The 144,179-nt window shown below is 38.9% G+C and overlaps 6 protein-coding genes across 6 annotated transcripts in view; 2 read left to right on the top strand and 4 right to left on the bottom strand.

Moving 5' to 3' along the window:
* Positions 1 to 5,547, bottom strand: part of LOC306762374 (carbohydrate sulfotransferase 15-like) — a gene marked incomplete at both ends in the record, with an annotated part of 6,501 nt that extends 954 nt beyond the window's left edge. Inside the window, 5 exons of the mRNA XM_079248817.1 lie at positions 396 to 552; positions 750 to 906; positions 2,539 to 2,682; positions 3,937 to 4,297; positions 5,074 to 5,547. Of these exons, the coding sequence (XP_079104943.1) occupies positions 396 to 552; positions 750 to 906; positions 2,539 to 2,682; positions 3,937 to 4,297; positions 5,074 to 5,547 (1,293 nt within the window). The remainder of the gene's footprint in view (positions 1 to 395; positions 553 to 749; positions 907 to 2,538; positions 2,683 to 3,936; positions 4,298 to 5,073) is intronic.
* A 32,177-nt stretch (positions 5,548 to 37,724) lies between these two features.
* On the bottom strand, positions 37,725 to 39,826 carry nkx1.2la (NK1 transcription factor related 2-like,a; the record flags this gene model as incomplete). The annotated part of the gene is made up of 2 exons (XM_079249331.1): positions 37,725 to 38,335; positions 39,640 to 39,826. 2 exons carry the CDS (start codon positions 39,824 to 39,826, stop codon positions 37,725 to 37,727), a joined length of 798 nt encoding a protein of 265 aa, XP_079105457.1.
* A 39,676-nt stretch (positions 39,827 to 79,502) lies between these two features.
* Positions 79,503 to 103,881, bottom strand: LOC306762716 (protein FAM53B-like). Its single transcript, XM_079249311.1, has 5 exons — positions 103,827 to 103,881; positions 92,246 to 92,516; positions 90,260 to 90,314; positions 87,633 to 88,474; positions 79,503 to 80,711 (listed from the first exon to the last, which is right to left on the bottom strand). The coding sequence occupies exons 2-5, from the start codon at positions 92,324 to 92,326 to the stop codon at positions 80,361 to 80,363; spliced, it is 1,329 nt and encodes a 442-aa protein (XP_079105437.1). The 5' UTR covers positions 92,327 to 92,516; positions 103,827 to 103,881; the 3' UTR covers positions 79,503 to 80,360.
* A 2,062-nt stretch (positions 103,882 to 105,943) lies between these two features.
* On the bottom strand, positions 105,944 to 110,626 carry eef1akmt2 (EEF1A lysine methyltransferase 2). The gene is made up of 6 exons (XM_079249434.1): positions 110,498 to 110,626; positions 110,092 to 110,157; positions 109,533 to 109,647; positions 109,157 to 109,264; positions 106,821 to 107,037; positions 105,944 to 106,309 (listed from the first exon to the last, which is right to left on the bottom strand). Exons 1-6 carry the CDS (start codon positions 110,605 to 110,607, stop codon positions 106,212 to 106,214), a joined length of 714 nt encoding a protein of 237 aa, XP_079105560.1. The 5' UTR covers positions 110,608 to 110,626; the 3' UTR covers positions 105,944 to 106,211.
* An 81-nt stretch (positions 110,627 to 110,707) lies between these two features.
* Positions 110,708 to 118,754, top strand: abraxas2 (abraxas 2, BRISC complex subunit). Its single transcript, XM_079248963.1, has 9 exons — positions 110,708 to 110,788; positions 112,439 to 112,529; positions 113,474 to 113,510; positions 113,925 to 113,991; positions 114,191 to 114,381; positions 116,152 to 116,271; positions 116,941 to 117,025; positions 117,113 to 117,230; positions 117,480 to 118,754. Exons 1-9 carry the CDS (start codon positions 110,717 to 110,719, stop codon positions 118,049 to 118,051), a joined length of 1,353 nt encoding a protein of 450 aa, XP_079105089.1. The 5' UTR covers positions 110,708 to 110,716; the 3' UTR covers positions 118,052 to 118,754.
* Positions 118,755 to 121,691: 2,937 nt separating this feature from the next.
* Positions 121,692 to 141,359, top strand: zranb1b (zinc finger, RAN-binding domain containing 1b). The gene is made up of 10 exons (XM_079249399.1): positions 121,692 to 121,871; positions 123,588 to 124,636; positions 130,592 to 130,779; positions 131,876 to 132,029; positions 132,922 to 132,993; positions 134,472 to 134,670; positions 136,483 to 136,603; positions 136,969 to 137,098; positions 139,107 to 139,336; positions 139,483 to 141,359. The coding sequence occupies exons 2-10, from the start codon at positions 123,679 to 123,681 to the stop codon at positions 139,699 to 139,701; spliced, it is 2,271 nt and encodes a 756-aa protein (XP_079105525.1). The 5' UTR covers positions 121,692 to 121,871; positions 123,588 to 123,678; the 3' UTR covers positions 139,702 to 141,359.
* The last annotated feature ends 2,820 nt before the right edge of the window (positions 141,360 to 144,179 follow it).

Below are 144,179 nucleotides of genomic sequence, written 5' to 3'. Positions count from 1 at the left end.
CTGAACATGCTTCTTTTAGTTGAATCCTAAGTAACTAATAGGATCTCCAACAATGACAACTTGTTAATAAACTGTAGATAATGCAAGACTTTTATTAAAAAATATATGAGAACTTTTAGCTTTCAGACTACAGTACTTTTACTGTCAGTCTCACGGTATAAATGTATCATAAAGCAGAGGTTGTGATTAAAGTAATTCTAACTTCTGAGGGAATCCTGCATGATTAGGATGTACTTAATCCTGTTAAGATATATGTGGAGTTTGAGTCTGGACAGGAAATTAGAAACACGTTCATGTATATATAATACATATTTCCTAAAACAGATCCTAAAAAATAAGCTAAATCAGTCGTATTAATCAGCTATTATTACAGTGAAAAGTTACATTCCACTAACCGGCATGACATTGAAGAGGCTGGTATTGTAAGTGCAAGAACGGAGTGGCTTCTCAGAGAGACAAGACTGAAACAGCAGAACAGACTCTGTGACCCTCTGATGGAAGTCCTCAGCTGACTTGTTGGCCATTGTAAAGTACAAGTAGTCTGAGTAAAGCCTGGAAGCAAAAAGATGGAAGTATTAATCCAGACAGACAAAACAATTGCCATTTTGCTAGATGAGAATTTTTTTTATTTAAATACTGTATATAGGAATGATAAATGACAGAGAAGCCACGTAGAAATAATATATGTAAAGCATGGGAAAAGCTGCATGTATAAAAGCAGGAATTAAGTTTTTTTTTTTTTTTTGTACCTCTCTACTGGATCTCTGAGCATGATGATGATTTTGGCACCAGGCTGGACAGCGTGAATAAAGTCCTGGACCATGAAAGGAGGTTCTTTTTCCTCCTCATTTCTATGGAGAAAGCTCCAAGCTTGGTTATCCCACATAGTGGATGCACTGGCTTCACCTGTGAGGAGCAAATCTCAACAGTTATTAAAAATGCAGAAACTATTGCAAACACCCAGGCATGGTCAAACAAATGTTCAGGTCAATTATGGAAGAGATAGAGAGTACCATGCCTCATAGCCCTGAGTGAGTTCTGTACAGGACAAATTTTATGTCTATCTTACTGTTGAACTGTGAGTCAAACTGACTCACAAAATGCAGTAAAAGTTAATAAAATAGCTTGTGACACAGCTTGTGTTATAGCCAGTTACATAAGCAACTTTCTGCTTGCATTATGCTTGGTGTATGCTTTTTGCGGAACATCAAAAGGATCATAAAGGATCATGTAAAATGAGGAGCTTCCCATCAACTCATTGTATTGCCAGCAGAAGTTAACAATATCTTTATACTAGAACCTTAAGACCTAAAATGTGGAAAATCGTAAAGCAAAATGGTTTCATGATGAAGTCTTTACTGGCCTTCTCATGAAAGTCATTAGACATCTGTAACTTTCAAACTACTCTTGCTGGGATGCTTTACCCACTTATTGTCTTGCTTTCAATACTGGCATCCCAGAAAAAGAGTATTTAGTAGGTAAATTTTTGGATCTGGGCTGCACGGTGGCGCAGTGGTTAGCACTGTGGCCTCACAGCAAGAAGGTCACTGGTTCAATCCTTGGCTGGTTTTTCTGTGTGGAGTTTGCATGTTCTCCCCGTGTATGCGTGGGTTCTCCGGCTTCCTCCCACCATCCAAAGACATGCATGATAGCTTAATTGGTCACTCTAAATTGTCACTAGGAGTGAGTGTGAGCGTGAGTGTGGTTATTCGTCTCTCTGTGTGTGGCCCTGCGATGGACTGGCGAGCTGTCCAGGGTGTACCCTGCCTGTTGCCCAAAGCCGGCTGGGATAGGCTCCAGCTTCCCCGCGACCCTGAATTGGAATAAGCGGTTCGGAAAATGAATGAATGAATTAATTTTTGGATCCTGTGAGGGACCTAAAGGTAAATAGAAAATGACTCTTGTATCATATGTATCTCAATTAACTGTACCCAAATAGTATTAGAATTTTATGTTCAGAGCGTTTAAGAAGAATTGATGTCTCACATGTGCAGGATCTGGTCATCCAGAGGTTCAACACACACAATATATTATGGTCTGAAAGCATTTTGCTGCCCTCTGCTGGAACCAGACACTCTGTATATTCTAACTGGAGCCATTCAAGCTTTTTTTTTTTTTTTTTCCTCAGGAGCTTTTAATCAATGTACCATCTTCACTTTATTAATAAAAATTCTGTTTAACATGTGTCCTTGCTTTTATCAGGCTTGTCATTTTACTGCACAAATTCTTTCATGCTGCTTTTGCTGTTTGCATTTTAATGCTGCTTTTATGAAAATCACTCATTTATAATGTGCCAGTTGAAAATTTCTTCTTTAATTTTGATGTTTAATGTCCCCTCAGCTTGTTTTAAGTACTTTTTGTATGAAATGTGCTGTATAAATAAACACACCTGACCTTGCCTTGCCTTGCCTGATTATAAAGGAAAGGAGGATTAATGAGACAAAAGAAAAGGTTCTTCCTTTTAAGGCACAATTGATACTAAAAGCAGTCATTCCTACATACACACATGCAAAATAAACTACTTTTACACATGTTCACCTGTTATGATTTGCAGGGTACTGTGGTCTTCAGATGAATTCCTACTAACTCTTTCTTGGATGTTGTGGGCTGCCAAGTCAAACAGATCCAGATAATCTTTCACAGGATAATTTCCCTGGAAGCCATCTTTGAAACGGATGTACCCTGCAGTCCAAGACACACCCGAAATAACACTCATTATAGACTCATGTATGGATTGCTTTGTTATTCAATCAATTAGCAAATCAAAATGCTGGAGAATAACCAGTAATGTATTTTTTTTCTGTGATGAACAACAACAGCAGAGAGGCCACATGTATAAAAGCAGTATTTATGGCAGCTTGCAGATCGGATCATTAAGGCATGTTTTAACACAATGCCACGTAGTAAATATGTCAACAAATAATCTTTGACAGCAACAATCTTTGTTGCTCATCAGTCTCAGATTCACTGTAAAAACCTTTACTAAACTATTTCATGTCCATCTTTCTGGACTATGAGAGCTTTTTTGCAAGTGGAAAACATTCAGGACAGTTACAGATATTCCTAGTGATTAAGGGCCTGTTTAGGAGAAGAACCCAAAACTTACATCTCAAACTCCAAAGGCCTCAGTTAGCATATGAAGTTATTAAGTTCACAAGTAAAAAAAAAATAAATAAAAAAAAAAAAAAAAGACTGAAGATGTTTGGTCATGTCCATATCTGCAAACTTCAGGTTTAGTGAGGTTTATTAGGGTTTATTTACTTTTTTCCACACTGCTTCTTCATTCTGGCCTTATCAATGTTAAATAATGACACTTTGCACTATGTCACATGTTGTTGTTATTTAGAAGTTGTAATAGCTGGTAAGAACTCGATAATTTCTTTTGGGGTTTTTTATGCCCCGACATGTAAAGCTTTAGAAATGAAAGAGAATTAAATCTTTTTCAAGTCTATACATTTATTCAAAACTATACATCTATTTTATACAACACTATTATTAAAAAGTATGGACTTCTTGGACTTCTCTTATGTTTTAATGCAGTGATCAGGTGTAATTGTCCAGAAAACTGTATACTGTATTAATACACAGCATAAGTTACTCAGTAACTTTTGTCATTCTATTGAGGCTTTCAGTTAAAAGTCACTTTGACATGTTACTGTTTGCATGAATATTATATTGGCCGTGACAAGTGTCTTCCTGCAGTCTCTGCTGGTTGCCTAGCAACCTCATAATGACCACAAGGTTTCAGGAAAGTACTTTCCACCATCAAGCAACAGACTGGCGCATTACCTTTATCAGGCTTATCATCAACCTCGCCGCAGGAAAGTAAATGGGCCTATTTCCATTATTCTATCTGTACTATTCCTCAAAGTTTACAGTTCAGTTAAAATAGACATATTTTACTGGGTAACACTCATCCATCTCCTTCCTCCTTACCAAACCGTTTCCTGGTCCACCAGTGCGGCTCCTTTATAGTGTTAAATCGGACATCTGGATGCATCAGCAGTCTGTGAAACAAATCTGTCGTACCACACTTTGGTTGGCCGATGATGTAAAAGTACGGCAAGCAGCGCAGACGAAAACGTTTGCCGTCTCTATGGAATAGATGCTGATGAAAGTTGGCACCCAGATGGTCACACACGTTCCTGAAACTACTTGAGAACATTCTGAAGCGGTTCTTCTTGTACGGGTCTACTACAGGAATACCAGAAACTGCGTTGAGTTCGCCGGAGAACTCTTCATACCAGCAAGGGCTCTTGATGCCAGGCAAGAAGTGGTGGGGGAACGCTGAGAACAGCTGCAGAGGAGAGAGGAATGAAAAAGGTAATATGAAATACGGAGAAAAATTGATGTTTACTTTGTGATGACAATGATGTATTATGTGGATAATTATGTGAAAAATTGGGCCGTTTTTCGTTTTAACTTTCAAGCGTATCGTTTCCAATTTCTAACCAAGCAGTATCGATTAAAATTGCTTCAAAATATCCATCCTTTGGATCTATATTACACGATTTTGCAGCTCTGCAGCTTGTCATGCTATTTGCCCTATTTGTAAGACCACTGATACCACTAATTGGTACTTATATCTCACTTATGTGACTCACTTGTGTCGCAACATACTGTAAGTCAGTGTGATTTAGAGTATTACTACCTTGAGTGCTGATGCTCTTTCCATAGCAGCTGCAAAATTATAGGATGCATGAGGAAAACTATGACAACAACATCAATTAAACAAAGTGGGACTGCACTAGCAGTTCATAAAAGCAGGCTTCGGCGACAGCAACTGTTGTCTGCGAAAACTGAAGCTTCACCTAACATGTATCTATGACAGGGTCGATATTAGGTGCTGATAATATAGTGGACAATAATAATTCTCTTTGGTGGAAAAGAAATCATAGTGGTGACATTTTCAAGTGTAAATTAATTCATTATTTGATATTATCTTGTAAAATATGCTAGACATTGTTGTGTGTATCCCCTGCAGTCTACATCTACAAACGTAACAGCTTTTTTATTTGTTTTCTTTGGCTTATGTATAATGAAATATAGTTTAATCACAGTCCACAGACTTACATGGGAGTCTGTGCCAATGACGTCCTTTTTGTCAGGCACCTCCCTGGTTGCGTACTTCTGAATGGAGCTGATAATCTTGTCCAGCACTGTGGAGTCTATTAAACTCTTTTCAAAGGAAACTTCATCTGTGACTTTGCTGGTTTGGATGACAACAGGTCTGAGGACATAGGGTGTAGAAGCGAGCAAAGGTCCTTCCTTGTCCCACATCAGGACGTACGATGCCAAGATGAGAAATGTCACCGTCGAGCCCAGGAGGAAGCTAACCACTTTGACCTTGGAGATGCGACTCAGGTTGGTTAACAACAAGAGGGGGATGCACTTGGTATCCAGATTTTCAGGTACATGTATGTGACTGAAGTCAAAAAAAGTCCCAACAGACCGTTTCCCAAAGTTTGGAACCAGAGGCAAGCTGTGGAGGCTATACCTCTGGTTAGTTTGTGTGGCACCTCCATTGTTGCAGTCTGACACCGTCATTCTGACAAGAATGACGAAGCACAGTAGGCATATAGAAAGAGAAGCCAGGAAACTATTCTTTAAAAAAGGTCAGGTTTTCCTACAGGGGGTTGTGTTAATCTGCAGGTCATCATTTGTCTTCATTTCATGAACGCGCCCCACTCTTCAGCTGGGCTTCCTGTAAAACAGAAGCAGGTGTGAAATAATAACACTTTTCAGTGCGGCAGGAAACTTTCCTTTGAGGTATTTTAATCCTCTACCATAATACCAAGAAAAGCAAGGTCAATATTTTCAATATTGGGGTATTTAAGGGAGTCTTATGCCCACTATATGAATTTCAAAATATCATTTTCTAAAAACAGAAGGCATCTTTGAAACATATGAGGTTAGCTGCAGAGTGTGTGGTCTGCTGTGTGGTGATCACATGCTTTATGATGAGGGCTACACAGCACACACAAAGCCTGGCTTTACGGAGAGACTTTCAAGGTTGGAATAATAGTTTATATGTAATTCAAACCTAAAAACACACCATTATTCTGTGTGAGCTGAAAGGTTACTGACAGTTTTGTTTTGCTACCCTGGAAATGCCATTTTTAAAATCAAGTTGTTCCCAGGCAGGACCAAGTTAGGTATTGATACAGATGGAGATCCATCTGGCACACTGTTTTTATTTCTCACCACATTAATTTAAAAAAGGAGTATTCCTTTTTATCTTATGCCTAGATGTGCAACTAGTAACTTTTTTTTTTTCTTTCTTTGCTGCACAATAGCAATTTTAAAGTAACATTTAGATATAATAAGATATTGGTGCACCATTTGACACCAAACAAGCAATTAAAACACTGAAACAAGCCAAGCTAAAAGGAAAAAAATCAATCTAAGCTGGTGACAAACTCACATAAGACTAGAAGCAATTATATATTGCAGACTAACAGAATGTAAATATTAGCTTCCCATCAGAAGTGGTGAGATTTGTAAGCCTCTTGTATCTGTCATCGACACAAATGAACCATGCCAGAAAAGTTTTTGAGACAGAAAGGTCAAAAACAAACATGTCTTTGCTTTACTGTGTTCTACTTACTGCATACAGCCTAAAATGTCTAACCGAGATCATTATACTTTAATATTCCAAAGTCTTTACTTTTAATCTTTGAACCAAGTGCAGAGATGTAGAGTGGCAATGCTTTAACATTTACATGAACTGGCTTTTTATTTCCACTTCTGAGAGACCAAGACGTTAGTTCAAAAATCTTTTTTGAATACAATCAAAACTGCAACAGTTTTACTGTGCAAAACCTGTTTGATAAACCAATATATTTTATGAAATTGATTAAATTTTGATTAAATTCAATTCAACTTTAAGAAATGGTAATATCATATTGCTGAAGTTCTTCTTAAAAACATGAAATTGTGATCAAATTATCATTAAATGACAAACACAAAGTGCTTTAATATATTCCTCCACTTCTCTGTTGTTATGTAGAAGAATGTAATAAATTTGGGGTTACTCAAGTGCAGTTGGCGCTTACACAGATTCGATAAGTAAGTCCCCAAAGGACCTCTAAAGTCAAACAAAAAGCACTCACACACTTGCAGATTTCATAATGGGACAAATATGAGCCCTTGCAGACTTATCAGGAATGCAGGCTGATATCCGCAAGCTTGAGTGGGTAGCTGCAGGGTTTGGAGGAACTTACTTTTGATCCATCTAGAGTACTGAGCACCTCATTTAAAGGAATATCTGGAGACAGGGGTGTGTGCTTTAAAATGTCAATGATACCAACTTGTATGGAGTAGTTCTGTTGTTTCTTTTTCTGATGTTGATATCTTAATGTGACATACAGCATTTTCATATTCTTTTGAATGTTGTGGAGCACTTTTTCCACTTGTGTTTTTGACAAGTATCATCTTAACAAATCTTATTGATCCGTCATCTCATTTTCATACCACTGCATATATTGTCATAATCTTCCCCCATCTGAAACTCAGGTAATTGTTATTCTCTCTGTACCAATTCGTGTACCACTCATGTTGAGTATTAATGCCTTGTTAGAAAAAATTTCTAAGAGTGGAAGAAGAGAGAGATTTAGAAATGTGACTAGGACTGTTAGAGTGAAGGGGAAAACACAGCATGGGGCAACGAAGCGACAGAGATGACAGAAAAATAGTGTAAAAAAATGCAGTAATAAGCAGAAATGACAACTTTTAGACAAAATTTTATATCAGTATTTCTCAATTCATAATTTAACAAACTTTTCTCCAATCAGTGGCTCATCGGCAGAGTAGTTCAATTCAATGGAATCAGGTGTGCTGGAGTTGAAAAGAACTAAAACATGAACATAGAAGGAAGGAAGCCCCTGAGTGAGGTAAAAAAAAAAAAAATCTCATTAAAATAAGAGTCAAATAGCATTTATCTTAGGTGTGCATAGTGTCAAGGTCAATTTGGCATCAAAGCTACAATGGGATGTAACTGCTGAACATCTATTGGTGAACTAAATCTTGGAGAACTGTTTTTATTTATTTATTTTCCGGAATTCAAGGACACTTACATGAGACCTTCACACAACACTAGACATAAACGAATATATAGTTCCAATAACTATAGGATGACGGTATTTGTGTTGCTAAAAGCACATTTTCAAAGGATGAAGAGCGTGAATTTTCAGTTTTACAGTAAATCCAGATTGAATCCTTTACTACTTTTTTCTTCAGACATCAATTTATCACCAAAAACATCTGTATTATGTTGCAGCAATATTTTTTGCCAGTTTAATACTTCATAACTTCATTTTGTAGCTTGTCTCTTAGGTCATTTTCTGGATTGCAAGTAGGTTATTTATTTGGATCATCAAAAAATCAATACTGATCACATGGCTTAATATATTTCTTATATTTGCCACTAACCTTGGCCTATGACAGTTAATGAAAATAGCTGTATTAAATGGTAAAGATTGGGTACAGATCCCACCCTTTTTTCAAACTTCATTTGACGATGGAATATTATTTTTATCAATATGATTATTTTCAACTTCCATTGTGTGTGTAATTTATTTATTTATTCAAAAATGTAAAAAAAGGAAACTAACTAAACCAGAATGTAACCCTGCACAGACTAAACCATCATATCCCAGAGCACTGAAAACTCTTTCTATGATGCAACGTCCTGTGGTGTGTTTTGATTCATGAACTTATTAGTAGTCCCTAATGTCCCAACATAACTTTGTTATTATTAATTACACAAAGTGAAATGGTAGATTACTGGATATTCTCAACACTTGGAGTCATCATACCCGAGGGCATCACTTGTGTCAAGAAGGTCAATCCGTCCTGATGCATTTATCTGGGCTCTGCACCGGCCCTCAGAGAACACTTGGTACGGTTACATGAAATTAAATAATTCCGAATTAAAAGTATTTTCCCACGGGTTTACATGGAAATAATAATTCAGAATGGCAGCACATCCTTTCTTTATTCTGCTTTAGATTGGTGGGTTGGAAAGGGTTTTGATTGGACAGACTGTAGACAGAATGTACTGATGTCTACAGGAAATAAACAAAGTTAAGTTCCAGCTTGTTTTCTTTTCAGTCGTAACATGGAAAACTACATAATAGGTACCAGTTTTGCCGCTATTTTGATTATAATTTTAAAGTACCAGCTCAACACAAACATACCACTTTACTTTTTTTTTTAGTTACTGAGAATGAGAATGATGATAGACTATCGAACACAGGAGGCCAAGCAACATGCTGAATATGTGCATCAGCAGGACAGGACAAGCATGTGCAGAACGATAGGAATAAACTCACAGCGGAATGAGGTTTTAAGCAGTTCAGATTTAAATTGCGAATAAACCAGCTACTTACTTCGGAGTTAGGTTAAATTAATTAGGAATTAGGTGTTTACATGGTCATTTCTTAAAGAGTTAAAGAGGAATTAAAACTCCCATGTAAACATCACCACTGGCATATGCCCCCCTCAGGGCTACATCGTGGAAAAATTGTGCAACCAACCTTCAGGCTAGTGGAGAAATGGCCTTACCTCCTGAGCCACTGCCACCCAAACTGATTCAACTTTGTTGTAATGTCCTTTAAACAAGTCAAAATGAGGCTCAGTAGTGTGTGTGGCCTCTGCGTGCCTGTATGGCCTCCCTACAACGCCTGGGCATACTCCTGATGAGGCGGCGAATGTTCTCCTGAGGGATCTCCTCCCAGACCTGGACTAAAGGATCCGCCAACTCCTGGACAGTCGGTGGTGCAACTTAGCGTTGGTGGATGGAGCGAGACATGATGTCCCAGATTTGCTCAGTTGGATTCAGGTCTGGGGAACGGGCAGGCCAGTCCATAACATCAATGCCTTCGTGTTGCAGGAACTGCTGACACACTCCAGCCACATGAGGTCTAGCATTGTCTTGCATTAGGAGGAACCCAGGGCCAACCGCACCAGCATATGGTCTCACAAGGGGTCTGAGGATCCCATCTCGGTACCTCATGGCAGTCAGGCTACCTCTGGCGAGCAAATGGAGGACTGTATGGCCCTCCAAAGAAATGCCACTCCACACCATTACTGACCCACTGCCAAACCGGTCATGGAGGATGTTGCAGGCAGCAAAACATTCTCCATGGCGTCTCCAGACTCTGTCACATGTGTTCAGTGTGAATCTGCTTTCATCTTTGAAGAGGACAGGGCACCAGTGGCAAATTTGCCAATCTTGGTGTTCTCTGGCAAATGCCAGACATCCTGCATGGTGTCGGGCTGGAAGCACAAACCCCCTGTGGACATCGGGTCCTCATACCACCTTCATGGAGTCTGTTTCTGACTGTTTGAGCAGACACATGCACATTTGTGGCCTACTGGAGCTCATTCTGCAGAGCTCTGGCAGTGCTCCTCCTGTTCCTTCTTGCACAAAGAAGGAGGTAGCAGTCCTGCTGCTGGGTTGTTGCCCTCCCATGGCCTCCTCCACATCTCCTGATATACTGGCCTGTCTCCTGGTAGCGCCTCCATGCTCTGGACACTACGCTGACAGACACTGCAAACCTTCTTGCCACAGCTGGCATTGATGTGTCATCCTTGATGAGCTGCACCACCTGAGCAACTTCTTGTGGGTTCTAGACTCCGTCTCATGCTACCACTAGAGTGAAAGCACCGCCAGCATTCAAAAGTGACCAAAACATCTGCCAGAAAGCATCGGAACTGAGAAATGGTCTGTGGTCACCACCTGCAGAACCACTCCTTTATTGGATGTGTCTTGCCAATTGTCCATAATTTCCACCTGTTGTCTATTCCATTTGCACAACAACATGTGAAATGGGTTGTCAATCAGTGTTGCTTCCTAATTGGACACTTCAATTTCACAGAAGTGTGGTTGACTTGGAGTTACATTATGTTGTGTAGGTGTGTATGTGTGTGTGTATATATATATATATATATATATATATATATATATATATAGATAGATAGATATGGAAGCTTTACTTCTATATCTTTAAAGTAATGTATGACCACCATTTTCATTCAGACATTATTTTAGTTCCATTCAGGCTGGTTTATAGTTTCTGTTTTAACAAAACTCTAAAAGTATATGTGGACATCTGAGACATTGTTGAAGTTCTTGTTACCAACAAAAAAAATCTGGATTTTTTTTTTTTTTTTTTTTTTTTTTTTTTTTTTTTTTTATGACTATGATTTATCACTTTAGTAGATGTTTAACCCAAATTCAGCTAATTAAAGTAGATGACACTTGCTGTCTCTTTCAGATTTGTGCCCATTTTGGTAAAAATTGTATGTATTTGTAGGCCAATTGATTTAAAAAATAATGCATATAAATAACAAATACTTAGTTTTCTTTCAGTTTTGATGAGGATCAATGTAATCGAGTTGCCCTGGGTTTTGCTAGAGAAAAAACTATGAAGATTTAATCATAAAGCTGCCTCTGCACTCTCATCATTCTCTGCACTTTTTAGGCTAAAAATAAACAACTTCAGACACAGCGTTGACTTCACCTGCTCATATTTAGGTGTTACCACAGTGCAGACAGTGTATCCTAATGTAAATCAACTTACTAATGCTGAAATTAGCTGCAAATTATTAATAAAAACTATTTGTACCCGTTCAGTCAGCGACTGCAATTGTAGACTATATTATATGGCAGCAAAATGAGTTTGTGCTAGCAGTACCTGCAGTCAGTGCTGTGCTAATAAGATTAACTCCTATGCATGAAGGTGATAGTTAGAAATGCAGGAAACGAATGCTTGTTTTTGCCGCTAATTGAAAATGACAATATGCTGCAGTGGACTTATCAGTAGTTGTGGCTTCAAAATGGACAAATGATGAAGCTTGTTATTTTTAATCAGCTCCAGCTGCAGTCCACAGCTGTGTCTCATTTGGAATACAACCAATTATGCTGCAGACACATTTGAACAATTATAACTGCTAAGCTACAAGCGTGTGCCATGTGTCTTTCTCTCTGGGTGACATTTTATTACAACGTGACTACACTAACCATGACATTTTAGAGATGGGATGAGGTTTCCCCCCACACATTTGCCAAACATCTGTTTTTGCTGTAAATTTGCTGCAGGTTATGACATTAAGATTTTAGGCCATGCATAAAATACAGACTAAAAACTTTAACGCATCAAAGCAAACCAATCAGACACTGACTATATTGGAGCCAAGTCAACATGATGCAGAGAGATCTCATCCAGTGAAGCAAAAACAGCAGCTGCACAGCAACTGATAAGCATCCCCGCAGAGCCTGGAAAGTCTAATACCTAAAGAGTTAAAGAGAGAAGACAGTATGCACAACACTAACACATATTTTCACTTCTCCTGAAACATTTAAATCATGTCTTCATGTTTATAAGCACATGCTGACCCTGAACTGTACACTGTAACTGGGACTTGGCTAAATCCCAGGACTGGAAAAAGGGAGGGACAAGAAAAATCTGATGCCACAAAAGGAAATAAAACGACCTCCATGTTGATGGGGAAGTCAAACAAAGACAGATGGGATACCAAACTTTGGTAATAATAAAACCTTCTGCATACAAAGAAGAAATCACAAGTCAAAGCAATATGAAGGAATGACAACAATGCTTCATGCTGCGAGGTACTCTGTAGTATATCGGGTTTCTTTCTTTCTAAGGCTCTTTTCGCTCCTGGACTGTGAATGAATTCTTCACAGGAATTTTAAAAAAAATTTCCCAAGAGCACAAACAGCTCAGGAAACTACCTTCATCCCACAGAGTGCACTATTTCTCCCTCTCCTTTTCACTTCCCACTAAAAGAAAAGATGAATTTATGTCAAGGGAGATTGACTGTTAAATAAGCAGGTTATTGAAGTAAAAAGACAGTCTTAACAAAAGAGACACGAGCTTTAAATAGCATGATATAGCTATTTAAATAGCATGAAACCTTGTTTCACCAGGTGTCTACACTGACATCTGGAGAGCAGATATAGTCTTTCCTTACATATTGTATTTATGGATTCAGCTCAGCTTATATGTCTTCACACTGATGTTTCTTATAGCCACAAATAGTTTCCTACAGCAGAAGTTTAAAGCCACGGTGTAGAAAAAAATCTAAAATGCTGCTGTTTAGTGACTGCAAGAAAAATGAGTGGGACTGTCTGAGGACATATGGTACATATGTGGTCAGTCTGGGTGGCCAGTGCAGTCTGATCCACTTCCAGTCCTGTTTATGACAGCTTGAATTCTGGTCACTGCACCCTAACAGTTAATAGTATTTGTTATCTATAAATAAGTGTTGGCCAAAATACAGAAGAAACTAAACATCAGTTTCTAAGACACATGGATACACTGAAGGAACTGGGATGCAAAATCTTTATCTCACAGAGGTGGTCCAGTGATTACAACCACACATTAAACACAACAACAAAAGTTTATTCGGGCTTCCACAGCCATCTTGCTTTTGGCACTGTCATATACCACCCACTTTGTATTAACTCTCTTTCCAAAGGCTCTCCTCCAAAGAAAAAACAATCCTTGCAATTAACAGTATGAAGGAGAGGAGACTATAGCTGTTATCGTTATTGTTAAGTAAACCACTGTAGCCATGAAATAAGCTCCGCATCCCTGCCCATGAATTATAAAGAAACTTTTGCTGATGGTGTGTGATCAGTTTTTAAGACTTAAACTTCTAAAATCATTTAATTTATAGCTTAACCTGGGCAAAACCAAGTTCCAATAGCTATGCAGCACTGCCCTGAGTCAGCTTTCAATTCAATTCAATACTTTATTAGGTCCCCGTAGGGCAATTTGTGTGCAGCCAGTAGCATAAAAGTGCAATCAGTCAACAACAACAAACAATAAAAATAATAAAATAATAAAAGGCAAGTTAAATAACAGTGGAAACACGGTAAGATGAGAACATCACAGCACATGAAGCGACGCCAAAAGTAGCAAATTAACAACTATGATTCATTTAAAAATCCAATTGCTCTTGGGATGAAGGAGTTTCTGACTCTATTGGTTTAAACCAATAGAGGCTCTGTGAGTTAGAAGCCCAGCTCCGCACTCAGTTAGGGAAGCAGTTAGTCAGCAAGCCCCCATTAGCCAGTGCGGAGCTACCAGCCAGGGCAGCCATCCCGAGCCGTCCCTCAGCAGTTCCCGCGCAGCCGGGAGCCGAGGCGGGCTGGACGACGGTCAGGCGGAAGCGTAGCCCCAAACCAAAACCCACTGGCCACCACCGACCTGTTCACGTTTCTAACAGATTTTCCCCGCTCGGTGACACACCCGCTGAGGCAGAAACCCTGATTATAGGTAGTTCCATAGTCAGAAACATGGCTCTAGAGACACCGGGGACCATAGTCAAATGCATTCCTGGGGCCAGAGCGGGCGACGTCGAATCGTATTTGAAACTGCTGGCTAAGGCTAAACGTAAATACCGTAAGATTGTAATTCACGTCGGCGGTAACGACACCCGGTTACGCCAATCGGAGGTCACTAAAATTAATGTTGCTTCGGTGTGTAACTTTGCCAAGAGCATGTCGGACTCCGTAGTTTTCTCTGGTCCCTTGCCAAATTTAATCAGCGATGACATGTTTAGCCGCATGTCATCCTTCAACCGCTGGTTGTCTAGGTGGTGTCCCGATAACAACGTGGGTTTTATAGATAATTGGAGCGCTTTTTGGGGAAAGCCTGGTCTTATTAGGAGAGATGGCATCCATCCCACGTTGGATGGAGCCGCTCTCTTATCTAGCAATATGGACTCTTTTATTAGTCAGCTAAATTGACAACTCAGGGTTGGGACCAGGAGGCAGAATTGTAGTCCTACACACTTTTCTGCAGCTTCCCACCTGCCGCCGCGCACCCAAAACCCCATTCCGACCTTATACAACTTCCCAGCAGTAAGAATTAAACAACACAAAAACACTTCTGGGGTTAATCGTGAAAACCTCATAAAAATAAAAACAATGGATCTAATAAAATCTGAAAATAAGACAATAAAGTGTGGCCTACTGAATATTAGATCCCTCCCAAATAAGTCTTTATTAGTCAATGACTTGATAGGTGATCACCACATTGATTTATTCTGTCTTACGGAAACCTGGTTACAGCAAGAGGATTATGTTAGTATTAATGAAGCTACACCAGCTAACTATTTAAACTTTCACATTCCTAGAACTACAGGCAGAGGAGGAGGTGTTGCAGCTATTTTTAAGTCAGAATTTTTAATTAATCCTAAGCACAAAACTAACTATAAATCCTTTGAATTCCTGACATTAAATTTATGTCATCCAAAATGGAATTCAGAGAAACCGCTCCTTTTAGCATTAGTGTATCGCCCACCTGGACCTTACTCCGAGTTTCTGACCGAATTCTCTGATCTCTTGTCTGAGTTAGTGCTGACTACTGATAAGGTCATTGTACTAGGTGATTTTAATATTCATGTTGACATTGAAAATGATAGTTTAAACATTTCCTTTAGCTCTATTCTAAACTCAATTGGGTTTTCACAAAATGTCAATGGAGCCACTCACTCTCATGGTCACACTCTTGATCTTGTTCTAACATATGGTATTGAGACTGATAAGCTCAAAGTATTTCCTCAAAACCCTGTCTTGTCCGATCACTTCTTATTAACCTTTGAATTCACTTTATTGATTACTCACTGACCAAAAATAAATTCTACTATAGTAGATGTTTATCAGACAATAATATTACAAAATTTAAACAATCAATTGAATCAATTTTTTCACATCTACCATGTGTTAGCATGACCGAGAGTCCCCCTTTAAGCCTTACTCCTGCTCAGATTGATCAACATGCTGATACTATAACAGCTTCAATGCGTACAACCTTGGATAATGTTGCTCCCCTAAAGAAGAAGAAATTAGGTAAGATTATGAAGGCTCCCTGGTTTAATTCCCAGCTTCGAGCTCTAAAACAGGCATCAAGGCGTTTGGAAAACAGATGGCGTTCATCAGGACTAGAGGAGTCTCACTTAACCTGGAAAGAAAGTTTAAGCGTATACAAAAAAGCCTTACGTATGGCAAGAACAGCTTATTATTCATCATTGATAGAGGAAAACAAAAACAACCCTCGGTTTCTTTTCAGCACTGTAGCTAGGCTTACTAGGAGCCGGAGCGCTGTGGAGCCATGTATTCCTTTCTCACTTAGCTGTGATGATTTCATGTATTTTTTCAGGAATAAAATTGACACTATTAGAGATCAAATTGACAATACTCTTCCTTCTACCTATAATGTTGAGCCTGTTGTGGTCTCCGAAGCATCCTTAGAACCAGGATCTGACTTGTGTCTAAATAGTTTCTGTCCTGTCCAACCCTCTGAATTAACTAAAATAATAGCTTCATCTAAACCATCCATCTGTATCTTAGACCCTCTCCCAACGAGCCTCTTTAAGGACATTTTCCCTTTAATTAATACATCACTACTAAATCTTATCAATATGTCTTTAGTGACAGGATATGTACCACAATCATTTAAAACTGCTGTAATCAAGCCTTTACTTAAAAAGCAATCTCTGGATCCAGAGGTGATAGCAAATTATAGACCTATATCTAACCTCCCGTTTATGTCCAAAATTCTGGAGAAAATAGTTTCAGCTCAGCTACATGCCCACCTGAGCAGAAATAATTTATGCGAGGAGTTTCAGTCAGGATTTAGAGCTCATCATAGTACTGAGACAACATTGGTGAAAGTTACTAATGACCTTCTTATGGCCTCAGACAAAGGACTTGTGTCCGTACTTATCTTGCTTGATCTTAGTGCTGCATTTGATACAGTCGATCATAACATTCTGTTACAAAGACTAGAACAGGTGATTGGAATTACAGGTACAGCGTTAAGCTGGTTTAAATCATATTTATCTGATAGACTTCAGTTTGTTCATGTAAATGACAAGTCCTCCTCCCAAACTACAGTAAGTCATGGAGTTCCTCAAGGTTCTGTACTTGGACCAATACTCTTCACACTATATATGCTCCCTTTAAGCAAAATTATTAGACAGCATGGAATAAACTTTCATTGTTATGCAGATGATACACAACTATACTTATCCTTTAAACCAGATGAAACAAATCAGCCCAATAGGCTACAAAATTGTCTCATAGACATAAAGACTTGGATGTCTAGAAATTTTCTCCTCTTAAACTCAGATAAGACTGAAGTAATTCTCGTTGGATCTGAAAAACTCAGAGCTAAATTTTCCGGTTTTGTAATGAACCTGGATGGCATTACTTTAGCTTCCAGTGCTACAGTGAGAAACCTTGGAGTAATATTTGACCCTGACCTGTCCTTTGGCCCACACATTAAGCAGGTTACTAAAACAGCCTTCTTTCATTTACGTAATATAGCCAAAATTAGGGACATTCTGTCTCGGAGTGATGCAGAAAAACTGGTTCACGCTTTTGTTACTTCGAGACTAGATTACTGTAACTCTCTATTACTGGGTTGTCCTAAATATGCCCTGAAAACCCTTCAGCTGATCCAGAATTCTGCAGCCAGAGTCCTGACCAGAACCAGCATGAGAGATCATATTTCTCCAGTTTTAGCCTCTCTTCATTGGCTGCCTGTTGAATCTAGAATAGAATTTAAAATCCTTCTCCTTACATATAAAGCCCTCCACAACCAGGCACCACTATATATCAAAGACCTCATTGTTCCTAATATACCAAGTAGAGTACTTCGTTCGCAGACTGCAGGCTTACTTGTGGTTCCTAGAGTCTCAAAGAGCCGAGCAGGAGGCAGAGCCTTTGGTTATCAGGCCCCTCTCTTATGGAATAAGCTCCCAGTTAGTGTTAGGGAAGCAGACACCCTCCCCACCTTTAAGACTAGGCTGAAGACTTATCTTTTTGATAAGTCCTATAGCTAGGGATGGTTAGCATCCCTTAGTTATGCTGCTATAGGTTTAGACTGCTGAGGGACATTTCCTGATACACTGAGCTTCTTTCTTTTTCTCTTTATCTCTTTCTTTTACCCCCCCCCCCCCCCCCCCCCCCCCCCCCCCCCCCCCCATAACAGTGTTGCATCATTAACATGTATGTCTCCTGTCTCAGCAGGTCTCCCTGGCCGGGAGTAGCAGTTCCTGTTGTCTGTTGTCTTTCTGTCCTCTTCCCCCCACACAGCAGAGGCAGATGGCTGCCTGTCCTGAGCCGGGTTCTGCCGGAGGTTTCCTTCCTGTTAAAAGGGAGTTTTTTCCTTCCCACTGTTGCCAGTGTGCTTGCTCAGGATGGGAGATTGAGTTGGACTCAACTCAATCTGTTGGTTTCCTTATATAGGCTGTTATGAATTGGCCTTCATTTCCCCTCTGTCTGTAAAGCGTCTTGAGATGGCATTGCCGTGATTTGACGCTATATAAATAAAGTTGAATTGAATTGAATTGAATTGAATTAAACTTAGGCACGCAATATCTCCTGCCTGAGCGCAATGGCTGAAACTGCCTGTGCAGAGGATGGGCAGGATCTGCAAGGATTTTCTTTGCCTTGCATACAGCCCTGCATTTGTAAGGATCCCACAAATCACTTAAATGACAGCCAGTAATTTTACTGCACTCTTTAACTGTGCTTTGTAAACGGTTTCGATTTTTAAGATTTAACATGCCAAACCAGCAAAGAAAAGCAAAGGTAAGAGTTGACTCCACAAAACAGGAATAAAACATTTTCATAAAAACATTGTCAACGTTAAAAAATCTCAATTTACGAAGGAAGTGCATTTTCTGGTGAGCTTTACTACAGACAGCATCAACCTGGGTGTCGAATGTTAATTTACTGTCCAGTACTGTTCCCAAGTACTTGTACTGATGCACCACCTCAACTACCTGTCCATTTATCAGGGCAGGAGGGAGGGCAGGAGTGGATTTCCTAAAATCTATCAACAATTCTTTTGTCTTTGACACATTTATGTGCAGGAAAGAAGACTGACACCACTCAAGAAAGTCAGTCAAGACAGGGCCATGATCAAGAACATCACCAGAGACCAGAGAAACTATGACAGAATCATCAGCAAACTTAATGACATGGCGGTTCTCATGGAGGCTTTGGCACATATTTGTGTACAATACAAACAACAAGGGAGACAAAATGCAACCCTGGGGTGCACCAGTGGAGGAAACCAGAGAGTCAGACAGAATGCTGTTAACTCTAACTTGCTGAGTCCTGCATGTTAGAAAGTCAATTAGCCATAGAATCAAAGTTCCATCCACATTCATATATTTAAGTCTCTCTGCCAGTAGATATGGCTGAATTGAGTTGAAGGCTGAGGAAAAGTCAATGAAGAGCAGCCGCACTAACGTCCTTGCACCTTCGAGATGACTGAGTGTCAAATTTAGGAGGGTAGCGATTGCATCATCTACTCCTCTACCTGGCCGATAAGCAAATTGGAATGGGTCAAGGATTGGATTGACACAACTCAGCAATTCAGACTTAACTACTTTTTCAAGGGCTTTCATGACCAGAGATGTAAGCGCGATGGGCCTGAAATCATTAAGTTCTTTAGGTGACTTGACTTTTGAAACAGGAACGATGACGGATTTTTTCCACAGGGCAGGTATCTGACAGAGCTCAAGAGATTTTGAAAAGATATAACAAAAGATGTCTGCCACTTGCTCCGCACAGTTTTTTAGGACCCGTCCCCCAATACCGTCAGGGCCAGGGCTCTTCCTCTCCTTTACTCCTTTAAAGAGTTTTACAACCATAACTCGATCGACATGGACAGTGCTTTTTGGCTCAGTTACACTGTTCTTCAAAACTGTCAATTCATCACTGAAATCATGAATATCAAACCGATTGTAAAATGAATTAGGTTTGTTAGCTTTGGTGCCTAAATCTAAATTAATGGTGAGTTAATTCCTTTCATTGTGCTAATGAACTGTTTCCTTATTAAAGGGGTGCTATTATGGTATTTCAAGTTTCCTGAGCTTTCTACAATGTTAGTCTTGAATCCTCATCAGACATGTGAACGGCACTGTTTCTTTTTATTACCCAAATGCATGTTTGAGTTTGAGTTTGAGTTCCAGCACGCTCTCCGTTCGGTTTCCATGGCTACGAAAAACGCGTCGTTTTCGAGAGTTTTTTCTACTTTGAAATCCTTGTGACGTCCCGGTGGATAAGGTTCGGTGATTGGTTACCTTCTTCTGGTTAACAAGGACATGCACAAATAAATCAGGCGGGTGGAAAACGTCGGATAAAGTAATTTCGAACGATGGCTGGTGAGTTTACCAAAGAGAGACATCCTGCAGCATTCGTTGCTGTGGGTTGCTGTTTTCTACTTCGTTTTCAGGGTCTGATTCAGGTTCCAACATGTATGGCTGTATGCTATGTGTTGACATTGTATTTTGTTGTTTTTATTGAGTTCATATTAGCCTAATCCTTCTGTTTATGAGATGTTACAATGACCGCGAAGGCAGTTGCGGTGCACGCTCCCGATGTAGTGCAGTGGCAGGAGGCGGGGCTTAATGCGGAAGAGGCTCAGTCCACTCCTTTTGCCCACAAGCTGATCTGACAGCCTACGGAGAGGGTCAGTCTGAAGTAAATAAAGCGATTTGTAACAATAACTCGATCAATCCCAGCCCTTCTGGTCTCAGAAATAAAAATAAATTAGCCTAAAATGCACATAATAGTTCCACTTTAAACAAAGTGGGGAAAATAGCAACGGTCACACATAAACTCCAAGCTGAAAGTCATCCAGCAAATGCCACCAAAATCCCACCAACCACATGGATACTAACAGAGTAGCATTTCCTCCAGACCAACAAAACAACCTCATCTGCTTTATCACAGCATTGACACAAAAGACACATTGAGAGTCCAGAAAAAAGAACAGGTTGATATAAAACCATAAATACTGGAGTTAAAACAGCAGTTCCTTTATTTATTTGCTCAAAGCCTCCCTGATTTTTATTTATAAGAACTAAGAAATTAACATAGGCTTTAGATGTGAAGCGTTAACGTGTGCAAAATACAAAGTTGTTGAAGGCTGTTACTAGTGCATAGTGGTGAATGTGAGAATAACCTGAGATTGCATTGGGTTATGAAATCCATTTTGGATTTTAACTAAAGCTGTAATATTTCTTGAACATGACAAGTCTCGTGTTGAGCTGCAACCTTGTCTTTCACAGCAGCAGTGTGTGCTGATCAAAGACACCTAAAGCAGTTGACAGTGCTGTTAAACAGCTTTTGATCGTGCCTGAAAACATGGCTCTTTTACAGAAGTACTCAAAGGATTTACAGAAGTTGTGTAATTCCTTTTTGCATGCACATAATATTCCTACACAACTTGTAGCCGCATGCCTGTGCTTGTCACCAGCTCTTGTGAACTAAAAAAGGTGTGCACATTCAACGTACAAGGTGTCTTATAATAAAAAGGTCATACTTTACACTTCAGGCAATATAATAAAAAATCTACATTTTTCATCCATGCTTTTCATTGTGATCTTTATTCACCATGAACCTTATAAATATGTCTTTAGAACAGCTACTGTTTGACTTCAATAGCTGCCTGATCCCAGATCATTATGCTCTTATTCACAATATTTGTCTTGCCTGGTGACTCATATGGGATTAAAAGCTTCAGAACATATGCAACCAATCAGTGTAGATTTTTCTGTTCAAGCATTTTTGACTAAATATTCAAACATATAACTTGACAGAAAGAAGCTGATCAAAGTGTTTTGACTTACTATAATAATATTGATTACTAAAGTAAGTTGAGTCATATTGGTCTTAATCGGGGATGGAGTGGGACAGGTTTTCAGTCTCAGAAGATGAATTTTGAAGCCTAGTTCAATTGTTTTGTGTAGAAAACTGGATAAATTACACAAATCTGTCCATATGATAGCCCTTATTTGAGTTTAAATGAGGTCTACTCTGACACTGCAGTCTAATTGCATACTGGTATCTGCAACTTGCTTATCATTAAGCTGATTATTAACTGACTATTTTATACAAAGAAGAGCAAATTTCTGCAGCCTTTTAAAATAGTTCATGTAGAATTCATGTTTGTTTCCACTAAACTGCAATGACCTGACGTGACAATCACACGTTGATTAAAATCATTTCCCTGTCTCAACTGATTCCTCATGTAAATTAAGGGTCCTCCTCATTGTGAGGAGGACATTGCATCATTTGCTGCTTATTTCAGTGCAATTAAAGCACCTGCTTTTTTTTAAGTTTTTGTTTTCTCCATCCATCTATTATCCTAACCACATAGTCCGATGAAGGGTCGCGGGGAAGCTGGAGCCTATCCCAGTAGTTTTTGGGCAAAAGGCAGGGTAACAGCCTGGACAGCTTGCCAGTCCATTGCAGGGCCACACAGAGAAACACACTATGGGCAATTTGAGAATAACCAGTTAGCCTAACATGCTGTCTTTGCTTGGTGGGAGGAAGCCAGGGTGCATGCAACATGCAAACTCCACACAGAAAGAGGATCGAACCTCTTGGACCTTCAGGGACCTTCTTGCTGTGAGGCCACAGTGCTAACCACTATGCCACCGTGCAGACCTTCTTGTTTTCTCTCTGAATTAAATCTGAGGAGAATTTAGGACCGGTCATATTTTTTATGCAAGAATGCTGCAAAAACGTGACAGATTATCATTCAATTCTTAACTTGAATAGTCACTTCTGAGCTTATCTGTCCTCTTGGAAAACCCGCAAGTCCATCTCAAATGTAAAGATGCCTCATTTCAACACCTTTTTCTCTTTTATACCCAAGTTTTTCAGCACTTCTTTGCATCTTTATGCCATTCATTTTCTCTTTTAAATATGCTTTTGATCCCTTCATCATAATGTGAATCAAAAATTACTTGTAAAGGCAGACTGTTGTCTCAGTCCCATTTTAAAAGATTGCAAGCTCTAAGCTGTAAAAAAAAAAAAAGAAATAAAATAAATTAAACTTTACTTGCTGTAATAAATATGGATTCAATCAACAGACTCCATTTTTTAAGACAAAGAGCAGCAGAACACACTGAAGTGAAATCTTAGTGGTCATTAAAATGCTCAAAAGACACGTGAAAGTTAAAGCCATTGAAAAATCCTGCCAAACCAAAGATCAATGATCAAGAAAATTACTCAGCAGCAAGAACATAACAAGATATTGACAGGTGAATCAGCCTTGTGTTTTCATCTCAGAAATAATACAAAGCCAGTCTCGTTTTACTGCAGCTTGTTGTCATCTTCAGTTAAAAATGACCAACTCTTGAAATAGAAACACTGAGATGCTGCCAAAATACTTCAGCATCATGCAGTCCTCCCACATTCCTACTTGTAATCCTTAATCACAGAATCCTTTTCTTCCATTTGTGGTGGACCCCCTGAGTTCAGTCTAAACATTCTTATGTCACTGCATCGCATCCCTCTCCACTCTCATACCTCTAGAATTACCTAAGCCTGCAAACACTAAGCCCTGCCAAAAGAAGCATGGCTTTGACACATTTGTCTCACTAAAGGGTTAGAGTGGGCAACCTAAAACCTCCCTGCCCAGCAGGCCAGACGTGCTGCAAGGCTGGGTGCAGCGGCCATGGTGAGGTTTACCTTGGGTGTGTGTAGACTAACACCACCATATCTATGTCCTCCCTCCTCTTACATTAAGCTACAACCCTTTCTTCCTCCAACTGACAAAAGAGAAAAAAAATAGATTTAGGAGCTGCACTGAAACTCTTTAGAGGCTGGTTTGTCCAAAGGTCACTTGCCTTCCTGTCGGAACCTTGGCTCTGCCCTCTGAGCAGAGCTGCAGCCCATTTGACAGACTGGAAACAGGAAAAAAAAAAAAAAAGACCTAAATGTCAAGTAGATATAGTGGCCGCACAAACGTTTTACACATCAACAGATCCCGCTCTGGACTTTAAATCCTTAAAAGAAGTCGGAAAAAAAGAATACACAAGTTGGCTTGTATCCTGTGATGCTTTGGAAAGTCCATGTAAGCAGGCTTTAATAAAAAGGAATTTGCTGAGAGAACTGCACCGTGTCACACGAATCTGAAAAATGATAAGCACATGACTTTTGGGACATGCATTAAAATGTTTACAACTCACCTCCACATTATGTGGTGTTTGTGTATCAGTGTGTCTGGTAAAATAAAGCCCCAAGAGAAATGTCACAGAGACATTCTGCAGTTGTTCAGCACAGCAGGAGTTAGTGCAAACTGCTTTAAACTAATCTTTAGGAACATTATCACTGGCATGCTTTAGACTCAAAGGGAATTTGTTTGTTTTGTTTTGATTATGAGCTAATCCGCATTGGAGCTGTCATTTCAGAGACATAATAATACCCAACTGGCAGTTAAGTCCTCACCACGACAAATCAGGCATTCTCAGAAACAAGACTAACTCTAACAACGGAGATTATTTTACGTCAGTGTTTATTTGTGTGATAATAAAAAAGAAATACTCACTCTGAAGTTGACGCGGCTTTTTCCCGCGTCTCTTCCGGAGCTGCTTGAAGGAAACACTCTAGTCATCACTAAGTGAAGGTTTGACAGGTATCAGGACAACTTCTCCTCAATCCGAACGATGTTTATAGTGGCAAACGCCGCTTACGCGATCGGTTGTACGTCTCCATCGGACTGGGAGCTTCCCTGCGCGCTGGAGAGGAGAGGAGGGGGGGTGAAGGGGGAGGTGCGCACGAGGAGGAGCGCAGGAGTCAGTCAGCAGCAATGTTATTTAAATTTCACTCTTTCAAACTCAAGGCAGAATTGACAAGGGAAGCTCTATTCATATATCCTTATTGTTGTGTTTTAAGATCCTTTTTCTGGTTTCTGTGTCCTGACCACCAAAATCGTTCTCGTTTTTGATTGCCTCCTTCTGCAGAAATACTGAGTGGTTTATTCAAAATTAATTCATTCCCAGATCCTTGTTTTTCCTGCATAGCATTCTCGTGTTCCTGTGTCACTTGGCTTCCATTAAATGGCTCTAACAGCCCAGGAAGTTCTGTACAATGAATGACTAGTCTGAGTCAGGTGTGTTGGAACAGGAATAACCTACTTTTTTTTTTTTTTCAATTTAATTTAACTTTATTTATATAGCGTCAAATCACGGCAATGCCATCTCAAGACGCTTTATAGACAGAGGGGAAAACATAATGAAAGCCAATTCATAACAGCCTATATAAGGAAACCCAACAGATTGAGTTGAGTCCAACTCAATCTCCCATCCTGAGCAAGCACACGGCAACAGTGGAAGGAAAAAACTGCCTTTTAACAGGAAGGAAACCTCCGGCAGAACCCGGCTCAAGGACAGGCAGCCATCTGCCTCTGCTGTGTGGGGGGAAGAGGACAGAAAGACAACAGACAACAGGAACTGCTACTCCCGGGCCAGGGAGACCTGCTGAGACAGGAGACATACATGGTAATGATGCAACACTGTTATTGGGGGGGGGGGGGGGGGATAAAAGAGAAAGATAAAGAGAAAGAAGCTCAGTGTATCAGGAAATGTCCCTCAGAAGTCTAAACCTATAGCAGCATAACTAAGGGATGCTACCATCCCTAGCTATAGGACTTATCAAAAAGATAAGTCTTCAACCTAGTCTTAAAGGTGGGGAGGGTGTCTGCTTCCCTAACACTAACTGGGAGCTTATTCCATGAGAGAGGGGCCTGATAACCAAAGGCTCTGCCTCCTGCTCGGCTCTTTGAGACTCTAGGAACCACAAGTAAGCCTGCAGTCTGCGAACGAAGTACTCTGCTTGGTATATAAGGAACTATGAGGTCTTTGATATATAGTGGTGCCTGGTTGTGGAGGGCTTTATATGTAAGGAGAAGGATTTTAAATTCTATTCTAGATTCAACAGGCAGCCAATGAAGAGAGGCTAAAACTGGAGAAATATGATCTCTCATGCTGGTTCTGGTCAGGACTCTGGCTGCAGAATTCTGGATCAGCTGAAGGGTTTTCAGGGCATATTTAGGACAACCCAGTAATAGAGAGTTACAGTAATCTAGTCTCGAAGTAACAAAAGCATGAACCAGTTTTTCTGCATCACTCTGAGACAGAATGTCCCTGATTTTGGCTATATTACATAAATGAAAGAAGGCTATTTTAGTAACCTGCTTAATATGTGGGCCAAAGGACAGGTCCAAGTCAAATATTACTCCAAGGTTTCTCACTGTAGCACTGGAAGCTAAAGTAATGCCATCCAGGTTCATGACAAAACTGGAAAATTTAGCTCTGAGTTTTTCAGATCCAACGAGAATTACTTCAGTCTTATCTGAGTTTAAGAGGAGAAAATTTCTAGACATCCAAGTCTTTATGTCTATGAGACAATTTTGTAGCCTATTGGGCTGATTTGTTTCATCTGGTTTAAAGGATAAGTATATTTGAGTATCATCTGCATAACAATGAAAGTTTATTCCATGCTGTCTAATAATCTTGCCTAAAGGGAGCATATATAGCGTGAAGAGTACTGGTCCAAGTACAGAACCTTGAGGAACTCCATGACTTACTGTAGTTTGTGAGGAGGACTTGTCATTTACATGAACGAACTGAAGTCTATCAGATAAATATGATTTAAACCAGCTTAATGCTGTACCTGTAAACCTGCAGGATTGTGGCCCTGGAAGACCGGAGCTGGGTATCCCTGGCCTAAAGTTAACCCAAGTGGGTTCTTTAAAATGCATAATCAGCTGCTCTCACTTTGATGGACAGCATCGCTCCCAAAATAAATGGATTAAAACAATGACATCTCCTATTGGTATCGAAAATTAAATTTGGCATTTACTGAAAGTATTTGTAAACAAAGGTGAAAAGGGCACTGGAGCAAAACACTGAGCCCTTTGAATTGGAGAATGAATGTAACCTTTATTTATCAGCCAGTTTTTAGACTTGAATGACAAATGCTTCTATTTACTGTACGCAGCTCATAGTTGTGTAATATCTATATTTCACTGCTATTGGAACAGCTGTCATGCATGACAGGTGATTACAATGAAGAGAAGCCTAGATAGAGCGTTAATGTTATGTTACTTGTCATGGTTTGTCCTCAGAATGAAAATTACACAAGCTAATGCATACTGGAAACATGTTTAGATTGAGATGTTTATTGCTTATATAATAAGTAACATACAGTCATAAATTTTGAGAAACTTGTAGGTATGATTTGCAATTTCTGCTTTTACTTGCACCTCAATAAAACACATATATGAGGGGTTCATTTATCATTTCAGTTATGGATATTGTCAATCTCTGCTTGATCTGTTGACGGCTTTGATATGATGATCATATGTACCATGCAAAAATGCAATATTGTCTGCAAAGATGGAAGATACAAAGCTCCTTGGAAAATGCACTTTGTTTTATCATCACAGATGTGTTCATGACCGTGAAAAGCACACCATTAGGATATAATGAAGACCTTTCAGTACACATCACATGAGAATGTGCCCTTTCAAGTCACTGACTTGCTTTACAGGAAAGAAATCATTTCTCTTGTCGAGAGCAGACTCCCTCACCATTCATCATGACATCTGTTTCTTGCAGGGAAGAAACAGAAAAAAAATGAGGGGTAAAATGAAACGTTGAGAGCCGCCATGATGCTCATCCTTGGAGCTCCCATTGGTTGTAACTTTAAAGAGGCATGATTTTTCATTTCTGACAGTTGAAAGAGCTTGCCTTGGGAAAATGACGCTGCTAAATGAAGATAAAGTCATTTTTGAATAAACTGCTTCCCCTTCAGAGCATATGCATATGTATGAGAGCATGAGTCTAATGGCTCTTAATTCCTAGTAAATTGATTGTGATTGCTCACATCTCACGGAGATGCACAAACTATGTGTATAAATAGGATTTTGCAGTTAGATTCGCCATTGGGGAATCACTTCTGATCATTTTAAATGCATCACTGATGTTTTCAGTCTTGACATATATAGGTGATCTAAATTATTTTCCCTTACAGTAAAAATTCTGATTTTGTAAAAAGGAAATAGTCCAACAACTGAGCTATTACAGTACAGGGTAGTTGATATTTTACTGTCTTTGTCAGATGTCAACAAACTCTTTAAATCTTTAAATCCAAACTCGTGTTCAGACAATTTGTTACAGCTCCTTGGCGTCACATTTTAATATACACATCTACTGTGTATATAAATATACACACATATAGCTCACATTTGAGCTTAGGTTACGTTTTCATGTTGGAGTTTCCCTTAGAATAATTCAAATTCAGCATGAAGTTAAAGAAATCCTTAGCCGGAGGACCACAGCACCACTGAGTAGAGGCACCAAGCAGCCAGGCTGCAAATAAAGCCAGCGATCAACTGGTCCAAGAGCCACCCATGTCCCCCAATAGAGCCCTGTCCAGGAACACAAAGGAACCAAACCACCCCTGATAAAACCCCTGCAGGACCCACCTGCAGGCAGCTACCAACCCCCTACTCTATTCCACAAAGTAAAGCAGTTCCCCACACATCCTCACCCTCCTAAAATATATTTTATTCTTTTTTTCCAAGTTTTTCCAAGAACACAAAATAGAAAAGTAGACAACCCAGATTCAGGACCTGCAGTGTTCTGGGTGCATACACACTGAATGTTGCCTCATTACGTCTGACTCTGAGAACAGAAAGTAGATTTGACCCTGATGACCTGAAGGATCTGTTTGGGATCTGGTTGACTGACAAAAATGTTTTTATTTTTACAATCTTTAGCCATTATTTTGATATTTAAGACCACAGTATATAATTTTATAATTTCATTGATTGTTTACTTCTTTGTTATGTAAAGTGTTTGCCTCTTTATACACTCTGTGAATTCTGTTTTAGCTATCTTAAAATCAGTCAGTAGTTGACATAGTTCATATGGTATCTTCGATGTTAATCTGTACGAAAAAATTAATCAAATGTGCATTTTTTGTCATTGGGAGGGTGCTGAGGTGTGGACCCAAATGCAGAGTAGAGGCGGGGGTGCAGAGTCAAGCAGGTCTTTTATTTTCGTGTGCAGGGAAAAACCCACAAAGTAAAAACAACATGTGAGGGAATAAATACACTGCACCAAAATGAGACACAGGTGACACAGATGAACCAACTAAACACAGATGGAACTAATGAACAGGAACAAGGCTAAACAACACAAGGAACAAAACAGGAAACCAAAACACGCATCGTGACATTATTAAGTAGGGGCAACAATAAATACAGACTCAACCGGCCCTCGTGACTGATGAGTTCTTTGACACCTACAAAAGATATAAATATGGTGGAAGCACAAAAGACAACTTCCATGGAAAAAAATATAGTCTTTTTAAGTTTAAGAGAATATTCTATGGCTAAACCCTCCACATGGCCCCATTTCAATATTTTAAGGTGATATGATGGGGTTTCCTGCAGGCTGCAAAACTACATCACCTGATTTCAGTTATGCAATGGCACTAAAAAAAACAGTAGTTCAATATGTATCTTGTGTAATAGCTTGTTTGATCACACCTAATTGGGGACTTGATATCCCCCCCCCCCCCAATGCCCAACTGAATATTTAGATAGTGGACGGTGTTGTGCTGACCCAAAATGTTGACCATATTTGTCACATGCATACATTTACAAATCTTTCCTCACAAGTAACTTTGTCACTTCAACTTTATCTCATTTTACTTTTGCTCTAAACTTTTAGAGCGCATTCGTAGCTTTGTGCATCTGATGTGTAAAACTCTTTGTTTCTAGTTTATAAAATTTTCAACTTTATGACTTTCTGCACTTAAAATGTGGTGAAAGTACATTTTAGAGGCATTGGCTTACATTAAATGACCTGATTACAGCACAAACAGACAACATCTGAAAGCTTTCTTGTCATTTTTGCAAATCTATTTAATTAAAAAAAAAATGCAGCATTACTGCTCAAGGGAAGATTTTCCAAGCTGTTGTTGGGAGATCCTTGAAGTGAGTCAAAGCTTATTAAGCCTGCTTTTTTTTTCTCTGCATATACACTTTTCATTCAGTTTGAAGTCAGTGCATCAAATACATCAATGTAAGTTCACCTTGGACTTCTGCTATCTGGTACTGAGTCCCCCAGATTTCATCAATATCAATAGGAAGATGCTTCTGATCAAGGACTGGTTCTTTGTAAGTATTTTCCAAACCTATAACAGCAGAACATCCTTTGTTCATTTATTAATTGATTCAGTGTACTGTCCTCTAATGATTATGTCTGTGCTGTACGTGGGTGAGTATCATTGTGTTTGTGTGTGAGAGGACAGGCTCTCTTCCAGCAGTAAGGTCTCTGACTCTGAGACAGACTGTAATTAACAGCTCTCTGTCCTCCTCTGTGCTATTAGCACCGCTGACCTTTGAATGCATCGGATGTGTGATACAACACATCTGGTAAAGCTGCAGAGGAAGTGAGATGAATATTAAGCAGAGACAGTCAGTGATAGGAAGTTTAGCCAATTGGCCACCAAAAACAGTGTTATAGCACTATTTTGATGACATGGCGCATTAATATCAAGATTTGGGTTCAGCGGTCATCTGTGATTTATCCTCACTTAAAATCAATATATAAGTTACAAAACAAAACTCAGAACTAATCAGTTTTACCGTGGACTCAACAGAGGATTTTGTATATAATAATCTGGAAATGAGAATCTTTAAACAGTAAAGCCTCTACAAAATGTGATGATGGGAAGCTTTAGCTAGTTGACTCAAGGATCTAGGAAGCCCACATCATTTTACCCACTCAAGCCACTTCCTTGGAAAATCTTCCTTCATTTGCTGCTCAGCTCCCATGCCAGTGGTCATGTAATCATGTCTGTGATGGCTTGTTTGAAGAGATTAAAACAGCATGAAGGCAAAAGATTTGTAAAAGATTGATCGGGCGAGCTTAAACAGTATGGGCTGCCAGAGATTAATCGAAGTCATCATTCACATGCCGAGCGTGCATTTCCAGACTTTCTTGAGCAAAACCCTGACTGGGAAGTTGTCCAAGCATTTCCCCATGATTACAGCAGACCTCAAGCCTCACTCTAAGTAATATTTGCTCCTTCTTTCGCTCACTGGGCCTCTTTGATTGTTTTACCACTTTGAATTTTCTGCCCTGCTTTATCGTCACCATATTGTTTTTCATAGAAGAAACAAATCGATGAAAGAGGGAAAGCAGGACTAACTGAGACAGAATACTTGATTTCTTACACACTCGACTCCCTCAAGATAAAATTAAGTCAAACTAAAGTGTATTGCAATCAAAGGAAATGTTTTATGTAACTATGAATACAGAAAAGGTAACTACATTTTATTTCATTACATGTTTCCCTAATGACTGGAAGCAGCTGGAGACGACGGCTTAAATGATGACAGACAGCAGGCAAACAGAAGGGAGGATTTGGATTGTGAAATATTTGCTGTTCTCAACCTTTCATACAGAGTAGATGTGTGAAGTCTGGCTTATTTGGGTTGTAGATTGAAGGACTCAGAGAGTTAATGAGCTGGTATTACAGTCACGATGCAAATATTCTGCAAGCAAGGGAAAAAAAAAAAGCATGTGAAGTTGTGAAGCAACGCTTCATAATTGTTAGTGATGTGATCTAGGGATGAAGTAATAGGTTATCTCTAAACCTCAGAATCCCCACCCATCTTTTAAGCTCACTTGACTTTAACTGTCTGCGGTGGATAAACAGGCTGCACAATGTACTGAAAAACAGGATCTCTGCAAAGCGTCATCTTACATTTTCACAACAAACTCTACTGGCCTGCTAAATTGTTAACAGAATCGGATACTTTTTACACCCCCGATTCATGAAACTAATTAAATTAACAATATGAAAAAATTTATAGTTTAGCTGTTATAATATGTAGTAAAAATATTTGCTGTCATTAAAACTACATTTTCACAATGATTCAAAGATGTTTCTGCATGCCGTTCAAACATTCTGGACAAAGCCTTCGTGGTGATTTCTTATGTTTATTTTAAACTCTACTGATACTAGTCTGCTGTTTTTGTCCAGAATAATCTCCATGACATGAAAGAGTGAAATCTGTGCTCCAGATATTATCAGAGTACTCAAAGCAGGAAATCACAGCCCACATAGGGCTTGCAGGGAAAGAAGCTGATTTGCAGCCATAGCGTAGGTGCAAATACCTGAACTGGTGTCACATTAGCTCATAAACTAAAAATTAGCTTCAATGAATCCCCAGTATCCTTTTAAAAGACCCTCTCTGGGTTGCAGATACATGATTAAAATGTCACGTCATTATTCTGAATATTTGCAAAGTTATGTTTAAATAACTGGTAAATATGCTTATTTCTTTTTGTTCGTTTTGTTTTGCATACAGAATATGCTGAAGTGTTTTTTTGTCAAGGTTAAGATAACAAATAAGCTGTTTCCATGGCAACCAAGTAAAATCTGTCTACTGAAGAAGATTTTTGAATTGCAGTTGAAATTCCTTTGTCATAAAATTTCTGGAATAAAGATGAAAATATGTTTTGGACTTGTTTTAAGTGCAAAATAAACAATGACAAAAAAAACAAAACAAAAAAACCCCCAAAAAAACAGTGAGTCACATCAGCTGGTGGGGTAGGTTAGTATGAGGTCAGAACATAAACACAACATTGTCACACTTCATAATAAGTCTGTTTCTTTCAGTCTGACACAAAAAAAAGTTGCATAACATAACTGATATGTCACAGGAGTCACCAACCTGCTAAGCAACTCTAATCACAATAATAGTTGCTCAGCAGATGAGTGTATCCTGCTGACACACAAACACACAAATTACTTATCTGTTCTGAACTATTACAATTGTTTTGCATTTGTAAAGGCTTATAGTGTTGTAAAATAACATGATCCATCACAGTGAAAAAGATTTCCCCTTGCTGATTTTTTTTAAGAAGGCTGGCAAATTTTCTTACAGGATTTAACCTACAATGAATATCTATAGAAATTGCACACTCCAAAAAAATAAATAAATAAAGCAGAGTATTTGTTTGCTTAAGCTTTTTCACAATGTAATGTGCAAGAGATACAGTGATGATGTAGTATGAATGTATTTACATCAGCTGACCAGATAAAAACTTGGAGAAACTCTTGACCATTTCCTTATATTTTGCTTCTGTTTTAACGTGAGATATTTCGCAGCATCATCACAAGGCTTTTTTTCTATTTTTTGGCCCGTACATAAATCATAGGAGTTAATTTTTTTATAATGTGGTATGCTTGCACACTGACCCTGAACTCTCCCCTATTCACCCCCCTGTATGCTGCTACTAAACCTCTGGTTTACCATCTTCCTACAGTCTTTCCACTTCTTGTCGGTACCACTCACTGTTCCTGACCATCCCAGTTGAGAGGACGCCAGTCCCTGTAGACCTCCACAGCTGAAGATAGTATGCACACATACCAGGAAATCCTCAGCTCCTTTTTATTTATTCAAGCCTCCCACTCGTTTCTCTGCAAAGGATAAGCACAGAGAACAGGGGCTGAAGATGGAACTTTCTTCTCATACCACTGTGCACATGCACTCAAAAGCATACACATTCATACAACCCTGCAGCACTATTACTGCCCTTGTCCCAGCACGGTCTGGACTACATGAATTTTAAACAAGTGCCCTCTTTCCCAAGACCTAAATGACCCCTCAAATGTCTTGCAAAATAATTCATCACATTGCCATGTAACAGTTGCCTGAAGCCAAAATATGGGATGGTTTCCTTATACTGGATTTCCCAGGGTATTGATCAAAACTGTCAAATTCTTCAGCGGCATGCCAGGCATTATTTGGATGAAAAATATCTTAACCAAAGGGTGGACATTAATATGCACCAGTCAGAACAACAAAATGTTATATATATATATATATATATATATATATATATATATATATATATATATATATATATATATATATATATATATATATATATATATATATATGTGTGTGTGTGTGTGTGTGTGTGTGTGTGTGTGTGTGTGTGTGTGTGTGTGTGTATGTGTGTGTGTGTGTGTGTAAGTGTGCAGCTATCATCAACATCTCAGTGACTGGCTGACATTGTCCAAGTTTTGACAGATATAAGAAACTATCTAATTTAAGGATGCTTTTCAGCCTCCTAACTATCACACTGGTGTCAAGAGAAAATTGCCTTCCAGCCACTTCTGTCCCTTCCTACAAGCAGCACACACCATCTGGAGATATACCATTGACTGAAGTTCCTTACTCAACTAGCATACTGTGGATCAAAAAAGTGAAAGCACAACATAGTCTTGAAAGATGGCAGCTAATGACACCGGCTGACATCAGGGTTAAAGCTGTTTTCCCTTTGCTGATGGACTGAACTTATCACTCTCAGCTCAGTGGGTATGTGCTACAACTGTCAAACATGCATGTAAGAGAAACAAATGGAAACATCAGTGTATACTTAATGATCATACAAACAGTATGCAGATTTTTTTTTCTTTATAAAAACTTGTTGCACTCGTCACGGCAACTGGCATGACTTATGCAGGAAGGAATCACTTTATCTTGCTTTTGTTGACTTACCGCTACCGGAGCAAAAAGGAGCTGAAATCTCATAAGATCATCACTGAGATTAAATAAACAGAGATAAATGAAGGTCATGTAACAACTAAAATGAAATACAAACTAACAAGGACGACAAAAACCATTTAAATGTTTACTTTTTACATTTTAATTAAGCAGTGAATTTTCAGATAAAGTTTCAGATAATGTTCATAGGTCACACATTTATTCTGTTACTGCTTAACATAATAAAAACCTCCATGATTAGTGTCTGCATACAAACGTTTTGTGAGTAAGAAAAGAAATGGTGACACTGTGTGGTTGTATGGTGTAAGTAAAACTTAGTCCTTCTCAATCAATAGAAAGAATACTGATGGATTAAAAAAGATTTTTATTGTAGTCCAGAAGTCTTATTGTGATAATTAATCCAAATTTTTTTTAGAACTGTTGCACTTTTTTAAAGTTTTGACTCAAACCCATGTTTGTTGGTTGAAAGGAGCAAGAAATAAGGTGCAAATGTGCAGATGCTAATACACCTGTAATGATGGTGAAAAAATTAATAAGATAATGTGTGAATTTTCCTGGTCAGAAATTAAAGTTTAAAACAGATGTAAAACTGGAGAAAAGGATGCACATAATTTTCCACAGCAAGCCATCCTGATAGATGAACACTGTGACATAGAAGACTTAGATCATTAAAAATATTCCATCATGCATTGGAACAAACATGTGATTGATATGTGTGTGCCAGGCTTGCAGCTGCAGGTTGGTGTGGGTGTTGTTGGCAGATCTCAGTCAGTCACATCAGTAGAGCCATTAAGAGTTCAGATCCTCTATATTATCTTTTGATGGGTAAAATTGGTTAAGACACTTATGCCCTGTTAACAATTGTCTTTTAACCTTCAACAGCCAAGTTTAACATTATGTGCTGTGTTAGAAAATGGTTAAATTACTACTTTTTAAGGTCCAAAAATGTAACATGTTAATGTCCCCTTAGCAAGTTGTAACATTTTGCATTATTTCATATTTACTTAAATGTGAGATTGCACATCATACCGTGCTTATCATGGGTTAGGAATGAATAGACGATGGAATTACAACACAGTTTGCATTATAGCAAGAAGTTTACCAGGAGTGTCATGAGGGTGCTAATGACAATATGTTGCATGAAGATCACTAAATAGACACAAAGTCCCAATTAGGTTCAACCCAATAGTGTTGTGATTGTTTCACTTTTTCCCTTCACTGTCCGAGGCCCTGTGATGGACCAGCAAGCTGTCCCAGATGTGTCATGCCTCTCCTCTGGTAGTAGCTGGAACAGCCTCTATGTGACCCTCCATTCCTTTAAATGGGCATGGACACTGGACAGATGGACCTCACTGTCATCTCTGGGTTAAGATTTTTTTTAAACAGTTTTAAACAGCCCAGTGATATCCACATGGCAACCCAGTGGTTAGAAAACAGCCACTGTTATAAACATTTCTGAACTTCACCCTGTGTTCCCTCTTCATCACATTGTTTCTTTAACTTTACATCATCAAACAGCTGCTTACTGAAATACTGCCAAAGCTGTAAATGAAATATAAAACACAGGGTACAAGCTGAAATTATATGTATTACTGAAGTAAAAGTTTTGTAATAAAGTGTTTATATATACTTCACTGCTTGGTTGTCCTCAAATTAAGTGATTGTGTTAAATTCAGTTAATTAAGGGCATATAAATGCATTCTCCAATCTTTTTATTGTTTATTATAAGTCACAAATAAAATGTGATTGCAGCACAAACCTTTGATTAATATGGACATCTTTGAGTTTTGACAGGTAGGCTATGACTCTTATGTGCAGTTATGAATGTAAGTGCATGGTGACATATGGGCATGGTTTTCTCCTCGTCTAATCCTTCACTGAAAAAGTTAGTCTGTCTTAGAAGTTTATTTATTTACATTGACAAACGTGGATGTATACACAACATATTTCCCGGAACTGTGTTGTGGGCAGTGGTCTAGTGGTCCCTCAAGTAGTGGGTACAGACTCAATTTTCTGCTCTTGTTTTAAAAATAGAAAAAAAAATTTGCCCAGAAAAAGGCTGTTTGAGAAAAAGTGACATGTAAGACTACTTTATTTAGTTTACCCGAAAAGTATATCAATATATTTGTTCATTGTCACATAATTTCTGCGCTTCGGTTTCAGGGAGGAAGGGTTATAAAATAACTAGACCAAAGCTGGCACACAGACTAGTGAGAGACAGGTTAATAGACGTATATACTGATATCTTTATTATGTTCAGGCTAAAATTAAGGCAGCTGATGGCTCACTGCACCAGCGTAGCATGGGTAACCTTGGCTGAGCTGTGTAGGTATATGTGTATGGATGTTTGCAGATGTAAAAGCAGCATCATAGGGTATAGAAGTGGGTTTACTCAATGCTGACTGAAAAACAAGTGAGTACACTCTGTATACCCTGGACTACACCACTGGTTTTGAATGAACTCTGTAAAGTGACCATATCTTAATCTGTCACCGGAAACAGATGTCAAGGTGTAATATTTCTCTGTGGTGTGCAGTGGAGCTCTGGATTAACAATGAAGAAGCACTTCCTGTAAAAATCATACTTGCAAAACGTATTTGCTTTCTGTACAGATTTCAAGTCCTGCTCTGAATGTGTTTGAATCTGTTTGAATGTGGCGACGTCTAAATTATGCAACTTGTTTACAGTCATTTATCATCAAGAGCAAACCTTTAGTGTATCACTTCGGTAGTAGTCATTTTGGTAAAATGAACGTGACATGAATATCCTAAATATCCTGCATCTGTAACTCATTAGAAACAGTACACACACCGTAACGTGTTTTATGCCGTTTTAATAAAGTTACACTGATAATGTTGTTTACATGACAACAGATACAAGATGTGTGATCCTGGCAGATGAAAAGATGTCTGAGAAATGTCACACTTTGACCTGTAAGACAAAACACTGACACAGTGAAGCATATGATGAGAGTCTTATCATGACTGAGCTGAGGAAAGATATTAATGTTTATAATTTGCGGAAAGACTCATAAACATTACATCTATTTGACTCACATTGTTTCATGGTAAACTGGAGACAGTCAAAAGCTTTCTTGGGCATTGCTTTTGTTTAAACTCCCTTTTAATCTGCTGGACAACAATAGAAAAATAAAAATAAGAACAATAATTATGGATTTCACAATTTCAGAACTCAGAAATAAATTTGTTCAAAAGTTGTAAAAATATCAAATAAAAATTGCTCAAAATGAAAATTTCCAAGCATTAATCTTGATTTGTTTTATAGATGTGGATTAAAATAAGTGGGCTGTACGAATCCACTTGGCATGAAGGGATGCAAGAGCCCCCCAGTGGATGAGAGGGGAACACCACCAGCCGTGTGAAAAATCACACTCCCAGAACTGAAGTTGGAGAAAGTTTGGTGGAAGCTGCCCGAACTTGAGACACAAGTTGTGGGGTTTGGACTGACGCTGACCAGAGAGCTAGAGCCGGGCTGCAGAGTGCTGTCCGCCCCGGGGTTCTGCTTTTTCCACTTCGTCCTCCTGTTCTGGAACCAGATTTTCACCTGGGTTTCGGTCAGACTTAAGGACAGGGCCAGATTTAGTCTCTCGCAGACTGATAAATATCGAGTAGCACGAAATTTGTTTTCCAAAGCCACCAGCTGTTCATATGTGAACGCTGTTCTGGCGCGCCTTGGTTTGGCGCAGGTCTGGTCCGGACGCCGGCGCTTCTGCGGGGAGGGGTCCAGTGGGGTGACTGTGGGCTTCCTGTCCTCGTGGTCCTGGTCGCCGGACTGACAGGACTCTGAGCGAGCCGGAGGGGAAATGACAAGGGGGTCATTAACAACTGAAGGATGTCTGAAGAGAGAAGGTTCTTCATCTCCTGTCTCCTCTCCTGCAAATATAAAAGAAAATACTTTCAACCCACATGGTCACCTCTTGCACTCAGTTTGAATGTGAATTAGTTTGTGCCATGGGATTCCATTTATAGCCAAACATTTGAGGAAACTAAACTAATTAAAGTCGAAAAAGTGCACTGAGGGCCAGTTGATAGTAGTTTTGGTTGAATAAAGTGGCATAATGCCATATTTGAAAGCTCGTCGTCACTGCGGTTCTCGACATAATTTTCTTTGCTTAGATTAAATTTAAAGCTTAATGATTGATTTTCAAGGGACAATTGAACAACTATGCTTTGTATACAAGGAGAAAAACTAAAAAAATAAAAAATAAAAAAAGTGGCCAAACTGGGCCATGATGCTGAAAAACAACTAAAAAAAACAGCAATCAGTTAAAAAAAAAAAAAAAAAAAAAAAGAAATCTAAGAAATCTTCTCTTCATTTATCAGTATCATGATGTCTGTCTGTGTTCGGTTTGAACAGCAGCTACTAAAAACATAGCTGACTATGTGAAGTGTCTGATTAGGACCCTAAGGACCCCAAGGAGCGGAAAGAAGCATTCAGAGCAGGGGAAGACTTGGTCACTAATCCCTAAATAATTTATAAACCGCACAGTGCTTCAAATGTCATGTTGCGGAAAGAAATCCCGTCTAAATCCAGCTTGGCCACCTCAGCCGTGACGTGCTAATGGAGTTTCATATTTGCGGGCGGATCGATAAATGTCATCTATTTAAAGGGAAGTTTTAATCGAACGATATTTAGGATCAGACATGGATGGGGTGTGAGGTTTGCACCTGCAAGGTGCTGGAGGGAGATATGCAGGAAGCAGTAATGGGATATCGATCAAAGCGCGCAGAGGCATCCTCAATGGGACGATTTAAACAATTATCTAGCCTGCCTGTCCCGGTGCCAATCACACACTGGGGCTCTGGGAGCAAGCCTTTGTGGTTTCCTTCAAAGGAAATGCAGCCTTGAAAATTAAGGGAAGGTCATACAAAGATGACTATAAATCTGATATATAGTATGGTGCTGCACCTTAAGTGGGAAAAAAAAATTTATTGTAAAAATCAAAGACATTTATTCATATGGGTTTTTCTTTTATGTTTATGATGTTTCAGTGTGCGAATTACCCATTGTGTATGGTGTCTATGTGATGATAAACATTTTTTTTCTTTTTATAATAGTGAATTTAGACCTTCATACGCCAACAAATATTGAAAATATATTGCACATGACCTTTTGAACTGGTATTAGCCCAAAGAAGAATCATCTGATTAAGAAAACGACTTGTTTTCTGTACCTGCATCTGCGCGCTCCTCTCTGAAGTCTCCATCCGCTGTGCAGTCCCACTCCAAACTTGTCCCGCCTGCATTTAGCGCAGGAAACTTCTCCTGGATGATGGAAAGTTCGTTTACTGCTTTGCTGTTAAATTTGTTCGGATCCAATATGTCTATTATAGAAAAAGAAATCTTATGACTGGACATCATGGTCACTCCTTGGGTTCCAGCATCCTCCGTAAAACAAGACTCGTGGAAAATAGAAAAAGGTGAACGCTGTGCGTAATTACGCGTGAGGAGAGAAACTTCCCTGTTCAGCCCACTTCTTGTCTTCCAGCTTCATGAGGACCGATTCAGTGTGCTCCCTCTGAGGTTGGACTTTGCCCCCTCTGGCTCTGTCAGTCAGTCTTGCAGCGTGAATGAAATGACCAGCGCGCGGTCTTTAAAAGCGTCTATCCCTCCTACCCCCCCCCCCCCCCCCCCCCCTTCTCTCACGCAGCCACGTGACGCAACACTATTAGTGTTTCACACGACTGCTTAATGGTCTCAAAGCGTTTGCCGATAATCACCCATATCATTAAATTCAATAACTGACGACCTGAAAGTAAATTGGACACAGATGGCACTTGATTAATCGGAGATAGTCCTGTCTTTGCAAAAGCTGGTTTAGCCGTTAGGACTAACAAAAATGTTTTGTCTTGTTAGATATCAACTGTTTATTTGACGTTTTAGTTTTCAAAATCACTGTGATTTAACCATAAATAACCTAGTGATTGAGTCATAATCAAATAGAGAAGGTGCATCTTTGAGTGTAATAGAACCATAGTAATAGAGTTACAGACAAGAGGTGACATCAAGGTAATGCACAGCAGGAAAAACTGCTGTTGAGCCAGAGCCATTTTTTTAAGACACCTCGTGTTTCTTTAAGCAAAATGACTTCACACAGCTTTGTTCTGCACATTTATCTTTTATGGTTAAGCACAACGTTGTCTTCTGTCTCAATTTAAATCAATAGGAGAGTAACTAAAATTATTGTGGTATGAAGTGAAGATTAAAGTTTATTCAACTACATTAGTATGGAATAGCATTTAGTGTGGCAATGCCCATATATTGCCCTGTTGTTTATTTTGTATTTTGTGCCCTCTTTGAAACTTGTCCCATTTATACTGTAATTTTCCTTGGATAAGTCAAAATGTCAGCATCCTCATATTATAAAGCACTAATATTACAAACAAACACACATTTTATATATACATACATATAGATATATATAAAATTTTGATCTTTAAAAAAACTACATGATTGCAGCTGATTGTTTTGTCAAGAAATGTGATTGATTTTTATTTATTATCAATTGCTTACTGGGTCTTGCCAATTGCAATTCAATATGAAGTGACACTGGGTTGTTTAAAGCTTAATGCCTAGCCATGGCTAAAATAACCAGCACTGGATCAATATTCTCTGCAGGTGTCCAATACAGATAAAACCTGATGGCTACAGTCATTTTGGACACTGGGAGGGAAGCCAGAAACTGCAACAGCACAAAAAAAAGCTTCTTTTTTTTTATCTTCTTCCAGTCCTTGAATTATTTTCATCTTGCCCTTATTATCCAAATAATGTATTTTAAAGTTGCATTATGTTTTTTTTATGTGGGATTAAATAGTTGAAAATAGTTATCCGCTTATGGAGATTAATCTGTGAGGTCTATGTTGTGTGAGGATGCGTAGATGGTATGTCTCTCCTGTGTTTTATTCTAGTTTTTCCCAACAGTGGTGACATGGGAGACCTAATCATGTTTACAGACTGTTAAAGCCTCCTATACAATTTCCTGTGTTACTTACACATCTCAAGGTAATTATTCTGCTCCATGGAGGTTTCATTGCTTCTCAGTTCCTCAGTTGTAGTCTGGTGGACCGGCATGGGCTGTAGTTACATAGTCAAACATTTGTCAAAGTCGCCCCTACAGGGTGTCTGTATCTCAGCATTTGCATGTGTATGACACTTGCACAGCTATTATTGTGGACCTTCCATATGAATAGAGCACACTGCACACTGGAGGTTTACAACTTCCTACAAGAAAGCCAAGTGGCTGGACATCTGTTTGTGTGGGACAGTGGGACAAAGGGACAAGCCCTGAGGACAAAGAGACCTTCAGGTAGATTTCAGAGAGAGGGAACAGCAGCTGGCTCAACTACGAGTCTGTTTGGACCTGAGCAAGACTTCAGAGAGAAGTGTTGGCTGTTATACACCGCAGGGAACCAAAGAGACACACTTCTATCCAAGACCCCCTCCAGGGTCAATAAAGTCCTCCTTTCACAGGGAGGCTTCCCCCAAGACTGATGAATGTATAATAATTTATCTAATGGCAGTGTAGCTTTATGAATTGTAACTTGACAAATAGACAGATTGAGCATCTTTTGTTTTCCCTGAGCTCCATCATCTCCCCGACTAACCTGCATCATAACACTCAAACAAAAGATCAGCAGAAGTCTGGGCGTCCGATGGGGAGGGATATGGCATGTACAGTCGCTGTACATTGCATTACAGCTTCTTTTATCCAGAGATTTGACAGCAAAGAGGAGATATTAGTAATAAAGAATAACAAAAAATCAAAAGTCCCACACGGTAAATTCAAATTGTTTTGGTGAATTTCATCTGAATTTTCACCTTTAACCTTTTAAGACCCGTCCCATCAAAAAATGGTAACAAAAAAGAAAAAAAAATTAAAAGTGTCTTATTATTATTATTATTATTATTATTATTATTATCATTATAGTGCCACCTTCTGCTTCCTTGTATCTATTAAGAGGCAGAAGACGAATCAGGTTGTGTTCAACTGGATTTTGAGCAAAGTTTTTAATTTTCTTTTTTTTTTTTTCTTTTTTAAATGGTACAAAATGTCTCAGAACCTGTATGTCAAGTATATTATGTTTGGCTTTATAGGGTTAATTCTGTCAGTATTTTGATTGATGAACAAATATCTACTACCTGAATGACATCACAAGTTGCTCATGTTTAGAGCTGGTTAGGAAAGTTTGCATGCTGTTGGAAGGAAATGGTTTGTCACTTAGAATCCATATCAGGCATATCGGAAATCCAATCAACCCTTGAATGGCATGTTTTATCCTACCCCTGTTAAAGCAAACTTTAATAATACAAATAAGTTTTCAGCTGAAACTATAAATATGCACCTTGTTTGGTCAAAGTCAAGTTTTTATGTAGCACGTCACAAACAATAGCAAAAGTTATCCATAATGCTGAGAAAAAGGGAAAAATCTCAGCTGATAACAAGATTATATGAGATATAATAAGATGTGAAACAATAAAAACAGAATTAAAATGAATAAAAAGAGATAAAAGCTAATTAAAATACTATTTAATTGCCCCACTCTACTCAAGTCAAAAGTGAAGAGGATGACTCAACACTTGAACAGTTGAATTTATCTCCAGTCCAAGTTGCGCATTTGGGGATTGTAAACTGTTTCCCAGGTTTGAGGCAGCTGCAACAAGAATTTGATCACATCTCTCTTTTTACATCTGGATCCTGGAACTATGATAAACTGGTGGGTCTAAAGTTAAGATTAAAATTAAGAAAAAGTTTAAGATTTATAAATTATTTTATAGATTTATAAATATTTTAATTTATTTTGAATTTATGGTTCTTTTTGTTATCCTGTCTGGTTTTTGGTTTTATTTAGTCGTTTTTCCTCATGTGTATTCTGCTTTGCTTCCTGCTCCTTGTTTATAAGTAGCCTACACCTAGTTTCATTTGATCATGTGCTTCATCTGCTCCCTGTTAAATCACATGTGTATAAATAAAACCCATGGTTTTCTTTCCCATTGCAAGTTCATGTTTGTTTTGTGTCACCACCTTGATCTTCAGTGCATCGATTAAGCTTTATTTCTCCACCAGTCCGACTCCTGCCTCAGCAACCTGCATTTGGGTCCATATCCTCCACAAATCTTGACAGAAGAGCATTCTATGAATATAATGTATTATTTTTATGTCCTACAAGGGCATAAATATTATGAAGCTCATTTAAACAAGATGAAAGCAATCCATTTAAAAAATAATAATAGTTAAGGAATAAAATATTAAAATCAATCTGGAAAGTAAGTCAGTAAAGAGATGCCAAGACCAAAGTTATCTGTTCATCCTTTTTTTTAAATCTAGTTTGAAAGACAAGCTGTACAATTTGAAAACAATACAGATAAAACTCCAGACCAGAGCTGGGCAACTCCGGTCCTCGAGAGCCACAGTCCTGCAAAGTGTTCAGAGTTTCCCTGCTGCAACACACCTGACACAAATCAATGGGTAATTACCTGACTAGTGCACAGCTTGATATCAAGGTCTGCACAAGTCTGGCAATCAAGTCTGATGTGTGTCAGGTGTGTTGCAACAGGGAACATTTGCAGTACAATGGCTTTCAAGGACTGGAGTTGCCCATCCCTGCTCCAGAGCATTAGATAATACATTACAACAGTTCAGTCCAGAAGAGGTGATATGAATATTTTTCTGGCTCTTTGCTGAGGAAGTGAGCCTTCATCTTGGCAGTCTCTCAAAATTGGGAAAAACAGGCCTCAAGAGCAGTACCAGTGATTATCCAGATGAAAAGAGCTGTTACCAAATCACACCCAGATTTTAGACTAATTTTAAACATCATAGGAAATTAAAATAGTACCCGAAATGGTTGCAGCAGGTTTCTGATGTCTAGTTTTAAAAGGAAATAGAAAAGCTGAATCTCATCTTCTCCAAAAAACTATTTGAAAGTATTGGACGTAAAATAGATCATTGGGGTACTTCACAAGTGAGAGGAGCAATAGAGGATCAAAATTTCCCCTAGGTTGTGGTACAGACTACTTCAACAAGCACCTTCCGAGCTGGTAAGACTGGTGAAAATGAATCATTTTTAAGGACATTTAAAAAGATTGATAACAATCTGTAAAATGAGTGAAAAAAGAACTCTTAACTATATTATAACAAGAGAGTGTGCAGACCTTAACCATGCCTCCCCCCCCCCCCCCCCCCAATGATTGTGAGAACTATTCTTGACTTTGAAGCTCTGGCAAAATTATTCCTATGCCCTCATAATGAAGACTTGTAAATTTCCTGAATGCATCCCCAAAATATAATCACTTCAAAATCACTTGAATCAGAATTGACTTTTACTATCATTGTTATACAACAACAAAAATTGAGCAGCTGCTCTTTAAATGGTGAAATTAAAATATTTACCAGTCTTTTTATACAAGTTCATTTTTCTATTTCTGAAATTTCCTGAAAATCAAATCAAAGCAAAATCTGTCTATAACTTTTTAAGTTATGTTGCTAACAGACAGAAAAATGTTTACACCAATAATAAAGAGTATAACTGTATGTTTTTCTTTTAATTCTCTCATGGTGGCAGCGTTAAGTTTAATTTATTGCTGCACATTTGCTTTATCTTTACTCAAAGGCAGTTGACTTAGACTTAGACTGGTTTTATTATCATTCATATCTGCACAAGTGTACACAGAACAAACTTTTGTTGCACTGAGTCATCAACAGTGTTGAAAATTTATAAAATATGCAAATAAATAGTAGAAAATAAAATAGAATAAAATACTGTACAACATAAAATACTGTGAAATGTACCATATGATACCAGAATGTGCAAAATGTAAACGTCAGATGGCATTGATGTTTGCTCATTTTAGATGCAGTGTGTTTCTTAACAGGCAGAAAGCTTTACTCTTCTGACCATGTTCCTGTCTGTACCCCAGGCCTCCTTTCAGCTAGACCTCTCTGTTTGTTTGACTCTCTCTGACAACAAGGTCAGTGGCATTGCCCAGTAATTGTCCTAACGGCCTGTGTACCTGTTGGGTGGAGGCGAGTAATGAGAGTTTTTCATTATAGGCGGGACGGGTGAGTGCGCCTGGCAGATGCTGACAGGCAGCAGATGTGTAAAGTTGGGGGGTGATTTGTAAAGGGGTCAACTGCATCACAGTGGAGATGGAGGGCAATGCAGGGTGGGGGGAAATTATGTTGAGGGACACTGTCAGTCATTGTGCACCCCCTGTCACCACGAGGTAAAGGTCAGTTCAAACACTGTTGTCAGTTTACAGCCTTACTGTCATGCAGGCAAAGTGCACAAACTTTCCTGCTCTTCTTGGATGAAAAAGATCATCCCATTGTCATCAGTACTAGTCACATTTATGCAAGAAAGAATAAAAACTTGTTTTGAACATTTGCTGTTACAGTTTCTCTCCCTAAAAGTCCAAACTTAAACGTAAAAAGTGTTCAAAGCCAAACATGAAAACTTTATGCATCATCCAAGCGTCTAATATACCAGGTAACACTGAGCACCTGATTCTAAATTATAAGAGCATAAAATATCCACCTTTCATTGCTTTTCATTTACTAAAGAGATTTTATCCACTTTCATGTTTCCATTATTTACCTGTTCTCAGTCCCCCATGCTCAGCAACTGTTGTTGATGTTCCTAAATGCCTAAAATACCCCCAGATTTTTCAACATGTGGAGCACCCCTACTGCCTTTCTGCAACTTTTAAAAGCATTTCTTTTCCAACATACCTGAATCAAGTAGCCTAATTCCCTCCTCTGCATGTCATTTAGCTCTGCAGCAACCTAGTAATGAGCCATTCCTCCGCTTCAGGTGTGTTGGACAAGGGTTGCATCTAAGAGTTTCAGAATGGTAGATCTCGAGGATGGAACTTGGGCACCCCTGGCCTAAAGCTGAGCATGCTGTGAGGCAGATTCTCAGTTAGGGTTCATATTTATTGTTTAGCATTTTTGATAACATAAATGATTATTAACCATTTTAGGCACTTAACTGACAGTCTGGTTCAGTATAAATATTTGTATATTGATTATAAGATAAAATAGATTCATATTTGTCTAGTTCAGGGGCAGACAACTCCAGTCCTCGGGGGCCGCAGCCCTGCAACTGTTAAGAGTTTCCCTGCTCCAACACACCTGTCTCAAATCAATGGATATTTACCAGACTTGTGCAGAATTTGATGTCAAGCTTTTGTCTTTCCAACATGAGTTGAAAGGAACATATCTTTACATGAGCTTCTCTTGATTTTTTTTTGCACATTTACAAACGTTGCTTGTGCCGTTTGTTTTTCCATGTAGCAGTACAGTGGACAAAGTTAGCAGATTTGCTGGCACAGCCTGACCTTAGAATAGAAGAAAATACTATTACTGACTGTGCAAAATTTTTTTCTTGTGTCTTAACATTGTTGCCTGTGATGTTGGAAGTTTCTAGACCCAAGGAAGTACAAAAAGCTTTGTCAGTGTAACGCTACAATGCAAGACTAAGCTGCTATGTTGTCTGTGGCTTCTTAAATCACACATCCAGCAGGAACTTATTTACTCTCTTCTTCACATAGCTTTTGGATGTACTCCATCTCAGATATCAGTTAATTTTTTTTTATTTTCATTGAAATAACAATGAATCAATGATCAGGGCACATAATCTCATTTCCAACCCCTAATTTAAGACACAGTGCAACTGTCTACCATCAGAAAATAGAGTTGATCTGTTGGTAGTTTGGCAACATCTTCCACACAAAAACTGCAGCTGCAGTGACAGGAAGGTGAGTGTTTGGGTGACTGGAAGAAAGAGTGCTCTATTAAAAAGACCAAAGGCGACCAACAGTCATAAAGAGCTTAATCTGAATGTTTTCCACAGAGCTGAGGCCTGCTGGTAATGGCTCCGGCATCTGTACAGAGCTCACTGTCACTCAACGGGAGCATTGATTAGCCATTGTTCTGAGAAGGTCACATCATAATTCATTTACAATAATTAGTCTCGCAGTGCCACCTGCACTCCTTCTCTCGTTTGCCACGTTAAATTACGAGCAACCATCACAGTTCACGCGTGGAACAATGAAGATATATCCGCGACGTAAAGGCAAGAGCTATTAGTTACATTATTTAAATGGACCCGTTTAAGCCTGGGGAGCTGTCTTTATGAAGGGCAATTAGGCAATAACCGTAATTGATAATTCATGCTAATTCCAATAAGGAAATATAAATAGTGGGTGAAGGATTAATCATCATTGTGGTTAAGCAGGCAAAAGCCATGGTGCAGGACGAGTGGGCGCAATGGAAGCCAATGGATTACCATCCATTCATCTCCATCTAGTGAATAAACAGATTGTCTTTGTCCCTTTGTATTTTTCTATTGACCATTATCTCTGTTTTGTTTGTGTGTCCTTGCCAAATAGCTCAGGAGTTTGTGAACCTGTGAGGTTGTTAGCGAGCTGACTGGGCAACGTATCTCTGCAACAGTGGATGTTACTGGAGATCTGGTGTCTTTCCATCCATCCTCAGATTAAAGTTATGGCGTCAAAAGACAATAAGTTATTTATTCATATCTGAGGAAGACTCCATATTTAAAGGGAGAATATAATGAGTTAAAGCTCTAGTTTATAACATTTAAAGAAATGTTTTGGCAGAGCTGCAACATAAGTTTTATTGCTTTGTTTCACTGATGCATCTACTTGCAGTGTACTATTTTGTCGGGTGTCAGTTTAAAAGCAGAATGGTCAGAAATGACATTTTCTGCAATGTGCATGCAAGGAACTTGCAAAATCTTTGCTCATAAGCTACAGTTTAATTCACAATTATCTCAATTGTTTTTTGCACAACTGATTCTGCATTTTCATCAGTGAATTGGCACCGTCACATTTATACAACATAGATCATGACCTTTGAACCCTGAGCAACAAAGATGAAACTGTATGTTGCGATTGAACACATTGATATCACATGGCACAATGAAACTTATTCCCTCATACAAACACATTCAGACTCACGTCTTGTTAACCAGCAGTGAGGTTAAACTACATTAGAATTAGTCCGTTTCTTCCAAGCCACCCACGGAAGCATCTGCAGTCTAAATAGCTGCATTGTCAACATACACTTTGTCTTTGGTCTAAGAGGAGACAACGGGGAGATTTAAATACAAATACCAAGCTGTCTTAGCTGAGCAAACAAATGAACAATAACTGAGCTCTTTGGTGGAATGTTTACCCAGATGCGGCTCTGTGTTTGACTTTATTGCTTTATTCACATGGATTTGAATTAATCATTGGGGTTTTTATGAATGTGTGTAAGAGAAAATAGGGCGGAAAAAAGAATAAGGAAGACTTTTTGGGCAAATCAACTTACATGTTTGTATTCACTTATATGGAGTAAATAAGAATAGTTTAAAGAAATATGGTAGATTTAATTATTTAGAAAAAGAATAATTGTTTATCATAAGGATGAGCCAATTCTGGAAAGTAATCTTGCAATGTGTTATCCTGTATCTTGAAGAAACAAGAATTTACAAAACACTGCATCTTGATCTTGTTTTATTGTGTTGGTATTCTATTTTTCAGAAGGGATTGGATGTTGCGACTATAAATAAACTGCTTTTGCTTCACTTTGTGAGAAAGCTGAAATTGACATTTGGCACAAAACACAAATACTTCTTCAGTTCCACATTTTAACATTATACGGTGTTCAGATGGGCCCCTGCACCATGAGGCCCCCACATTCACTGGTTGTAATTGCTACAATGAGAGCTGGATCAGTGGAGCTGCTCTAATCAATAAAGTCTTCATCAACCATTTCCCCTGATGATTCTCCCTCATTTCTCCCTTAATTGTTCTTTTTCATCAAACAAGCTCTGTGCCGTGAGCATGTGTGTGCGTCTTTGTATGTTTGTGTGTTCCCAGGGGCTTGTGCTTCAGTCCTCCCTCTCAGTGCTCCCTCAGCTAACAGATTGCTGATGGAAGTTGGGCTGCAAACAGCAGAGGAAACCTTTGACTCTTATGACTAGAGTGTGATCTCTGTGGGAGGAGGATTACTGTTGATCCAGGCTCACACTTCCCCAGAGCAGCCGCACTCCTGTCACTGAGCATCATCACTGCCTCAAAAGAAAACCTGAAGCTGCTCATGTGATGGCATAGCTTTGTTAAAATTTAATAATAATTTCATCAAGAAGATCAGACCTGACAAATAAGGTGTTACTTGCTCGTGTGCAAGTTGCATGTCAAGATTTTAAAAATGCATAACATGTGAAACAGTACTGGTTGTGCAGGAAGATGCCGCAGATTGTTCTTCACCTGCTAAAATGCATCATTTAAAGGCTCCATTTATCCTGCATGGCTGTTACAACATGTAAATTCAATGAGCATTCTTGTTTATGACTAGGCAGATATCTGTGTTTTGACTTGTTGTATTTATAAAATGTGATTTTTTATTTTTGTAATTTGGGAAAACAAACTATTTAAAGATATAATACTAAAAAAAGAAAGTACTGACAACACTTGAAAAAGAACTTTAGGTGGAAACTAAACTGAACAAGTGATTCATCTTAATGCAGCTTAAATAAACACATTTAACAACTTTATGCCTTTTTTGTTATGTTTCATGTTAGTCAAAACAACTCCACAAACTGGTGGCAAAGGTTTCTGCCTCTACATTCATTTGTTTTATTACCTCTTGAACACACTGACCAGCTTTCATTGTGGCCCTGTAACCTTTATCTTCTGAGCATTTTGACCGCCACCAAAGAATCAGAAATGATTGCAGTATAATTGTTTTCATTTAGCCCTTATTGCCCTTCTGTGCTAGTAAAATGGTTTGGGTCCCCTCTTTCCCCCAGAGAGAAGAGTCGCCAGCTTTCATAAGGCATCCCCCCCTTCTCATCTGCCTCTGCAGGCACCATCGCCCATGTGAAGCGTCAAGCCGTCTAAGGACCGACTCTGACACAAGGCTGGATGCTATGATATTCAGATAGAGTGGCTACTGTGTGTCTCTCCGATGCGAAGGCAGATTGTTAACCTTCCCTGCATTCTTAATTTCCAACTTAGAAAAGTTTATTGATAAAAAGGATTTCCATAAGTTAATGCACATCAATAATTCCTCTTTAAATATTTCAGATTATGCTGTGAATCATAAATAAGCTAATTTGAGCCGAAGCTCTTCAATCACATGTGGTGCTACTGCTCCAGACATCACCACATGGTTCCTGAAATTTGGACAACCTGCCATTACCTTATTGTTTAAACCCTATAATATAGACTAAAGTGCATAATTTAAGAAATGCTAGGCAAACATCTTTTGGAGGTCACTTTATGTCATCGTGCGTATGGATGATGTCCTCTGACTCACATTTGGCATGTTTACATTGTGCTTATAGGTCAACCAACCACTGAGGAGGGGGAGAGTGGAATTAAAAATAATGGTTGTCTGAAAATACATCTCAGTGTTTGCCTTTTTCAAAACTCCCCATCTTACTGTTTAGACATCACAAATCTCTTAAGTTTAAAGTCTTGAATGACTGCATTTCCATGGTAACTCATAATGCATTCATTGTCTTTGAAATAAAATGGTTAATCCTGCCATTAGCGCGCCCATTGTGATGAAATTAAAACTGCCGGGGTGCCTTGCCATAACAATAAATATGCTCTTGAGGAATCTGTCCTATATTAAGATTTATTAAACCTTTAGGGTTGTTGACTTACAGGGCTTTATTGAGAAAATGAGATCTGTGCTGCTTAACAGCCGGGCCACTCATCTCCTCAGCAAACTGCCGTAGATTGTGCCGCTGAGGGTTTCATCGACATATCCCATTTCTGAAGTCTTCAGCTTTTATGACCATTTCCATAAATTCTGTCTGGGACAATGTGGGGCTGATGGGAAGATTATCTCAGGTTTGTAGTGTGATGCTTCAGCACCCTTTCAGAGCACATTTAAACACACACACACACGTAAACTCACACACACACATATGTATACTACAAGCTGGGAGACTAGCTCTCTTCCCTCATGATCAAAGATGCTCCCCTCTGCTCAGCGATGGAGATGATTCAGACTCTCCCAGACGTCAACAAAGAGGACGCAGAGTGTTGAATGAGTTCACAGATGATGAGAGTCTAACTTCAGGTCAATCTGTATTTACAGCTCAATCACTTAACAGAGCAAGCCTCTCTATTAGACCTCGATCTATCTGGCTGGGGGACAGTTAGCAGCACACAGAGCAGTATGAGGGACAGAGAGGGTAACTGATAAGACCTCTGGGACACAGAGAGTGCTCTCAGGGGAAGCAACTCAATTTTCCTCCCATCCTCTCTCCACTATTTATGGCAAAAATTAACATGACATTACTGGTTGGTCATGAGTCACGTTCTTAATTAAAAGTGATGATGATAGTGTGGTTGCATTGCTCATAGAAAATAGATTTCACTAGTATTTTATTTCAGTTTGTCTACAAAAGAAACACCACTAGATTTAAGCTTAATCACAGCCGTATGAAGTTTGTTTAAAGGATTTAAGCTGATGTAGACCACAACTGTATGAAAAGGAAATTTAAAACATGAACAAACGTTTCCTAAAAATGACATTTGGATTAATCTGAATTGTGTTAGGAGCTGCGCAGCAGTGTGGTGGTTCGCGGTGTTGTATCCATACTCCAGCCTGTGATCCGGAAATCAATCTCAAGCTCAACAAAACACAAGATGTTTCAGTTCCTAAATCACACTTGGAAGAAAGTGGATCAAGGATTGAGGAGTCGTATCAAAGGTACTTTAGACAAAATTACACAGGTTTGTTTTTTTTTCTGTGGAAAAGTTGGTCATTATATGTTCTCTATAGACAGGGACATGTCACGTCACTTTCATTCACTCACAAACTGTTTACTACAATGAAGGGTCTCAGGGAAGTTGGAGCCTATCCCAACAATCATTGGGCGAGAGGCAGACCTGAACAGGCCACCAGTCCATCACAGATATGTCACTTACAAATGATTAAAATGTTAACATTCAGGACAGACGGCAAAGGAATAAGATAATCAAATTATAATATAACACATATCTATGATATGAAACATTCATTTTCTAAACCGCTTAATCCAATTCGGGGTGGTGGGGAAGCTGGAGCCTTTTCCAGCTGGCTTTGGGCAAAAGGCAGGGTACACCCCAGACAGCTCGTCATTCCATCACAGGGCCACACAGAGACAAACAACCACTCACACTCACTCCGAGGGGCAATTTAGAGTAACCAATTAACCTAACATGTGTGTCTTTGGACAGTGGGAGGAAGCCAGAGTACCTGGAGAGAACCCTCGCATGCATATGGGGAGAACATGCAAACTCCACACAGAAAGGCCACTGACCAAACCTTGCCCCAGCCAAGGACTGAACCAGCAAACTTCTTGCTGTGAGGCTACAGTGCTAACCACTATGCCACCCTGCAGCCATGATATAAAACAATCTGCAAATTATATTGTATTAACGCTCTATATATTGAAATGAGGTCCTCTCAAAAATCATAGCATCAGGCAAAGGTATTATAAAAATGTATTTCCTAAACTCCTTTTTCCTGAAGATTTGTTTTCACATCTTCTGCTCACAAAAGACTGAGGGAGGAACCTGTCATACAGCAGGAAACTAAAGTTCAGTTAGATTTATTAACAGGACTGAGATTATATATTACCACTGAACACAGAAGAGTTGGTAGACACACACAGGTGAGTACTCCAAGAAGGGATGGCATTTCTGGACAGAGGGGCTGAATATGCATGGATGGAGATTCCAGAAGGGGTCTCAGGAAGACTCAGTGGATGGTAAGCCAAAGAGTATTTCTCTTCAGCAACAGAGGATTTCTTTCGGATATGAATACAACAATTAAGCAGGGCAGACCAGGTAAGCTGAACAAGAAAAATGAAGGCTAAATGCAACAAAACAGTTCTTCCATGGCTCTGGGTCCATTTTCATAACACAACCCTGACACATGGAATATTGTGTTTCATCCTGTGTTACAACGTTTAATCTAAAATATGACATTAAATCATCACTGTTGTCTTGATGGTTGTCACAAATTATTTCCATAAATATAGTCACTTATTCTGCATCTTTCAAAAAAAAAAAAAAAAATAGAGCTTCTAATGACATGGTTATCCACTAGATACTTTTTATATTTCAGCATTGCAAAGAAAAAAAAATCACCTCAACTGCTCAATTACAGTCATTTCTTTATTTTTTTTAAGCTGGATTTCCATCCTTTTTATTTCCCACCCAGAGAAGTGAGCTGCTCTGTGATATATTCTGTGTCAGAAGGGGGAGCTATGACCTTAAGGATCTCACCAAGGTTTCTGAAAGTGTTTTAACCTTTATTTTCATTTACAGAGGTTAAAATCAAACAAATGACTAACAAAACACAGACATGTTAACAATTAGGTAATAAGATAAAGATAATGATGCAAAAACGCTGTGCAATATACCTAAAACTGCAACATTAAAAGAATTTTAAGGCTAACTTATATAAAAAAAATAAATAAATGAACAAACAGATAAAACTAACGCAGTCATGCTTTTCAAAAGGTCTGTCCGAGCAGCAGTAGAGTATAGTAAAGTAGAGTAGAGTAGAGTATAGTAGAGTAGAGTAAAGTATTTAAGAAGGAGAAGACATTGACCTTCTGACTTTTGCACAACCAAAAGCAAAATGGCGCCATCTACTGGCTGAAGCAAAGTAAACATTCCTGATTGAACCGACTCCCTTTAAATTACATGACTTTAGGGTAACTTTATTATTTAGACCCATTAAATGTGTTGTGTTTCTGGCTGTTAAATTTTAGCTTGATATGGAATAATAGAGGTGGTGTAATACTGTGCATACAAATCTGTGTTTATGCAGATGTGTGCATGTGTGGGTGCTGCCTGTCTTGTTTTTTTTTTGTTTGTTTTTTTTTTCTTAAGTAAGAGCATCACTGGCAGCACAGTTTGTTCCTTGGAGAGAATGAATGTGTTGTGCAACCATCTGTGAAATGATTAGTGGCCCCAACAAGAACCATTAGAAGATGAGCCAGGTCAGGATAGGGTTATCAAAAGAGATAAACACACGTATACACCCTGTCACCTGTGTTTGTTAAACATTAGCTGTGTTATTCTGGGTCATTTCTGCTGGCAGTTGAAGGAAGGTTAACCACCATATTGTTCCTTCGCTGTATGTGCACACACAGGAACACAAACACACTTACAGCTGCTGTGCCACACAGTCGGTGCAGCTCTCCTCCCAGCTACGTCTATCTACGGCCACAATGGCTCTGCTCAGGTTCAAAGCCATGGGGACTTTGTGATGGCAGTTCCCTGACAGCTGCCTCACAGTCAGAGTGTTGAATAATCATCACTGGGCTTATTGGTTTGGTTATGGCCTCTCAAATTTCCTGTCCTTCTGCCAGATTAGTACCTAGATAACTTTTTCCTGGAACACAATGTAATAGAATGGTATTTCAGATCTAGTGGGGGCAGGAAAAATGCAATTTGTAGATGTATTATACTCATTTGTGACAAAAGCTTACAAACTAACCACACATGCTAGATGTGTATGAAATTAAATTAAATTAAATTAAATTAAATGAATGTAATGTATGCAGATGTAATCCAACGGGAGCACACAAGACATATTTTTTTTTGCTTATTTTATTATCTATACATGCAGAAATGATTGACTCATCATTTTTGTTCCAACTCTTTAAACTGTTTTCCATTTGTCTATTGATTTATGGTAATTTTCCAAAATGCAATAAAGCAATTTTAGTCTATTTTACACACATTGTTTATCGATGTCAAAACAAAGAAACATCCCTGAAAATATACAGGTATCCAGCTTAGTGAGGGGACTCAGTCCAAAACTCAGTTTTTTTCTGTCAGAATACTCATGGAAGTTTTTCAGCATATTTATATCATGCTTTGGCCAAATTATTTCTATTGGCTTGCCAGATTTTAGCCTCTCTGGGACCAAATCACAAAGGCAATTCCTCCTCTGCTTTTTGCTTGTTTTATAGTTAATCAGCACCTAATTTGAAACTCACCAGTGTGAAATCAGAAACTGGAAGAATGTTAGGTCTGAATGTGTAAGTTGATGCAACTAGCTATATGCAGAGTGACGTCTGTATGTAGATCTCTCACTGGCAGGCTATGTTATAAGGAAAAGTCTCCCAAACATTGCTACTTATGTTTCGAGTAGAACTGCACATTGTGTGATGTTCATCCCAGTTAACTCACCATTTAGAGGTGATATGATTTATAAGCAAAACAATAACATACAGTCATAATTGCTAAGTTTTTATTTCATCAGCTTTTTATATCTGATGTATCCTGAAAAAAAGAATAATTATACCATAAGGGCAGCTCTGAGTTGAATCATGTTATGCCAATAAATGCTTATATCTTGATTCCTAATCTTCCCATATCAGGTTTTCTGTGCTGATTGTGTTCTTAAGGTATGTAGCCCATGTCTACCTACATACTGACTACCCCACCATCATCCGTCACAGTTACAGGAGTTAAATTAGTGTTACATCCTGTCCTTGACTTTATATACATCCAGCACTGAAATGCTGTGGAGAATAAAACATTCACGGCTCTCAGCTGCTTCCAACCTTCTCTCTGGAAGATCATTGTACATGGAGTACAGACAAAGTCCCTCCACAAACGTCATCTTTAAGTTACTTGAATAGCGATTTTTATCTGTCTGTCAGGATTTTAATTGCTGAGCGACAGTCTGGAAATGCTTTACTCAATTGGACACATTATCTAAATGGGCTGCTTTCCAGTCATGATGTCTGACAAGTTTATCCATTTGGCAAAAGAAACAGGGAAACTATGTGAATGCAAGCAGCTGCATTCTGAATTTGTGTGTATAGATATACACTAATACTTGTGCAGACTGCTTAGACCTATTTGAGTGTTCCAAAGTGTACACATGCAAGAGAGATGCCATCTTTAAGTGCAACATCTGAGTGCCTTTATCTGGTACAAAATATCCATCTGACTTTTTACATGTATTTTTAAAATCTGGTTTTAGTCTGACATAATAATATTACTGTCTTCAGCTGCCATAAACATGCTGACATGTAAGTGTGCTAGGAGATAGTAAAAATGTAAAACTAAGATGTATATAACTGGAATTTAACACACTCAAGTTAGTTGCACTCTACATGTTGCACATAAATAGTCCGATTCATGTCAATTATGTCATCATTGGGAAACAAGTTATTTCTCAACATTCATGCAAATGTTAAATATCTCACTGTTACACACTCACACTTGTGTGGCTTTTGCATTGTCATCGCCTGCAGAAAGTTTGTGTAATTCCCTTTTCATTTATTTTTTAATATCCTCCTCACACAAAATACATGTTATGAGAAATTCTGTCTACTTCTTTACTTGTTTGCTGTCCTCCTCCCCATTCCTTCCAGATAAGAGCCAGTTTCCTGTATCATTGTGCCAGTTTCCCAAGCAAGCGGCCACATGGTCCCAGACCACTCTGCTAATTAGTCTGCACACACGCAAACTAAAAAAAAAAAAAAATGGGGGGAAAAGTTGAAGAGTTTTATCATTGCTTCTGTCACAATCAGCCTTTTCATGAAATGTTTTACATTTACTAGTTAGGTCCCAAAGTAGGTATACCACATCCATAAAACAGGATTTTATGTGTAACTTCAGTAAGGAAACCAGTACATTTTTGCCAACTTAACTGGATGCTCCTGTCTATAACATAAATTATGTCTCAACTGTTTTTGTGTTGTCGTTAGCAGCTTCTCGTGCTGTTTTCACATCAGGATCTTTCTAGCAATATAAAGAAAAAACTAGCATGCGTATGCATTCTGTCATCAGTCGAGCATTATGAGCAGGGTGTCTTGTTGGTTTTAATGACAGCCCTGTGGCTATTGTCAACACAGACGCGCAGACAATGCCAAAACTAGATTCTGTGGCAGCATTTCTCGATGGCAGCTATAGGAGTCTACCAAGTATGGAGTTCTTGTACACAAACTGCAAGAAAAACAGTCACCCAATTATACACAGTGTGATTCATAACGATCTTAGCAGTGTTGCTTGTGCTATAATAATAATATTCTTACAGTAAGCATTCTTGCGTAATCCTTTACATGCATGTGCAGGGACACATGTCATCTACATACAAATTCAAAAGCTATTCATCCAGGGGTCTACATATCATGTTTCTCATCTAACAGCATTTGGTTTTGCAACAAGATGATTTGAGAAAAACCCTAAAGGGGAAAAGCAGGGAATGAGTTAAGTATCAGTCACTTAAAATGATTTTAGCAACCTCAACAGTTTTCTTGAGTGTTATAAGATTATATCAATGTTAAGCTAGATCGTCTTCATTCCTGAAAACACTCAATCTTTGGCAGGGGTTAAAGAGAGGTGGCATCTATTGTGTCATCTTGCTCTCATAGCGTAACTCATACCTTTGACCCCTCCAACTCTGAACTATAAACACCCATTTTGTCTTCCCGTCACCCCTCCTCCCATGGCAGACCTTGACTCATGCACCCCAGGGGCCACCAAATGTGAAAAGGCAGACACCCCACCCCTACTACTACTCGCCTATGACCCTCTAAGACCACAACAGGAACCACATTCTTTCCTTTGTGCCCAGTCTTTCATCCTTCTTCACTACCACAGCACCAGAAATAACCTAGAAGGAGTGATGTGCAACAAAAGGGCCCTTTTGTTCTGGCTGTGCTACCACGTCCTAATAAAATAAAAACGTCATCTTTCTCACTTTCATCAAGGAAATGTCCTGTAAGTCTGATGTGCTCCGTTTATAGGCAAGATCATGCTCAGGGAGTGTCAGTTGGTGCATCTTTCTCCTATGATCGCAAGCCGTTCCCATTAGACTGAAATATTTGCATGCACTCTGAACACATCTGTTGTTTTTCTTCATGTCCTCTTTCTTTCAGTTTGCACATAGATATTGCATTTCCCTTTTAATGTTGCAATAGATTTTATGTTTTTTGCAGAGTAAAAGCGATGCCTTGCAGCAGTACAAAACGGCAGGCGCACGCAGCTGCTGTTGACCCAGAGGCAGCAGCAGCCAGGCAGAGTGAGACAGGATCTAACAGGACAGGACAGTATAAGGTGTGGTGTGTTTATACTTGAGTAAGGCTTCCTTCATTACACACGCACTTCCTGCATCATAGATAACCCTTTGGAAATGTGGTAAACATCACCCTATTTTTTGCCACATCATCTGCATTTATATGGATTTCTTCTTTTATATATAAGTTTGTTTGCATAAAAGTCACTGTTTTAGAACATTAAACCTGCATTTCTTGCAAATAAAATGATCTCACGTCTGTCTTTTGCAGGTTAGCAAGTTAGTTTCTTTTTGCATGTGAGATTGCAATGGATGTTTGGGAATTTATTAGCCGTCTCAAAGTCTTTAAAGATACCATATCACGCAAAAATTACTTTCTAAGAATGTTCTAACAGCCATATGTGTCCCCATAGCTGATGTATGAGGATCTAAAATGAGAAAATTCTGTCACCTCTCTCACTTGCTTGCTCCAATTTTTAGCAAATGTATGTTTAAACAGGTGAGTCTCAGATCTTTCTCTTTCTAAACTCATGAAGGGAAATCCTAAACCATCCCACCCTCGCAGTGGATACTGCATTGACCTGCCCCCTGCTAGCTAAAGCCTGCCCTATAAAATCGCCAAGCAGGCCGCCAGTGAAAGCCACAACATCTCCTTGAGGGCTGTGGACTGTTGAATTGTTGAACCTCTGACACCTATATGACAATGTTGACAAATGGATAATATAGGACATTTAACTAAAGCATCATCAGATTTTCAGAACTGTTTTTGTTTTTGGTAAAAAAAAAAAGATGGTCAAACTTATCCTGAAATGATTGGATCTAAAAGTTTCTGGTAACTTGTGATTGAAATTATTTAATCTAAGTTTAATCAAGTCCTCAATTCACATTTTTTGTGACATTAGGACTTTAATATGGTCCTGCTAAAACATTGGCTTCTTATACCATTCCAACCTTGAAACTCTGTGCTTCTGACTCATTTTTATGGCACACTGACTTTCATTATGCACATATCTGGAGCTGCTGTTGCCCTGCAGTGTTCTGTGGAGCAAAAACTGTGCTTCACTACTAATTTTTCCCAGACCAGACCAGGGCATTATGTGACAGCTGTATTTTGCATTATGGCACCGTATCACATACCAGCAACTGGAAATCAACACACCAGTTGTTTTGGACACACACTATGGCTGATTCAGCAAAAAATCCAGAAAGACATTATTGGGGGAAACAAGGAAAAGCGACAGATTGTAACACTGCAAAAGATAAGACAAGAGCCAACACCAGACTAAATGTCTGGTATTTTTACAGGCTGGAGAGAGCAATGTAGAGAAAAGGCAGAGTGCAAGACAGATACAGAATTAACCTTCGTTAGAGAAAGGGGCGACAAAGAGAAGAAATCTGCCAAAGTTTGGTCGAGAGGCTTTAATCATTCTGTGGTGTTCAAAGTCAGTCATTCAGTACACAGATCGATGTCCATACACTTTCCTTTTACATTACAGTGGTTTAATTCAGACTTTCTGTCCAACAGTGGAACAGGCCGCCCTTCCACAGGCCAAAACAATGATACTACCACCTCCTTGTTTCCCAAATGCAACTAAATTTATAAGCTGCAAGATTTTCTGTTCCTAAACACATCTGCCAAAAAACTCTCTTTAAAAGCTCTCTGGCTGATCTTTTAACCTGAGCTCCTTTGTCTTCTTGCAGACTATTAAACTCCCTTGTTGGTCGAACACTTCTTGGAAGACTAACAATAGTCCTGAAGTTTCCCCAGTCACACACAGTTTGTCTAAGAGTGGTATCAGTCTTCTCAATTGTCCTGTGGAGAAAAAATAAGGGTATTTCCAAAATGCCAAACTATTCCCTTGAAGTTTAAATGGTTAATGATGAAGGGTGGTGACTTTATCTAACTGAAGGAGCAAAGCATCACCGTGAAAAGACCAAAAAGCATCTGAGGTCACAAGAAATGCAAACATGGTTGTTAGTGTGACAGTAAGAATTATAAACAAATCATTTAATCGGAGTAGTTCAAGATAAATCATGATGTTGGCAAAACCCAAAAAAAGAAGACTAAAAGGCTAATTGAGAAAGTGAGGATGTCAAATGTTCATAATAGTCATTACATTTAGTAACCAATTCAATAACCATCAGAGAAAGTCAGACTTTCTCATGATCAAGTATTAGTTTAACCTGGTTATTCTAACAGAGTTATGACGTTTGCTTGTGTCAAACCAGGTTGCTCTGGGGTGCGACATAGAAAGACCTCTCTGTGCTTGTTGATTTTTTTTATTGAACGCTGCCATTGCTGAAGAAGAAAAAACGGGGGGTGGGGAGGACGCATGCAGGCGGACAGATGGAAGGCAGAAACCTTACACCACTGTGTGGAATAAAAGCGCAGGAACCATCTGAAATTATGCTGGAAAGCAACTTAACATGCTTGTGTTCATTTCCTCTGCATCAATGCTCAGTTTACCAAAATAATAAAGGATTCCTTTGATAGGACAGTTTCAGCGTTCAGTGACAGTTAAGACCCAGTGGTGTGTCACCATTCAGGATTTCACAACAGAAGGATGACAAATGTTTGTTTTGTATCTCTGATCACTCCCTCTCATAAACCCACAATTTCTCTGTCAGAGATGAATGCTTTTCCCGTTCCTGACATCCTCCATCGGACAAAACTGCTTTGGTAATCCTAAAGACTTCATGCCAATGAAAAGACCGAGATACAAGTAATTCAAAGCAAGACATCCAGAGCACAGAAAAACAGGCTGTGCGACAAACCTGGAGTTCATCCAATAAGCTCTTCTCTGAAATACAGACTATAAATTAATCTATCATCATCATTATTCACCTGTAGACTCATTGTAGGAACACAGAAAATTAAATAAATCAATCATTTCACAGTGATAAAGGCTTAGATAACTGTACTTAGTGTAAAGGAGAGTAGATTTAGCGATTAACCAATAAAAAAACTATCCCTGGATCCTAAAGATGACCTTGACTTTACTATTTAGCTCTTCTGTTTTGGGCATATTCAGTGTAAATACATTTATAAACCTTATTTCCAGCGGTAGTTTGCATACTTTTTGTTAAACAAAGAAAAATCTCTGATAAACTCATTTTAAACTACCTACCTTGCTTCCAATTAGGCCAATTTAGACTCTTAATTAAACATACTGGAACATTTATCAGCTAAATAGACTGATGTTTCATTCTTATGTCATGTCTGCAGCTTGTGTGAGTAGATGTCTAAACATTCCCTGAACAATGTGAAAAGGTGACAATGTGTCAGAACTGTGTTTTAAAGCTACTTGAGCTGCCAGAAAATCAGCTATTGCAAGTTTAAAGTTGCTTGCATTCTCTCCTTAAATTAGATCCACAGAAAGAGTTAAGACACACAACATCAGGAGGTGGTGGCTGTGGTTAGATCCTCAGTGTAAAGTACTACACCCGGTTCAGATGCTTCACATCCTCACAGGATCACCTGCCGTAACAGTCATCTCAATGACTGGCCTCCCTCCAGAACCCGATGCGTGGCAGATATGTTTGCCTCACATCCTGAATATGAAACGTTCTCAATTGGAGGAAGCTTTTAGTAAATATTTAGGTAGGGCTAAATTACAGACATATAAAGATCCAGACGAACTTTGTTTATGTGTCAGTCTGTCTAAAGAAAAAGTGCACACAGTGCTGCTAAACAACTAGTGTGTTCAGCCTTTGTGTCACAACGGCCATGTTATTTTTTTTTTTTCAGAAGTGGTGAGACTGCCAGAAGAGCAAAGCTGAGACAGGACACATGACACAGATTTAAAAGCACTTTGAGGTTGGCTTTGGCAGCTGGAAACACCACCATAGTTTCTACGGTATGTACCAAGGGAGGATGAAATGGAGTTAAAAAAAAAAATGAAAGAAAAGAAGGAAATTACTTTGAATTAAACCCACTTTCTTCTGCAGAGAGGCTTTATGAGGTTTATTCAGAGCTACCTTTCTCCACGTGGGCTTGGAGAACATATTTGCTGTTGTTCCCTGGCAAAGAATATTACAGAACAGAAAAGAAAAATATGATTTTCACTGCACATTGGTCAATGTAATGTAAAGGATTAGCTCACTTGTTGAAATGTTCAAAATGAGACAGATTACCATGAGATGTTGAAATAAAAACTTTGAGATATTTTACTTTTGAGGATTAACTCATAAAAAATGAGCCATACATCAAAAAAAGAGATGAGGCGTTTGTGGGAAACAGATAAGAAGTACGAGTAACTAATGCTGAAAGCAGAGATTGGAGCCTCCAAGCTCGTAAAGCTCCTTCCTCTTTCTCTCCTGACACCCAATCAATCTGTCCCAGGCGTCCTGTTTTCTGCTCACGTCCACTCTGGGTCCTGAAAACACACCTCTTCATATGTCTCTATTTTGTTCTCTTAAGATTATGTAACACTTTGCTGAGACGCTGGACCCAGGTGTGAAAAGCTGATACTTTTAACTGTATACTCACCTATTGACACCACTGTTAGCATCAGTTGACTTTCTGATCTTCATTTAGATCATCTTTCATTTAGTAGAAACTGGTTACATATAATTCTGTGAAAAAGCCTTTAGTGCATTATGTGTTGGCAGAGAAGAAGATAATAGGTGCAGCAGCTTATTAAGATGTTTTATAAGAAAATATGAAAAATGGAAGTACAGGATATGAGGAGGAATATAACGTTTGTGGAGTTCTAACAAGCTAAACCTTCAGACAAGTTTTCTTTTACTTTCTTATGGTACTCTTCAGAAATAGGAAATAACCTTTTTGTGACCGCTGAAGTCAAATAAAAACTCATACAGTGTACATAATGAGTAATGACTCATTGACTCATTAATTTACCATTAGTCTACCTTTTTGAGTACTTTGAGGTGAATCATTTATTGAAATAAGAAGCAAGCTAGCCACGGATACTGATGGTTAGCTGTTCTTGTTTCTTCAGTTGCAGCAAGTCAAAAAAAATTCAAGCCTCCGAATTAGTCAATTTATGAGCATCTGCAAATGTCATGTAAAAGAAAAACTAAAGAAAAATCATTGTAAAAAATGTGCACCATTAGAATTCCAGCCAATTTAGGTGATTATGATCAATAAACTAAACATGAATAAGCTGCAACAGCGTAATTATTGTGTCATTATTATAACGTAATTCTCAATAAAAACAACTGAAAACTTAATGGATACAAAATATATTGTAAAGAACTATAATGAAAAAAAGCAGATAATAATGGATTTCAAGCGGTACTGGATGCTGCCATCCTCTGGAACTTATGTGTTACGGAATAGCCTTCCCTACGATGTTAGAGCTGCCGAGTCTATCTCAAGTTTTGAGTCTGTTCTTAAATCCCACTCTTTTAATCAGACCTGAGCATGTCCTTTGTGTATTTTAATTTTTACTTTTATTTTTTATTTTTTTGTTTTTAATTCCAGATTTGAACTGTGGAGTGTTGTTGTTTGTTGTTTTACTGTTCAGCACCTTGGGCAGTCGCTGCTGTAAAAAATGTGCCATATAAATAAACTTTAACTGGAACTCTTTTCCCAGCTTAGAATTCCAAGATTTGGTCGTCATTTCTGACAAAAATTTCTTGAAATTTCAAGTTCAGGGCACAACTGGAACACACGATATTTCCACATTCCACTTGTTATCATTCTGTTTGTTTTTTTTATGGACTGAAAAGTTATTTGTTGCGTGTCATGCTGTGTGTGAACTAAAGTTGTGTGTGTATTTTCTTTCGAGAATCCCTGTCTACATGCCAGCTGTTTTCGTCCATGTCTTTCATGGACTGCCCAAGCTGCCATTCCGCTGCCCCGGCACCAGCTGTAGCTTCAACACCAGCACAGGCCCCGGGGCCATTTTCAGCTTCAACCATAGATGTCCTTTCTTTGTCTGACAACTTCTTCATCAACAACCGTAGTTGTTTGTGGTGGTAATGTTAGATTTTAGGTCCAGAGACAACCAGACTGAAAATCTTAGCTGCCATTGCTCGCTTACTAGAGTCTTTTACAGCGAGGGAAAGTCAAGGGTTTAAACTGGGTTTATAGCCACTAACTGTCCATCATGTAATCATTTAGTAATCAGAAGCAAAATTTATCCGATTTCACAGGAATGCAAAGCTTAGATAATCATTAATGAATAATTTGTCCCTGGCTCATATCGTATTAGTTGCTGAACTGAAAAAAATTTAAAGTGTTTCCTATCTTATTTTGTAAAATGACATACCTTGTATGTCTCTGTTGGTTTAACTTCCTCCCTTTGTGTGTTTTGCTTCCTTAAGGATTACCTGTTCCACCCTCATTAGTTTAACTTGTGTTCAATTAGTCTATTTAGTCTCTGTGTATTTATAGTTCAATGCTTCCCCTTGTTAGTTTTTAGTTCATTCGTGTTCATCCCATGTGTCCCTTGCCTTCCCATCTCACGACATGTCTGTTCGCTCCTTGCTTTTTTTCCCACTTGTCTTTGTTCCCTGTACATGTTGTACTTGTTTGTCTGCCTTGTTGAAAATTCTGCATTGACTCAAGTAAAGTATCAACTCACTTTTTCTTTTACTCTGCCTTCCATATGCCGCGTAATATATACATACATATATAGTAAAACTGTAAAAACTAGTAAGATTAAAAAGAGACAGACATCATTTGGGACATTTACAAGTAAGGTCTCAGATTCAGCTTGATTGCTTCTGTCTCCAAAACGTCAATTCAATACATCTGTCTATCAATTAGGTGCCAACCAGGGGTCATGCATTAGTAATTGGCACACACCTGCACCTGACTCTAAAAATAAAACCAAAACTAGAACATTGCTGGGCATTTTGGTACTTTTTTATGGGTGACTACACATTCAAGTCATTCCACAGAAGCACAATTCTTACAAGTTTTCGAGACTAATCGGGTTTTCAACAACTGGCATTATTAAAAGGAAGGAATAATCAACCAAACACAAATTCCCTTGTGTTTTAGAAATATGTACATTTGTTGCTTTTAAAGGATCTGTTCAAAAAATTATAGAAAGTGTTTCGTGTCGATGTAATCTGTGATTGTATAAACCTCACCTGAAGCACTAGAGGGTTTTGCTATGTCCTGAAACATGGATTTATGGAGCTGGAAGAAGGGGGACTTTCTTTCTCACATGACTGTTTATGGGCATGAATATGCAAATTCTTAAGTTTAAACTGACGTGTGTCATAGAAACTCCCATCTGAGCCAGTATGTGCAGTTCTTTTGTTGCCTGCATGTGTTTTTTGTCCCAGTGTCTGGCAATGGCACCATAAAATGAATTGGTGACTTGCATCTCACGCATCCTGCCAAGACATGTTTTTCCTCCGGACTGTTTCACTTCTTCTGCTTTTCCCTTCACTCATTTTTTTCCCCCAAAGGGTTTTCTTTTCTTTCCCTTTTCCACGCTTTCGTCTTTCATGTCTTTGTTTGTTTACATTCACAGGGGATGGAAATCACAGACTCAGGAGGATACAACCAAAAACAAGGCCGTCCTCTCCTTTTCTTTGTCCTTTCTTTCCCCCTTTTTTTTCTTCACTGTAATGCAGGCGGTCGGCGCGCTTGGGGTTTCCAAACCATCGTCTGTGTTGGGGGGTCCCTGGAGAGCAACCCCGCCATAATAGCCGGGCGGAGTGGGCTGGTGCGTGCAGGGGACGGAAAATGAATAGCATGCTACGGGGCTTTCCAAACTCCTACTCCTTACAAGGTCTTTTGTAGACCATGCCGAGCTGAATTTTGCCTCTATTTACCCCAGCTGACAAACCATCTAGCATGTGATGAGGGACAAAGGTTGAAAAATGTTTCGTGGTCTGAGTGGTTTTCTCACACACACGTGTGGGGGAAAAAATAGAATTTAGGCCCGTCACACTGTAAATCTGCAGAGTAAAACTGTTTGTATTACTGCTGCATTTTTGGTTCAGTCTTTCATGCAACTCTGCCCTATATTTCACAACCCTTTTATTTTCCTCTCCCTGTTTCCTCTTTTCTCTCAGGAGGATGTGAGTGTGGTGTGTCTTGGACATTCGGTATAGGCCAGTATGATGGGCTGGCTGCCTTACGCATGTCTCTGCACGTGCATGTGAGCATTAGTGTGTTCCTCATTGCTGATTGTTGATTCTCGTGGAAAGGAGTACACCCTGATCCAACTGCAAGTCTTAATGGGAAACTGATAAATTGGAGAAGCAGTGACAGCTCCACTTCCTCCTCTCTGGATGGACTCTGCTCCCTAACCTTGGGAAAGAAGTGCCTCATGCTCTTTAAGAGGAGGGATCAGATAACTCAGTGACAGAGTGCAAAGAAAAAGAACGGCACCCGCTATCTCTTCTCCCTCATCCAAATCTCCCCCCATCCCTTCATCTCACTGATTATGAGTGTATGTAAAAGGAAGGGAGGAACGAAGTAAAAAGAGCCAAGACAAGAGGAAACATCCAGATCTCAGACAGGCGTGAAGCACATCAACTGACTCAGTGCACTACACAAACAGCGACTGACTCCAACACAGGCCACCGCATTCTTTAATCGCTGAAAGGCATACGCAGACTGTACACAAACAGTACAGAAGCAGGGCACACACTTGGAAAGCACTCACTGTGCAAACATGGAAAGAGGCCTTTCTCTTTTGTCACGGACATGCAAACCTAAAGGGAAGCAGAAAAAACAGACACCAGCCCCGTCTGTGGTCACCCATTGAGCTCCATTGTCCTTTCTGTCGGTCTCATTTACCCATATCTCTGTGATGGCATATGTGTACATTTTAAAGACACTGACTGTTTGCTCTCAATTTCCCCCGTTGAGCTTTCACACAATGGTTGACTGAGTTTGTGTTTGTGCCTCTGGTGCTGAGACTGAAGATGTAAGGGGAAGTTAAAACACACTGTCTTTAAAAAACAAAAAGAAAGGGCAAAAGAGGTGCAGACAGATGAAAGTATTCAAAGTGTAATCTTCCTTTTGTTAGTTCCTGTGCCAGTTACAGGTGTAACCTCTTCCTCTATTTAAAGTATAGAGCTCTTTTCTTTTTTTTTTTCTCTTTTTTTTTTAACCTTGACTTCTTTGCTTGGACGAAACGTAAAACGAGAAGCACGTTGAGTGCGACACACGATGTACTCCTTCCACTGAGATAATAGCAATGTGCTGGTGCTTCACCAAGGATATCCGAAGAACTCTTAATTTTCCCTCCCCTGAGCTAGATCAAACAGAACTATCTGTGTCTATCCTTGACAGGGACCCACACCAAAGCATCAACATCGGCTCACATAGATTAGTAATCTGTCAGTACTTGGTGGGAACCTGAATTACTCTAACCTCAACATCTAGAATATCCTCTCCCACAGGATATGGAGGCCTTCCAAAATCCTCCTTCCTTGATTTTGTGAGACAAAATAAATAAAACATTCAGAAAACTGAATCTGTCACCATGAAGATGTAGCTACTGTACTTAATGAGCACTTTGCTGAATAAGCAAAGAGAATGAGGCTTGTGCAAATACATTTTGCAAGATTAGTTTAACCAGTTTGTGATTTTTTTTTTTTTAAGGTTTCAAACTACTCATGTTTTGCACATTTACTAGTTCATACCTTTAATTTTGCAGGCTGCCTGCTGTATCTTTGTTCACAACCCGGTCACAGTTTTAAAGTTTTAAAACATTTACTAACCTATCTCTGTATTCTTACTGTGGCTTCAGCTTACATCCTTCAGCGGTAGAAGTTATCTGTTGTATATTTATACCTTTTAGATACGAGTCATAATGACCTTCAGTGAAGCCTGGCCCCTATAAACAGCAGGAGAGAATATATGCTTCACTTAAGCTTTTCCTCATCAGAGCAGGCATACGTGCTATTGTTTAACAAATCTGCATGAGTGGGTGGGTGGATGCAGCAGTGAAATGCAGTGCTTTCGGCCACAAGCGCCATATAATTGAGACCAACAAATGTTCCGTCAGTGACACGAAACAGCTTCACTGAAACACTTCTCACTTCCTGATTGGTTTCAGACAAAGCAGACTTGGTTCTACTTGACGGTGGTTTGACCTGAAATTATTCTTTATAAAAACATCGCCATTGTAAACATGTTTTTAGTTACCATAGTTACCTGCAAGCATAATGCAGCATGATGAACACTTGTCAATTTGTGCTTTGGCTTTAAGTTGCAACATGACTGTTTTTTGCTTTTTTATTTCATGCTGTTCACATGAAGATGCTTTTATGACCACTGGACGTTGCAGATTCTTTGAAGGTGCTTATAGGCCTTGAGTGCTTGTTTGCACCGTGGTTCAAATAACTTTTTTTATGGGGGTGGGTACATGTTTTTATTTTGTGTGTGTGTGTGTGTGTGTGTGTGTGTGTGTGTGTGTGTGTGGTTTTTAGTCAATATTCCCCTGTGCACACAATATATATATATTTCTGGTTCTAAACCATCTGCTGACAACAGAGAAGACTGAACTAATTTTATCTTCAGTTTGTTTATTCTGTTCTTTAAAAGTATTTTATTGCTATTACACTTTATTCAGCTTCATTTGCTACAAGCACCAAAGTTACCTTGCTAATTTAATGAATAAAATACTGGTATAAGGAAATGGGACAACAGCCCTATTTGGCAGTGAAGACATAACTTCCATATGAACTGTTTTTCTCACTGTCACAATGTCAAGTGGTACAGATACACACGGTTTATTTGACTGAAGAATACTCTAGAAACTTTAAATGACACCTTACTTTTCAGGTGATTAAGATTTTGTTTGAGGTGATTCAGACTAGTCAACCTGATCATTAAGAAGAGATTGGAATGTAAGAGTTTGCACTAAAGGGAAAACAGATTTGAAAATGCACAAAAAGCTGCCTAATTTTAAGGGGTTGCTGCGTAGGTTTAAAAACTCCAGTGTAGAACTTGCCATCCAAGCATGTGTCTAGGAAATGCAAACATATGCAACAAAATAAATATTTATTCAGAATATTTTCTGGACTTTTGCCATACTTCCTGAAAGACAGTCCCAAGAAAGTTGTTAGACTTTGACTTGACTGTAAATCCCATTTTCAGTATCTGAAAATGACCTCAAGCTGTTTCTACAGCAGCATAATCTGCCTGCAAGTGTCCTGTAATTGAATCTGTTGATTAGCTAAAATCCCACCAATCAGTTTATCCAGGGACTTAATTTGAACCTAATTAGCATTTTCATGTTCATTTGTTGTCTGCCCAGCAGCTAATGTCTGCAGTGATAAGATCACTGACTGCTGCATACTCATCTACTCATGTTTACAGATGTGAGAGCATGGCAGGCGCCTTTCCTGGACGCACCCACAGGACCCAGTCAGAGGGCGGTAGAGTAAATCTGAGAAATATCAGACATTTTATCCTCTGATCTACACAACTAACTCAGATGGAGCTAAAGTCCTGAAGCACACATCAAATGACGTGACACAGAGTCAAATTTTATGTATATTTAATAGAATTAACCCATACTCTAGTTTTGAGGGTCTGATCATCACTGTGTGCAGAAGAACTGTAAATTCCCATATTAAACTTGAAACTCATGCATGTTTGATCATCCTGTAGTACTGAGGGACATTTTCAGCAGCTGTGACTAATAATAATGATTTCACTTCATGTGCAGATGGGAATTTGGAAACATACTTTTTTTTTAGCCATAGCAATGTACATGAAGAACGTTAGTAGACAGCTTTAATGGAGCATCAGGTGCTTCGTCATTTGTCATTAACACCTCATCAAGTAGTTGACGTTGCTAAGACTGACATGGGTCGCTCCTCTTATTGACCGGGGCACAGCAAAACTAAAAGAACCGGTTTCCCCAAAGACATGAGCTCACATGAGCACAGTGTCAGGTTGTATGAGTGAACTGACAGAAAGTAAACACAATGAGGAGACACCTGGAAATCCATTTAGCTGGGGTAGGAAATTGCATAATATTGTGTCTCTGCCTTCAGGTCAACTTGCCAGCTGTAGTAACAGCCTGATGTATCTATAGGCTGACATGCTTGTAACTGTTGGTGAGAAATACGACCTACAAGCCAAAACTCCAAAAATGTTTCATGTTACAAACTTACATTGTGTGAAAAGTTGTGATGTTTTTTAAAGTTCTACCAAAATTTTTGATTTATGTATTTGAGCTGTTTTGCATGCTTAAAGGTGGAGTATGTAAGACTTTCAATATTTTCAAAATAAATTAACTAATAAAATAACTACAATCTTAATTAGTTTTTTGAACATGTAGGTTCCAGTCTGTTCATATTTGATGCGTTATTAAATTACCAGTATAATTAATGACAAATGACAAAAAGCACTTTTTTTTTACTGGTAGGCAAACATTTAAGAAGGGTCTTTGTCATGAATTAAACTTGTAATTTAATAACACATCAAATATGGACAGACTGGAACCTACATGTTTAAAAAAAACTATCTAATTATGATTGTCGTTATTTTTTGGTTAATTTTTTTTTTAAATATTGAAAATCTTACATACTCCACCTTTGAAAAGGCAGCTTGTAGTTGCACTAACTCATCAGCTGTTAGCTTTGTCTATGACAAGAAAACCGTCCTGAACTGGGAACCTGCACCATAAACACACACGCCTAACTACCTTCATGCCAAAGATCAAAGGTAATCAGGCAGACTGCAGCTGTTTTAACTGTTTTCTCACCGCCTGAGGTTGTTTTCTAGTGTTGCCTCCAAGTAATCCTTGATTTCAGTTTGATTACAGCTGGAGTGTCCTTAGTCAACCCAGGCTGCTTTGGTCAGTCACATAGCAAGCTGGAAAGCTGGAAAACAAACACCAGCGAATCAAGCTGACAGGGCAGTGGCCTCTGAGGACCAGAAGCCAGATTATAAATCAAGACTTTTACACAGCAGTGATAGAAATCTGTGTACTCTGCTTTTGCGTGATCCAGGGATTCAACTCTGTGCACACTGTGTGTTGCAGTTTTATGGGAAAGGCTTGTTTGAGTTGCCACACACAAGCAAACAGTTGTGTAAGTGCAAAAGAAATATATTCATCGTTAACTAACAGACCGATGCCGCACATGTGACATGGCAGCTTGCTTTGTTTTATGTTTTGTTTTGTATTTTCTCTCTCGCTCTCACGCATTGATTATTTTCTGCACATGTTCACAGGCTTGAATTCCCATCACACAGCTGACCATTTGTCTTGCTTCATGAGCGACTCTGAGGTTGATACCAGGACGAAGGCCATACAGGCAGCACTAGTTGACCCAGATGTAACAGTCGTGATGGATGGATGAGGACCAGCCACTGCAAAAACATGTCTATTTCAGTCCTCCATTGTTTCCCATTCAGTCATCGCCGTGTTCGGAGCGAGTCAACAGTCAGTCTCCTGTGTGTACTACACTTTTGCATGAAAAAAGGAGCATATGTTTCCTCTCTCTCAGCATGCGTCCTTCCACTGAATAAAAGGACATCTATCTATCCCCATATTCCATGAAGAATACAATGAGCTGGAGCACACGCAGAATGGGAAATGTTTAGGTGTCATGGAAACACATTTCCAAAATGGAACAAATGCTTGGCAGCATGTGTTGTCTTAGTCTCTTGTCAGTCTGTGGCTCTTTGGCACTCCTTTATTCTTCTAACAGGCGAGTTAGCAGTATTAGTCCTTAGAGAAACACTTGATTCAAATGAGTTGCTGTGAATACCACAGAAAACAACAAAACCAAATAATGTTACCATCTGCTTCCCATAAAGTGATTCATGAGCAGTGTTAGAAAGTCTAGTATGGATCTTCCAGGGTTTATCTCGGTCAATTTATTGACATAAATTGTTCAGGTGATGATAAGAGCTGTCTCTGTCTTTCACTTACCTCTTAAGTGATACCATCATTTCATCGTTGTGCTTTTCTTTTTACTTTTACTGTGCTAAAGAAAGATTTCCAAACCTAAAATCATTTGTACATTTATTAATTAAACAAGAATCCACAACATCTGCTTTTCTGCTGAAGAGGTCAAAGTGGATGACAAATATTGAGCCTCATTTACTTGATCATGTAAACATATTAATATTTAATTCTATCATTTTAGGAATGTTTTAACCAAATAAAAACGTCTTCTGACATTTCTACTTATTATGTGATTTCCTCGAAAGATTAGATTTCTAATTCTTGAAAGGATAACTCTTGAAGACATGAGCTCCTGCTCTATCACAGAATACGACAACAAAAGCAGCAGTTCACACGTTTTAATGCAAGAATGCTTTTTTTTTTTTTTTTTAAAGAAAAAAGCTGCACTACAAGGGCTTTCATGGGACATTGTGCATGCAACAAAAGCTGTTATTACAGCGGATTATAAAGATGTAAATCACACAGGATGCGCAGGCAGAGGGTTTGGCAAAACCCTCAGAAGAACCATGGTGATAGTGTTTTACTGAACTCTATCACCTATCTGAGGAGAGTTATAGTCAATCGGTGACATGTGACTCTACCAGCCATCTGTCATACTGAAGGCCTGTAAACGTATGTATTTAATTACAAGCACACATGTAGACATACACAAACATACCTGTCTCAGACTGAAAATATGAGCACAAAATGTGAACATAACGAGAGGTTTTCAGCCATTTTCTTTCACTGAAAACCTACAAGACCCACTTTCGCAAAACTCCTGATGAAACCCTCAGTTTGTCTGAGGCCGACATCACACACTGCTTAGGACCGATCAACAACACACTGACACCCTCTGATTACAAGGCAAGAAAAGGTATTCCCTGACCAGTTGGGAAAACTGTTTCATAGAGGTATGCAACGCTCCATCAAATACCTCCTTGCACTTGATTTGGTTGCTAGCAGGTTGTCAGGACCTCTGAACAACTGCCAGGATGGCGCCTACTTGATTTGCAAACATTTGCCAACCAATAATCTGATCAGGAGTCAGTGATTGACTGCTTGCCCTTGTTTAGCAGAAGCACTTTGTTTTTTCATCAAGTTAGAGATTCTATGCTAAATATTCGCAGAGGGATGATTAACTAAGTGGACCAGTTGCAAACTTCATTTGTATCTTTAAAAAAAAAAAGACATATAGGGTGAGAAATATTAAAGATTGTCTGAGTATCCTGCTGAATACACCTCTTGGTTTGCTCTCTGATAAGGTGCGAGCTAGAAGAGTTAGTCGCCTACCAGCTGGTGAGGGGTCCCCAATAAATCTTCAAGTTGTTGTGTGTAATCGCCAACCAGTAAAAAGTTTGGGCAGTTGCAGATTATTTGCAAACTCCTGGCAAACATTAACTTTTAGGTTGATAAAATTTCACCCACTGCTGAGGAAACAGCTGTTAAGCCCATTGACGACCCGCAGTGAATGAATATTCTAAGTCACTGATCAATCTGTAGGTATCATGTCACCACTTACAAATGATGTCTCATAAAAACAAAGCAGAATTTCACCCAAAGCCAAATAACATGGCTAGTTTCACTGGTTTTTTTTTCTAAAGAACATCATTTATATAATACAAAGTTACGTGTCATAATTGCTGAAACTAATAATCATTAAGCAACCTCAAGACACTTTCATTACTAGCAGGTTATTTAAGATTAATCAACAAAAAGCATTTTTTTCTGACAGTCTCTCAAAATTTCTCACTCTTCAGCTTATAAAAACATGATAGATAGATAGATAGATAGATAGATAGATAGATAGATAGATAGATAGATAGAAGTTCATTTCAGACCTCTTAAACCGTTCAGTTATATACATTTCAACGTTGAATATTTAGAATTTATTATTTTATTCAACATGTTTCCTCTCAAATTTTTTATGCCAAATGTTCTTTGTTATAGAAGTAGATTGATAAAGATTGTGCTAACTTATGAAAAATGAGGCAAGGTCTGAAGCCCATCTGGTTTTCAGAGCTACTCTGTGCGAATAATGCTCCATCTTTGGAAGGTGGATGCTGCATGTTCTCATTAGTGTGGCCTGCTGTATCCCTTACTATTGCTGCAACTGTGTCTGCAGAACTTTAGCTTTATCACCTGACCTTACTGCAGACATGCAGATGGTCATAACACATATGTTCACTGGTTATTCTATAACCCTGTTTATGTAAGTACTCTGACTGCTGATCATAGGTTTAGTTTGGTTTTATGAAAAAATATTTTTAATATATGTGTCAGTCAACAAATCTGGGATTTTTTTTCATGCTCATTGTCAATATATTTGCCTCTCTATTGAATAATTATACATCTAAGTGATTTTTCCATAGTTATGCTGTCTATTTCATGTGATTTTTTTCTGAACAAGGAAGCATTATTTTAAAGCTATGTGAGACTTCTACTTCCACGGCTGTAAATGCCAGACAACACCTTAAAATGCTGTTGAAAAAACTGATGTCATCATTCTTACCTCCTAAGAAAATCTCAAAGCAAAGTTAAAGCCATTTTGCTGACAGAGCAAATTTTTCTTTTTTTTTTCTCAAAATGCAGCCAATGTTTGCGCGTATGTAATCGAGGTTAAGCAGACCCGGGCGCTGTAAATTTGTCTAACATGGCCTTTCCTGTCTCCCTCTCTCCAATGTCTACATCTGCCAGCTACAACTACAATGCTCCCTATTTATAGTGCTTTTACCTCAGATATTAACTCTCTCCCCCGCTTTGGCTGCCACTTCCCGTGAGAGAGGAAATGTGCGCATGTGTGTTTGTGTGCGGTTTACTGACCTTTGGGAGTAACAAGCAAGGAGAACACTGTTGATAGCAACAGGATTTTATGCTTCCAGCCTTTTCTGACAAGTTAAACAAGTGAAGCGTGAACTGATGTCTGAGACTTTCACACATTCTGTGCCTGTCTCTCTTTCCATGTGCTAAATTTGAGCCTTCATTGCTTCTTTTCATCAACTAATCCTAACTCTTGGAACATAAACCTTAGACCAGGAAACAACAGACAAACTGAAATTAAAGGCAAGGTAGCAGCTAATACAGTTTTCCAGACTACATGGTAGATTTTTGGTATCTATTTCAGGGTACTTGAATAAGAGTTTGTGTCGTACATGTGTGTGTTCTGTTCAAGCCAAAACCTAAGCATTGAGATGTTGGAATTCACCTTCCTTTAAGGCCTCGATCGAGGGAAAAGCTGCAAGTGGCTGTCACATCCTGTTGTGAGCATAAACACTGTTTTGCAGCCAGTTCTTGACTCCCTATGTTGGAAAAACAATCTGCCCCACCACTTTATTTCATCAGTCTGCCTCCCTGGTGGCCAATAATAACAATGAGATAAAATCGTCTACAGCAGCTTGAAAAGATAGCCATCTATGGAGGGTAAGACTTGTAAAGGTGGCAGGTGCTTTGAGTTTGTCCCAGCAGCTTGGACAGAGATCAGAGACGTGAGAGGAAATCCCTGCAAGGAGCAACCTTGCCTCGTCAACGTGCCTGTTTGCTTGCCTCACACATCCTACCGATATTTTCTCCTCTTCTCACTTCCGTACGCATCAAAATGTTCCGTAAGCCATGCTTGATGCATACATCTAGATGTACAAAAAAAAACAACTGAGTGGATGTGGATGTACCGCCAAGCAAATTTTCGACCTGCCAAAGTGTTTTCCCCACACAAACTCTTATCATTTGAGAGTGACAAAATATAGTTATATAAAGAAACTCCTCTTTATACACAAAAATATGTTCCTGTAAACTTGGCCGGGGGGTGGGGTCGTTAGAGTTTGAGCTTTTAGGAAATCAATCTGAAGAACAAAACAAATTTTAGCTTGTTTTTCCCAGATAAATTATGCCTTAATAAAATTCCCCAAAACAAATATAAGTTTTCTCTGTTCATGTCACATGAAAATGACATGACACACGGCATGAAATGTTCTTATTCTGTGTGACGCAGCAGTGTCAGAGTGTATTAATTGATGTGAATACCTTTATGTATAGTTTGTCAGTCAAATGTTGCGCAATCTTAACTTCATCATCGTATTCCCGACGTCTTTCTGGGATTCCAGCTCATTGTTGGTCAGTGTGTGGTCAGACTGGTGTGAAGTCTGAAGTGCCCTCGATCTCTGTGCCTCCCAGTGCATTGCTGCATTGGAGACGTTGGCCTGGTCTTTCCACCTCCTGACCCAAAGCTGTGGAAGGTGTGTGAGCTTCCTGGTCCATAGCTGTAGATGGCTGGTGCAAGATGCTTGACTCAGTTTCCACTTTTTCTTAAATGCATTGAATTGCAGGAAGTTCGAAGGATTTCTCTGACACTGTAGACTCCGTCATCTCTGAATCAGTTCCATAGATTTTTTTTTTTTTTTTTTTTTTTTAATTATCATAAACACCACTGGATCACGCTTCACAGTTCTCTGGTTGGAGGCCGCAGCATTATCAATGGATGATTGGTCAATAAATATAAACATATTGCATTATTCACTTTGTGATACAAACCTTCTTGGGTGTTTCTTACACGGATTCCCTTTTACATCAACGCAGAACTAACTCTCAAGTATAGTTCCTTCTGAATAGTAGTTACCCACCAGTTAACACAGAAACCATCAGTAATTCAACTAATAAGGAACTAAGAGGGAATAACACAAAGTACCGTGCTGTACCTTTCAGTAAATGCTGGGAAGCTTCGCCCACCTTTCTACAACTGTGCGTGGGCTATTTTATCTTTCCTCCACCTGATACAACCGCATCAGTTTTTATATCTGGTTAGATTTTTCTTCGTTTTCGACATTTCTGGTGTGTCTCTCATTGTCATATGAACTAAACGTGAAAGCAAGCGATTTATTGTTATTTGCATATTTATTACTGGGAGGAGACAAGGCAGTGCAACATGGCACCTACGGCCACACTCCATTCCAAATAAGTTGGGATGTATTAAGGAAATATGTGCAGAACAAGCACATTTGAAAGTTATACAACCTTTCAAACATCAGCCCCTGTTTACCCGCCAGGAATATTCCAAATCTAAGCATCCTGCCATTTTATTATACTGCATCAATAAAATGTTGGATCAAACAGTGCCACACACCAAAAAAAACAAAAGTATGATTTTAACATTTTGGAAACAAATGAGCCACTCCCTCCTGACTCATCAAACCCTTTCACAAATACTTGCATTTAGTGGCAGCAACAAGTCCACCATTACCTTGAGAGGTGCAAGCAAACAGGCTACAAGCTCAGAAATTGCATGATTAGCTACTGTACGTATGGATCTGACATACTGCTTTTTTTTAGTGCTAATGCATAATTATAGTGTAATAAGATGGTGTAAGTGCCTGCAAAAAAATTCCTTCTTTTAATATTAACACCTAGAAGTGTTTCGGCCAGGAGAATGTACTGTACACCAGGCTTCAGAGACCCACACCATTTAGCCTACTTTGGTTTTGAATGGGACAAGCTACCTAATCAACATTCATGTAAGTGTATAAGTATCATCTAAAGGCGTTAAGATACTATATACACTGATATTAAATCATAATCTTAAAAAAACATACAATTTGTTGGTCCTATGCTGCTTTTATTGATTTTGTAGAGTCTGGAACACTTCATATTAGTGTAGATTCAAGTTAACTCTTTACAATTCACATAGGCAGACAGACAAGTTACCCCTGTGTTCGAAGAAGCTTAAACATGTTTATAAATGGTCTTGTTATCATGGAAAAACTGTATCATTTGCACTTGCAACATTTGTCCAGACTTGTGCACAGAATGTGATGTGATGTCAGGTAAAAGAGTCCTGACACTTTTACAGCAACATGCAGCATTTTGAAAGACTGCATTTTAAACCAAACTGATATTTTCCAGATGTAACTAAGCCCTTTTGGCACTTAGGTGAGCCGAAAACCAAATACAGAGTGAAAGTCAAACTGGGACTCAAACATAAATCTCCACAATGAAGGTCCTGCAACTTTGTCCAACATCATTCCTGTGTCTTGGTAGTTGATAAGACATGCACTACCACTGTCTTTGTCTTTTTTTAAATAGATATGACTTCTTATATATGATATATGCATCACAAATAATTTACAGTTTGCAGAAAAGTACATATGCAATGCTTCCATATGACAGCTGGGCTGATCAGTAAAGAGTTATAAGTAGCTTAGGTGGTCATGGGGAAAGATTTCTCTCCTCAATTAAAAATGGTTACTGAAAATGCATCTATGGACTTATAAACAGAGACGCCTGAAAGACTGAGCTTCAAAACCCTGTAACCTTTACAGAATTAAGGTTCTGGATAACCCTTTTTGTACATTATGCTCACAGAGTAAACCAGGGACTTTTTTGCATGTGATCTGGGAATGTCAACTAATTGCTAAATTTTGGAAAGAGGTTGCAACAGCATTAATTGATAATAGAACAAAATATTACAGTACACCCTCAAATGCTTATTCTAAATAAGTTTTTGACAATAAATATGTCACAATGCGAAAAACGAATATTATTAGTGGGTTTAACGGCAGCAAAAAAGTTATCGTAGTGAGATGGAAAACACCAAACTCCATTAATATTTTGCATTGGTATTTGACGTTTGTTATTATTTATCTAAAATTATCTCCAGCTCGGTCCATAATGATAAACAACAAAATATTTTATTCTGGTACAAGGCTGCAGATCAAGTTAAAAACAAACTTTAAAGGCGAATTCAAGGTTTCTACATTTTTCTGCTCATATCGTTCAACAATATATTAACTAAATTATATCTGATGCTCTCTATGTTGATAGTTATCACATTTTGTTTTATGCTTGAGAGTTAACGTTCGTTGGTTGGGAAGAGACTGAGAGGGGTTTGAAGTTTGTGCATTGAGTATGCATAACAGGAAAAAAATGCAAATAAAAGATTTGATCATCAAAAAATAAAAAGGCTGAGCTTCAAAAAAATGAGTGTGAGATGCGATGCAGGAAGTGACTGTGGGGGAGCTTCTACAGAGTATCTGGAAACTTGCCACTTATTCAGACTTTTGATCTGTCAAAATGAAATCTGCCTTTCACAGGAAAAAAAAATATCAAATGCACCAAACTTTGATGAACTGAAAGTAAACCAGACTTATGAGCGCAGGTTGTGAATTTATTTCATGTCCATTCCAATAAAAGACACTGTACTCTTGCTCCTTCACAAACATCTCATAAAAAACTGTTACGTAGAAAAATACATGCTGCTGTTAGAACTCGAAAGTTGAGATTCAGTGTTTAATTCAAATATATAATCTGCATATGAAGGTCAGAGGAGGTGGCTTTGAGTGAGACTAGTTTCTTAAAGAGAACTACAACAGCACAAACCCAAAAGAAGGCACTTCTCATTTTTTTTAACTCTTCATAAAGCTTATCGAGCCTACATTCAGACAAAAAGATTTATACGTGTGCACAAAAGATAAAGAGGAAAGGCAAAGGCTACATCTTTGAGAAGATACTTCTTCCTCCTGTTTGTGCCCCCCTGATTCACACCATCTTCCAGTTTCTCTGCAAAGCAAACTGGTGCTACATACAGGAGAGCCCAGCTACCGCTACAGTACTAAAAGCCTAAAGGTGAGCTGACTTTGGAAAGGTAACCAGGTTGAAAAAACAGTGAGGGCTGGAAGATTTCTTTAAGACTAACCCTCACTCTCCCACTCCTGAGTTGAGCCAAATACCCAATTAAAAAAACAAATCAAAACAAAAACTACAACTAAGGGCACTGCTTTTGATTGAAACAGTGAGAATGTTTAAGGCAAATTTGTCATTAAGAAGCCAGCTATTAGCGACAGACTTAATGTTTCATCATCTACCTCTTGCTCCATCCTTCCAACATCTTTCCCTTTCAGCTGACTCGTTTTCATACAGCCCATTTCAACAGTCACCCCTTAGTATAGCAGGCATAACTTTCTATAACAGTTCTGACAAGTCTTTTAAAATCTCCTAAAAATGTTCAGTTTCTCTCAATCTGGTCAATGTCCAGCTCACCGCCAAGTTGAAAAATGTCCCTCTGTGTGCCACAATCACCCTTCCAGAGGGTGCGTTTACTGTCCACAATGCATGTGGGAGACCCGGGTCGTGAGTCCGCACTACAAGCAGAGTCGCTATCCAGGTCTTCGTAGGACGAATCCTCTTCTTCGTCATCCATCACATCCTGACGTGACACTAGTCCCAGCTCAGACACAGCTCTGAAGTCTGACTCTGATTGGCTGGCGATCTCAAAGCAAGGCGGGGGCAGGCTTGATTGGCAGCTGTCAGAGGCTGAGAATCCAGGGCAGCTCAAGCTCTGAAAAGTGTGAAGTTTCTAAAAGGAAGAGACAAGGGAAAATTAAATGTTGGTTTATGTATATCATTGTTGTTTGGGTTCACATGCCAGCTTCAATCTATTGAAGCAATAAAAGCTGAAGGTTTGACAGTGGGAGATCCAGCTGAGGGCTTTCCACAAGGACAGTTGAAGATTGGGTTTCAGTCTGAGCAGCCAAAAGCTTGCTTTCCCTTTTATCGCCTGCATGTGAACATGTAAACATGACCATAGGAGCATTTCACTGTAAGAAAAAAAAACCCCCCACATAACTCTTAACCACCTAGTTTTTATGAGAAACAAACATTGAAATAAGATGCAAACCACAGAAGGTATCTTTTGTCAAAGTGCGTTATTCATCTCTGAAAGCCACTTTAAAACACACACTGAACCCAACCCTGTGTGGTACGGAACATTTCTTATTTAAGCTATTGTTGTTCACAGTGGTTATGATGTTTTTTAGTGCACTCCAGGGAGTGTCAGGTCGAATATGTATATGAACAATAGGCTGTATTTTTGCTCACAGAACTTGACCTTAAAGGGATTCAGTTCACTTAAGAAGTTGTCTCCTGCTATGCTTTCATGCCCTCTTTTCACCCTGACTTCCTCTCTGCAACAAAGACAGGCAGCCGTGCAGTGCAGTGAAGGGGTTAATGATCTCTGGAGTGCCCCCAGCAGCAGATGTTAGAGGCATGGAGGTGAATAGAGATGAGGTTTTCTCTATAGAGCCTCAGCTTACATGACAGACACTTCTAATGTTCCCTAGCATGTGTTCAGACATTGCTTTTGCTGTTACAATGAGCTGGGAGTCTCCCTTTCAGCAGGCTCACCAATGGGCCAAAGGAAAACCGTAACGCAAGATTTTGGCTGTCTAGTTTTAAGGCCTGCTCTTTTTTTTTTTTTCTTTCTTTTTTTTTTTCCCACTGGATTAACTTTACTTTTACGATGCTTCATCTGCAAACGCTTGAAGTGATCATGTGAAGAGTGGGAGGCTTTTGCTGTAGTTACCCCACTGGAGTGGAAAAGGGGATTTCTAAGCTCTAGATCTCTCTGTTCAACCCCCAGTATTACCCCACTACTAATTATCACAGTAGAGGAGGAGACTAAAGCAAGAGAGGACGAAAGGGGAGAGGCAGCAGCTTCTTTACAATATGCTTTCTAAAAAGTCTGCCGAGGCTGGCTAGGCTTTGTGTGGGTGTGGAGGTGGGTTGTAGGATCAGGGTTAGATTTCTGCTTCATACCCAACTCTGGCACATATAAATCACAGCTACCTCACACATGGACTATACCCTAATGCTGTCATGCCCAATATAACTCACTAGAATTAACAGGATTCTAACAATATCTGTGGGGAAAAAAATTATATATATTATTTATCTATTTATATAATTATATTGTAACTTTTGTTCAAGTCCTACTGCTGGCTAAAACCAACCAAGAAATGACAAAATGTCATTGTAACGAGTTAATATGCAAACATGATGTGCAGGTGACAGTCACATTGTAAAAACGTTTGTGGCAGAAATTCTGGTCTTTTCCGATTTATCCAAAGTAATGTTTTTGTCTAAACACAGTCGAGCTCATGGCTGAAAGTGACGCATTTAGCTGCCCCATCCAACCACCCTTTCCTCCTCGTGATGCAGACTTTGAAACTTGTTAAAAGACAGACTTGACAGTAATGTCTGCTCTAATGTAGAAAAACTCCTACAAACAATTCCACTTATGTCGCTTTTAGGGATGGTACATTACAGAATGCAATCAGGAGTTATATCTTGCCCTTAATAAACAGAATAAAAAACAAAATGTACCAAACTAAAGACAAAACAAGATTAAAGAAACTGTTGTTCACAGTGAATAGATTTATCTCTTCAATTAACAAGTTGCACTGAAAACATTTGTATTTGGTCCCGACTACAACGTCACTAAAGCGACACTCTAAAGTTTCCATGAAATCATTCATTTGTTTTCTTAATGGCTTATTCTAATTCTAGGTTGCTGGGAAACTGGAAGATTTCCCAGCAATCGTCAGGCGAGAGGCGGGGTAGACCCTGGACACGTCGCCAGTCCATCACAGGCTCCATTAAATCAATTAGATGCTTTCATATAATTTTTATTTACACTATTTGTTACTTAAAGCTGGGGTAGGTAATGTTGGGTAGCTAGCACTATTTGAAAGCTGCACCCTGTCTTGGCTCCTCCCCTTCTGGTTTTGCTCCTTGCATGATCCAAGGCTTTTTTATAAAAAAATGAACAACTCCATTTTGGTAGGAAAGTTTTAATTGGTCAGAGTTTTTACAGATTTACAGTAAACTGAGGGGTCTAACTATATTTCCTATTGTTCATGATGACTAAATGTACTGACAGACTACTATCAGGATGAGGAACCAGTTCATCCAGAGTGAAAAAAACATGTCTCTGAGCAAGATTACCTACCCCAGCTTTAATGATGCATTTAAGGACAAAAGCTATTCTATATCCACAACATCAACTGAAAGAGAAATGGAAAAAAGTTTTATTTTTTGTTAATTACATTTCCTAGATCTTGTAAAGTATCATAAAATGAACAGAAGGGCAAGGAAACGTGAAAAATGATGACATCATAAGATGGTTACCTCATTTTACCGTGTTTCATGCTCAGTAAAACCATACTAGATTTCTAAGGAGTTTTTATATAAATGACTGACTCTTAAGTAGGAAGAAGCAAAGACTTCAACACTCACAATGAAGCTATCAGATACTCCAGCAACCACTACTTCAAAGCAAGATCCCCACAACCACAGCCTACAATGTAAAGATGTTATCTGCAACATGGGCTCAAGAAACAGCTGCTGTGGAAAAAAACATAAGCACATGCTAAGAGGTTAAGCAAATATCCTTCTGATACTCCTGGCAAACAACAAACTCCCTGCTAAGTGCTGTAACAAAGGTCTTGCTGTGAACCTGACTGCAACCACGTATACACAAATCAATACACACACAAGGTATCGATCGTGGCAGACACTTTAAGTACAGTAAATACACAAATTGTTCTTTAGTTTAGCTCTGTTCTTTGCTGATTCAGTCAGATGACTTCAGTGACACAAAGACAGGCTAACGGCCGCTAAAAGCAAAGAAACAAAAGACAGAACAGAAACATTTAAGAATCAAACTCATTCCTGACAGTCAGATTACATACTTGCACTCCGCTACATTAATCATCTGTGTCGCTATCTGTGTGAATGTCTTTGCTTTGCTTTTCACCAAGGAGAAAATGCGAGACATATCCACACACATGCCTGAACGCCGGCAGAAAAATCAAAACTATGTGAAGCTGATCGGTGTTGAAAAGGGGGAGACAATATGCAAAACTCCACAAAAGTGATGCCTTCCAATGCACATATACAGTATAACAAGCAGCAGCAGCATGTCATTACAGTCATAAAACACACCTCGAGACGCCCACCGAGGTGTTTCCACATGCCTGCAGACTCTCTGCTATGATCGCCATGTCTGCCATCCCAGGAATGGACGAAGATGTAGAGAGAGGAGGGAAAGAGGAGCAGCGCGAACTTGGGCCAGTTAGAAGATATTAATAGAAGGGGGTGAGGAGTTTGTTTGCCAGTTTCCCTGCTGAAATAATACTCCCTTTCTTAATCCTGATATTTCTCTTTTAGGCGCACAAGCATCCACACACACACAAACACACACACACACACACACACACACACACACACACACACACACACACACACACACACGCACATTGAAGCATGAGCTGAGCAAGCCACCTTTTACCACCTGTGCTGTAAATGCAGTAAAAGATAGCCTGTTATTGCTTTTCAGAACATACAATAGCCCTGCTGAAGTTATCAAATGACCAGGCTCACACCAGAGAAACCATTTCCTGAAAAGCAAAGTGTGTGCTGCGTCAACAATCATTCAGCAAGTGACCTACAATCAAGAGATAACATTCCTTGTCTGACAGCTCGCTACACCCACAATTCTGAGGAAAAAACAATGCCGTGCCGAAGTGGAAGGGCAACTGGGGACGAAAACGAGCTGGTGGACATAAGAGTGGACTGAAATACACTGCTGACAGGGTGGATATTCAAGGAATTTTGGGGGGTGGCAGCATGTAAATCCCCTCAGTAGTTGAGCGATAGCCAATTAGCATGACATGAATCCCCAGAATTCACACCCGTCCTCATTGACGTGGTTGAAGAATCTGGAGGCCAAATTACAATATGTTCCACTGACAAAACACACTTGAGTTGTCACAATCCTACACCCTCTTTACCACAAGCAAGGACACCTAACGCTAAGTCAAACATGTTTCCTCCTCTTCAATAACCAAGAGTTTAGTGCCAGTTACACATGCACTTACAGTTTTCTTTTTTTTCTTCCTGAACTTTAGACTCTGTTACTCACTCCCACTCTGATAAAACTGGTAGGATGTTTTAGATGAATAAAAAAACACAAAAGCCTCTAAATGGACAGCCAAAAGCCGAGATGTATAGGGCACTGTTTCAGCTCGACAGTTCGGTATGACACACACCCACTTCTTATGAAAAAATAGGAGGATGAAGATATTCCACTAAGCGACTGACACTAATAGATGCCACCTGAACACTGCTTTTCTGCTTTCGCTCCTAATATAAACCAGAACTTCCTTGGCTATGTGTAAGTTGTTTAAAACAGTGTTTTTTTAAAGGCGAAAACATGTGTATATGTTTCACAAAAGCAACTAACGGTATATTTACAGTATAACTCTGTCTGATAAACATCTGCGAGGTTGTTGAAAAGATAATGAAAGTATTTTTAGACTGAAACCAGAAAACAAAAACTTTCATGTTATAACTCCAAACAACCCTGAATGAGACCAGATGAGACACCCAAAGACAAACATACAATAGGAACTGAAAGAACAGTTGATTAAGCAGCTTTTTAACATCACATTGCTCGGTGGGATGTGGTCCAAAGGTCATAAAGCATCCCCCCAATACCAGCTTAGATATTATAGTAAAGTTCAACTAATGTGATGTGAGTATCGCAATTGTAAATGTAGATCAGAAATGGCAAATTTATATCCAAGGCCTCGCCAGTTCCTAAAATGGACATCAATACTTGTGTTTTTTGGTGACTAAAGCAGTCTCGCTGGTTGTAACCAGCACTGCGTTTCCACATTATCACCTCCTTTTCCAAACAGTTTACCAGCTGAAAGTTGTCTCTTTTTCAAAGTCTTAATGAACAAAAAAAAATAGGCAAATTAAAGCAAACCATGAGAATTTCTATGATTTTTCATGTCATTAAAAGTACCATGACAACTTACAAGCCTGCTTGTCGAGGATCCCAAAGACAGGTTTTTAAACAAAGTGCTGACTGACAGAAACACATAAAGCCTCAGTAGAACAAATGCTAAGTGTGAGTTTAATGACAATGCTGAGTGAGTTTTCTCACTCCAGCCACTACATAAAAGTCAAAACAATTGCAGCAGACATGAAATGACTCATCTAACCTGAACAACCTGACTCTTTTCAACAATACTGGCTGCAATCATGCAAATCAACTACGATGATGTGAAAAACTGTAGTGAAAAAAAAAAAAAAAAAAAAAAAAAGAAAAAAAAAGAACCAACCCATCTGTCAAACTTTCAGAACAAACAGTTCCTTAACTACAACCTACACTTGGCAGAAATAACACAAGTGAAGGTAACACTGGCTGTGTGTTTGCATTTGTGTGTACATGATTTTCCCCTCTTAGCAGCTGGCAGGACTAGAGGAAACATGCCTGCTGGGCTCCATTACCTAGGCCTAGTTGATCCAGCCCTGGCTGAGTCCTGAGGGTGACTGGCTGGGAACACAACTGTTTTTGGAAAAGAAGGGAGGGCGGATGGATAAACTGATGATACTTTCTAATAAGGGAACAGGAAAAGCACAAATTCCACTGACAGGAGGTATCATGGAAGAAGAGTATCACATAAACGTTATGTTTAGGAAAACAAAGTTCAATCAGATATAGTCTGAGATCCAAGTTCTAATCACTGCACAAGTCTGTGTGCAGAATGGATTTAATGCTACAAGCAGGAAGCGTAGGACCTCACTACAAAAATATCAGAGCATGGCCAAGCATTAAACCAGTACATGTCATTAAAATGCTTTTCCTGTTCTATTTTGGGTTTAGTCATTTATACTGTGGCTGTTCCACTGTTTCCTGTGACCTTACAAAAGAACAAACAAACTCTTGACGTGGACATGGAAGTACATAGTTTGGTGTATCTGAATGTCCTCACAAAGAACACAAATATCGCCACAAAGAACAGATGTAGGACTTCAGCAAATGAAAAATGGAGGGGAAGGAGTTGCAGGGAGGAAACAAAATGAACACAATAAGTCCATCTTTAGGATAGACTATTTACCCAACAGAGTTAATGAAATGATAAACTGAAGCCGGGCTTGCTAGAGCATGGCGATAGGCAATGTGACCGAACATGAGGAATGCTTCTTGAGTGAACAGGACTCCATGAGTTGAAAGGAGGAAAGCCTGAAATCACTTAGCCCTGAAGCCTTGGACTGACGACCCGGAAAACTTCATTGGGCTTGATTTAATCCAGTCTCTAATCAGACTCAGAGAGAGTAAGACCTGACTAAGTTTGAGGATCTGTTGAACTTCCCTTTGCTTTAAGAACAAGAAGGTATTTGTCTGTGCTGTAAGCACAAGCAGTCCATGATTTGGATGTAATAGACGACATTCTGTAGCATTAAATTAAGATTAGAAATAAGTTGATGCTGAATTATGTTTATTATAGAAAGTGATATCAAATGCTAAAGATAGTAATTGTGATTACACAAATTGAAATGAAGGCGAGTTTGTGTGTGTGTGTGTGTGTGTGTGTGTGTGTGTGTGTGTGTGTGTGTTTATGTGTTCGTGCCAATGTTTCCAGCTAACCTGAGTCATCTTTGCCAAATCTAGAGACGGTCGTTGCTCCTGGGCATCCTCTGGCCTCCTCCGCTTCATGGCAATCTTTTTGTCGTTCAGCACGCAGGGCTGGGACTTGCTCCGAGACAGACAGCCTTTACCCTCGCCTCCTTTTCCAGCTCGCCTTCCCAACTCCGGGGTGGAGTCGGGAAAGCTGGTTTCAGATGCCTCTTCCCTCTGAAGCTCTGTCAGGCTGATCTGCTCATGGGAAAGGGAAAGAGGCCTGAGGAAGACCTGAGTGTGGGAGTGGTGCTGATGATGATGTAGGGAAGGAGAGGTAGGGGAGACTGGAGAGGCAGTGAACTGAGGGTGGAGAGGCAGTCGTTGGTTGAAGAATGGCAGGTCCAGGGCTCCATCTGAGGAGATGCTGGAGTGTGAGGGCAAACTGAAGCTGGAACTACGCTGCATAGGGGGAAATTGGCCTCCTACTCCTCCTCTGACGCTTCCTCCACTGTGGCACCTGCGTTTCTCCACCGTCGTCCAAACGCGTGAGCCTTGAGGCTTCCAAGATGAGCGGAACCCACTGAATTCATCTGAGAATGACAGTGAGCGACACTGGCGTTTGCTGGGGGGTGCTACGGGAGTTTGGCTGGTGGCAGATGTCACTTGGGTGTTGATTGTATTACTGCTGCTGAGACTCAGGTCTCTTATCAGACTGGTGATAGCTGTGGTGCTGCCTGGTTCCTTGGCCCAGTGCCGGCTCCCAGACTCAGGTATGGTGTCCCACAGGCTCTCCAGACTGGATTCAGTCTGACATGGAGATTTTTGCTGGATTGTACAGTTTCGCCTCAAGTCCAGCCATCTATCTGCCTCTGAAATAGTCAAAACAGACAAGATTGAGTGAAACTTGCCTTGACAGACATCAATATATGAAACTACATGCAATATATTAATCAGAGCAGCAATTCCTGACTTTTTTTTTTCATGATTACCCCCCCCCCCCCCCCCCCCCCCCCCCGACTTAAAATCGACAAAAAAACAGAAGTCTGTATATGCTTGTTGGTGTTAAATAATGTAGTTTAAAAACAATCTGTAAAGATTGACAGCTTCAGGCAAAGACAATGATTCTTGTAAAAGGACAAACTGGAAAATCGACAGCTAACTGCAGAGGAGATCACAAAGAAACACAAAGTGATGCAGAAAATCTGGCTGAAATTCATTGGATTTGTGCTAAAGAACAGGTTATCAGTCATTTGGCTGTAGATGAATGACAGGATAATCTTTAGGGGAAATAACAATACAGCTGAACCGTTTCAACCAGTATTGCTCATGTGTGACAGAACTCAAGGCAAAAAAAATAAATAGAACTGACAGCAAGACTAAAAGCGTAGCAGTGTATAAAAACGAGAAATTAATTTTCAGTGCCTGTAAAGGTAATAATTTTTATAAGGTCTAGAGAAAGTTGGCTGTTTGTAGAAAGAATAGTTTTAGTTTAGCAACTGGCAATATGACTCAACAAGATCCCAATGGGTTATGTTGGATTACATTTCACACTGTAAGCAGATGGGTGACATGCAGAGTAAAATATGCAAGACATTTCTGTGCCCATTATGTTCATAATTACAACAACAACGAAAAAAATCGTACATAAGGAATCTTAAATTATGGTAAATAGGACTCTCTTTTTTCAGAACAGAAGAGGCCAGTCCTCCTGTGTCTGGTTTGCAAAACATCTCTAAGGAATCCAGTGGGCTAAAAAAGCAACATTCCTGATTATCTAAAACTTTGACCTGCAAGAATGCAGACACCAAAACACAAAGCTGCAGGAGATAATACACCTAGAGTTTAAGTACCACAGCAGCTTATAACACCGGGCCAAGTGGTTAAGTGGTGAGACTATTCAAGCTTTTGGAATAAGCTGCAGCTTGCTGAGTTAAACGCCGTTGTCTTGGATGCTTGTCTCTGAGTTTGGCATGCTGTCTCACACACTGGTGGACGGAAATCGTTGTTTTGGGCGGACAGACAATGTACGACGACCTGACAGGAATGTTAGGAAAACAACTTGACAAAAGGAGAATGGGATGAACTTCAAAAGACCACCCTTTGAAAGCAAAAGACAAAGAACTGGCTGTGCTAACAATGTTGAGTAATTTTAATGGTAGGATTAACAGTGGAAAAAGTACGGCACACACCTCCCTATGACATCACGGCATCGCTCCCCACTAGAAAAAGCAGACAGTGAGTGATAGTGGCAACTTGTATTTACAGTAGTATGTCTTTTAACACGGGGGGTAATTGCTGTAAACTCTAAAAGAACTGAAGGGAAATTGTTGACATACGCAGCAGTATATTCAATTACATTTCACTCCCGTGAGAGCGCTGTGCAACGTTGTGTGGAGGCAGGTGCACCCTTATCATGAGAGGGGGACGAGTGACAGATGGAGAAAGAGAGAAGTGAGACTATGCTGATCAGGGGGATATGCAACAAGACGGTTTTAGCAGGGGTAACTGGCCTTGATGGTTCAACTTGTTAAGGCATTAAAAGGGCAATTTATCATGGCATCATATCTGGGAGCTATGTGCACAGGTCAACAAGATTTGAATTTTTTGTTACACAGAAGAGGAAGCAAAGAGTAGAAAGTGCAAGAATAACTCACCCACAGTTCCACAGGAGAAGAGGGTGGTTCCTCTGCTCATGGTGTGGAGCTCACTCTGAAGAAAAAAACAAAAAGAAATTAAAAAGAAAGAAAGCAAACAGTCATCAAAATGCTTCAAAAATGTAATAAAGGAAATTCCAGCCAGACTGCACTAAGAAGGCCAATAATAGTAATAATTTATTACTGGAACTGAACCGAGTCTGCATCGGTGACTAGAACCATAATGACAGCAATGTACCTAACTGTCTTGTGCAGGAAATGTACTGTACATATAAACCTGACTTGTTTTGCCTTACATGTGAAATTCTAAATACATAAGTGGGTTCATTTAGTCTGGTATGCATGGCTACATGTGGGATAGTGTAAAAACACACATCTCACCTTTAACAGTCTTAACTTAGCTACAGTAACATATACATAGCAGGTCAATATCAAACATTTTTCAGGTAGATATTGCATGTATAGTATGTTTCATGTTGAGATGTGTGAAATCATCACATATCCATCCGTATGAAGACAGGCAGTTGTCTTCACACGCCTATCGTGTCAAGTAGCGCTGTGACGATATGCTTTCGTCCCGATTTGATTCAATTCCGATTTTTGGGGGGCCGATTTGATATGAATTGCGATTCCCACAATTCCTCAATTTTGCTGATTTTTGTCGTCTATTATATTATATTATACTGTACAAAACTTTTTTTTGCTTGATTTCAATTAAGAAAAACAACACATTACCTAGACCATCATTCTGCTGCTATAATGCCAAAGAAGACAAGTAAAAAGGTCAATACAAACAATAAAAATGACAAAATGTTATAATGGATTATTTTTACTTATTTGGAAAAAAAAAATCCACTTTTCAACAAAAAAAATTTATTTTAAAATAGTGAAGCAGGAAAATCCCAATATATATATATATTTTTTTTAATCAATTTTCCCACCCCTAGTGTCAAGTTGACTCGCAAAGACGGTGATGTCTTTCCACACAGACAACAATTCTAAAGAAAATGTTCATTGCTTTGTCTCACCTTGGCCTTATTACCACAACATTTGATTTGTATACGTAGTTTAGAGTCCAAAACAAAGGTTGTGATGCTGAAGATGAATATGCTACATAACTGGCAAACTCTGATCTCAGTGCTTTTCAGTTGTAGGAGTAACAAAAAGATTTAGTGAAAACTAATGAAATCCACAAAAAAATTCAGATTTTAGCCATATTTTATATTAAAAATCACATATAAAAGATAATGTAATCTTTTGTCTCCAAAAATTGAAAAATATAATAAATAAAAACAAAAAAAGCCATTTACAAGGTTTAATCACTTAAATGCAAGAAAAAAAAATCAGGAGTCCCTAGATTTTATTTTTAAAATAGTAATAAAACATTTTTATATTAATCTAAAGGATGTTTCTGGCACATGTGGCTGAATGAGTGTTAAGATTTTGTAGATTATTAGTGGCAGCAACATAGCAGTAGGAGAAGTGAAAGCTACTCTTTTCTGCAGTGAAAATAGGTAAGTGAGATAAAAATAAAATGTAAATACCCCATACCTTACGTTCAGAACTGAAACCGAGTTATTGGTAAAAAAAAAAAAAAAAAAAAAAAAAAAAAAGAAATAGTTCCCAGTATTCACCTTCCAAACAAAATGCTGCATATTACAATTTGTCTTCAAGCCATTAAAAGCGGCATGCAACTGCAAGTAAGATGATATGATAGACTGTAATAAATACCATCCATATTCTCAAATCTAAATAAAAAAAACATTTTTATTTTTCATTTGAACTATAATTCCCTTTGGATCTGATCTGGATGATGGCATTAAATTTAAAAAGATAAATGTTCCCATAACATATACATAAACAACAGGCTACTAGTTGCTGGTTTGAATTGCTCCCCCCATTTCACCAGCCTTTACATGTGACTACCTTTGCAGCAACAGATAATGGACTCTTTGCACTGTGTAAAAAATGTGAAGTTTCTCTCACCAGCCGTCTCTCGATGCTCTTAGATGTTACATCATTGACACCCTTCTTCTTTTCCAGTGTTTTTGAGAAAATGATCACCATGGTAACAAGCAGCTCTGCTCCAGGGTGTTCAGGTGCAGAAAACGGCCACGAGCAGGCATCTTACATAAGGGCGGTAAGCAGAAAGTGCATTTGGACTAAACAGATGAGCAGTTGGTGACCTCCCATCTGAAGAGCAGTGCTGATGAAGGCAGCGGAGGTAGTAGGGTTTTTGCAATACTTCAGCTGATACCTGTGAGAATGTAAAAAAAAAAAAAAAAAGAGAAAGATGCAAAAGAGGAACATAAATACTCATTTAAATACTGAAAGAAGCCAGCTGAATCTAAAAGTACAAAATTTGTGTTTTTCTTGTTGCAAATACTACCAAAGAATTCTACCCAAACATAGTATTGTCACATCAGAGACTTATATGTAAATGTAAGCTTCTTAACCAAACCAAGCCCCTGCACCCATTTTCCTATCTTGTGGTATTGGGTAAAATGGTAAGTAAACTTGGGATAACTTATACTTATCAAATACAAAATTACTTTAGCACAGTATTAAATCATAATTCCTTCCAGAAAACATTTTATTACTGATGAAAAAACACAGCATCCAGAGAACTGAAATGGTTCACAGAGGAAAACTCTAAGCTTAAAAAGAAAAAGAAAAAAAAAGATGGGGAGGGGGGTAACTTAACTCTTTCCATTTAAACATTTAACACCCTAATACTTAAAGTTAACAACTCAGCTTTAAGTATAGCTGCACACCCATACAGTTGCTATTTTGGTAAACAACACATGCTGTGATGTTAAAACTGTTTCCTCTTCTTTGGGAAAAATGGGACATTTACCTCATCAACGTAATGCACTGAGCATATGGAAATCTACGCTTTTTGGAGCGGGCAAGGTTTAACTAATCCAGAGAAAAACATCGCTCGGATCACATGACTCCACATGTGGCTTGGACACATGAAAAGAAGAGGAACATATATGGAGCTGCGGTTGGCTGTCTACATTTGGTGAAGCACAACTGCAGTAAACACAACTCTTAAACTTGTGGAGGGAGTTACATGTTTGGCAGATGGCGCATGTGCTGCTCTGATCTGCTTTTCTGAAAGTACTTAATGTGCGTGTGTGTGTGTGTGTGTGGGGGGGGGGGGGGGTCCTTTGGAAATGATAGGCAAGTTCAGTTATGTTTTTCTGAGAAATAAATAGCTGCAATGACTTTGGATTTAAGCTCTCCTTCATCATTGAGGCATAAAACACACTGAAAGCATATAAAGAGAGATTTAGATCCTCCAATCAACTGTTGGATAATGACAGCTTGCTACTGTGAACCAACACGTGGGGGCTAATGAGTCCTCCAGGCCCACCAGGTTACCCTCCCCATGTTCATTCATTCATTTTCCGAACTGCGACAGGCAGGGTACACCCTGGACAGCTCGCCAGTCCATTGCAGGGCCACACAGAGAGATGAACAACCACTCATGCTCACACTCACTCCTAGGGGCAATTTAGAGTGACCAATTAACCTATCATGCATGTCTTTGGATGGTGGGAGGAAGCCGGAGTACCTGGAGAGAACCCACGCATACACGGGGAGAACATGCAAACTCCACACAGAAAGGCCACTGACCAAACCAGCCAAGGATTGAACCAGCAACCTTCTTGCTGTGAGGCCACAGTGCTAACCACTGCGCCACTGTGCAGCCCCCCCTCCCCATGTAACATGTGGTTTTGTGTTAAGAGAGGGTTGTAGCACTTACCATGCAAGGGTATGCACTGGGTATTAATGAGTTTTGTGGGACTTTTGAGTGTGTATATGTGTTTGTGTGTGTGTGTGTGTGGGGGGGGGGGGGGTTCACATAGAGACTTTGTAAAGCTATTTTACTATTGCAGTTATTCTATGTTATGTTACAATGTCATCTCTGTCCCTTCCCTCCTCCACAGCCTCATGACTACATAAAGAATATAAATGTTTCATGTAGGCCTGCCCTAAACCAACTTCTAGCATATGACTCCCATTATCTCCATTTATCCCAGAGTCAGTGGAGCACAACTGGGCCTCTGCATGAAAAAAAGAAGCTGGTTCTGGTGGTGGGAGCTGGAGGAGAGAGAAAGGTTTTTTTGTGATCAGTTTCACAGATTGCTTTACTGATTAAGGCTGACACAGGAGTTAGGGTGGAGTAGCGCAGCGCAATTTGTGTGCATGTGTGTGCTAATAAGAATGACAACTATGAGAATGGTGGTCATGTGTTAAGGTTGTTACAGTATGCCTTTTGAAGAGGAAGAGTAGCATGTTAAAGCACCCGGTGCTCGTGGATGTGTGTCCATTCATGCTGTCTGCTTACGTTAACCTGCACTTGTGTGGGTCATGGGAGAGGGCAGGCCAAGTGTGAATTCAACCCTGGAGCCATGCTTACTTAATGAACAGACTTTTCATGATGGGGTAACCAAAGCTTAATGGACAGAAAACTGTTGAATGCTTGTGTGAGGCCTTGACTGTTTACTGTCGGCTGTATTTCTTGTGAAAAAGCTTCTTTTGTTTGCAAGGTACCTTGGGTCGGATGAGTCACTCTTACACTCATGACTGCTCTCGTGCTGAATTAAAAATGGTTTCATAATAACAATCTAAATCTTAAAGGCTCAGTTGCACATGCAGTTGGGAGAAGCTTAATCAGTGTTTTGTCTCACAGTTTACATTCACAAAAGACTTTGCAGCTATCAAGTGATGCATGCTTCAGCAGCCGCCTTTCAGATTTCCGTGGCATGAGAAGAGGCCAGTGATCTGAAGCAAGTCAATTTCTCACTAATAGTAAACATAACTTGAGAATACAAACGCTACAGTTGTCATGAATGCCATGTCAAGTGCGACCTTTGGAGTGGGTTGAAATCTAAATGATACCTCCAGGCAGACTCGTGTATGCTGGGTTGCAGACAGCAGCTCTTGGCTTACAATACTCAGTGACTCAGGAGGGCACAAGAAAGGGCAGCTAAGATAATATGGCTCTTTGCCCAAGCTGTGATTTGTACAGGCAGATGAATAGAAGCCCCTTTGAGCCCCCCTAAAGTTCTGTGACGGGGTGTTTGGTGTCCATCACCAATTGGCTCTGGTTACTGCATACTTGCGCGGAGTGCGTCTGGTGTCAAGACTTTGATCAGTGGCTGTTGTTGAAAAAAGGATTCATTTCACACAAATGAAATGACGATGAAGAGACAAATAAAAAAGCTGCATGGGTGGCAAACTTTGCACTTATCAGATTTGGATAAGATTCAATAAGACACAGTTTCCTCCACAGAGACTGACTGATAAAACAAGTTTCATTGAGCAAGAAGTTGAATAACTACATTAGTTTTGTAAATGATGATCACAATAAAGAATTAAAATGAAAATGAAAATCCAAAAATGAAGCATTTGGCTATTTTCCTTTTTTAGGGTGTATAAAAGACACATTAGTTTGTGAGTCTGCTCGGAAAAATTATTCAGAGTAAAAAGCAGCCACCCTTTTCCTTAGATAATGTGTACGAGGTTGTAAAAATGGTTCTAAGGAGTTTAAGACATACCATTAACGCCTTTGGCCATCACCCCGGTACCCACTGGCGAAGGAGCAGTTGCCAAAAAGAGCACACAATCCCCCCACTGCATCTTCACTAGTGCATTAACAATAAGGTGTTCAGTGAATCAAACATTGAGTGTTGTCAGTATAAAGTTTTGTTCTCCTTTGGAGATTTGTTAAACTACAGTCACCATTAACCTCTGCATTCACATAGCCAGTGCTCAAATGTACCAAAGTAATACCCCATTTCCTGATGTTCCCTTCGAAAGGTGAGAAATTAATCTGTAACAACAGATCTGCAACGAAAGAAAACCAATTTAAACAGACAAATTCTTGTCAGTCAGTCAGTCTGCGAGTTCAGCCACCACTGGTAATCGTCTCAAAGTTCAGCTGGCATGAAGTCACACTAGCATTAGTTGCAAATGTAAGCAAACTTCCCTTTGCAGGGTATGGGTTCTACTTCCCTTGTGGTCTCATGCTGTTGATGTACTGGGTGTGGAGCACTTGACTTCATTACCAAACACAAGACACACGGCATTATAACATCTACTTAACTTCACATGATAAGCCACTTTCCCTTTCAGATGTCATTTAACCATAAGAATTCAAATACCACATTCCTGCTGCCAAATAGCAAAACATTTAACATAAATAAGCCAGTCAACATGGAAGTGATTTGGCTCACCCTCACAGAATGTGATTACAGTATATTTACATTTAATGTGCAGCATATATGAAATTATCCAACCACAAGGAATTCAGGGACGTTTCTTCCGCTCATATCTTTGTGGGAAAGTTTTTCTGACTCAAAATCCCATTTATAAAACATGCTTTAATGATGTCTTGTATTTTTTCCATTCATTATACGTGAAATGTTTTCAGTGAGTCACAGGTCTGGACTTCAGGCAGATCAGTTTAAACACACACTTTAACTACATGCTGCTGTGGCATTATGCAAAATGTGGTTTGTCGTTTCCATACTGAAGCAAAGGCTACTTACTCATGTCATATACACTCATACAACCCCACTCTATAACTGATATTAAAATTTTGAACTGTGCAAAAATTATTCTAGGACCACAAGGTGATGTTTTTTTGTCTTAGATGAACTCCTGCCGCTATTTTTACTGTACTAATCGTTGGTCATGTTTTTAATGTAGTAGCAGCCCAAAGGCCACATATGCAGCACATCTTCTACTGATATTATTGGCATTAGATCATAAATTAACTTTTTAAGAATGTGATATATCTTATTTTCCCAGAGAGTAGTTCCAATTATTACTTCTAAAAGACTGGAGCCTCTCCTGACTCTCTGACCCAATTATGAAATGTATTGCTGACATCAAATTCAAGATAAGGTTATTTGATAAGAAAAACTAAAATCCAATTTCAACACTGATGCAGATGACCATTTCTTAGTAAGCATAGCTTTTAAAGTATTTGCAAATCATTGTGCTCTTAATAGATTTACAGTTTACAACATCCCACAACTTCTACAGAGACATGTCTGTATTTCATAAAACAGTTGCTTAGTAAGACACAGTTTACAGAAACTGAGCAGGTAGCCATAGTAACCAAACACAAACGGAGGTCAACAGTGACAACTGGCGATCTGAAAATGGCAGACGTCATCTATCTAGTGAAGACTAATGTCTGAACAGCTCATCACTTCCTTATCAGTGAGTGTGTTTGTTGTGGGAAAATGGACCATTAAGCAAGGCCAGTTTACCAAGCTGGAGCACAGCTACACACAACCTGCAAACACAGAGCAGCCTGAAATGTATTCAGGGTCGACCCCTGTGTCTCAGACAAGGAATTAGTTAACTGAAATCTTTAGAAGCTTGACAGGCATAAGATCAGGTGTTTTAGTTTGAGTAGAGAAAGGTATGGGGCCCCTTGGCCCCTGCACTAACCCTTGCATGCCTTGACTCTCCAAACACCAGGTAACCCAGTAATTACACTCAGCCCCCTAATCAATCCATGCCATTCTGCCAGTGGTTTCTTCCATTATCCATAACTGCCTGCTCTGTTTTGTGCACACTAGCCAGAGCTGTAATCCACCATGGATACATTACATGGGAGCCTCCAGCGCTGCTGGAAATCCCTTGCAATTGTTCAGCTCAATAAGAGAGCTCACTTCCATGTTGTATAAAACAAATCATCTTACACAGTCTCTAAAATCAATCTGCCAATAAACAATCAGTTTGGAGTTATATAACAACATGCTCACATTGCGAACGCTACGAGTGTGTGTGGATGGATGGGAGAATCTCAGAATGAAAACTGCAGCATTCCATCGGTCCATTCATTCATCCATGACACGGCTCGGCTCACCATATGGACCCCTCTGTCTGCTCAGCATAATGTGTAAGAGAGATGGGCAAAGAAAATTTAAGAGCAAGTTGAAGGTGCGCCGGTTTATGTGTTTACATTGAAACTGAACCAACACAACAGTTTACACGGCTTAACATAACGTTAAGTGAAAACTTGAAAGTTGTTCTCAAGGACAGAGGAGGATGGAAGTCACGATGCTGTTGATCAATTTTGGGTTTTTTTTATTTATTTTTTTTATTTTATGAAACTCCGGGGGGGTAACTAAATTTAATCAATCAAATCAAATGGTGGAAAGGAGATAAAATTTTATTTAATCTATGCTAAGAAATCAAGTGATTTTAATAAAAGTGCTATAATCTGACAGACATAAAGGCCACGGGTTGGGAAACATTTTGTGGTCGCTACTTGTTTCATAAGTTTAATTAAGTAGTTTTTGTCTTTTTCCTTGTTTAGACATAGAGATCAAAGTTAGCAACTAGAGATTTTTGCAGCATTTCTGTTTGATGTTCATCTATACAGTCCTAATTTTACTTCCTGACATCATTCAGTGTGAAAGCTGATCTGATCCCACCAGGATGATGGGTTTGCAAATTTTCTTACTTAACTGTGTTGGGCGGTTGTCTTGATAAACCTGCAGGTGCAAGCAAAATGTGTAATATTTCATTTATATCCAGTAGTGCACAGGCTTATGGATGGGAGTTATTATACGTTGCCATGAAAATTGATCCTCTTTGTGCAAGAAGGATTGTCAGGTCACACTGGTTCCATTATCAAGCCCAAGCTTGCACAAAAAAAGAAAAAAAAAAACTTTTGAAAGACAGAACACATCACTTAGCATGGATCAGTTGCACAAAATAAGGGAAAAAAGTGATGTACACAAGAGCTTTATATCAGGCTTATATATTGTTGTGGTATATCAAATGTCGAGCCTTTCTTTAGATGATTAATTTCTGTCAATGAATTATGATGACAGCTCAATGCAAAGAAATGAATAGTTTGAAGAGGGGTGTGTTGCTTGAAACATTGCAACAGTGACTAAAATCCTATAAGGAAGTTTTTTTGGATGTCAAGATTTGTCCAGTGGTAATTCCAATGGATAATAAGATGTGTGCGTATTTCATCCGGGTTTCCAGTTACACAAAACACCTAACACTTTAAAATGAAACTTGAGGCTTCATTTCTACATTTAGGGGTAATTAAGACCCTTAAAAACATTCTTCAGTTGCTGAAAAACTTTTATCATTACTGCAAAAAAAATGAAGAATTACAAAAACAAAGAACTAAAGTTCCCAAGTAGACAATTTGCTTCCAGCTGCGTTATAATCTCACCTGATCTAATCTCAGAAAGATGGTTTAAAGACACTGAAAAAAAAAAAAAACACAACTACGATTAACAGTGATGAAAATCTGAGTTAATAAAAATGTTCAAAAATGAATTAAGCCCAGTAAATACTGGTTATTTTTCTTCTTTAGAAGAAGAAAATGCTAATGGTTAATGTGATCAAGTGATGTGATGTGAGTAGCAGTTTCACCAAGTCCAGTCTTGGTTATGAAGGTTTTCTTCTGTGTATGCATTAAATATAAAACCATTAATATTTTAGTAAACATTTCAGGAAAATTTAAAGGCAAAAACTTGAGACTTTCCTGAAGACATTTATGTAAATATAGTTTAAAAGATACATAAGAGTTTTGTTCAAAGGCCCAAAGATTATGAGGAAAAGTTGTTTCTGATAAAAAAAAAAAAAAAAATCGTAAACGCTTTGAGTTCTTGAGATGGTAAGAAGATGTAATGTACGTTCTCTCCTGATTATTTATGAGTAACCTCATCCACAGTGTGGTAGGGATCTACACAGGGCGGTGACTGTAGCTTTATTTTTCAGACCTACATTTAAAAGATATTCATATTTCTTCGTAACCTGAAACACCTGTTCCTTAAAACAATCCCCTCAACCTTAAATGGAAGCAATCATTGCAGTGAATCTTTTTCATTGGCATGAAAGTGGAAGCAAATGGCAGCTTTCTTCCACTTCTATGAATCAACCACGTCCAACTTCAGAAGTTGTTGGAATGCTGCACGAGAAAAAAGGTTCTTCCCAGTTGATGTGTTGAGAACAAGCTACAGTAACTCCTAAACCAGGGCTGTAGGAACAAAATGATGCCATTCTTTTTTCACAGCTCTAGGACAAAGAAAGAACAAATCTATCTGTTCTTGTGTAGTATGTAACGGCCTGAATAGGTTGTTGGGGAATATGGTTACTTAAGTTTTGTTATAAGACTGGAAAAGAAGCTCAAAGATCACACTAAATTAGACTGTCTCTGTAAAACACCAAAATAAAGCTTTCAATTCCCTTTTTTTTAAGTGGATGCAATTGGGATCTTGCATCACCAGAACGGGGCAACAGAAAAGCAAATTTCACACTGAATGATTCAGTTCAGAGTTATGTGAGGTGAAAGTCAGAATTTCAATAAAAAGCCTGTCCAAAGCAGCCAATAGAAACAAAAAAAGGGATGCAAACTCTTGTCATTCATAACAAGAATTTTGCAAAAATGCAAAGCACCAAAAGACAATAGATTAGTTCACCTGGACTATGTGGTTTTCCAGAAGAATACTGGCTATGCACACATGCAGACATCAGATACTGAATATGCAAAAAAACAGAAAGCCTAAACCTAAACACTTCAGACACACTCATTTATTTGAGTTTCAAAAAACACCTTTTTTTTGTAACTCAAGATGAGTCTTTTGTATTACCGTCTATAAACAATGTAGTAGGATGTTCTGATGGAAGAATTTCTATTGCATCTCAGAATGCTTTTCATGTCTAGGGTCTGGTGTTGGGGGGTTGGGAGAGCGCTTTTCTGGTCTATGTGAGAATCCTTCTTTTCTTTTCAGCAGCAGCTCTATGGCTCTGTGGGCGACAAGATGCCAAACTTTCAAATCTATCATGTTAATGAAGGAAAAAAAAACCCATACAATTATGCCTGGCAGCATTGAAGCAGATACACCACATAATAACAGCTAATTGTTTTACTTTACTTTAAGCCAAGCTGTATGAGATTCAGTACGTCTAAAGCAGCAGCAGTATATCTGCAAGTCACAGAAGAAAGGGAAGCTTCTGAAATGAATAGAGTACCATGGAGGCACAGACAGGCATGGCTAACAATTCTGTTCTGGTAGCTTTGCATAATGCCACAGGCCAGAGAACTAGGAAGGAGAAAGAGAGATGCATTATAAATTGAACAGACAGACAAATAGGAGTGTAAAATGTGCAAAAAGTGAGGCTGAAATGCACAGATAGCCATAAAGAAAGAAACCAACAGGGGAGAAAGGGGCAGCATGTGCGTCAGCGTGTGGACTGAGTGAGAGTTGTACACACAGACCGTGAATGGGCCAGTGGCTTGCTCAGCACGCAGGCACACAGCTGCCCACTGACAGAATGGAGCTCTAATAGGGCCTTTTGCCTGCAACACAAAGACATTGCAAATGTGTGCGTCTTAAGCACACACTGCAGTGCAGAGCGATCCTTTTTAAAAACCCACCGGCCTTAATTACTCCCATAAATTATGCCTCTACCATGTCCAAAACAAGTTTACAGACAAATAGTGCCAGAGCTGCTGTTGAGTACGGGTGTAGCGCATCAAGTTGTGCTTTATTAAAGCGCCTTCCAGCAACAGTAGACAGAGTTGTGGCCGAGAATCGAACCACTCTTAAGTAAAGGCCTTGTGCTTCAATTGCATGACAAAGAAACTGTCCTTCAATGGCTGTTGGTGTTCACTTTACTAAAACGCAAACTATTGAAAGGTTAAAATGAGTGCATATTGACAGTTAATTAATGACATGAACTGAACATAAATGCCTCATTTCATCCTTTTATTTTATTTTTTTTATAAATGCTCATCTGTGATCTGTCTAAAATGAAATGTTTTTATAAACTAAAACTTAGATACTGGTACCACTAAACAAACATTTTAATCCGAGCCAAGGAGATATAATCACCAGCTTGAGCAAACAACAGGTCTGCAGGTTCACATGACAAAATTTAATAGATCTATTATGCTTGTTCACACCAAACTGTGACATTCCAGCAGTGGTTTCTTTTGGAAATCAAAGCAAGGTGCAGCCGTCATAATCCTCCCAAAAGGGGAAAGGCACATAAAAAAAAAAGTACGACAAGCAAGTTTACGCCAAGTCTAACCTGTATTTGTGAGGACCACTATCAACATCCACCATGTAATTAGACACTCAAGACGTGTGATTAGATATTTTCTCATCTCTCTGTTTCACACCTAACCTGAACTTCAAGCTACTCTATTTTTTTTTAAAATATTGTATGTTTTCATATTTTCATATTCTATGTGGGATCATTCTCTGAGCTAGTTTCTTGAAACATCCAGTAACATTTCCTGTTTTGCTGACCAATTTAGCCAGTCTTCCTTGCAGGTCAAGGACAACTGCAGCTATGGTGGTTTTAAGAAACATTTCCAGGTATTTTCCACTTCATGTAACCTCCCACAAGACCTGTTCACTGGGGTAATTTGCTTGTGGAGTCAACAAAGATCAAGCAACTGTTTTGCAACTTTAAGCAGCACAAAACATAAGCACAAACACTTGCTTCCTAATATGCAATACAGAGGAAATTGTTCTAAATAAGCCATTTTTACTGTGATCTCATGGTACTTTATACTCTGACATCCTTGGCATTCATTGTTAACCAAGACTGCAATCAAGAAGCTGCAAGGTAAGCCTGATCTGGCCGATGTCATTCTGATCCCATGAATGTCTGTGAGATTTTTTTTATCTTTGTTGTTTCTGTTTCACATGTTACAGCACAATCTTAGCATCTTTTACTCTTTATAATAAGGCACCACAGTATTTTCTGATTAGACTCTAGAAACATGAAAAAAAATTGCAGACTAGGCAGAAAAATAAATGAGAAGGAACCATGTGGCTAACCTTTGCTGCTAAAAAAACAGCTCTTCTCCTCTTGATCTACACTTAAAATGCACAATAATAAGGAAAGTAATGTTTCATATCATTATCTGAGAAAGGAACACAAGTGTGTAAAGGGGAAATGGTGAATGATTTGTAGCTAAGCTTTGTGAGTCAAAGCACTCAATCCTCTTCTCAAGGCTGTGGTGAGGAGCTCTGTGTCAATACATGCTGCAAAGCAACCACACTGCCTCCACACACACACACACACACACACACACACACACACACACACACACACACAGGTACAGTATCTCCATCTTAAGTTTCATTACGCTGTCAGATGAAAGGGAGTTTGCTGCCTCAGCGACCTTGTGTGCACCATTTGTACACGTCTTAAACAAGCAACTATCAATACAGCAACAGGTTGATCAGTCCAGACACTAAACTGGATTCATTTCTCAATTCACGGGGTTCCAACCATACATGCACTTATTATTATACTATAACAAAAACACACCCATGTTTTCTTACTTGTTTACCAAACATTTCCAAAACAAACAAAGTGTCTGGGGAAACCCCAGTATGAACAACTATAGAGAAAAACAAAACAAAACAACAACAAAATGACGCGTGCCTTAGCAAGTTATAACGGATATAAGTCTGAACTACCTGGTGAATAGTCCTTTTATGAAGTTATGTCATCTTCAACTGAGGTAAAACATATAAAGAAGACTCACGAAAGTGTCTTGCAGTTGCAGCCGCCAGTTTGGCGTCCCCAGCACAGGACTGAGTAGGACTGCGAGCAGCTGAGAGCTGAGCTGATGCCTTCACCCCTCTGCATTGATTGTAACAATATCCGCGTACACGCGAACCCGGACGACGGGGGAGACCAGAGGAAAAGTGAACAGTTAAAAAACTTGTGCGGACAGGAGAGCAACAAGTTTGATTAATTTTAACATCACCTATATAATTGCTCCTTTTAAACAGTTAATTTGATCAAACTATACCTACATATAAAGCGAGGTCTAATCCACACCTTCCTTAACGCCCCCACTCTCTCCTACTTGGTACGTTCCACTGTGGTCCTCCTCCCTCAGGCATTTACTCGTGTGCTGTTTTATTACTACGTATCCCATTGATGTTAAAGGAGAAAACAAGTGCAGAAACTTCCATAAAACAAACAACTTTCCTAAAAATGGCTATTGCTACATCCCCTTCATTTATTTGGACTTTTTTTTTCCTAAAATGATGACGCAGTTTATTGTTTAAAGTGCTGTACAGTCTTTTTTTTTTTTTTTTTTTTTAAACTTGTGGAGTGTGGTATAAGGAGCAATAACTCAAAAAGGCAGAGTGTGAAAATGACATACCAGCTTCCACGTCCTGCCATGGAAAAGTTCACTCTTACATGCTGGAGCAATTCAGTTCAGCCCACAAAAATCCTATTAGGAGGCCTTCAAATGTGTTTCCAAGGAGATGTAATAAAAACATAAATATTTGCAATATCACACTTCAGAGGTTAAAATGAAAGCATGACATTTGTGCCAGTAGGCCAGCCAGTGGGCTATGGCATCAAATCCCAACTCCTGTAGGTTAACATTATGAGTGGAATAAAAGTTTAGCTTCAAACACGAGCCAACCTCAAAAGCCATGAAACTGCTGACAGTGGTGAATGAAAAGTACAGCTCAGTTCAACCCAGCGACACCCTCATATTTAATAGCAGACTGGAGTAAAATAGAAATTAAATAAACAAATTGTCATCACAGCCTACAAGAGAGTCAATTTAACTTTCGATTAATATATCAAGTAGTTGCTGTTAGTGTACACTGATAGCCACAATGTTTGATGAGTTAGCAAATAAAATTGCAGCGTAATGGTGGGAAATGGGTGAGCAATGGAACATTTAAATACATAAAGTTCCTGTGACACTATAACACAATCATTAACACCCTAAGAAGCTCAGTGTGAGTGAACTTGTATACTGACAAGATCGAAGGATGTTTAATTTAGTAGAAGTTCAATAGAGAAAAAGTAGAATAAAGAGAATAAATAATACAAATATAAATTTAGCTTCATGGGAAAATCTTAAGAGTTGTAAATGTGGGTATAACATACACATCCAAACAGGATATCCAGAGCCTTGTAAAGTTCCAGGCAGTAATTCTTGTAAAGCTCACATGTGTTTACTCAACAGTGAGCCTCAACATAGATGACTCCCATTGGGCTACTGGCCCATGCAACTTGCAATTAGGACCCAGACTTTGGCAGTTATTAATGATGCCATTGAGAAAGGAAAAGGCAGACAAACGTTGCTCCCACAGAAGTCACGGCCTCCTGTTTATTCATTATGTCAGAAGTTCTTAATCATGGTCCTCGGGACTCAGAGCGCTGCTGGTTTCCAGTTTAGCCAATTATGTTGAGGCTATTCTCTGCATGGTAGAGAAGATGAATGTAATTTACAACCTTTCAAGAGAGAACACTGGATTTCCATGGGCCAGGACTCTTGATAGGGTCACTGCAAAGTAATTTAAAAGGGGTTATTTAATGATTTATGGAATGACGAAGAATGATCTGGACAAACTATTGCAATGATATTTTTCCCTTAATTACAGATTACATTTCTGCCTGCTGACCTTATGATCACTAATCAAATCAATGCAGAATTATTGCCTGACTTACTGCCACAAACAGCTTCTACAAAGATATAAAACATTCATTTAAAGAGTGCACAGGTTTTAAGAGTTTATACATGAAATACTTTATGATGGGAAGAATTACAAAAGGTTAAAAAAATATTTTAATTTATTTTTATTTTAATCTAATACAGCATATCAGCAACACTACTAAAAGCCAAGGTGGATTAGATGTTTTCTTTCTTCTCTTATTTGATTTCACCCCAACATGAAGTATTATGCAACCACAAAGCTACAAAAGAATGAAACAACAAAAAAAAACATATCTGAACTGAAAGCAACAAAAATGGTTTTTAATAATCATTTGATGTGCAAGTCTGAGATCACATAATGTGCCAAACAAAACTCAGACTGCAGAACTGACAGATACAAACGTTTTTTGTTTTTTTTAAAAAAAAAAAGGCAAATGTCCACTGGTGCTGACAGATTCATCAATGTACTCTCCTGAAGATGAGCGCTGTCACACTGCTCCCTGTCTTGCCACCAAACTGAAACGTGGGTGTAGGCAACTCTTGTACAAACTCAAATCCTGTGAGGCAACACAGAAAATGTGCAGATTAAGAAACATTCTTTGTGCCAACTAACAAAAAAAATGAACACAGATACCAAGAAGCGTTTCTTCTGGACTGTGGCTAAGTCACCAAAAAGGGTTTGGGAGCAGAACTGCGAGTCAACAGCTATCCATCTACCATCTGTGCCGCTTCCTGGGGCCCAGTAAAGACAGGCTGTCAGTGTGAAAGATGAGATCTCGAGGCACTTTGGCCCCCTGCAGGCTCTCCGGGGTGACTGCAGTGAGACGATTGACAGCTAATGGAAACTTGCCGAAATTCGGTCTTTACAGGCTGTTGCTGCTTGCAGCTTAACAACTTGCCAGGTAACTGTTGTGGCTGTGAAACGGTCTCTGCTTTTACTGAGAATCAGACAACATGACACTCAAAAGAAAAAAAAAGTTACATGCCAAAGAAACAAGTCTAAACAACCCTGATTTAAAAAAAAAAAAATAAATAATTAAAATCTATTACAAATACACAAATTCTCACCTTCGCCAAATCGCTGAAGCAGCTGATCCTTCGTCCAGTTACAAGAAGTAACAGCAAAAAACCCATTGTTCTTAAGAACACCTTTTAGAGCCTCAACATACAGTTTTTTGCCCTCGTTGGTCTTATCTGGGTTTAAGCTAATGGCGTCAAATGTCCCTTTATCGATGCAGACGTCATACTCTTTTAGCTCCTCTTTACAGTTTAAGAAATCCACCTCCTGTGATAAAGAAAAAGTCAGATGTTAACATTTCTTGTTATTCCTTTAACAGATATCCCATCTTACCCAAACTCCTTAAATATAAGTTGTAGCCAAAAGCTGCCAAGATGAAATGCGTTATACTTCACTGGTTTTAATTTCTATTTAATAAATTCCAAATGCTGACATGACAGCAGTTAATTGTGCAGCAGTTTCTGACCTGCTGTGCCACTAGTGAAAGAACCCCTTTATCTGGACAGAAGGGCAAAACACCAGACCTCCAGGGTGAATTCACCAGCCACACACTCATAAACCATGGGTCACAAAATATGAGATATATGAAGAAGGATCAACATTGGTTCCCTGCATGTGAGATGGAAAAAATGGGAAGACGCCGGCGCAGACCGTAACTAATGTAAATGGAGACGGGCTTGATTTAAAACCAAAGATGACCTGTGAAAGACGAGCACACTCGCACACTCTTGGCAGTTTCTAGTACTGTAAAAATGACCAAGATGCCAACATTCTTTGCTCACATACACACCTCTGTGCTCTCCCTCTTTAGCTAACGTCAATATTGACTTTAATGGCAGCCCTTCTGTCCAAGCAAAGTGTACACCTCCATAGGTGTGTGATGCATATAACATATAAGCTACAGCAGTATGCACATACAAGAGGAAAGCATACTCGCCATGTGCTTTATAGACCAGCCAAGATTTATGCCCTGCATCATGTATGTTAACTGCTGCCAATTCATGGGATTGAGGTGGGCACACTTCCATCCCATCCAAGGCCTTTTCTTCCCGTCCAGCTTTCCCACATGGTAAACACCAGAAAGTTTCACCAAACCATCCTAGGGCTGAGTTCACTGTATGCTTTATTAACGGTAGTTAATACTGAAGTGGATTTGTTTTGTACTGATGCATATTAATGCAAAAAATGAAATTATTAAATCACTCACTGCTTTTCCCAAAACCCATTTTATTATTACATTACTACCTGTGCAGCACTATTTGCTTTTGCACCTGAGATCATTCTTCCACAGTGTGTCAATTCTGATCCTTTAGATTCAGAGGCACAGCTTCCATCTTTAGCTATTCCCCACTCACATTTTAATAGTGGTAAGGTCTGGGTACTGTGATGGTTTTGGACACAACCATTGCTCTACAGCCATTTAATAATTTCTGTGTTAGGTTTTTACTTGTTTTCTGGATGGCTGATCATTTATGCTGGGAGGTCCCACTACAAACCATTTTAAACTTTTTGGCAGATAATGTGTGCTTGTATTAGATGAGCCAATGACACCACATGTATAAACAGGGTATTCAGAACTTAAGCAGAAAAAAAAACAGTGAAAGATCTACTGCACATAGGATTAAGGGGATTTTCTGTATAGTAATTTTATTATTTCTAACCCATCAGGGATGTTTGCTGCCAACTGGTTCATATTGGGTATCATCTGTAACGTTACCGATTGAAAATATGAGGAGGAAAAAATAAAAAAATCAGGAAACTAAGGGATGAGGTTTTGGAGATATGTGTGCAGTTACACAATCGGCTGATAAAACAAGCTTTCTTCACGTAATGTAATGCTGTTCTAAGGACATTCCCATAGGGGTGAAAAAGATCTGAAACAGGATGAGTCGTCTCAAATTTAAAACCCAATGAAATACGACATGAACCACTTTAGTGCTGAAGTATATGTAAATGTGTGCAGTGTAAAACATGACTGAATATAAAACTTCAGTCATCTGGGTCTCAAATTTTTTTTTTTTTTCTTTTTAAATTGTGGTACATGTTCAAGAAAATATCTTGATTTACATCATTTTCCCTTTTTAAAGGTCTACTTAATGAAAAAAGAGTGAATATATTCGGGGAGAGGCCAAGATAATAAACAATTTTTTTTGTTGTTGTTTTTCTTTTTAAAGTAGGGAGCACGAGGAAAAGTGTAAAGTGTATTTAATTTCCCCCACAAACAAATAAACCATGTCTAATATTACCATATAGTTTTATAACTGTTTGTCTGATGTGTAGTGAACACATATTCACCCTTTGAGTGATTGTTTTCTTTTCTTTCTTTTTTTTTTTAATACTGTTCTACATGTAAGTCTGTGGTTTTTAAAGATAAACATTAGCCCACCTTTACAGTGACATCAGTCAAGCCCTCTGCCTGCAGAACATTTCTTGCCAATTCTACAGAAGCAGGAGAATAATCTATTCCCGTTAGATTCTTGTATCCGTGTTTAGCCTTAGACACACACACACAAGAAAAAAAAACAAAAAAAAAAAAAACAAGCAAATGAAGAACAAGGTCAGGTTAATTAATCACAAAAATGCTGTAAGAGTCTACATCATTAAAAGGGATTCTTATTGTTGGAATTAAATCACATATTACGTATCTGGGTTTTCAGATAAATTAGATTTCTAAAGCTCTTAATGGAATACAACCAGGGCTGAAAGCATTCATATCATGGCATAATGAGGTTCTTTTTAACCCATTTATCCTCTATACACACCAGTTCAACTAAAAAAGCTCCATTTCCAGTGCCAATGTCTAGAATGATAGCATTTTCAGGGATCTTAGCCTTGTCCATCCATCGCAGCACACGGCTCATGCTTTCCTCACCAAACCTGACAAGAAAACAAAAATAGACAAGAAGTTGTTTTCAGAGGAACTGTTAAGAATTTTATTTCCCTCCAGATTAGACTGTATCAGTGTAACACTTTACGTAACCAATAAATGTTATCACTCGTACACTGCATAAATGTCTCAAAATCCTTTTTTGCCTGAATATTTTAGGACTTTTAACATGACATTGTATTCAAACTATTTTGAAATCCATTAGCTTGCTATGGCTACCCTGACAATATTCGTCCAAAATGTTAACAATGATTTTTGATTTTCCTGAATTTGACATTTTCATTGATGACCGAATCTAAATACCTGCTGCCAATAAATTTTGGATGAACAGATGTCAATAGGATGCAACAACTGCATCTGCTGGGTATGAATGTTTTAATCAGAATACTGCATTCAGTGTTAAACCAGAATCCCAAAACATTTTCTGCTCTTACCATATCTCACCAACATCTCCTATGTCTTTGAATGTTTCAAGTTCTCTTTGGTATGTTTCCTCCCAGCTGCAAAATGACAATCATTAACAATTTATACTGTAAACACTGCAACACACAAAACAAACAGTATAATTGCATAAAAGACACAAGGCTGTGCATCTCATAAAGGACATTATTTTAAATGTCACCAGCTAAAAGTCAACAGATCACACATCATGTCTTACTTTAAACTACCAAACATAAGATGATCTACTGTGGCTTTGTATTGGAACAATGCATCAAAATGCATCAAAACTAAAATCGTGATTCCTCAAGTCGTGTCTGCTAGCTTTCTTACTATTTCTAGTAGCGACAGGAACCTGACAAAAGTAAGCTTCCTTTGTCATTTAACATGATCGACACTTACTATGTTTTCGTTCCGAGTTTTGAAGTTCCAAAATCATTATCCAAGCACCTGTCTTCTTCTGAATCTGAAGTGTTTTCACAACCATGTGAGTCTTCTGTGGCGTCTTCCATGATGTTGTGGATTCTGTCAGTGACCGCCTACATTTCCCACAGTGCGTTGCGTTCAAGGCGCGTGCCTGCAGCCGCAGGGGCCCCTGGGATACGTAGAGATGTTTCCATCATGGCGGCATCTATTTCAGGTTATACTTTTAGTTCTGTGTGTTATCACAGCGCCAACAGCAACTCAGATCATGTAAGTGTTCCAAATTATTTTTTATAAATTGTTATACAGGGATTGATAAAGCGTCTGCTGTTTAGTGATGTGTGTGACGGTCCACTATTTCCGTTAATAAATAGTTTTTTTTAGTGTCATCATCCTGTTGCTGGCTAGCTATAAATGGTGCCGTCTATTTACTGGAAGGTCTTCTCTGATCAAACTATGTAGATATAGAAATATGAAGACACGGCTAGTGGTCTGAAGATTATATAATGTTTTCACAGTTGCAAGTGTAAATTATAAATGCTCTGAGTCATCTGTAAGGAGCTAAACACGTGAAAACCTGTTATATTAATATTTGCAATACTACTGAGAAAGTTTGAATTTCAGGAGGTACTCAGCTCCAGGATACTTAGCAAAGCTACCAAGCCAAGTGACTTCCGTGTATCGGTATAGTTAATGTCTTCAGACAGTTTGATCTGTAATGTTGTAGGAATTTAATTAGTTGTCAACTAATTAAACTCTGTTTAAATTCCAAACTTGGTTATCAAGTGCACCACTGGATATTTATTTAATCTTGCATGGCTTCTTGTAGCCAGGTTAGCTGGTTAGCCACCTCGCTAATCTTAGTTGCTATCAAGTCTGTACTGCTAAAGAAAAGGAATAAATTTTCTCTCTTTTTTTAATAGGTTGATTCTATCAACTTTCATCGTTGTTATAACAAACCACGGGAGAGATGTGTGACAATGTAATGTGAAATAAACATTTCCCGTAGCTTATGCAAACTAAGCTGTGTTTTCAATCGTCTTCCTGTCTTGGAGTCTTTTAAAAGTCAGACAGGGAAAGTGGTTTGTTGCCTCTAGGCTTGGTACAAGTTTGCCTGCATTCCTGAATAAGAAAGGTTCAGAGACAGTTGTTTGCTTTGAGTCGTCCCTCCATTGTGGTGGAGGAAATGTTTATATCTACAACAGAACTCTTAAAATATATTTTGACACAGTACCACAGTTATAAAGCCAAAGAGTACTTTATTAAATATTAATAGGTTGTAGTTTTTTGTTTTTAAAAAAAATGTTTTTCAATCTTTCATTAGATGATAACTAGGACTGCTACTGTAATAATTTTGAATGGCTATTAAATTGAATTCAAATAATTATTGTTAATACTACAGTTGTGTATTTTTCTCACATTTTTGCTCACAGCTTTGGTAAATTTGGATTAGTCATTGTCAGTTTAATGCCACCTTTGAGTATGAAATCTGATCGATCGGTTCCTTGCATGTCGACAAACGTGTACCAACAGCTATGGTGTTTCATTGCAGCTAAATTCACAAGACCATTAAATGTTTAGCAAAATTAAATTGTCAGAGTTTTAATAAGTTTTCCACCTTAAACAAACAACTGGAAGCACTCTTGTGTCATTAACCTAGACGAAGCTCACTGCTGTGATGTGGTTACTAAAGGAGCTTCACTAAACCTTTAAATTCTTGTAAGCAAAATAAATGATAGAAAAAAATGTATCTGAAAAGTAAAAGTAAACCATGCAGAATAAAAATACATAATTGGCTACTTATTTTATTTTATTTTTTTTTAAATAAAGAAACTATTTGGAAAACCATTTATTAACCAGTTTGTCTTATCCCAATCTTTTTTACCTTAACCATGTGTTTGGAAAAATGTCTTTACTCAGGAGGGCTTCCTATTTGGAGATGTGAGGCAAGAAGAAACCATCAGCATCAGTGATACACAGATCAGCAGTGCAGAATTGCTGCAAGTTGTAGGTAAGAACTGAAGTAGACAAAACACAGCTTTTGGGACATTTACTCTCAGCATTATGTTCAGTAACCAATCAAAATCAGTCTGTGACAACAGCCTTAAGACTCAGTGGTTCTCAATCATTGGGGTTCCAAAGAACATTTCAAGGAGTTGTCATATCATTGTTAAATGTAGGCTGTATTGTTTTTGTTTTTATCAAATAAATGTAGGATTTTTATCAGGGTTTTCAGAATTATTGTGTTAATGCAAAGAGTGTTTTAATTTTTTAATGCATTAAAGTATAAACAACAGCGTTATTACACATGCCACATTAAAAAAATCTAAATTTGACCATTTCTTTGTAAGACAACTACACAACAACAGGGAACTAAGTCCAACAAAAACCTCTTTTTTAGGATATTTTTCAAACCTTACATTTTGATTTATGTTTTTTTTTTTTTTTTATTGCGTGTAAAAACATAGATGCAATTTTCAAAACCTGAACTTGACAAGAGATGCTTATTTTTGGCTTTTGGGTGCTTATGAGAACCACTGTTTTAAAAGACAACGTGACACAGGCATGAGCAGCACTGGCATAAATGACAGACATAATTATGTCTTATTTCCGTTTACCAACATGTCAATATCAGGATCCTGTTATTGCACCTGCTGACTCTGGTAGCAGTGTGGCTCACACCGAAATGTCAGTGAAATTATTGTTAATGTTATTAGAACAGTTGTGTTTTTAAAACCATAAAAAGTCTAAATGGTTTATCTAAAAAATACAATAACATTTTGTTATTTGATCTACTTTTTAAAGTTAATAAGTGTAAAATTAAAAGCGGGTATATCATGCTCAGCAGCAGCAACCATTTTGGTTCTGCACCTTGGTTAATATTTGGTTGAAGCATTTAAAGTTGCATAAATGATTCTGTTTAACTTGAACTATCGTCTTTTTCACTCCCACTAGAAATCCATAACCATGACCCATGTGCACAGTTGTTTAGGTAAGCTATGAGCTCTCAGCTCTCAACCAACCTTTCTTTTGAGCTTTTGCTAGCGTGCGTGATTTTATGTGCCAATTTTTGTACCTGTGAGTTTGTACGTATGCGGAACAGTATGGAGGCACTATCAACAACAACTGTTGTTAAATACTCCATGAAATGAACTTATTTGTTTTTATAATTCTCTAGTTCTAGTTTAGTTTAATTTCTAGTTTTAGTTAACCAGAAATTAGTTGAGGATTCAAACAGTTACATCAGGTATCTTTTATCTGTTAAAGACACTGAATAAATTTAACAGTGAACAGTAGATGCTCCATCTGACAAGACTGTAACAGAGGAGGGTTGTGGCAGAGGAGAAGGATCATGACAAATGTGTTTGAACTTACTTGTTTGTTTTTTTTTCCTTTTTCTCATCAGCTTTTATGACTACGCAGGTAAAATCAATGAAGAAAATCTTAACCGAATTCTTAAAGAAAGACGGAAAGTGAGTAATTTCATTCTTTATTGCTGTGTCAACAGGCTCTGGACTTATGTCCAGTTAAATGTCAACTCTTTTCTGCTTTATACCAAGCCTATGCTCAAAATTAAAATCAGATCTTATGTTTTCTATACTACAGACTGGGGTTGTGGAGAGATTATTTTTCTAAAAATATAAATTAAGTGTTATTTCTTTGGCCTTGTAGAATGTCATTGGTTGGTATCGTTTCCGGAGGAACACTCAACAGCAGATGTCATTCAGGGAGCAGATTATCCACAAACAGCTAACTCAGCTACTTGGCGTGCCCGACCTCGTCTTCCTACTCTTTAGCTTCATCTCTACCGCCAACAGCTCCACACACGCGCTGGAGTATGTGCTCTTCAGACCCAACCGCAGGTGATAACAACATGCTAACCAGCAGGAACATATAGACAGTTACAGTCGCACACACACACACACACACACACACTAACACATCTATCCATCTATCTCTCTATCTATGTCTCTATCTATGTCTCTGTCTGTCCTATCTCTCTGTGAGGTAGTGTGTCCAAGGTTGAAGAAAATCAGACGTAGACAGAATCAGCAGTCCTGGGATTTCCTTAAAGATGGACATTTTATTTTCCACAAGTTGTCCATCGTACAGTTTCAAAGATTGATGGGCATTCAGTCACCAGTTTTACATCCTTTTCCTCACTCTCTCTCCTCGCAAACTCTCAAAACTGATTACTTATATACCTCATTAGAAACACACTTGATTGGATTTAGCTTAAACCATTTCCCCATTTCACTATGCTCAGCAACCTTATTCTACAATAACAATAATAAACAAACCAAATTCCTAAACAAACAAAAATACACAAAAGGAAAACCAGTTCTAATACATTATTACATAAGCCCACACTTAAAGAAACTACAGAAGAGGAAAGCCTCCACTTGGTTTTTCCCAATCTCCTAATCTTGGAAGTCACTCACACCTGCAATGAGGAAGTGCTGGGTTGGCCATTTCCCAACACCTATCCTGCAAGATGGAGTTAAACAAAGAATAATGTTAGATGATAACACAATGGAAAATGAAACACAATGCAAACACCAACAGTACGGGATAGTAAGTGCATCATGGTTACCTGGCAACAGAAATAACAGAATAAAGTTAAAGTGAGAAATATGAGAAAAGGTAAATGTTAGGGACAAGTGGTGAACAATTACAATCTCACCCACTTTGTCACAATCTCTATATATATCTCTCTATATATCTCTATATATATTAGGGGTGAGAAATCGAATATCAGGATTTTTTGATTCCCAATTTTAAAATTGATTTTTTTTTTTTTTGTTTAAAAATTGTAGTAATTTTTAATAAATTTAATCAATTTTAAAATGAATAAATTCAGATAATTTAATAAATTTTTTAAAAGAATACAAATAATGCATTTTTTTTTCTTTTAAATCTATCTTTTTACTTGTCTTGGGCATTATAACAGCAGAATGATGGTCTGGCTACTGTGTTTTTCCCAACTGAAATGAAGAAAAATGATAAGCAAAAACGGTTTTGTACAATATATATATATATATATATATATATATATATATATATATATATATATGTATAATATAATTATTCTTGCTTGCTTGCTCAGTTATTGTCAAAATTTACTCAACCAGTATTACATAAAATATGAGATTGGCTGTGAATAGAAATCCTTACCAGCTCCCTGAAGCTTAGTTTGTACTTCACTGTGAGCTTTCATTTAGAAGCAGCTTTCAGGCCACTCAAGGACGCTGTACAATAAAAGAAAGAAAACAAATAGAAAAAACAATAGCAAGTAATGAATAAAGAATAGAGGTATGAAAACATGGGACCATGTAGTTACAGAGTATGCTATCTCTAAAAGATGCATCTTTTAGAGATAGCATACTCTGTAACTACATGGTAAGTAGAACGGGGAAAACCATCAATTTCAAAGGATAGATATTTTTCTTATGTTCGCTTTATAAAGTTGATGAAGAGGAATTACAAGCAGTCCAGTATGTGAAGTGACTTCAGCTAAGTAATTTTTATGATTTAAAAAATAGCCATATGTTGTATTTTTTGAGGATTTTCTTTTTGAAAAAAATATATTATATTTTATAAAAAGGTACTAACTGATCATCTCCTCTCACTAGGTACAACCAGAGGATTACACTCACTATCCCAAACCTTGGTAATACAAGCCAGCAGGAATACAAAGTCTCCTCAGTACCCAACACTTCTCTCAACTACGCCAAGGTCATCAAAGAGCATGGGTACGTTTTGGTTTCCTATTTCTGTACTGTGCAAACAAGGCTGTCACGTGGAAGCTGTATGCAGCCACCTGTTCTCACCTGATGTGATACAACAGGTTCACAGGTTGAGATTATTATGCACACAACTGCAACCCAGCAGGCTTGTGCCTCTGCTTACCACCAGGCGCTTCCCAGATACTTTTCTGTTTGATGGGATGCTCTGCTGGCTGAGATTCAGTCAGTCTCTGTAGTGGTGTGCAGCTCCAGTAGTTTGAAGCACTGAAGAGTAAATGTACGTATGAGTGTCCATGTTTATATTTGACTCTCTGTCAGTAGTATTAACATGCATTTGCTGATGGCTAACTGCAACAGAGGGCTGGTATGTGACAGCCTGCACATGCATTGGTTTATATTTCTGTGTCTTTGTGTCTAAAATTAGACCTGCTGTTTCTGTTGCAGATGAGTGCCAACTAGACTATAGAGGTTTAGTCCAGCTTGTCTATCTGGCGTCTGATAAGATTATTCAATTTTCACCTTAATTCAGCCAATATATGTGTGACAGCCAGCAAAATATATATGATTTAGCACTGGTATAGAGCATATCTGTGTAAACAAACTTGCCAAGCCTGGTGCTATGTAATCTATCTGAAAAGGTGTAACTGAAGTCCCTTGTGCTAAATATCTCTGCAGGGCTGAGTTTTTTGACAAAGACGGTGTAATGAAGGATATCCGAACAATATTCCAAGTGTACAGTGCACTGCAAGATAAAGTCCAGGTGAGTTGGACAATGTGTGTATGTGTATCGAAATGGAGTCGTTTTGTCTTTAAATTGTTTATTTATTTATGCTTTATTTATTTGTAGGCTGTGTGTGCGGAGGTGGAACAAAGTGAACGTGTTAAAGAAAAAATTCAAGAAGATGTGAACAAACTCAAGCAACAAATTGCTCTCAGGAAGCGCAACACTGCAGAAGAAGAAAGAAGTATGTGCTAAATTTGCATTGATTATTTCGAACTGTTGAACTTCATTTACGTACTGGTTTAGACATTTGAAGCATAAACCGATATAAGAGCAGTGGCGCTAAATTAAGCAGGAATTTGAGGGGGATTGCTTTTCTCAGACCCTTTTATTATCCCACGTATGACTGATTCTGTGTGCGGATGTTTTATAACTGTTTAAATGTGCAGAAGTTGCCTTTCTCACCACTTGCATCTTTCTCTCTGCCATACAGGGCTCCGAGAAGCCCAAAATGCAGACTCCCATCCCACTCCAGAGGAGAACACAGAACCTTCTAAGACTTCTCTCCTGACACGGATAACTTTTCAAACACCCTCTGCCCCAGAGCGGCCCAGTACCTCGCCTAACCCACCATCTTACACTGACCTCTTGTCCCAAGATGACAATCTGCTCTCCTCCTCTTCCCCAACCACCAGTGCTGCTCTGTTGCCTCGACCTCAAGCTGTGGGCTCTCCAGGACACCCTACCCCTGTCCCACTGGGGACAGGCCTGGGTCTAGGCCTCGGGCTGGGCCTGGGGCTTGGTGCCAGTTCCAATCCAGTTAGCACTCCCAGCACTCCCTACCTTGGGAATGGTGATGGATCTAGCTCAGACTCATTAGACAGACAAGCTGCAGGGCAGGAAGATGATGAGGATGACGAAGACGAGGATGAGGACAGTAGTGAATATGAGAACTTAGTGAGCGAAGGCGCTCACCTGCCAATCGTCTCTGCCAGCGTTTTAGCTCAAGGCCGACCAGCCGCCCTCAGCCCCGATGGGGATGCTCGTGGCTCGCAGACCACATAGAAATACACCAGAGGATGTGATGGACACAAATAAAATGACACACCCTGACAGGTGGGCATCTGAAGCAATCAAAGATAAGCAAATGTAGACAAAAGAAGTGCCAGTCCTGAAAGTGAAAGGCATGCGCCAGTGGTGCCCCACTGTGTATAATTCTTCTTGTCTTAGTCTGATCTCCATTTTTAGGGGAAACCTTGCTTAGTTTTGCAGGTGCATCTGAGTGTGGGAAGTTGTCACTTGTCATATTTCCTTTGATATAAAGCTGTTTTAAGAGGGATAAATATGGCTCTGGATATTATGACACAGTTAATGCCAGTTGGTTGGCAAACAGGTGCCCTAAAAGACAGGCAGACATTTTCTGTATGTTCTGTAGCTGCATCTTTTTGTCTCACGTTTGCATCACTAACTTTAAGCACCCTTTCTTGCATGACCTTTTGCACTATTTCGTTTTTTCTTTGTTTAAACAACTCCTCTTAGAAAGCAAAGAGAGAATTTTCTGCGGCCTTCCAACAAAAGACAAATAGTTGTTAAACTGGTTTTTTTTTTGTTTGATGTTTTTAAAAAGAAAAAACAATGTAACTAGTTTTTTTTCTTTCAAGCACATTTGTTGCATTTGATTATGTTTTACTCTGCTCCAGTCGAATCATCCAGTTGCCTATATAAATGATGATGAAGAATAGATATCAAGCAAAGTTAACTCTGCCACTTCTGTAATGGGTGCTTTATATACGTTTTATTTATATATATATATATATATATATATATATATATATATATATATATATATATATATATATATATATATATATATATATATATATATATATATAAATTTTTTGTTCAGTTACCATTTAATCTTAATTTGACTAGTGTCAATGTCTTGTTTTTCTCCGATAACACTGAAATTGTTTGCGCTTTGCTGCACTTAACAAAATTTAAGATTTCTTTTATTATTGTGCTCTACCAATGCTGACATGTTGTGCCACATGACTAGTCCTCTTCGACCACCCTGAGCCAAACTCGGCTCAGCTTGTTCGCATTGTACGGGGTTCACAGGGCAAACACAGTGTACTGTAGCTTTACTAACCAGATGCTTAAAGTTCCCTTATGCTGCTGCAACACAGAGAGCTACTATTAAAGTGCATATGTCTGTTTTTGTTCATATACAAACCTGGCTGCTACTTCCATCTTGTCACACTGGTTGTCTCAGTGCTACGGACCACACTCATAGAAACACCTCAAGCTCACAAATCCATGATTTCTTCCCAATTCAAATCGTAATAGAAGGCTTACACCTGTAGTGTGAGAGTTGTAACCTTGGAAACAGAGATTGGGCGCTTAACCTTTCTGTCTTTGTGAAGTTGACCATGGCATTCATGGATTCCCCCGTTTGGATGAGTGTTAAAAGTACGGACAGGGTATGGCGATGAAAACATTGCGAGCCTGCTTCAGTATACAGTGCCTTTCACTCAGGGCGGTTTCTGTCTTTACTCAAATCACGTTCACAGATATCTTTTAAGGGGTGAAATTAGCACAAGCTGTTTTTGCATTTGCAATAATCAGCTTGCAGCTTTATTTTATGTTTGTTTTCTTAATGTTCTGCAGCTATTTGCTTCTTTTTCCTAAATGTTTTATCTACCTGAAATAATCCCACTGCTTCCTGAGCTCTTTCCCCTTCTAACTGACATTGACTGCTTCTGAGTGGACTCGTTTCTCAAGGTTGAAAATGTGACTTTGCTTGTTTTATTATTTAAAACTTGAATTGCAGTTGAGTCTGGGTAACTAAACAGCCTGCAGGGCAAAGTTGGTGATGAGAATGACTGACATGCAGATGACTGCTGATGACTTACACAAGTGACCCATTTGAAGACAACAGAGGTGGGGATTGTTTAAGGTGTGGAACACCCTCATTGCATGAACTGGTTAACTTGTGGCACTGTTAAATCCAGCATGGACAGATGTTTGCACTGCACAAAATGTTTTGTGGTGGGAGACACTTTGCCTTGTGAATAAGCTCCGCTTTATTTACACCACCTGTTTTTTATGTCATGTTTTTTGCCTTAGGGTCATTTCACTTGCCCTGATGTGTAATGCCAACATGTCACTGACCAGGAACTGGCACTTGAAATGTTTTAATAATCATCCAGATTAACACAATCACACAATGAAAAAAAAAAAAAAGACAAAATCAGTTTGTAAGGAGTGTGGTTTCTTTTGAGTACTGGAATATGATGAGGAAATGAATAATGAATGTATAATAATGGGGTGGGAGTAGCATTTAAACAGCACTTACTGTATAAGCTTGTCTCAGTTGAGTGTTTTGGTGGCAGCAGTTTTCAGTGTTAGTCCTCACTTTTTATTGTGGTCTTCAGGCGCTGGATGGCTTTTTTTTTTTTTTTTTTTTGTGGCCTCCTACAGAGTAATGTTAAACATGTGGCCATAATGAAAACCAACAGGACCTTTGTCTAGATTAGAAGACCAGCAGTATAAAGCGAGAGAGGAATATCATCATTAGGATCAGATAACTTTTCAACTTCAAACATAATACAAATATACACTCATGTACTCTTACTGTATGGGGTGACCCTTTACCTCCCTGGTGGAGTCGGTCATTGTATCGTTCACACTTTCTTGTAGCACAAAATCCAGTGCACACATTAGATCTTCTTGGCTTTTGTCTGGGTTTGGGGGACTTGATGGAAATTGACCAAGGACTGACTTGGATGAGGATGGAGAACAAGGTGTTTAAATTGAGGGATAATAAATGAGACACCCATATGTGAACTGATGTCCCTTTGTTTTCTTATTACAGTATATGAAGTGCCATTTCAAATAGGGAAGAGGTTATGATTTACCTTTTTTCAAAATGTAGTTTCAAATGCAAAAAACAAAAAAACATTACATTTTACTATTGCATCAATTACATTTGCTGGATAACTTGCTCCTGTCCAAATGTCTCCTCTTTGTAATAGATTTTTTTTTTCCTTCAAGTAAATGAATATAATTGTGCATATTAGATGTTGTTTTCGCAGTGTAAAGGCTCCTATGAAAAATAATTCTCGGCCGGGAACTGTTGCACAAGCTGTCATGCATTACTGCAGACTGCTTGCTGCGGTATTTTTTACAATGACATCATCCCTACATCCCTTTTGAGGGTATACCACGTGGTTGTTTGACATAGATGCAACAAATTACGATGCGAAAATTAAAAATAAATATATTTTACTGTACCTAACTAACCCCATTACCCAAAAGAAAAATATAACCTCTAAGCGCCAGGAATGTTGTTGTCGCTGTTATAGTTTGTTACTGAATTCACACATCTTTTTAATAGTTGGAATGAGAGACGTAGAATCTGATTGGTCAGTGCAAAGGGATACACAAAAAATTAACCAATCAGCTTAGCAGATTCAGGTGGTAAATCCTGATCCTGCCTCTGACTGTAACACGGCTCAGAGCCCTCTGCTTTCCCTTGTAGTGTATTTTTGCAGCCCTGCTTCGGAAGCTTCCCTCCCCCTTTGCCGCCATTAAAGCCAGTCAGTCTGGTATTTGGGAAAAAGGATTAAAATGATTTAAAGTGTCGAAACCAACGTTGGAGCAACGGGACTGGGGGGGTGGGGGGTGGGGGGGTTCTCGGTAGGTGGTGTGAATGGACCTTACACTGCCAGGAAAACGGCGCCCCAAAGAAGTAAATATGCGGTTAATGTCGTGCAAGTGAGAGGAGCCCGAGTTCGGACTGGAGTGGGTTTCTCCGATCAGTGGGAAGCTCCATTTGTTTTGGCTGCGGCAGGGGACTAAGGAGTGTAAACACAGCAAAGCAAAGGTGAGGGTCACACTGCTTTCAAAACATAATCCCTTAATGTTAGCGGGCAGTCTGCTAGCTTGGCTGTAATTCCTGGCTGTCATGCAAAACAACCACCAGCTAGCTTTCTTTCTCCGTCAACAGTTCATGTATTAGCAGTTGGTAGCTTGTAAGTAAACACTTGTTTCCCCACTCGCCTGGTATCGTTTTTGTTTTTTGTTTTTTTGTCTGAAAACGATACCAGGCGACTGCTCTGTTTCATTAAACTTGGTTTATTCGAGTAGAAAGTATCAGCAAAATACAGGTTATGAGTAAATAGCTTAACTGGTTGAAGTCCTGGAGCGGATGTTTTTTTTTTTTTGTTTTTTTTTTTTTTTAAAGATATGTTTACAGAACAGGCAACTCTAAATGTCATGAAATTTGTAGAATTTCACACGGTGTTTTGGTAAAGTCACAGGCGTGGTATAAACACTGCAACGTTACTCCCATCAGAACTGCGAGCTAACTTTCTATCAGCTTTTGCCTCTTGTTGCTAATGTTAAGGATATAACAAGGAATCATTTGCTTTGGATTGCTTAGTCAAATATGCAGGTAATAATGAACATTACGGCGAAATTATTTTAGGTTTTAGATGATTGTAAGTGCCAGCTGGGTACAAGCCTGGGGTCCCGAAGAGTCTGGGTCCCCTTAACCTAACCTTATAAATGTCCCAGACAAAACATACTTTGTATAAAGAGGGGGAAAGTGACTGAAACAAACAAACAACACAGCAAAATGAATAAAACGAAGATCTGAGACATAAAATGTCTTTAAAGACAGAATAACCAGATGAACAACTACAAGAGATGCCAAGCTACAACAAAAAAAGGGCTAAAGAACCTTAAAAAGTAGAAGTATTCGTATAATGGCTGCGTGAAGATGATTTTAAAAAATGTAAACAAAAAAGAAAACACAAGAATAAAAATAAGTTTCCATCATAGAAACATAAAGTATCTGCATAGAGATGCAAATCAAACATACAAGAGCAAAACAATAGCAGATGTGAACTAAAACAGGACTGCTTAGAGATGCAAGGTTACTATACAGGGATGTTGCATTGCTTCAAAGAGGCTCAAAATGTCTTGAGAGATATCTGGCATCTCTTTAACTCTGGATCTAAAAGGTGGGGTCCATCCGCATGTCTTGAGCGTGGGGGCTAATGTCTCATAATTCATCCATAATTTCAGTGCTTCAGTAAGTGTCTCAACCAGTCATGCACCTCCCTGCTGAGAGTCAGGTTTCATCTGTCCTTGTCTCTTGTTACCCAGCTCAGTTGTAGGGCACAGTTGCCTGCCTTGTATATGTAACTCACTGAATGTGTTTAAAGTCAGTGCCAGACCATACTGGAACCATAAAGACCCAGTGGTGTATTCCATCTTGCATCTTTACAATTGCCCTTTGCTTTGAAGCTTTTTTTTTTCTTTTTTCTTTTTTTTTTTTAATACAAATTGGTGCCAGGTTAAGACCTGGCTGTACCTGTGGTTGTAAAATTGTGCAAGTGCTGTAGAAGGCTAAATTAGATTTGTTGTATCTTTGTTTGTGTGTGCGTTATTAGTCAGATATAAAACTGAAAACTGAAATTTTGTTGTTTTCTTTTTGCCTAGAGGACAAAGATTTATTTAATGTATTTATTTTGTGTAACATATAAAGGTTACACTATAATGCTCTACTTATTTATTTATGTTTTTTTAACCCTAGTGTTTTTGCTGTGTGACCTCCTGGAGGGTGGATCTGTCGAGCTGACAGTCCCTCTGAACGGCAGGAAGCCTCCTTCAGTGGTGGTGTGACGATGACCGAGCTGGTTGCCAAGTGGGCCTGTGAATACTGCACATACGAGAACTGGCCGTCAGCCATCAAGTGCACCATGTGCCGTGCTCAGAGGCCCAGCAGGGGTGCCATCATTACCGAGGAGCCCTTTAAGAGCAGTCCTGTGCTGGATGCCAGTCTGCATCAGTGGGACCCCGCAGGCCTCAGCAACAGTCCATCTCAGGGGGGATCCAGCTTACTTATTTGCCCAGACTCAAGCGCCCGACCCCGTGTTCGGATTTCCGATGTACCCGAGACGAGTAGCAAGTGGTCATGTCACATGTGTACCTACTTGAACTGGCCTCGAGCTATCCGTTGTACCCAGTGCTTGTGTCAGAGGCAGCAGGCTCAACAACAACAGCATGGGCAGTACGCAGCCCATCAAGGACATACCCAGCAGCCACGCAGCCCCACGGAATCACCCCAGACCTCGGGCTCTGGATGTCGCACTGCTCCTCCGCCCACCACTACAGATCCTTGTGAGGAATATAATGACCGCAACAGGCTCAACACAAATGCACAGCACTGGACTTGCACTGCCTGCACTTATGAGAACTGGGCCAAGGCTCTCAAGTGTGTTGTGTGTGATCATCCCAGGCCCAACAGTTTGCTAGCTGAATCCATTGAACTGGCATCAGAGCCTGAGAGCCAACAACCATCTTCAAAAGTGAATGAACAGGACAGAGACAACAGGAGGGGTGGGGTTGGACAGGGAGTTGGGGGTGTGGGAAGTGTTGTGGTGGGTTGTAGCAGTAGCCAGAGGAGGTCACCTCCAACTGCAAAACGGGAGTCAGAGGTGAACATGGACTTTCAAAGGATTGAACTGGCATCAGGCGCCGGGATTGGGAGCAAAGAGGAGCTTGAGGTGGATTTCAAAAAGCTGAAGCAAATTAAGAACAGAATGAGACGGACAGATTGGCTGTTCCTCAATGCATGTGTTGGTAAGTTTTACATGTATGTGGTTTTCACTGAAATATGATCAACTTATGTTATTTCAGATGAGGGCAATGAGCAAGCAGTCAATTTAAATCTTCAGAGTAATTAGTTGGAATCTAGTTTATTTAGCTCTATCCAGATGATCCTGATTTGCATCCTGACATTGTGTATATGCTTAAAATTCCTCTGCACTGAGCCAGTAAAAACTTCCCACACAGTTCTCCTTTGACCACCCACACTGTACAGGCGTTATGAGTGAGAGGGAGGATGAACAATTTAAAAGCAACTAGTTATTGCTTTTTGCTCTCTCACAACCATAGACAATAGTGTATATGAAAGATGGATGGAGCCTCCCCTTAAAAGTAAAGCCAATGCTGAAGTGCATAAAACTGCAGTTCCCCCTTCATCCGCTAGGGGCTGGTTGAAAAACAGAGCGAATCCCCATAGACTCCCATGTTAAAAAGGCCAACTTCACAGCAGAAATAAACATGTTTACAGCCTGGTTCAAAAATCAATTTTCGGTTTAATAGGTCAGGTTTAACTTCATGACAACTAACTCGCCCGTTTAAAAGTAATTTAATCTCAAAGTTCAGCATATTTAGGGGCACGTCCTTTTGATTGACAGGTACCCGATCTCCTGCTTCAAGTTAGAAAAACGTAGAACAACTGCGGTTTTTAGCCGGTTAACAACGTGACTTAGCTTTAGCCCTCTTACCTCCGTTAGCTGGTTAGCTCCTGTTATCTCCGGGTTAGCTCGGTTAGCTCTTAGCTACAGAAAGCTCAGAGTTCGCTCGATGTCAATCATCCACCATAATGCTCACAGCCCCCCTCTCAGCTCCACCTCTTTGCCCATATTTGTATTTTCCGGGCGAGACAACACGCATGCCTCAGCTAAGATGGCGATGGTAGGAACCGCCCATCGAGCTTCAATTCAGCTCTTCAGAAATCTATGGGTGACGTCACAGAGGCTATGTCCATCTTTTTATATACAGTCTATGCTCACAACACTGTCTCAGTTTGTCTCCTACATTTGACATAAGGGCAAAAAGTTTTAAACCTCAAGTCCAATTTCTCTTTCTTTGTCATCGCTGGATAGTTTTTCTGCGCTGTATTTGGTTGTAGTTGTAGTCTGGTAGGTTCGTTTGACTTGCCCCTGCCATGACAAATCATGTCCACTCAAATATTATGTTTAATGTGAGTTTTGAATGTGATTAAATAATTATTTATCAGAGAATATGAAAGTCAGCTTTAGTGAATTATCACTTTAAATGTGCTAGTCACCGTGTGCCCACTATTTGTGAATATATTCATTGAGGTGGGAGTCCCGCCTAATAGCATGGAATACATTACTGTACAAAAGAATCCTAAAATTTTTTTTAGTAATATTTTTTTAAGTGGAAGAAACAGGCCAATGAAAAGAACTTGTATGTAAAAAAAAAAAAAAGCTTATCTTTTCAAATATATAGTGTTGTTCTAAGCCCAATAGAGGCATATAAAAAACCATTTTGCTTACTGCTTGCATGAAGAAATGTGAGAGTAGCATAAACTACTGGGCTGTCAACTGTCCCAGGCTGAATGCAAGATTTAGTTAAATATCACTTTTTACACACCCTGGTTTACTGGCTCAGTGCTGAACTGTTGCCGTGCACACAAAGAAGATAGATGTAGATAGTGCACTGGTTTATTATCTGTCAGGTTGGTGCACTTTCTTTTTGTTTGTTTATTATTTCATGTGGCCATGGAAGTCACCTAAATTTTTTTCCCAAAAAACACCAAATTGCTGTGAAATTGGCATATGTGTGAAAAAAATATTGTAACTTGGTCTTAACATGGTAACATTTTTGTTCTACTGGTGATGATCTCATCATATACAGGGCTCCAGACGTACCTTCTTGCATTGGTTGCGCTCGTGCCCCTAACTTTCTAATTTAGCTGCACCATCAAAAAAAAAAAAAGCATCATTAGGTGAAAAATCTTTGTTTTTATTTGTTGCATGAATGTTAAGTAGGAAGAATATTCGTCGTTTTGATTAGTATTTATTTTTCATGATCTTCCCCAGGACAGACTCTAGGTGCAGCTCAAACACAAAAAAGCAGTTTTAATGGAAGCTACTCTCATTATCTGGCAAGATTTATCAGCCAGTATGCTCTATGTGTAATGCTTCACCAGAAACGGATGCAACTTTTTTTTTGTTTTTGTTTTTCTTGAGTTGTATATAGTTGGGTTTCTACTGGGGGAGACTTGGTCCCAGTCAGTGCAGACGACGTCACAAAGATGGGGGTCAAAATGCGTTTTCCTGACCCTAGCTTTGCTGGCTAACTTAGCTAAATTAGTGAGGATAATAGATGACAAGCATGTTAGCAAATTCCATGATATTCCAAGTTTTGCAATTAATTCCAGTTTTTGCTTTTGTCATCTGTCATGTCTCGACTGATGTCTAATCTGTGTCAGTGTTCTGTTCACCAGTCTTAATTTCAAACCAACACCCAACACTGTGTATAACTGTGGATCAGAGGTGAAGACACCCCTTCCCCTATCCTTTTATTACTGTGTTAATTACTTTGTTATTCTTGTTGGAGCACAGGCAAGAAGGGATTAAGTACAAAATATGCAGTCAGATATTCAGAAATAATTAAAGTTCTTTACTTAGTCCTGTGAAATGTTAGGTGCATCGGTGTGACCAACAAAAAAAGTGATGTATATCTGCTCATTGTCATCTGTGTTAGGTGTTTTCTATGATTATTTATAAATATCCAATATTGTTTACCATTTTACAACATATAGATTAGTAGGTGAGTATCATAGCTACTTTTATTTTTCCTGTCCACACTTACAGTCTTGTTTGTGCAAAGTTTGTCCTGGATCTTAGGGTCAAAATGTCTTCTCACATTGTTGCTGTTTTCAGGTTCTGGCTATAAAAGCAAGGGAGATCAAAATTAATAGTTTAATGAGAAAAATTAAGCATCTTTTTAAGCTGTCAAGGCTCAAGCGAACACTATGTTGCACTAAAGCAACATGACCCGGGTAACAACACAGGGAAAGCTACTGTTTGATCACTGGGACCAGGATCCTGCAAAGCCCACCTCCAAATCTCCATGATGTGTATTTCAGTTTAATTCCGCTTTATATAGCGCCAAATCACAACAAAGTCATCTCAAGCCACTTTACAGACTTGATCAATTCAATGTGATCAAAATAAAATAAACCCCCTGAGTCCAATTAATAACTGTGTTCATACAAGTCAACCAATGAAAAATAATTCCCTAGCAAATAAAACAATAGATTGCATCAGAGTTAATTATAATACAAATTTATTAAAACATACATGCAGTTTGAAATCAGAGTAACTCTGTAGGAATATGAAAAGAAACAGAAGCATGGCCAAAGGAAGCCCCTGGGAACACATGGGAAGTGTGCAAACCCCAAACATACCTGTGTCCTACTTTCTTCAAGGTGTTATTAATAACTCAGGGTGAGTTTCCAAAAGAGAGAAATTATACCTGATAAGTAATTATTGCTACCATTTATTCAACACACAATTAAATCAAGCTGAAGCCACTCACTCACCTAGACACAGAAAAAAACTTTATTCAGTCGAGTAATTTCAGAGGTTGCAACAGCCATCTGCAAAAAAATAATGAATAGTAGTTCTGCGTATAAGTATCAATATTTAAAAAAGCATGCCGACATGTACAAAAGTGTGAATCATTTCCTTGACACGATTGCTCTTACTATTTTCATAGGCAACCTCTACTATAAAACTTCTAATGCAGCAAATAAAGTAAATCAGTCTTGGCAGTTCCTCTCAGTCAGGTAGTGGCTGGATGTGCAGGTTAAGCAGACTTTAAAGAACCGATGTTTGTGTGATAACTGTTGCTTGTGTTCAGACTAATATCCAGATCACTGAAACAGAATGTACTGTGGAGGAGGAAGAACAGAATTACTTGGCCTGCTCCATTCTCTCTCTCATCAGTCTGTCTTTAGAGTATGTCTGTTTGTGTATTAGCACCTTTTTGTGCTCACCAAAAGGATCGTGAGTACAGTACTGACTGCATTGGTACAGGCACACCCACACTAATTGAGTATTTTGTGGAAAGTGGTTGCAATCACTCTCCATTGCACTGCATTGCTATTGTGTAGTTTCTATCCTCGCCTATGTCAGCGCCAGCCAGCTCCACATGGCACAGCAGGTCCTTCCACCCACTCCGTGTCTCTCTAGCTCTCACTCACACACACACGAATCATGCAGCTGAGCATTGTGTGTGGTCCTTTGACGTGAGAACAAAAGCTCAACAGTGTTTGATGCTGTCAAATGTACGAGAGGGTACCACACGGGCATTTGCTGTACATGCTAGAAATGGGAAGAGTATGTGTGTTTAGCTGTGAGGCATTGAAAGTTTTCCCTTGATTTGTTTTACTGATAATTCTAATGATACAACACTTGTCCATATAGTTTATTCTTCTGAAACACTGTGAGTTCACTCTGCTACCAGTTAAATTGCAGTACTCCAGACTTCCTTTTGGGGCTTCAAGTTCAAATTTTACAGATTGAACTGATAGCACAGCAGTTCACAGTTTGTTACTTTTAAAAGCAACTTTTATAAACGTGTGCTGAAAATGGGCTGAAAATATCTTCTCTGGAGAATTCTTCCTTCTGCACTTCTACACACACACACACACACACACACTGTTTTTCCTCACAATAAAACATTGAACTAAGTAATAATGGTTGATATCTGAGAATTGGGTTTAATTAGGACTTCATTTATGATCTTTTAAACAGAACAGTTGAGTTTAGTTGTTTTGTCTTTTTTGTGTTACATAGTGTGGTATGTTTTGCTTGGAGGGCTCCTTTTGTGGGCTGGTCAGCTCAGTAGTAGGGTGTGTGTGCTTGGGTTGATATAAATACTTTCTGTCAGTCAGTAATATTTGTGCTTTGTGCCAAAAAGAAATTACTAAAAAAAAAAAAAAAATGCAAACACCTGCATGAGTCTGATTCAACACATCCCTCGACCCTCATGCTAAGATCTGAAGGGGAAAAACAACTGACAGATTACATTGTGGCCCCCTGTTGTTTTTTTTTTCCCTCTCACTCACTTCAGAGTTAGTCAAGTCTGAGAGCTGTTACAGCTGCCGCAGAGATGAAGCACATTCTGATCTCCGGCATTTCGCGTTGTCCTCAACACAAGGTGTTCTCACATCCTTCCTGTAGCCAGAGCACCAAGTCTGAGTGAGGCTACCAATTTCTGCCCTCTAAGTTCAGTCGTTCAAGCTTCATGTAACAAACAAAAGTTGAACTTCTAAGTAAACTCCTTGATTCTATTCATAACATGAAGACCAGAGTTGACGTATTAAAATGGTTGTTCAGTTGAGCTCATATTTATTCATACGCTTTCATTAAAGAAGGAAAAAAACAGCTGCTGTAAAATAAGCTGAAATTGACTAAAGTAATAATAAATAAAAATGTATGAAAATCATTACATTATTTTTTAATTCTGGTTCAATACAATTTTTTTTTAAAGCAAACAAATATGATAACTTATTACATATTACATATTACCTTTAATGTTTCCGCTCCAGTCAGGTGTTTTCTGTTCCTCTCAGTCAGACTTCTGCACCTATTGACAGGTATTTTGTCCCACTGTTCAACAGAAAAGTGCTCTAATTTGTCCAGGACAAATTTGTTTTTGAGGTTTTTTTTGTTTTTTTTTTGTCTTTCTTAAAATCAATTAAATGAAAAAAACAGTGTCTTCTATTACTAAATGATATTTTTGCAAATTTTTATTTATTGTTCCTTTTTTTAAGTCTCCAGTTATTTGAGTGACTGTTGTAAATTCAGCCTTTTCTTTCATGAAAGAGTAAGAATACATATAAGCACAACTGTATCTACACTGCTCCTATTGTCAAGCCCTGTTTAATTATATGACATTTTCCTACCCTGTTGTTTTTTTTTCTGAAAGGTGTTGTAGAAGGCGACCTGGCAGCTGTGGAAGCTTACAAGTCATCCGGAGGCGACATAGCACGACAACTGACATCAGATGAGGTGCGGCTTTTAAATCGGCCCTCAGCCTTTGATGACGGCTTCACGCTGGTTCACTTAGCCATCCGTTTCCAGAGGCAGGACATGCTGGCGGTCTTACTCACTGAGGTCAGTTGAGACAAACAAGACATTGTTACCATTTTTTTTCAGACTTAATCTGTTTACACTCAAACCAAACACCAGCTCATTTTCAACGCACATTTTTAGGTTTAGGAGATTGTAGACAAAATGAATATGTAGTTGATGCTTCAATGTTTTTGTCATCACCTGCTCTACTTACAAACAGCAGAGTGTTTATAGAGCCTGTAAAGGGTAAATTGACTTGTAGCGCTTTTTTAGTCATGCCAACCACTCAAAGTGCTTTACACTACATGTCACAGTCACACATTCACACACACACATACCCCAACAGGGACATCAGGGGGCAATGCAAGGTTCAGTGTATTACCCAACAACACGTAGGCATGTATTCAGGCGAAGCCTCGAATTGATCCACCAACTTTCCAGTTGGAAGATGACTGCTGAGCTACAGCTGCCTAGCAACACCCTCATTGTGCACAAATCCTGAAATAATGTAACATCGTGGTCTATTACTATAAAATTTCTAAAATGTGTTTTCTCTGCACTTCTATGCAGCATCAGTTCACCTTTGTTTCTGTCTGCACTGCGTCTGTATGCAGCATGCATGCACTGAGGTTGATTGCAGTTCATTTGCTGTCAGCACTGTGATCCCAGATTATCTGTACACACACACCTCTCCTCCTGCTCAGTCACTGCCCCACTTTCTTTTCCAAGCAGGTCAGCGAGTAACCACTGGATCGTGTCCCTAAAATGCTACGAAGCTGACAACTGATGGTCTGAACACTAAATAGAAAGTATCTTTCAAGGCATCCCCAGAAATATCCAGAATTCTTCTTTTTTCTTTCAGTAAAACAGATGAAAATTTCTTGAGTCTGATGGTTGCATCTTTCACTCACAATTTTTTATGTGGCAGAAAACCATTGACTGTCTATTTGATGCATTTGCTCGTGTGCAGTTCCAGTCCTTTAAAATGTGCTTTTCCAGTGCTAACATTTTTACTCTTTATTCACTTGTGTGGTACAAACTTTTGCTATTGTTACAAATGCTTTTGCTCAGTTTTTGCTCTGTGTCTTATAATATTTCTGGATACTCCTTCCATTCCTTTGTCCTCTTTTATTTGCAGGTCTCCCAGCAAGCTGCCAAGTGTATTCCAGCCATGGTTTGTCCCGAGCTAACAGAGCAGATCCGTCGGGAGGTTGCGGCTTCTCTTCACCAGCGCAAGGGAGACTTCACCTGCTACTTCCTCACCGACCTGGTCACCTTCACCCTGCCTGCAGGTCGACACTGCATTTGCAAACCAAACAAATACGACCGAAGATATGAGCTCACTTTAACAACATGATACAAACAATAGGTGGCGCAGGCACATTCATGAATAACATTACATGAATTCCAGAGGCTGACAAAGTGTCTTGCCGGAACAAGGCGAACTTATAACTCCGCAGCTGAAGAAACACATTATCTCGCCATTCCCCGTGGCTTTCCGAGTGTGTATTAGAATGCCTGTTTTGTTTACTTGTGGTGTATGAAATTGCTTGTTGTTTGCATGCTGCAGAGATATAATGCCACGATTGTCCATTTTACACTGCCAGAACACAGAGGCTACCTCTGACTCACTGTTTCAGTATTGTTCTTGTATACTGAATATACTAGCCTGCCAGTTGTGCATTCTTCCTACTCATAGCAAAGCTGTTTTTAGTATTTTTGCGAACGTCTTTCAGTCGTATTGTTTACTGTTGTTTTTTTCTGATTAATTTTATTGCATTGCCTTTATGGCTAAGTTTTTTACTGAAACTAAGCTCAGGATTTTTGAAACAAAATATGTTCAGGACAATGTGAGCTTTGGCATCTGGCCACTATGGAAACTCATTCTGTTCACTTCCACAAAATCAATGCGTTCATTTATGCTAGCTAAAGAATACGCTTCTTTGTTGTGGTCAGAGCATGCAGTCAAAGATGTTGGTTGTTATGAAAGAACAAAACATGGTGGCTTGGTTTAAAATAAGCCAAGACAAAGAGATTTGTCTCAGTCTTTCACTCCACCTACGTGTTACAGGTAGACAAGGAAGAAAGGAATGCCTCTAGCAGACCATTTTGAAATGATTTCTTCTTAAGTCACTTAATCTCTGTTTTTTTTTTTTTTGGGTGATTTTTTTTTTTTTTCCCCAGACATCGAGGACCTGCCTCCAGCAGTTCAGGAAAAATTGTTTGATGAAGTGTTGGACCGAGACGTGCAAAAAGGTAAATCACACTGAGCTCTGTGTGTTAATGCAATTTCTTTCAGTCTATAAAGGAGAAAACAGATCCAACGATGGTTTGGCTATTTGGTAAACAGAGGGAGCCCTTTTACAACCAGTGTACTATATCGGGGAGGCTGCCCAGAGCTGGCAGGGTTATATTACTTGTATTTCCTCTCTTGCCAACACAGTTCTTACTGCCCCACTTGTCAAGCTGCCAAGCAATCTCTCTTTATTGTGTGCACCAGTTGCATCTGTGTTAATCAGCCTAATGAAGTCTCAGAGTTTTCTGTGATAGCCACTGAACGACTGCGTCTTTGTTCATCCTGCAGACACAAAAACGGATCTAAATACGTGGAAAAGGCCTCACTTTTTTTTCTTTTTTTTTTTTTTTTTTTTAACTTGTACATCTTGTTAAATCACCCAAATTGAATAAATCTTGTGCACTGAAGTCAGAACAGAAACCTTTATTTCAGCCTTTAGAGCTTTTCTGGTTGTGTTTTGTAAGGGTTGAAAGAGAACAGAAAACCTTTTTTTGACAAATGATTTTTACAAGAACATCTGACATTGGCTTAAACCTGTTCACCTGGACATGTAAAGACAATTTGAGTTCACATTGTACATTCCATTTAAAGAAAGGCGTAAAAATCCAGGAATTTAAGATTTCACAAAAGCAAAGTCACAGAAAGGAGGGAAAGATCATTCCTTAAGGGTTTGTGTAATTGTGTTCACAATTATTGATTGTCATATGGATTTAAAGTGGATTAAATCATGTAAATGTTGTTAAGCTATTTTTGTCTGTTCATCTACAAGCTGCAATTACATTTGCAGTCTGACCTTATTAAGAAGAGCTGTAACTTTCTTGTAGCATGTTTCGGCCATACAGTAACTATTTACATGTAGTAAGGCAGTATTTCCTGTATCTGTTGTATCGTAACTTCCAGACAGATTCATGATAACTCCGTGTCAATAGCTGCACTCAAGATTCTCCCCTTATAGAAAACGTAGATCACAGATACATAGACATTTTATCAATTTGTTTAACCTTTATCTAATTCCTTGAGACCTCTGTCTGTTTTTCAAGGGAAATCTGAAAGCAGCCAACACATTTAAAACCCAGCACAGAATAAAACACATAAAACTATGTAGTTAGTGTTTGCTGTTAAGAAACTTAGCAAGTTTAATTGAAGTGTAGTTTTGTAGAAATAAAATCAACCTTGGATGTTTTCCTCTGAAGGCCAGTGAGAGCCAGGGGACCAGATTAGAAAGAAAACAATGATCTGGGCTGGGGAATGAATTACAGATAAAACACAGGAAGAAATGACAAACAGTCGACGCAACTGAGCGAACCTGATGAAGCATGCATATAAACAGTAGAAAGTCCAAGAATTTAGGGAATCTGAGAACCAGAATCAGGTTACACAGAGAAACCTTTAGCAAAATAAGGTTTCAGCACTGAAGCTGTTCCTGCTTCCTATTTAGAACTTGAAGAAGAGTCTCCAATCATCAACTGGTCCCTGGAGCTCGGGACACGGTTGGACAGTCGACTGTATGCTCTGTGGAACCGCACAGCTGGCGATTGCCTCCTTGACTCCGTGCTGCAGGCGACGTGGGGCATCTATGACAAAGACTCAGTGCTCCGCAAGACTCTCCACGACAGTTTGCACGACTGCTCCCACTGGTGAGGCCTTCAGACTGAGCACTAGAAGGGTAGATTATTATGTAATAGTCCTATAAAACACAACCTTTGAAAAGTGGAGCTAATTTGCATCCAGTCTTGGGCGTATTCATACTGTATTTAACAGACTGTATTATATATCAGTAGAATGGAGCTTAGTTTAAAGAATATTATTTTTTGGTGTTTGGTTTTCTTTTCCCCTCTATATACCATAGACCCATCAAACAGGGTAATCCATCAGATGTTGAGGTAGTTATTAATCAACTAAGTTAATTATATTCAGCTCATATGAAGTTATGACACATGGCATATGACAAATTTTATCATGGATTTTTTTTTGTTTTTTTTTCTAAATTGATTTTTTTTTTTTTTTTTTTTTTTTTTTTAACAAAAAAATCTATTTCAAAATTGTGAAGCAGAAATTACAGAATTCGATTTTTAAATTTGATTTACCCACCCCTAGTGTAAAATGAGTGAAATTTACTAGCTTGTACTTAGGAATGTGTGTAAATATAAACAAAACCATGTGTTATTGCATTTAAAAAGTTTTGCTGGCATCACAGCTTGCATCGCAACATCCATATCTGCTCCTCATTTCCACAAATGAAGACACCTGTGACTGGTAGATGATTGAAAACATATGTATGATCATCTTCCGCGAATGTGCTGATCTGCTTAGTGAGAATGTCTTCTGAGCATACTGTTTCCCAAAACAAGGTCCTCCTAGATTTATAAATGATTGTAGATTTGTTTTGCAGAGATACTAACTGCACTAGAGCTATTCATGTGGGTTTTTGAGTTTGTAAGCTAAAAGGCAGATCAGGTATTTTCCAATCATCACAGAGCTTACTTTCTTTTTTTGTATTGTTTTATTGTTTAAATGCATTTTTGCATCATCTTATCTTTTTCTGTATTTATTTGTGGAAAGTTTCCTCGTGCGTAAAATAAGTTAAAGGTAGAGTATGTAAGATTTTCAATATTTTCAAAATAAATTAACTAAAAAAATAACTACAATCATAATTAGATAGTTTTTTTAAACATGTCGGTTCCAGTCTGTCCATATTTGATGCGTTATTAAATTACAAGTTTAATTAATGACAAAGACCCTTCTTGATGTTTTCTGACCAGTAAAAAAAAAACAGTACTATTTTCCACCAGTAGGGTGAGTATAAGCCCATTTATTGCAGAGTGGCTCTGAGCTACAGCTCAGAAGCAGTTAGGAAAATACATAAATGAATGTTTTATTTTTTTCTTACTCACTTAAACATTAATTTATGTTATTAAAATGACTTCTGCTTCCTCTGACTTGGAAGTCAGGAATAAATTAAAAACAAGTGTTCCTTTTCACAAAAATCAGTTCTAAGTACATGCAGTAGAGGCTTTAAGTTTCCACATACATCTAAATTGCGTGCAGACTCGCATTTGGCTTCAAAGTTTTTTATTATGGACGACTAAACATTGAAACCACATTTTAAAATGTTGAACTGTGCACATAAGTCCTTCCCCACACTGAAGCTCAAATCTCCAACGGAGGGAACAACAAAACATTTTTTCCATAGAGGACTTAACCTAATTTCACATGAATATGCCGTCCCACTGTGACTCATGTTCGTTTCAATAAACTGGGTGGTTTTCAGAGTAAAAGACCACTTCGAAATAATAAGCTATTGCCAGCCTAAAGAGTAACAGAGAAAGGAGGAATGCAGTCAATAGCAGTCACACGCCTTTCTGCACACAGGTCAAATAATGTCAAGGACTAAGCAGTTTGTGTGTGTGTGTGTGTGTGTGTGTGTGTGTGTGTGTGTGTGTGTGCAGGTTTTACTCACGCTGGAAGGAGTGGGAGTCTTGGTATTCCCAGAGCTTTGGGCTGCACTTCTCCCTCCGAGAGGAGCAGTGGCAGGAAGACTGGGCTTTCATTCTATCTCTTGCCAGCCAGGTACACGTGCTCAACTGCAAACACTCATATTAGCACAGGAGGACAGAAGCCTCTTGTGCTTAAAATGTGACACGCTAACGATGCATGACTTATTCAAGAAATTTTACTGCCCCTACTCTGGTGGAAGTTGTCTTTAATGCCCTGGGAAAGTGCATCCTGCCTGTCATCAGTTATACGTGACCTCACTGACTAAGTATTTGGGTGGGTTTGTTATTAAATCTGGGTGTGAAAGTTCTGTAGTTGTGTGTTTTTCATGATGGGAGTATTCTAGAAGAACTTGGCAGCATTAGGGAGTCGTCTCTTTGCAGTTTCACCGACTTTAGCCTCTAACGGTTTTCTCCCTTTTTGTGGTTTTCATTCTACAGCCAGGATCCAGCCTGGAGCAGACCCACATTTTTGTTCTTGCACACATACTTCGTAGGCCTATTATCGTCTACGGAGTGAAGTATTACAAAAGTTTCCGTGGAGAAACACTTGGGTACACCCGTTTTCAAGGTGAGCAGTTTGCCAGCTCTGTAAGTTCATGTCGTTTTTGGCGAAATATCGATCAGTTTTGAGTACAGCTCCATGCCGGCGGGTGCTGAAGAACGAGACTTCCTTTGTGAAATAGCTGCAGCCTACATGCGTCTGCATTGCTGACATAGCAGACATAACTGCCCGTGTGATGCACCAGTAATCGCTAGTCGCTGCATGTACCAGTATTGTGCATTTATTTTTTGCACTTTGTGGACTCAAAAACACACAAACAACAAATGAGACTGTCAGGGGAGCATGGTATTGTAATGCAGGAAACTGTTAAAGGAGGATGCAGCTGAATGCATTTAAACCAGGAAAAGTACAAGTCAGACAAGCCTGCAAGTGTTGAGAGCGGCGTCCACCTTCACCACGAGCAGTAAAAACAGTCTGGAATCAATTTGCTTCCTGAGTGATGCTGTGCAGAGGATGATGAAAGTGCTCTTTGAGGGGCCAACTGCTTGTGGTAAAGCCTGCCTGATGGATCAGTGATTTACTGCTGCCAAGGCCCGATGTAAAACACACAGGGGCTGCGCTTATATGCGCCTACAGGAGCCACTGCTGGGGAGGGTGTTCAGTCGACGCGGATGACCAAGTGAACCCATTAAAAGCAGAGTGGTTACTGGGAGAGTAGCTAAACAGAAACTTCTAAATCATAGTGCCACAAAGACATTCACGGGATGTGGGGGCTGCTTTGCTTTGAGTTTTCTGTGTGTAGAGGAGGCACTAACTCTATTTATTCAAGCAATAAAAATAGTGGGTTAATTGTTCAACTTTAATTCTGAAAGAAGAAAGTTTGATCACGGAATTAAATGTCAATTAAAACCACAGTGCAGTGGTTTTCAAGTAATGGGCCTGTTATTGACTTAGCATTAAGAATTGCTGCCCCCTCTGTTTAATTATGATCCCTTCAATGTTTTTCTGCCATATTTGTTGGCTTTACTTTTGTATTTTCATTATAAATGTATTCCAGGAACACACGCTGCATAATAAGGTGAAGTGAAGAGAAGTATGTTGTTTGAGGTTAATAATCATTTTTCCTGAATTACTGCGAGATTATAACCAGAAACTTGGAGGAATAAATCCTAAGAGGCGCATTTAAACAAATGAATAACTCCCAAAATACTTAATTCATTTATTTAGTCATATTTTTCCAACCAGAAAGTCTGTGAGTTTTTTTGGTCTCAGTTTCTTATCAAATCCATCTGTTGCATTGAAATCAGTGTTTTTTTTTAACAAGAATATCACCCAAACAGAGGTAAATATAATCACAGACCAAGTTATTGATGATAAAAATTAAAATTCATCACTTTAATGTCAAAAGAAAAAGCTGCTTTTGTTGTAACTGATTAACTTTGCTGTTATCTTAAGATACATCGGTTTGTTTTCCTGTGTGATGGCTTGATATATTTTGAATATATTGTTCACCAGCAAGTGTGCATTAGTCTGATGTGGAGAAGAGTTGCAAACAGTATCACTCATGTAGAACTTGATTTAGCTGCGAGAGCAAGGTGATGAGATAATGAGCTTATTGTGGAGGAAGAAGCTTTCTTCTCTTGTCAGTGATGGAAACATTTACTGTTGAGTTAACAAATAAAAATGAATTAAAGGCAGTTTTTATTTATAATATCAGGGGTGGCCAACTCCGGTCCTCGTGGTAACTCCGGTCCTGCAGATGTTAGGAGTTTCCCTGCTGCAACACGCCTGACTCAAATCAACGGCTAATTAGCAGATTTGTGTAGAGTTTGATGTCAAGCTCCGCACCAGTCTGCTAATAGGTCTGATGTGTGTCAGGTGTGTTGCAGCGAGGAAACTCCTAACATCTGCAGGACTGGAGTTACCACGAGGACTGGAGTGGCCCACCCCTGTGTTTTATTAAGATTCAACATTTCTTCCCTTAACTTGCTCTGCTTTAGTGATTTAGATTTTTTATATAAAGGCAGAATATATTTAGTTTGGAAACGATCCATTTGCCTCCTTCCCCCTCCAGGTGTGTACTTACCCCTGTTGTGGGAGCAGAGTTTCTGCTGGAAGAGTCCAATCGCCCTGGGCTACACGCGGGGCCACTTCTCAGCGCTGGTGGCCATGGAGAACGATGGCTTCGACAATCGCGGCGCGGGCGCCAACCTCAACACAGACGATGACGTGACGGTGACGTTCCTGCCGCTGGTGGACAGCGAGAGGAAGCTGCTTCATATTCACTTCCTCTCAGCTCAGGAAGTAAGGCGCCGCCCGGAGCTGAATGACATTTGAAATGTTTAAGAGATGCAGAGACTGAGAGCAGCTGATGATCTCCTCCTCCTCCTCCTTCTCTTTCTTCTTCTTCTGCTTCTTCTTCTCCTTCTCCTCCTCCTCCTCTTCTTCAGATGGGGAATGAAGAGCAGCAGGAGAAGCTCCTGCGGGAGTGGCTGGACTGCTGCGTGACGGAGGGCGGCATTCTGGTGGCCCTTCAGAAAAGCTCCCGCCGCCGCAACCACCCGCTCGTCACCCAAATGATGGAGAAGTGGCTGGACGGCTACCGGCAGATCCGCCCATGCGCCTCCTTGTCCGACGGCGAAGAGGAAGAGGACGACGATGACGAGTGACAAAACGGAAGCTGAGGGAGGTGGTCTGCAAGGGGCCAGGACTCCTCCTCCTTCTTCTCCCTTTCTTACCTTATTTTTTTTTTAATTTGATTTAATTTTTCTTTGCATTGTTTCTCTTTCCTGACACGGACAAACTGTGAAAACCTTCAGCAGAGGACAGGCCCCACCCCCTCCCTCCCTCCCTCCCTCCATCAGCACCTCCAAACTGACAGAAAACCCGGCTGCTCCTCAGCCACACGGAGGCTCTCTGTTGTATTCCTACAGACATTCAACACTTCAGTCAGACCAACCTGAGACTGGCAGAGAATTGAAGAGAGAACAAAGGTTTACGAAGGCAATTAATCATTTGATTTGGTTTGAGTTTCAAATGTAAAGATATATTTAAAGAAAAAACAAAACTTTATCCATAGATGTAACTGCATGCGGTCGTTCAGAGAAAAAAAAAAAAGTTAAAGGAAATATACCAGCATTGAATCAAACCAACACTTTATATCTGTTCAGTGTGGGCACTGACAAAAGCACACTTCCAAACTGATCTTGTAAAGTTTTTCCAGCCGTAAAATAAAAGTTGGCTCGTTCTGCATTTACTTGTTTTTGAAAGGCAGGAAAAAAAAGCCAAGAAATCCTATCTTCAGAAAACCAGAGATTGTGTAATAATAAACAAGTTTAATCCTTAATACTAAGCACTGCACATATATTAAAACGTTTCTTTACAAATACACTATCATTGCTTGAATTCAGATCGTATATGAAGCTCTTTAAAAGGGAGATTTGCCCTTCACTCTTCACCAAGGTTCTAGCACACTAACGTTCATGTTGGATATTTGGTTTACTTTTTACAGACTGATTGAACTGAGAAGTTGTGTGTGTGTGTGTGTGTTTTTTTCTTTGAATTTATTATGCATATTTATTGTTTGGGAACTTATGAGTTAATGAGAGATCTCTGTATATTTTTCTCTTTTTTTTTTTTGTGGTTTTAATTATTTACTCAAATCTTGATGAAGACAGACGATGCACAGAAACACTGTTGCTGTGATGAAAGAACCAATCATGAACATCAGTGGAAAGTTTACCTAACTTGTTGCATGGGATTTAGTACCTCATCTGGACGCTTAAAATCTGGTGCTTTTTATTTGTTGGCGGAGGAGTAGGCAACAGCAAGACACATTTAATGTCAGCATAAAAAACCCCCAAGTCACACTTGTCTAAACTTTGTCTTCTACTTCCTGTTTGTCCCTTTGTTCCTTGTTGTCAAGCTTCACCCCTGTGGTACAAATTGGTTCACCTTCCTCTCCAAAGCCTGATTGTTGTCTACACATATTTTTTAATGAAAGTTGTTGTAGAAAATTGCAACATATAAAACCAAAGCTGACAATGAGAAGAAAAAAAAAGGAGTTTTTTTGGTTTTTTTTTATTATTTTTTGCTGTGAATGTTTGCATTTTCTTATTTCCCGCCATTGCGTACTGTAACCTTTCGTGTTTCATTTATGTCCTACATGTTTTGAGCATCACCTATATGTTGCTTTGTATTTATGCAATAGTTGCAGTTGTGACTATAATGGTTTGTGGATTTAGGCCTGATTTCACTAAACAGAGTGTAATGCAAAGAACAGGCAAAATATGGGGGAAAAAAATAAAGGAAACCCTTTTTTGAATGTCCAAATAAAACAGTTTCCGGTTTGTTCATTTCATTGTAAATCAATATAATCTAATTCACAATCATGTCAGTGGATTTATTTGAATGCATTTTAACTTGTATACCAACTAAATAATTCAGAAACTTTTTGAAGCTTTAGATTTTTGCCTACATAATTTTCTGTTTTGGCTTGCAGCTCCCTCTAGTGGATTTGACATAATTACAGAAAGTCAACTAAAGGGCACAGATGCGTTTGGAGCCTCAAGCCTCGGAGCTCTTTGTTTTAATCTAATTAACTGTAACCCTGATACCTGATTCAGACTGTTGGTTTGAGTCAGTTGTGTTGCAGCAAACTTCTAAAAACCTGCAGGATCAGGATTTAGGATAGCTGCTTTAACCTCTTTTATCACTAATATTTGACATACTGATTTGTTACATAATTATATTTACTCTTTTGTTTGATATTATTTTCTAATACCTGAAACCCTGAATTTCATTAAGTAGGTTCAGAAGATGGATGGATGAGTATTCTGATATATGATTGAATAAGAGAAATGAAAAGAAAATAACCTACTATATAACTTTGAACAAAAAAAAGCTCAACTCGTTTTCAGTTTTCCATGAGTTAAAATAGATCATGCTTACAAATAAATGCCACATTGACAGTTACATACAAATAAATACATCTGGATGATCTGTATGTACATAGTTTACCCTAAAACTTTACCAGATGCTGTTTTTAGCTCAAAACTTATATATTTTGAAGGAATGAATGGATACATCTGCAACTGCTCGTTCAGATGACTTGGAGGTACATATTAAGTATTTCAGATTAAATAAAAAAAAAAAGTCACATTTGATTCCCCACATAAGAAGATAAGGGACAAATAAGATTCATTAGAAATCCCTACAAATGTTTTTAATAAGGATGTTTTTGGTAATACATGTCATTTAGGGATGTTTACAGTAATTTTACAAGCAAAAAAATCTTTAGGATAGTCATGCGTCTTTCAGAGCATTCTGGTGTGATAGCTTTGTAGTGCAGCATTCAGTTTTATTTACTAATAACTATAATGTTCATAATTAGCATCATATGTGGACATAAAAGTGTGCTGTTACCAATTTTTAAAAATTAAAATGTGAAGTATCCTTTTCCATTTTATGTATTTTTAAAAAAAATTTTTTTTTTATCTGTGAGCTGTTTGAAAGGCTTGATATTTCATTCAGTTTTCTGTCTCGACCATTTGTTTCAAGCATGTGACCAGTAGTTAGGTTATTTAACCTCACCCACCACCAAACCCACTCAAATCTGTCTCTGCACACATTTAATCCAATTCGCTGGGCTCAGTTTAGCTAGCAGACTTGGAGTTGTATTGCCATAACCATAAAAATAATATAAAAAATTTTTTTAAAAAGTTGAATCTCCATCTGATCGCCGGTTTTCAGGTTGAGGCTCGCTGTTTGTCATATTTCTTCTACAGGAGACATGTAATCTTCATAATGATCACTCTCCAGGCAAAGACTGTGCAATGCTGCTGCTCATGAATTAAATCAAAACCCCTTTGCACTCATTGGAGCTTATACGGCGCAAATACATTTAATATAAACTTTGCATAAACATCCCTCAATTTACTATGACATAAAAAAGCTGATCACTACTTGCAATCTCTGATAAAGGTTTATGCATCTGTTGTTACAGTGGAAATAAAAACCCCTGCAGATAAATTGGCATGCATTACTCAGAATTTTAACAAGCCAATCAAAGGCTCTGTAAAATTTATAGAAGCTAAAGAAATGCTTCCTAATTTCATTTGCATCACAGGAAATGTAACTGGTCCTGATGTCTAACATAGGTTGAGTCAAGTCAGCTGGACTGGATTTAGTTTAAAAAAAACAAAACATTTTACTATTATTCAGAAGAGCTTCATCGGTTCTGATGGAAGTAATCCATGTGGATGTGGCGTACAACAGATAAACTATTGTCAATCGTTTCACTTGAGGCTAAGTGTGAATAGATGTCAATCTCCTTGGGATAACTGAAAAATGTGAAGTGTTTCCAGCTAAATGTTTAATCTTAATGATAAAAGACACTTTAAAAAACTTCAATTGAGTCTTAACTCTCATAGAGGGCCATGAAGTGAACTGGTTTCACTGGTTACATAAAGCTTCAGCATGTAAGTCAGTCTTAAAACTCTTTAAAAAAAACTCTTAAAACAGTCTCTATTGTTGTTCAATCACTTTACTGAAATAATTGTTTTCATTCTCTTAGAACAAGCCATGTAAATAATGACGCTCTGGATCCACATGCATGGAAGCTGTGGATTACCATTTATACTATGGTGTCTCTGAATGGACAAAAATCCCCATGCATGATGTGAGAAACCTCTTACTTTGAGTTTACAACTGCCCTTTGTGTAATATGTGCTGGAGCAGGGCTCCTCAACTTAGTCCTACAAGGACTGCAGTTCTACAGGTTTTCAGTTTGTCCCTGCTTCAACACACCCAAATGAAATGGATCCAACAGGCAATGAAGTTTTGCACAGCGACTCGATAATCCGAGTCAGGTGTGTTTGGGGTTAAGTAACACCAGTCACCTGTAGTGCTTGCAATGCCCTTCTTTACCACTAGATGTCAGTCATTTTTACACACATTTTTCACCTGTAAGTGAAATCTCTCACAACTGGATTGGAGCCCCATATTCAATTAACTAAACCCAGTCCAGTGGATTTGACTTAACTGGTATTGGAACCAGAAAATGTAGCAAAAAATTGTGCAAAATGAGATGAGACAAAGATTGATATAATACTGTGAACACGTAGCAGGATCGGATGTTTAAATTCAC

This window comes from Telmatherina bonti (genome assembly GCF_933228915.1).
Source record: "Telmatherina bonti genome assembly, chromosome: 11".
Taxonomy (NCBI): Eukaryota; Metazoa; Chordata; class Actinopteri; order Atheriniformes; family Telmatherinidae; genus Telmatherina; species Telmatherina bonti.
Note: the sequence above shows the minus strand (reverse complement) of the source record. Positions and strands in the feature narration are given on the sequence as shown.

Excerpts from the sequence above, each read along its gene's own strand:
- LOC306762716 (XM_079249311.1), bottom strand. The coding sequence starts at position 92,326 with ATGGTGATCATTTTCTCAAAAACACTGGAAAAGAAGAAGGGTGTCAAT. Across the intron at positions 90,315-92,245 it reads AGAGCATCGAGAGACGGCTG|AGTGAGCTCCACACCATGAG; the intron begins GTGAGAGAAACT and ends TTTTTTCTTCAG. Across the intron at positions 80,712-87,632 it reads ATTTGGCAAAGATGACTCAG|AAACTTCACACTTTTCAGAG; the intron begins GTTAGCTGGAAA and ends TCTTCCTTTTAG.
- eef1akmt2 (XM_079249434.1), bottom strand. The coding sequence starts at position 110,607 with ATGGAAGACGCCACAGAAGACTCACATGGTTGTGAAAACACTTCAGAT. Across the intron at positions 110,158-110,497 it reads AAACTCGGAACGAAAACATA|CTGGGAGGAAACATACCAAA; the intron begins GTAAGTGTCGAT and ends GTCATTTTGCAG. Across the intron at positions 109,265-109,532 it reads GAGCTTTTTTAGTTGAACTG|GCTAAACACGGATACAAGAA; the intron begins GTGTGTATAGAG and ends TGTGTGTCTAAG.
- abraxas2 (XM_079248963.1), top strand. The coding sequence starts at position 110,717 with ATGGCGGCATCTATTTCAGGTTATACTTTTAGTTCTGTGTGTTATCAC. Across the intron at positions 112,530-113,473 it reads AGAATTGCTGCAAGTTGTAG|AAATCCATAACCATGACCCA; the intron begins GTAAGAACTGAA and ends CACTCCCACTAG. Across the intron at positions 113,992-114,190 it reads TTCTTAAAGAAAGACGGAAA|AATGTCATTGGTTGGTATCG; the intron begins GTGAGTAATTTC and ends TTGGCCTTGTAG.
- zranb1b (XM_079249399.1), top strand. The coding sequence starts at position 123,679 with ATGACCGAGCTGGTTGCCAAGTGGGCCTGTGAATACTGCACATACGAG. Across the intron at positions 130,780-131,875 it reads TGGCGGTCTTACTCACTGAG|GTCTCCCAGCAAGCTGCCAA; the intron begins GTCAGTTGAGAC and ends TTTTATTTGCAG. Across the intron at positions 136,604-136,968 it reads TTCTATCTCTTGCCAGCCAG|CCAGGATCCAGCCTGGAGCA; the intron begins GTACACGTGCTC and ends TTCATTCTACAG.